The sequence below is a fragment of the Pseudopodoces humilis genome, chromosome 2 (assembly GCF_049639895.1).
Source record: "Pseudopodoces humilis isolate 2021_Gansu_Grassland_sample_001 chromosome 2, ASM4963989v1, whole genome shotgun sequence".
Classification (NCBI taxonomy): domain Eukaryota; kingdom Metazoa; phylum Chordata; class Aves; order Passeriformes; family Paridae; genus Pseudopodoces; species Pseudopodoces humilis.
In genome coordinates this window covers 75,187,691-75,316,785 of record NC_142201.1, presented here as the reverse complement: position 1 = coordinate 75,316,785, position 129,095 = coordinate 75,187,691, and the positions used below count along the sequence as shown (strand labels likewise).

Genomic DNA, 129,095 nt, shown 5'->3' with positions numbered 1-129,095 from the left:
GACCGGAGGTAAGAAATCTCTGCAAAAGTGAATCCTCCGTTTCTGTCCCCTTTGTTGTGTCTTTTCTGAAACACTGGTATATCTAAGTGCTAAGGTTTCCAAGGCCACAGTAGCATTCTAAAGAGGATTTTTCTAGCCACAGCTTACTTCAGAAGTTCATTTCCATTGGAGAAAATAAGTTGTTGTGACTTAACTGATTTATTTAATAAATTCTTGGATGAAACTCCCATGGAACTGTTTCATAACTACAAGACTGCTGTTATTCATCTCTAAGTGTTGTATATTGTAAAAAGCTCTTTGGAATCTCGAGTCAAAGAATCTGCTTGCCTTCTTCACTTATCAGCTCTTGGGACCGTGTTACTTGTATGAGGGTTCTCAGTGAAAAAAGCTTCTAGTATTCAGAGTTACAAAGATAGAAGTGAAAATAATAATCCACTTCCTATTCCTCTTGGGAATAATGTTTAAAATCATTCTCAGGCTTTAATGTTAGAATCAATTTTGTCTTCAATAAGAATAGGAATTGGTTCCAATTATAAGGGAAAAAAACCCAAAAAACAGTTTAGACACGGTAGTTCTGGGAAGTTCCCTGTGCCTGTATCCACTAAAGCAGCAATGAGAGGTCCTTTCCAAGCCCTTTCAATGGGACTCTAGAAGAAGCTCCTTTTTTAGGTAAGTTAAAATTAGCACTAAATTCCACTCAGTTATCAAGTGTTGTGTTCAAAGTGAGAATACTTCTTCAAAATCATATTTTGCAACTGAGAGGGGCTGAGATGCTCTTTTGTCAGATTTAAACCAGAAGACCCAAATCTCCAGTTGTGGAACTGAGACATCTTGAGCTTGGCCTTTTGATAATCAGCCACAATAGATCTGAAAAATCTATATAGTTTATCTGTAATAAACACAATTATACAGTTTTGTTTAAAATCATATTTTAAGCAACATCCAATACTGTTCTGGTGAGAGCAGGCAGCAGCTGTCAAGGACAGAAGTATAAACTTCCAAACACAGACATATTGCTACATTGCATAGGATGCAAGAGGGAAATATAAGAATACTACACAATGTAATATGTATCTCTGACAACTGGGTAGTCCTCAACTCATAGGTTCCAAAATCTACTTTTAACAAAACTAATATTTTTTTTTTCCTACACTATTGACTTTGATTAAAAAAACTCTCACAACTTAGTCCAGAACCACTTTCTGGGAAACTGAGGGTGCAGCAATCTCTTAGATTAACACTTGCTGGCATCATCAATGCTCTTGTGCCACAGCTGTGATGCTGCACAGCTAACCCAAACTTACCAGCCTAAGGCACTAGAGGGTCCTCCACTAGAGGACCTGATTTAATGGTGAACATGGTGGTGGTTGGACTTGATCTCAAAGGTCTTTTCCAGGCTCAACCATCCTGTGATTCTAAACCTAGTTGAGTTGCTGTGATCCCATAACTCTGCTGCTGTACATACATGCTTTACCAACGTGTTTCATAGAGTCCCCTTTCCCTGATTTGTTTTCTCTGTATTTTAAACTTAATTCTACTGCCACTGTAGTCACTGTTCATTTCCTCATCTCCTATTTCTCCTTACTTAGATTTCATGCTGCAGTTTTTGATCTAATATTTTTTTACTAGGCCTTTGGATGTTACTGCTGGTGTACAGTAGAGACAGAACCCATCCAAGAGTTCATGATATATTGAATTTAAATAAGGAAATCTAAGTACTTGATTAATTATCCATTAGGAGTAAGTCACTGCTATGCAATCTGTATCTGAAGATTTCACGCAGTATTAAGCAGTTATTATGCACTCCATCTTTATGATTCTGTTCCAGTGGTTTTTTTCACATTGACTGGGTGCTGCATCACAGTTTACATATGCACATTAAAGCTGTCATATTAAACCCTCAATTCTTAATTACCATTAGGATAGTAGAAGAATGGCCTGGCCAAACTTTCATTTTCCAGCCAAATCCCTAGATTTGAGAAGTTTTAAAAACTTTTTTCTCCTCTCTTAATCATCAAGCCCTAAACAGAAGATGCTAATTTTCACCTGAACCATCTTCAGCTACTGCAAAATCCTCACAAAATGCTGCAACGTGCCCCTTACTCAACAATGTTTCCACTAGAAATTTCCTGTAAGAGTTTGGGCTGAACAAAGGCTGAGAAAAGATCTTAGAGTTTGCCCCAGAGAATTTAATACCTCCTGTGTAACACACAAGTGCTGTATGTGGCTTTGTATTTTTAAACCTGAATAATTCAACCATCTGTGTTAAATAATTAATTTGGGGGAATTAGCATTTCAGCATTTCAGCAATCTCTTGTATCAAAGAAAGTCAAGTCTAGTGTGCTGCTATGTTTAATTTTTATCATATACAATATACAATAATCATATCCATGTTTTTATGCTTTACAATCTCATTCTCAGACAGTATAAATAATAAAACTAGCCACAACACTTGTTACTTTGATATTTTGATATTTTGATATTTTGATTTTTTGATATTTTGATATTTTGATATTTTGATATTTTGATATTTTGATATTTTGATATTTTGATATATTGATATTTCGATGAAATGCACTACCACTGAACTCTCTCCACAGTTTCTATAGAATATAGAAACTATAATCAATATGTATTTTTTCTATCATGTCATATCAACACTTACACATTACCTAATGACTTTGAATTTTACATGAACCTCAATTAATTAATGAATCTTTGAAGCAACTTTGAGAGGCAAGAATGAATTATGGGTAAATGAAGACATGGGAGATTTTTGATTTGCTAAATTTCAATACTGGTGAGAAGTAGAATGAAGAACAGAGCTGCAGCCCATGGAGGAGGCCATGCCAGAGCAGGTGGATTCCCAGAGGAGGTTGTGACCCTGCCTGAAAATTGTATAGGATTACCCCTTCAAAGCCATTCAGGCTGTTACACACAAGCACTTTGCTGGTGCAGTGTACTCCGGTCCACATGTGTGTCTTTGAGTCATTCTTTAGGCAAGCAATTAAAATGTCTGAATAAAACTGCTTGCTTAAAATTAGAACAGCTAAATTCAGGAGATCTACTCTGGTTAGCAATTGATTTTTGTGTGTTTTCCAACTAAAAACAAATGCTCTTAAAACAAAACTAAATAATCAGGCCAAAGCCATTCAAAATTAACTCATTTACCAATCAACTCATCAGCATCTTTTTCATCTTCTTAGTGTTGAAGAATAGCACAAATTTAGCTTTGGAAAATGACACTCCAAGCATATTAGACTCATATTTGTCATAATTGATCCAATAAAAATGGTGAAATATTGAATCCAGTTCTGTGGTTCATATTCTGCTTTATTTCACATTCAGACCACTGTGAAGCAGGAATCCCCTATATGAATAAGATCTGAAGGAAAGAAGGAATAACAAGCCAACATTTTTATCTTTGCTTCATTTTGACCTCTACATACACTTGTGAGGACATCCAGGTCCACCACGAATCCAGACCTCTGGGTATTTTGAAGCTGTTAATCAACAGAAAGCCTGAAGATGATTCCTCATTTTTGCTCCCCTTGCAGAATCACAGAAAGAAAAGCTCAGAAAAGTTGAGCTACTACTTTCCCTCCATCTCAGCCCAGAGGAGGAGGGAAAACCCTTAGTAAATTCACCTCAACAAAATTGTATCTTTCATTTGTTCCTCTTCTGTGTTCCTACCTAGGAATGAATGGCAGAAACACATGAGGCTTAGACAGTTACACTTTCAAAATTTTCTCATAGATGGCTATCAGTGTATTCAGTAGCCAGCTTTTTTTTTAAACAGAAACATGGCTCTTCTGACACTCTGTGTGTGATTTGCATTTACCAAACATCTGATTAAAAGATAACTTTTCCAGTTGGGCTGTTTGATATTGCAAGGTGAATAGTTTATAAAATCCCATAGCATTTCACAATAATACTGTGTAATTAGAATTCTAAAATCTTATCCTTCTAAAGGTTGTTTCTAAAGGCACATAGACTCTTTCAGGTTTATCTTTGTGATTATGAAGTGTTGCTACTGCTAACTGTCCACACTGAGTCTAATATGTTAATAAAAATCATAGAATGGTTTAAGATCTCTATGGAACCTTCTCTCCAAGCTGAACAACCCAAATTTTCTCAGCTTTTTCCTCACAGCAGAGGCACTCCACCCCTCTGATCATTTCTGGCCCCCCTCTGGACTGTCCCCAGCAGGTCCATGTGCTCCCTGTGCTGGGACCCCAGAGCTGCTGCAGCCCTGCAGGTGGGGTCTGAGCAGAGCAGAGGGGCAGAATCCCCTCCCTGGCCCTGCTGCCCACGCTGCTCTGGATGCAGCCCAGGATACAGCTGCCTATTCTGAAGCTGAATTATGTTCAAATGCAGCACAATGGGCAGCAGTCAGCACCATTGGATGTGGGGCTGAGGGGGCTGAAATGGTTTTAAAAGTCCTAGACCAGTCCCTTTCAAGTAATAGAAGGTAATAAGCTTTAGAGGTCCATATGTGCAGGGTGCTGCTGAGCATGCCTAAGAGATTTGCTGTTCAGAACACAAATGTCATCAAAATTTTTGTGTATACTGTTTCAGGTGCCTGTGGAGAGGTTGACTTGAAATTGATTCAAGTCCCCAGCCTAGAAGTCTCCAATCTAGAAATGTGCATTTCTCTTCAGTCCATTCCAAGAAGGATAGTAAGCTATTTCAGTGTGGACTAGATTCTCACATCAACTGAACAATTCTGATTCACAACATCCATCTTCAAAATAAATTAGCTAATGTCTAGGTAATGAAAGAAGAATAAACCAGCAATTAAGTTCAATGTTTTGGATAGAAAATAATTTTATTTGAGGTGTAACACTGCAGACAATACTTTTTTTTTGTTTCACTCACATATGGTGGGAGGTGGTGCTGAAATACCTCACAGTGTATGTTCTGGTTGTTTTATTTCAAATATTCATACTATAATTCAATAATACTAACAGTATGTACTGGGTTTGGTAATTAATGATGGACTTAATTTTCATCCTAACAGCCTGAATGGTGCTGTGTTTTGGATTTGTGGTTAAAATGACATTGATATCACAAAAGTGCTTTGGCTATTGCTGAGCAGTGCTTGGACAACATCAGGACTTCATTTCTTTTCCCATTCTGCCCCAACAGCTAGCAGGCTGGAGGTGGACAAGACTCTGGAAGGGAAGACAGCTGGGACAATGGACTGCAGCTGCCCAAAGGGATATTCCAGACTGTGTAACATGTTCAGCAATAAACCTCAGGGGAGAGGGCTTTGTGGGAGGCAGCCACTGCTTGAAGACTCATGGGTCATTGCTCTGCTACTGGTCATCTTGATGCTTGCATCACTCAGGTTTTGTTTGTTTGCCTTTTCATCTTTCCATCACTTACTAAACTGTCATTATCTTGACCCATGAGGTTTTTTTGCTTTTGATCTTCTTACTGTGTCTCCTCTCCAGTTACAGGTGAAGAGTCAGTGAGCAGCTGGGTAGGGCTTAGCTGTGGCCAGGGTGAGTCCACCACACACCAGTACATAAACAGAACCTCACAATGCTGCAGACAGGAGAAACTGCTTTCTGAAGATAAAATATAGGAAAAGAATAATAGAAATTGTTATCTCCTGGAGGAAAAGCAAATATGACAATTGTCTTGTGTAAAGTGTGACAATTGACTTGTAGTCAGTAAACTAGGAAGCTGCAGATTGCAAATATCCTGTATCCTTGAAGTAATGATACCAGGTCTGCACGCCTCCTTCTCCCTTATCCTGCTTTTTACAGAAGAGTGTAGGAGACTCTACTAGAACAGATGAAGCAATGAGCACTTTTCAGAAAACAATGTGCAGTAGGACTTGGTTGCAAATTATCTGTCCAAAATCTTAGATTCTTCAATAAGATCTACAGCAATATCCCTTTCTGGAGAGGTGACCACCTTCATCTGAATGATGCATGTTTTATCCTTTTGTAGTCTTCAAAACGGCAGTAGGTGCCATTAAGAATGAATTCAAACTCAAGAGCAGAGATCTGATCTCATTACAGTTTCTCAAGTCCATAATGCCTTTGCTGTCTAGATAAGATAGTTTTCTTGAGAAGGACTCTGTCACACTATATTAGGAGTGGTGAGGTAGTATGACACAGAGTCTCGTGGGTTGTACGAGAGAGCAAAGTTTATTATCTTTGGTCTTCATTTACAGAGAGGTCCAAGAGGTAAAACTCATTGGTCATTAAACTTACACATCACCATCATTGGTCAAGTGGAACACCAGCCCTTGACTGTTTCTTGCAAATAAACAACAAGGATCTAAACAACACCTGCAAAAGTTGTTGTCCTTCTCCAAGGACTGTTTGGATTCCTCCTTATGCTTTCTCAGGCCAGAGTGAGAAGCTTGTGTGACTTAGTTTCACCCAGGCTCAGTGCTCCCTGCCTGCTTTCTTGCATTTAGCATCCACAGGACTCTACTATTCCAAGTACACATCCAACACTGCCGCCTCTAAAATACTTCTAGATCATTGCCTGTTTTTAAGCAACATGCATGTTGAGAAAGTTCTTCTGTACAGCAATGTCCTTTCCCTGTCACACAGAAGGAAATTTGAATGTGGTGCTCTGGGTGCTCTGTACTCTTAGCAGCGCTGAGAACAGGACTTCAAACACAAGATACTTCAGAGATTTCTCAGTTCTGAGTGTGAAGAGACTGAAGGGAACCTCTGAGCTTTGTCTGTGTGTTTATATGAGCACATTTGCAGACTTAGCTAACCAGTACCAATTCCTTGGTGCTTAGTAGGACACTACATTTGTATTTTAAATGCTTGTTTTGCTAAGAACCTTCCAATAATGCATATTAAAACTTCATTTATGCTTCCTGCTTTGGAATTCCTAGGAGCAGCATTCAGGCACACAGTGGTTATGACTCCTCTGTTCCAGTGCTTTTTCATGACTCTTTTCCTCTCCTGTCTTGACTCTGTTGTTGACACTTGGCCATTTGCACAATCAGATAGTTGAAGCTGGATGAAGCAAATCCTGACAAAACACAGATAATAGCAATTTTTCCCTGGCTGAATATCCACTATTGGGTGTAAAACTACTTTTTAAAAGGGGAATTCAAGAAGAACTCATTCTTCTTCTAATGGTATATACCTTAATGCTTCCTTACCATCTCCCCCATGCCAGCCTCTGGCAAGAAGGGCTGCTCAGGGTCTTTACAGGTGCAGAATCAGAGAACTCCCTTACTTGGCTGAGGCAGCAGCTCAGCCCCCGTTTTTCAGCCCACGGACTTGTGAATGATGCACCAACATGACTCCATCAATTCAGGCACTGAGTGACAAGAGCACATTTGTTGCCACTGATTTTATGCAACAATTCGGCTTTCTGATGACAAGATTATACAAAAGTCTGATTTAACTAACTATTCGTTATTTTTCCTCATTTTCCCAATTGATGAAGCATTCAGTGCCTCAGAACACTTTCAGCAGATTTCTTGAAACTCTTTCATGCTCTGCACGTTTTTGCAGATCCGCTATATTTCAAATGTTTATAGTTCTGTGACGTGGGTGAGCATTTTTGATGTTCTGAAAATCTTTTATTGAGGAAAAGACCCATAAATTCACTCTTCATAATTGGCTACTGATTTTAATGTTACTTTACACAAGCAAACCATCCTTCAAGATTAGGTGAGACTTGCAGATCATTATGTAAATTCTGAGATGCAAAATATGCAATCCATACAAATCTGATTTTGACTTGTCTTTGGCATTTAGGGGGAGAAAAGCTTTCTGGTAAGGTCACAGTAAAACTGCTATATACAACACTACAGTTTTTCCTATGAAAAAAATAATAAAATTTGAAAAAAACATTGATTTTTTTTTCTTAAAGAAAAAAAAAAAGTGAAAAATTCATCTGATTCTATCTGTGCTCTACTCCACATCCATTTTGAAGAGAGGATTACAAGAAAATATTACTAAGTAGGTCAAGTATTTATAAGGTCCAGATTTTCTAATGTCTATAACCAAGAATGGAGAAAGAGTAAAGTGCCATGACTTACCCATGATTAAGTAGGAATGTCTCTGGCAGACCTATCCCTCATCCTTCTGGTTGCATGGTGCCTTGGAGGAGTAACAAGCTACACTTACGTTTCAGTTAATCATGCGGTATTTCTGAAAATCTGAATGTGATATTCTCTTTTTATAAAAACCTTATCCAAATGAGAAGTTTTACAAGCTGACAGAGGCTTTATTATGCTTGGATTTGTTTTTCTAGTACTTTGTTAAATGCTTTTCGTCTGACAATTTAAAACTCATCCCACAGATAGAACTGTGCAGGACATAATACACATGAAGTCAACAGAGCCTTCCAACATATTTTTTGCCTGTAAAGGAAAAGAACAGCAACTGAGATATATAAATCAAACTGTTGATCACGGAAATTCTACAGTGAAAGATAAAACTAACAAGAACAGAGAAATGTATGAGGCTGCTTCTATGCATTACCAGCCTCTGTTTGCTTGAAAACCTAGATAATAAGCCATCTTTTTGTAGAGTGAGATGAAAGGCTGTTGCTTTGTGCACTTTGTGAGCCAAATTAACTAGGCATGTGCTCCAACCCAAATCATGACATTGCAGAGTACCATAAAATAAGGAAGATTTATAATATAGAATATATGGAAGGCATTAATAAAAATTCAGTATAAATAAATTGCTGTTTGCTGTTTTGGCTGATTTCCCAGAGCCATACCTCAGAAAAACAAATTAGATAAAGTGCACTTGAAGTTTTATCTGCATAAATTTCTGTAATTACACTTCCTACACCAAAGGAAACACAAATGACTCTGTCCTATACCAATCATAAGCAAAATAAAGCAGAATCCCATGTGGGCTATTTGTGGCCCAGAATGAGTGTCTTAATTTCCAGGGATTTCAGAAATTCCACCTGCAAACACAGAAATATTTTTAATAATTTATCCTGGAAATGTAACACCAAAATTCTGGATTATCTTCCTTGACTGGATTTTATAAACAGGGTATGATATAATGTTTAGAAAGGATTAGAGACAGAAGTCTTTATCCTCAGTGTTAGTATGTGCACTGTAAAATGTACAAGTCACTTAAAATGTAGAGCTGTATGAATAATGCCTCTTTAGTTCATGTCCAAATGAAGAGGAGAGAAACAAAAAAAACCCCGAACACCTGAAATAAAGTTGGAATTAAGTGGGAATATTTTAACACTATTTTAAAACTCATGGAAACTTAATTTCAGATTAAACACAAAGGTTCCATTCTTCCAAGAAAATGTGATTTGTATTCCATTTATTTGAAGAAGTTGCCCTGTTCTACAGAGACTATGGCAAGTCCCACCCTATCAGAGAGAGCGAGCTGAGCTGAGAGAGCTGGGAATGCCCAGCTTGAGCCTCTGGCAGAGATACTTCATTAAAACATCCTGGAAAAGACCTAAGGAAGAAGCTGTGCAGACAAAAAAATGATTCAGGCCTGAAACAGGATAATATGACAACAGGTCTAGAAGACTATTCAGAATTTAATAATTAATGCTTTCCTGATTGTTAGCAAAAATCAAATTAAATGATTGTAATTTCTGCTTGGAATTCTTCAGAGCTGAACCACAAATCTGCTTTGCAGGATCTGCCAGGTCACTGGACACCACTGAGCATTTACAGCAGTTCCGAAACATGTCTGGATTCTCTTGTTCAAATGTAAAGAACCAAAGGTATAAATCCAATTGTGAGCATGAGACAACTGTAATATTTTAAAGTCAAATGAAACTGCAAGTCATGCACATGTTTTGCCAAAGCAACTGTGAATATATTACAATGGCAATCATTCTTCCTTGTGCACTCCTTAATTTAATGTATTTTAACTCCATGTGAGGAAAATTACATGCTTTTTATCCATTTTAACAATAGATGGGAAGTGTTTATTTTTGATTTCTTACCTATGCATGCTTTTCCTATACTGGTTGTATTTGTGCTGTAGCCTTGCTCTCCTCAAAACAAGAATATTTACGAAAACTGCTGCTATAAACTAAAGAAGTGTTACAGCATCTCAGATAAGATATTCTGAACAAATGTCTGCATTTCCACAGCTCTACTTGAAAAAGTTGGCTGAAGAATAACCAGAAATCTTGATGATAGAACATAATCTATAACACCTTTAACAGAAACTGCATAGCATAAGTATCCCATAAATGGCAAGATCTTTTAGGAGATCAATATGAATGAGGATCTCAAATCCCATTTGGACTTTCCAAAGGAAAATCACCTACTCATCAGCTGAGCTAAGCTGAATTAGTTCTGGGTCCAAGGAGACCCTGCCAGGATCGGCACATTGCTTCCAGTTTCCCACAAACATATTTAGTGTTAGCCCAAGTTGCCTTGTAGCATCACTACAAATTTTCAAAAGCCCCATTCTAAAGCCTCAGTAAAGATCCATGTATTTTTGCTCTCAGTCATACTAAAACAAAACTGTAGAATTAAAATGTGGTCTGTGTTCTCCTTTGACCACAGCCATTTCAGGTGAAGGTAGATGAAACATCCAAACTCTTGAGTTACTGAGAGAAGTTAATAAACCTGAGACCATGAGTGGCATCAGCAGCCACTCAACACTTCATAAACACGCCTTGTGTCTCAAAAAGCCGCTAAGTTGCTGCTGGAGTGATGAGTCCTGTGGCTGAGACACACATTGAGGAGCCAAAGTGAATCCTGGGTTGAACTTTTCATGAAGGGGTTAATTTCCACCATCAAAATGGAGATTTGAAATATTTAACTTCAGGCTTTCCATGTAGCTTTTCACTATTTGAGGAATAATCCATTGCAAAATCCTAAAGATTTTGTTATCTCAGGACATTTGTTCTCATCCATTCCTAACCTTTCTCTCGTCAAACAGTGGGAGGAATCTTATGGGATTAAATTCTCTGCTGTTACAGCAAGGGCACTACATTAAAAGGTTGCTAGGGCATCAGCACACGATGATTTGGCCTTTTTGTCGTTTCTAATAAGCTTAATGAAAATGGCAACGTTCGCCCTCCTTACTTGAGGCATTTAACTTTGTGCCTAAGGTGGGAGCCCGTGTGTGAGTGGAGGAGGCTCCCAGCACGGCTGTTCTCAATTACTCTCCAAAGGCTGCCTTTACTGCAAAGGGGCTCTGAGGTCCCAGCCCATGCATACAAGTCAAAGGTCTAAAATTATCTCCTGGCTCTGTTATAGCCAATTTTCCTGCACTCCACATGGCCAGGCTGTGTGGGGTGCAGTGATCAGAACCACAACACACAAAGGTGTTCAAAACTCTCACTCACGGAAAATTCTGCTGCCTTGGTAAAATATAATGACCTATAATGATGTATAATTCAGTTTGTGGAGGATTGTAATTAGTGGTAAACCAAAGCTGAAAGATTGTGTAGGTGAATTGCAGTTTATAGAATTATAGGACCCGCTCTTTCTGCCATTTAATTCTGTAGGCTCTGAGCCATGGAGCAGTTGCAGCTCCACTCCTCACACCCCACTGAGCAGGGCAGAAACTGAAACTCACTCTCTCTCCCATTGGGAATTGCTGCTCAGCAAGTACAAGATACAGAGAGGTAGAGAATATCATAACTCAAGAAAAGGCTAGGATGTTTCCAGGAAAAAAAGGTCTGAACTCACTTGGGTGCAAGAGGGAATTAAATGTGAGGATGCACATTCCAAGCAAGTGCTAAGATACTTCTCAAAAACAGCAGCATAAGACTAAAGATTCGGTTTTAAAAGAAGAAACTATTCCTGCTTCTGCTTCAGAAAGAAGGAAGAGGTGCCATCCCTGCTGTAGGATTCAGAGGTGAGAGTCTCAAGTGGAGAGAAGCACTTATCTGCCATCCTGCAAGAGGCACGTCAGCCCTGGAGAGAAATGGCATTTATCATGTATCCTGTTTTCAATGTTTCTCCACAGGCTGACCTTAGCTGGCTTCCCAGCTGGTGCTCTGCTTTAGCTGCTCTCATCTTTGAGCACTCCCTGCTTTGAGGCATCACTCTTTCTTCCCAGGCACTTCATGGAGGCATCAAACAAAGAGGCAGGGACGGGGAATTTCAGTGCAGCAGTGAGGTACCCGAACATCTGATTGTACCAGCACCAGAAAAATTAAATATCCTACTATTTCCCCATCTCATAAAGGAGAACACCTGTGAGACACAGTGCACAAAACACTGTGAGATGCTCAGAAACCATAATGATTAGGGGCTGTGGAAGAGCACCAAGGTATGCCCAGTGGCAACCTCTGATTTAGGAGCATCTGAACTGGCCTCTGCCTGAAGTTACTGTAGCAGTGATTTTCTGTGTCAATGCTTAGCACCCAGGAATTCACATTAAAGTTAAATGAACAGAAAATACCATGGCAGTTTTCTTTTCCTAGATATTTAATGTTTTTTAATACATCTACATGCCACCCAAAAATATAGGATTTTTTTTTATTCATCAATTATTTTTTGCTAGGTCTTAGTTTCATTTACAGCCTTCCAAACATGGTTCTGTGTCATAGCAGTGTTACAGACTGAAAGCAAATGCTTCCCTGTTTGGGAAAAAATAGTGTTGTATAATTGACAATTACTTCTCAGGCATAAGGCACAGGGACCTATTAGCTTTCTCACTGGAGTTAAAGTGTCCATCATTTTGATGCACAATCAGAGATATATACTGGGGATTTATGGAGAACATAAATTCCTATAACTGAAACCCTGGCCTTTTCTCAAGCTGTGAGATGCTTTTGTGAAAGAACACTGTTATTATGAATACATGCACTTGAATTGTAAATTCTCAGGGTGTAATCTCAGACTTGGGTATGCATATATGAGATAGTGATACAAGAATACATACGACTTCATTGCTTGAATGAACTGATGTTAAAAGTAGTGATTTACTATTCATGGTATTTTTGTCTCTTAGCAACCTCAATTGTTTTCATCATAGTGCATTTATGTTTGAGTTATTCATTAACTTACAGTACTTGAAAGTGGTTATTACTATAATCTTTTGGGTTATGAACTGTTCTTTTGGGCTACAAGCTAATAACGAGAGAGACATCCACTTTATCTTTTAGAAGTTTTTAAATGTTATCAGATTAAATAATTATCTTATTGGAGTATTAACAGGGCTGGATAACCTGAGAGACATCTTTTCTGGATAATTTAGTCTCAGACCTCAAGCATGCATAAATGAAAACACTTTTAACTTTCACATGTATTTATGCATCACCTATGAATCTGAATTACATATTTTGAGCAAACATGTTTCTTGGTTCTATTTATTGGACAAGGCTACTGACTACTCTCTTTGGTTTGAAAATCTATAAAAGTTCTTTTCACTGGGGGATTTTTTTATGAACTCATTTCAAGAAGATTAACCTGGCATAGCCTAATAGTTGTTATAGTTGTATAGGAAGCTCAGTTTTATTAAACTTCTTATGGGAAGTTATCATAACCATCTCCATCACAAAATTTGCAAGAGTAAGAAAAAGAAAAGACAGTGCTTGCAAGGATTCAAGTTTACACTGGTGTCCATTTCAAAGGATGTAGGCTCAGATGATATCCATGAAAATATACCAAAATATAGGAACTATTATATACATTATTCAATATTTCTTCTTTCCTTATTATAAAATCACTTACTAATTTTTATATGTGTAAATTATTAAAATTATATAGGACCAATATTTCAACATAAGGAAATTATTGTTTTGGAACAAGTATTGCTCTATAGCATCCAAATCATGAATAGAACAATTAATAAATGTGATCTTTACTGAAGCAGAGTAACTGAAATGAAACTTGACAATTAGGAGAGAGATCTAATTGTCTAAATCAAATAAGGGTGGAAGGTGAGTCACTGGTCTTCATAATCATGACAGGAAAAATACAGTTTGGACTGTAGCAGTCAAAGGGCTTCCTCAGAGAAACAGAAGTATTGATAACTGAGTCACTGTGGGCAATAGACTGATGGTCCTGAAACATCTGTATGAGGAAGATGTATTTGGTAATAAAACATGCTTGACCTCCAAATGGCAATGGGAAGCTCAATAAAACATCATCTCATATTGCACTTGCCACAGATGTTTGGGTCTCTGAAGTGCTCCCTGGGATTTGTACCTGTTTAGGTTCATTGATCAGTAATGGAAAGTGAGAGAATGGAGCCCAAGAGAAGAATATGTTTCTCCAACTTGACATTTAAGGAGTTGTGGAACTTTCTTTAGGTCCACAACTTTCCCAGAAGTCCATTCCATTCCCATGCAACAAGAAATTCTACTTTCCTCAAAATAAAACTTTCCTCTAAAAGCAAAGAAACTAAACATTTTTGGCTGTACTTAAATGAAACTACAACTTTTCAGGGGCACTCCCCATGCTATTAGGAAGTGAAAGCACTTAAAGCTCATGAATGCTGCTTTGATGTTTCCTTTAATAAATGGAGATATGCCAAGATTAACTGATGTATGTCTGGTGCTTCATGATCTGGTTATAGATACACTGAAAGCTTCACACAGAGTTTTGCAAGAGCATATGAAAGAGAATACAAATCTTCTAAGCTTTCCCACAGCTTAGTTTTACAAATGCCAGTAATGTCCACCACACACACCCGTACTCGTCCAACACAAACTGACTGTTCATGTGCACACCCAAATGGAGATTAGTCTCGTCAGGATATTGACCTTTCCCTTTGTCAAGTCTTTTCACATAAAAGATATGAAACGTGACGGATTTACATGGTTATGTTTCTAATATCATTTCTTGGAAGGAGGTTAAAGAAAAATCCATATAGCATAGTCTGTTCTACACTTAGATATATTCTGATGTTTGGCATTCCAAATCAGCCTTATTTAGGTGTCTTCTAGAGGAAGCCCAGCCTGTTTTGGCTATTTTGGACCTTTGATGACAAGTCTTCCAAGTTCAGAGATATTTTCCATTGCCAGAGAGCCTCATGCTTTCTGTACATAAGGCCAGTGATGTGGAAGACAAAGACAGGCAGTGCCCATATTCAGTGAACATGTTGTTTCGTGTATTTAAACGTTGGCTTTGGCACAGCTGCTACACTTCCTCCTGGTTTTCAAACCTAGTAGAGCATCATCTTCTTAAAGGTCACCTAGCTACTGTTATCCTGTGAAAATTACATTCTTTGTTCCAATATATAAGTAATTCCTCTCCAGATTTTTTCCTTTTTTTCCCAAAGATAGACCAAATCTGCATAAGACTCCTGTTGTTTCTGGACATTCACCCTAAGGATTACTTTATAATTTTGAGAATGTTGAAAGTGAAAAATATTAAATACAATTTAAAAAGTCTGTAAAAGTATTGTATGTATGCAAGATGAGCCTAATGTCCAAAATTAACAACAAAATTTGGTCACCACATATTTTACAGTGCTACCACAAACTTCTAGTGCTTTAGCTGAAGGACTTGCAGAAGTCCAGTCTGGTGAGAGAAAAAGCACTACAATTCTTTCCACAAAGTTCACTGATCTTCATGACCTGGCTGCTGGCTTTTACTGATTAAATTTGAGTTGCCATAGGTTTTCACTTATTATTAGTGACCTCAGTTTTGTGCTCATACCTTACAGCAACAAGAATAGAAGCTTACAGTGGTGGAAAGTTTGTAAAAAGAGCCTTGAAGACTGTGAAAGGATGCTGAAATTGAGAAGGTGGACAGAAGGGAGACTGAAGACAGAGATGCCAAGAAGGAAAGAAGCATCTACTTATTTCTGCTGAAAATCCTCTGAATGTTTAAAGACCTCTTTGGTAACTCCCACTTCTACCAGGTGATGTTACTCACTGATTTATCTTTGTTGCAAACCCCCAATCAGACAAAACCCCAGTTTAAAAAAAAAGAAAAAAAGAAAAAAAGAAAAATCTAACAACCAGCCACCCCCACAACAAAGCAAAACAAAACCCAAACCAAACAAATAGTAACCCACCAAAAAAACAAGATTCCACTATACCCTGACAGAAAATGGTGAATGGGGACAAAAAAGGATTCCCCAAGCCTGAAAAAGTGTCCCTTGTGCAGTCATTTCTTGAGGAAATCTAGAAGTAATTGCATTTTAATTGGACATAATCTTATTGGAACAGGGAATAGTGAATTTAGCACATTAAATAAACTCAACCTACTTTCTAATTACCTTCTTACAATCTCAGTAAGGAATTTGCAGTTAGATTAGGGTGTTTCAGGCAATTACATTAAAGACTTCCTAATTCAGAAAGAAATCCAGCTGGCACTTGAAAATCAATATTGTCCTTGCAGTGCAAAATGCAACATTCTCCTTTAGTCTTCTTTTTTCTTTTCTTTTGGTTTGGTGGGGTTTTTGGTGGGTTTTTTTTGTTGTTGTTGTTGTTTGTTTTTTTAAGAATACTGGAGCTTGGAAGGAGGTGTTAGGTCCTAATGCAGTACATCCTAATGCATGTTTCAACCCACAGAACATGGCAGGAAAAGTAACTGAATGCAGAACCCGTTTATTTTTACACCACCAACTATCACTACTGCTGCACATGCTCTGTGTCCTGACAAAAGCTACAGATAGACAGGATATGGTAAAATGCAAGTAATGCTTTCACACATTCATTTTGCATTCTAAAACTACAGCTTAAAATGGATGGAGTAGAGAAGGAGCATGCCTGATAAATGTCAGCTTAAGATACTTAGAACTGGCTACAGCAGCATCAGAGGAGTGCCTGCCGTATTTGAGCAGCTGTGGGGAATAGAGAGAGGAGACAAACATAGCACCTTTCCTTAAAAGAGTCAAGCATTTACAAACTAATTCACTTAGTTTACCATAGAAATTCTGCTAAAAATAATTAACTAAGATCTTAAATGAAGACATACTTGCTTGTCAAGTATTGCATAGAATTTGGTAGGCAAAACAATGGATTAGGCTTCACTTTTCTAAAAGATGATACAACTACCATAGGCTGGATATAGCATTAGTTAGAAAACCTTTTTCAGATAGTAATCTTTTGTTGATTAACGAAATGGAAGGCTGTACTAGTCGGTAGGGATGTAGTGATAGCACAAGGAGTAATGGCTATAAACAAGGAGAGGGTAGGTTTAGATAATAGGAAGAAATTCTTTCTTTTGAGGGTTGTGAGGCACTGGCACAGGTTTCCCAGAGAAGCTGTGGATGCCCCATCCCCAAAAGTGTTCGAGGCCAAGTTAAGATGGGGCTTAGAGCAGCCTGATCTCATGGAAGGTGTCCCTGCCCACGGCAGGAGTGTTGGAGCTGGATGACCCTTAAGGTCCATTCCAGCCCAAATAATTCTGAGATTCTATGACATGCCCTGGATTTAGTACTCTTCAATAACCTCCTGTGCTACCTGGAAAACTGAACAGAAAGTATGTGCTATTAAATTTTCAGGTAACAAGAGGCTCAGAAAATAGGACTGTCTTGGAAACAGAATTGCAATACAAAATGAACTCTTGTGGAGGGTTCTGTAAAACAAGGACAAAATTCAACAGGAATAAGTACTAGTTATTTATTTCAGGACATTGAATTTTACAAGTGTCTAAGGAAACAATTAATTAGAAATATTTTCCTAGAAACTATAGGGACACCACAAGCTGGAAATCAGTTATGACCATTTTAATTGTTAAAAATGTGTGTGTGTGTTAGAATATGGCCTGCAAGACACAAGAAGCAGCCCTTACTCTCTGCACCATACAGGTAAATGTTTTGCCCTAATACTGTGCTCAACTTTGGAAACTGCACTCTAAGGAAAACCACTTGAGCACTAGGGATAGTTCAGAGAAGAGACTGATAATAAATGGTTTATATAAAAGAAAGGGGAAAAAATTGCTCTTCATGTTCATGCCTGTTGATTCCAGCAGCAGCAGGCTAGAAAAGTTCCTGTTAGGCTGGAAAGATTCATGTTAGATAGTAGAGAAACTTTGCTAATAATACGGCTCTAGACTTCTACACTGACTAGGAAATTGGGTTGGAATTATCATGATATGGAGCAGTGTCTCTTTACACACTTCCATGAAACATATTATATTGTCAGTTTTGAAGCAAACAAAAATATTTACACTACTTAAAATCAGATGGCACTAATACCTGCAGAAATCTGTTTTTTAATACACTTGCAATTGTACATAAATATGTGATGACCTTACCAGTTGCTGTTCTATCCTAATAAACTTTCATGACAGCTCTTTTTAGACTTGTAAAGTTCATAATTTGATACCTGTATTTCATAAGTACCTAAATTCACTAAAACTGACAAATTCAGTTAATTGCCATCTTAGTCATTACTTATAGCAAATTGTAATTAAGACCAGTTTATAGAGTGAATTACAGGAATTAGCCAAAAGTGGTTCCGTTCAACTGTCCAAAGACAGGAGCATTGAAAATACCCAGATTTCCTATAAAAAACTCAAAATGAGTGGAGTGACATAACAGATTCATGTGTGGCCCAGTAACTGAAAAAAAAGCATGTCATGGTGTAAAAGGGGTGCTATAACTAAAAAGGCTAACAATAGTGTAGCTTACAAGAAATACAGAAGTACAAAAGAGCAACATACAGATTTCACAAAAAGAGAATTGCTCCCACTATGCCAGCTCCTATGGGGAAAAGTCTAACTGGCATTTTGAGAGCAAAAGAAAAATATTTAGATCTGAACTACAGTTTTCATACAGAGAAAGAACCATAAAGGAAAATATGTCTAAAAAAAGCATAAAAATCATTCTTCCTCCATTAAATCCTTTGAATTTAATTTGTCCATAAGTACAATCTTCTTACATGAAGTCCAAGTAATTTTCATTACTTAAAATGAAAGCACAGATGCTTTGCTTAGTTTTTGCTTATTTGTGAACTCACATCACTGGGTCCTTCTTTGGAGATTAGAAGCTTTTTTAAACCTACACAGGCAAGACTGTGAAGAGGCCCAGGTAGCTCAGCTAAAAATGAGACTTCCTGGATTAGAAATATTTATAATATTTTATACTCAGAGGTGCATGAGATTCTGTTGCATCATCTCTATTCCCAGTGCCATGCCTCCTATGCATCAGTGAGGTGTAGATGTGGGTTCAAAAATATTATCTGGATAAAGACAGTAACTTTTTTTGTATTTAGTATTTTTCACAAACTTTCTCTTTTCTAGGACTTTTACTGATATTGTTTCATACTTGCTACATTAAAAAAATGCCTAGTAGTTTGAAATGTATAATTAAAATTGAATCTGTAGTCTGGTAGACCAATATTAGCTCTTCAGTAGAAAGATTAGTTTAATTAAGAATGAATGTCATTCTTTCACTGTGCTAAATTCTCTAAGCTGGTAATTTGTAACACCTGGATTTTTCATTGAAATAACTGCAGGTATGCTATCTAAGCAATGCCTAACACTTTTATCACACATGAAATTGTGTTTTTAGTATGTTAAGCTCATTACTTAATCATCCTGGTGAAACTGCATTCATCAGCAGAGCAGTATTTAAGTACTGCCATGACTTCAGTGAGAGCACATCCATGGTGCAGAAGAAATCCTTCAGTTGGCATTAACAGGATTTTGTAGAAGGCGCAGCAGTGTCAGCACATTCCCTTGGTTGGGAGGACAGAGCTGCGACAGAGCGATGGACAGTCATTCCCTCTGTTCCAGCCAGTGTCCAGCTGGGCCTCAGGGGCAGCCAGGACAAACCTCTCACTGCAGACACCTCTGCAGCACTGATTTCCTCCTCTGCAGGCTCCTGCCTCCCTCCAACAGACCACCTGCTCATTTAGGGACTGGGGCAAAGAGAAATGCACAGACAGCACGGGGTGAAGAGAGACAGGTAACACATCTTGCATGTTCCTTCAGAGACAGGGCTCTGTCCAGCTGGTCTGTTTTATGGTATGTCCAGATTATGGTTTTTAATTTATTTTTGGGAGAGGGGTATCATTCACACAAGTTTCCCCAGCCTGTTTTGCTCCAGTCATCCAGCTTCTGAGATATTAAAGACTCTCGACCACTTCTATGACACAGTTGCTTATCTAAGGCTTATCTAAAACATGGACTTTCTTCACAGACTTTTAAAATCTGAACATGGCATTTACATATTCTTTCTAAGATGTTAGAGAAAAGCATTAAAGTTCTCTGTTCTGTAGCTCTTAAACAGAATATCAGTACTGGCTGACATACCAAGATCAAGTATTTTATTTTGTCATACTAAGTACCAGATTTTTTCTGAGGCAGCTAGGGAAACCAGAGCTCCCATTTTGCCCCAGGCTCTTTTCCCAACACTGTGATCTGATGCTAGAGGCAGAAATAATTTCTCTCACCATGGATGCCTAATACCATCTCAGGTTCTCTAGTGATATCAAATAAATTCCACAAAGGACTGGCACCCACTAGAAATCCATTCTTCACTGGTACAGCCAAAGGAAGTTCAGCAAAAACAGCCATTGACCTACAATGGCATTAAACACTCACAAATAGGCAAACACATGCTGCCCAATCTTTATCTCTTCTGGGTAGTGGAGACATTCATGTGAAACATGAAACTGGAGAGGGATAAATATTTATATATCAGTAACCAACTTAAATTTTGAATCTCTGTGGGCTCTACTAGAAGTTTGGACAAATGCTTAAGCAAATATTTACTAATGTCTTAACTGACACATTTTATTTGCATCCTGAATCCCATCTTCCATGGCTTGGATTGTTCTAGGGCCATGGCAGCATTTCTAGATTTTTACCTGGGGTTATTGAGCTTTATCACCTTTAGTCTGTACAGCTTTGTGTCCTGTCTGCTGGACTGTCCTCAGACAGCTTATTCCAGTGGCTGCACTGTAAACAAAATTGAGAGCTTCACCCTCATCTAATCCACCTTCTTCCTCAGCATTGTTATAGAACAGATTCTTTCTCAGCTGGTATTTACCATATGATTATCCATAATCACATCCTCTATTGTAAAATCAGTGTTATGCAGCCCAGCTTTTAGCTGTTGTACTAATATCATTATTTATGGCACAGCTTCTGCCTCTTCACCTTTCTTTTTCAAAATAAAAATTTGCAAATATTGGGTGTGCTTTGGGGCTGCTTGTTTATTTTTTGCTGCAGTGTCACCTTTTGTGTCTAGCCCTAATTCTTTTGAATTAAGGGTACTGCCTCAGTCCTCCAGTTCATGCTGTGCACACAGCTGTCATTTACAAAGGCCAAACAAATAATATAATCTGTTGCTACTATCACCTCCAATCTCATCTCCCTGTATGAAAAACACTAAGTTAGTTCCAGAGTATATATGGCAAATACATGCTGGCTCTCAGTCATTTTTCACCTTGGATCATATTTTTTTCTATTTCATGTTGTGCCTTTGTCATGGCTGCAGTGTCAGAGCCCTCTCCATTCTTAATCAGCTTCAGCCTGAATGGAGATGTGGGGGTATCTTAATTTTCTTGGCAAACCCTAATGACTCTGAAGGGTTAACTCTATTTCCTAGTGTAAGTCTGCACATCTGCCTCGTCTGTTGGCATCCAAAACAAATCTAATTATTTAAGCAGTGTAAATGTCCTGATCACTGAGTGCTGTTAAAAATAATCATAAAATCCACCACCAGAAGGATAGCTGCCCTCAGACTTCATGCTTTCATGCTGCAACCCACCAGTTGCAGATTCAGTGATGGGTGAGTAAATCTTCTCCACATTTCATGAGTGTCAAAGCTAGCAGAGCTTTTATCCTCACCACTCTCTCTCTCAGGGTGATGTTTTCATCACCATAAAACTGACTCCATATTGTTTCTTATTGAGCAATTTCAGACAGGCATTTCACTGTAGGAGTGTGATTCATTTCCAACTAAAATAATTTATCCCATACATATCTCAAGATATTTTGTTGTAAAAAATTTCCATGCTGTTGATTTCACAAAGTACAGACAAAATTGCTTAGAAGTTTTATCGTGGCGGGGGTGCCCACCCTGTGAAGTAAAGCACAAGTATCATCCTGATTATATTCCTTTCAGGCTGATACAGTTTTAAGAGTTGAATTTCAACTATCAGTTACTGAACATCAACATCAGTTAATAGAAGATTTTAACCTATTTTTCCATTTAAGAGCTGTCATCTGATTAGCTTCTGCAAAGGTCTGCCACTCTCCCCTGCTGATACACCAAACTCCTAATTTTGCTCTCCTGACGAAGTTGTGGTAGAGGATGTGTCATTTCCTTGCATCCCCCATTTGGAATGCAAGCTCTGGTGTGCTGCCCTCTCTTTGCAAAAAGCACCTCCACGCTGAGGCATCGTATTTCATCATATTTCCAGTTTGTGCAGTGAGTGCAGGAGGCAATAATTTGCCACAAGATGATCCACAGCAAAGTCTCATTAAAATGTGTTTCTCATATTTATTATATAATATAGTGACAGATTAAAAATCCCATTTAAAATGCCTTTGGGTATTTTAATTGGTTTAAGGCAGATGATGCGGGTCTAGGATAACTATATTGGTGTTAGAAAAGCAATTCACAATCATCAAATTAATTTATTTTCCTTCTTCCTCTGTTATTTACAGAACATTTTACAATTTTATAGACATTAATCCAGAGCAAGCCAGAAAATCCAGTGAGTATTTTTTTGAATGAGTGTTGTGAAGATCATGTTCTAGGCACAGCTGCACTATTTTCTAATAGTTTCTTAGCAAGAAATGGTGCTGTGATGAACACCCACTACCCAACCCTTAGCCTAACATTTTTTCCTTTCTTCTTTACTGCAGAAATTCAGGTTTTGACTGTCCATACATAAGTTTAGTTTCCAGCTGAGATACATGACATGGTAACAGCTTCCTTAGGGTTGGTGTCCATTTGAAAGATTAAAAGGCTTTTTGTTTGTCTCTGGGGAATTTTAGAAATCAGTTCTTAAGAAAAATTACTGTTTCCTATGTGAGAACACCATCTTAGTGCTTCAGACAACTGCAGGAAGCTCTGCTTTGCATCTATTGAACATGCTTTATGGACCATTCAAGGAATAATTTAGTCAAATGTGGAAAAAACATTTACCACAGTCCTATTCAGCATTCAAGTTTGATTTTGGTCCATAACAGCAGACTGAAACATGCCTCTCTGCCCTGAGATGAACCATATATACATTTAAACACACACATGTGCAAACCCACTTCACAACTTTTCCATGTACATGTGTGTAGTTGATGACTTCAGAGCATATGCATGAGCAGTTCTTTGCTCCATTTTTTTAAATATTTAGCACTAAACACTTTTAGTGATGCAAGTACAAGGGTTGTTTTTAATTCATCTTCGTTTTTCCCCTCCAAACAACCTAAAAAGCAAAAAAGTATCATATCTCTTCAAAACTAAAATATTTATGGCTAATTTGGAACAGCATCTTTTCTTTGACAATTTTTTATCAGCTGCTGTATAAATTATGATATAGATGGTTCACAAGTTACATATTGCTCACTGTCAATGAAAATTCTATATGGCACACTATGGAGTTGGTCTATAAAAATTTTTCAGAGAATACCTTTACTTCAAATAATTTGAAGTAAGCTTGAAGAAGACTTCCTGAATCATTTAGGCTACATAATGCACTATATCATATAATATCCATCATAAATTTATTATTGAATTTCACCTAAAAGTAGGTTCATATTTCACTCCTCACTGCTCCAGAACTACTCTTGTGTCCATGTTTAAGAAAGGCCTTTTTGATTTTTAGCTAAAATTTAATTATTACCACCTTATTCTTATCTGGTTTTATGTTCCTGTTCACCTTACTCTCTCCCCTTGCAGCACATCCCTTGGAGATATTTTTAAACAAGGACACATTTTCCTGGAGGTTTCCTGTGTAAGAGGATTTTTCTTTTAATACTCACACAACAGATAGACAAACATCAAATTATTTGCTATTGATTTTCCAATAAGTCTTAGAACTTCTGTGTAAAAAAGTACTCAAATTTGTTACTTTTCTTTTACAGCTTCTGTACTTCCTCCATAAACATGCTCTGCTCCACCTCGTGACTGATAAAGCTGTAGGTCACTATGGCAATCTTAAGATTTTCTAAATATTCAAACCAATAGGTGAACATTTACAAGAAGAAGCAAGTACATCAAAATATTCCCTTTTCTCTTCTCCTCTTGCTGGTTACAAGAACACCCAAGTAGCTACATCTGGTTTTCAGTACAAACATGTACTGAATGACACTTTTTGACTCTATTTATAGAGGGGCAGTTCAATAAGGAAGAGAGGAAAATTGCAGCAGACCAGGAAGTCCATGAGTCCAGTTCCCCCAGGACCTGTATACACAGAAGTCTGAAAGCTGGGACCTAAAGCAGAAGCAAGAACCCAAATCTTCCTCCCCAGCAGTGAGCCCAGATGGCAGAGAAGCCCTCGGGAGGAGAGCTCCACTGTTACCTGATGGATTAAAGGGAAGAGAAGTAAAAGACATTACTGGGCAGGCCTAAAGCCCATGAATTTTGCACATGCTGTGCTGTTAGGAAGGCAACGCTGCTGGCCTGCAGAGCAGCTCCCCTTACGGCAGTGTGAGAAGAAGTTGGATGCTCCCTTGCTGGGCATTGCCCTGCAACAGCAGCATCAGTCACTGAAGGGCAGAGGAAAGAGACCTTTCAGAAGAGAAATGGGAGAAGGAATTTGAACTTCTTCCAGTGGAGAGCTGTGTTTTAGTAGAGCCCTGATAGAAGCGGATCTGTGATGACCAGGGCGAGGAGGAAGAGGCAGTGTGGAGCAAGGGGGTGACACCAGGCAACAACCAGCGCCATAAGTGGTGTTCAAGATCAGCTGCAAGGTCAGAGTTACTTCACTTGTCCATGTCTTCAAACTTCTTTTCTTCCCTCTAGTAAAAACTAGTTGTTAAGCCAATTTTTAGGCATTATAAATGAAGAAAACTAGCTCATTTAGTATGAAAATGTTAGTTTTCTTCTTTCCCCTTTTACTACTGGGAGGCACAAATCAGCATGTTAGCAGTGACTCCTTTATATCTAAACTTGACCCTTTTTTGCTGCTAGTCAGATACTGACAGCAGCATTCATGATTAAACACGTTTATCTTCAAATATACTCTTCAAGTCAGATTGAACGACAGGCCTCCTTGGAAACTCTCTAACTTCAAGCACACTGATTGTTCAGTCAGCAGTAATTTTTCATTAAAAGTGTTACTGTCTGATAGCCAGCTTTTCCTAATTTAATTCCAAACAATGTCAAGAAATAGTCTGGGACAAAAAGTAGGGGCATAAATAAGTAGGGGCATAAATAAATTAAGACTACCCCTCATAGCAACATCCAGCATGGATTCCTGTATATTGTCTAAAGAGAGGTTTGGGTATAAACGCTGGAGTCCTTGAAGCACCTCTTCAAAAAGCATGGACACAGCACAGCTGTGCTAGAAATATTAGTCACTGCAATTAAGGCAAATTTCTATGCAGAGATGTCAAGTAGGAGCTGATTTTTGCCTACTTACTGCAATGGTGGATGATTAATTCTCACCCATTTACTTCTTGTAACATGGGTTTCTAAAGTTCATGGAAAAAAATCTGGCATTGTTTTCAACACTGTGGTTTCCTAGCCTTTACTGTTACTAGGCACACAGTAAAGAAAGATGGATAAATTGTCTCATCCATACAAAAGCTCTATAACATTGGTCCCCTTCAGCTTTTATTTACATGGTTTAATCCCTCCTATGGTTACTCCATTTCACCCTTGCCTCAGAGTTGTCTGCAAGCACCAGCTAGTCTGAAATTGTCTTGGAAAACAGCCTCACAGCTGTGAGCAGCTTATACCTGGGCATGCTCTAATCTTTTTTCACCACTTCACTAGCAAGTGCATTTTGAATTGCAGCAGCTGGCACAAAGAGTCAACAGAAGCAAAAGATTAACAGCTCATATTCAAATAGTAGTTTAGCCAATATATGTAACAAGGATATTATGGTGATTTACTCTCCTTGAACACAGCCTCTGTCTTAGTCCATTTAAACATATATTTAATGTGGATTCTCCGGAGGCCAATCTCTGGCTGCTCTGTGGTGCCAGGCTTAGCTGAATAGTGTTACCTGATTCAGGTACTCTTTTATCCCATGAAGGAAAATTGAAATGAAAGTTCTTTTCACCACACAATTATATAGTGTTTCTGTTTCCTACTATCTCCCAAATTAATATTGTACCTAGTATTCCCAGAAAACCTATTGCCTCCTTGCCTCCATCAGGTATTTGTCCCCAGTCTGCTCTGGAAAACTGATGAAGAAATTTATTGAAGCATACTAGGTTATAACAGCACCTAGATCTTAATTTATTTTCACTGAGAGAAATATGAAATATTAGCATGGATACATAGAATGGTTTGGGTTGGAAGGAACCTTAAATATAACCCTGTTCAATTCCCCTGCCATGGGTAGGGACACTTTTCACTAAACCAGGTGGCTGAAAGGCCCATTCAACCTTGAACACTTCCAATATATATTGATTTTTTAATTTTCTTACATACTCTATCAGATTTATCATGGGGAAACTTTTACTTTTGTATTTCCACCCTGTAATTTACTGTGCTGATGCCTACTTCTAGCTGCACAAAAAAGCTGGAGTCCAGCTTGAGAATCTTATTTTCTGACATTACTCCTTCTCTAGAAATGTCATTTCTACTCTATGAGAAAGCATCAAGGAATTCCAGATGTTCAAAATCTGAAATCAAATCCTATAAGACACAACCGATTCTTTATTTGTTTATCTTTCATGCAAAATAGTTTCAAATTATACATTTTATCATTATGTTTATTTACTGTTTACTATTAGTTATGATAATTTATTTTTCACTGATTAAAAGCTTAGTTTTTCAAGTGTGTGCTTGGAGTTTAATCAGCAAATAACATCTCCAGAAATAGTTTATGATTTTTCTGTCAATGCAAAATAAATTTCACTGCTATTATGGCAGCATTTTCTGTCATTCCTTCTAGCCTGGTGTTAAACTTAGCTCTATTACTGAATTACAGAAATTGCACATTACTTGAGATTTCAGGAATTTCTTTACAGCACCATGAGCAGCTGTTAAAAACTCCTTTAACAACACACACCTGAGTCACTGAAGTTTCCTCTGCAGCTGTGTGTGCTGTTATGTGCACAACTGGGCTGAGGAAGGATCAAACCTCTTTTCCCAGGGACTGGGAATGTCCATCAGCTCTGCTAAATTGGCATCAGGTGAGAGGCAGCTCTTTAGCTAATTTTAGCAGATTTTTAAACAAGGTTATGGAGAAAGAATATGCTCTAGAAGGAGTGTTTATTATATCAAATTGTTGAGCAGAGGGTAACACTCAGTTTTCACCTCCTAAAAATATAATTTCTTAGTATGTCTCTTTCAATATCCTAATATAATAGTGTCATGGGGTGACTTTAACTTTAAGGTGGTTTTGAGAGCTAAGGAAGTTGAAGTTGCTGGGGACCGATGGGAGTCTTTTCTCCTGACCAATTATTGGTCATTACTGGGAATTGACAGCTGTTTTAACCATTAAAAAGGGAGATCAACTTGTGAACCTTACCTTAAGATGTAAAGTCAAGGCACTTTAGTTCTCTTTGTTTCCTGGCTGTGGAAGGTAGCAGGCCTCCGGCTGGCCTCCTGTCCCCTGTCCAGGCCATGTAGCCCGGGCCGCGGCTGAGCTGGGCCCAGCGGCTCCCGGCCGGGAGATGGGGCCTGCGGGGCTTGCCCCGGGCTCTGGCTGGGCCAGGCCGGTCCCTGGCTCGGCTGCAGTGACGGGAGTTCACCAGGGACTGCCGAGTAAAGAAAGAGAAAAAGCTCTGGACCTGCAGCGAGCTAAAGCGGCTACTACACTTTCCAGAACAGCTATGAGGAATCTTCCATCGCAGACAGCTCCAGCTGCTGCACTGGCAGAGGTCACAGAGCCATCTACAAAGCCTGGGCAAGATTTTAAACTTTTAATTTCCCAGATGAGACTTGCAGATTAGTCCTTTTATCCAGAGAGAGAAAAAGAGAGTGATCAACATGTAAAGAGACTTTATAAAACTATCAGAGACAGTAAAGAAAAGAATTAAGTTTCAGAAAAAGTAGAGAATAAGAAGCTATGGAAATGGACAATGAAGTCTTGAAAAAACTCCTTTAATTCATGATAGTGTATAGGGAGGAATAGAGTGTTCAAAGTGTAAATTTTGAGTAAAAAGTAAGGTGATTGTGATACAGTGAAGTGCTAGAAACAGTGAAGTGAAAATTTGAAGCCTTGGGGGGCAGTGAGAAAACCTGTTTTCTAGTGAAGCTCACAGAGACAGATGAAGAAGACTTTTGCCTTTGAATGACTCATCCCTAAAATGCCATCCCTAGACCCATGGCCCATACACACCTCAGAGTGATGTGAAATGGGAGGAGTGAGCTCTGATGACAGATTTCCGGGCAGCTGACATCAGGGCAATAGAAAACTATAGCAAAAATAGTTTTCTTGTGAGAAACTCCATAAATTAACAGAAAGAGACTTCTGTTTCTCTACAAAGACTGGTGAAAAGACTAGCAGGAATTAGGACTGTTTCAACCATCAAAGTTCCAAAGTTTTTGTCTCTGTTGTCATATAAACAAAGGAATAGTGAGTAGTAGAGGATAAAAAGGGGTTTTCTGGAAGTTTATTCTGGTGTTCTTATTATTGTGGTTTGTTAATAAACTTTCTTTATTCCTTTTAAGTTTTATGCCTGTTTTGCTCTTGTTCTAATCCATATCTCACAACAAGAAATAAGTAATTTTTTTAGTTACTGGTTTAAAACCACGACAAATAGTGAATTTCAGTTTAGTACTTTTCGTTTGGTTTAGTGTTGGCTTTTTTTTTTGGTTGGTTTTTTTTTTAGTGGTGGGATTTTTTTGTTTTGTTTCAGTTTCTGATTTTTGTTTGTTTGTTTTGGGGGTTTTGTTTTGTTGTGTTGTTTTGTTTTTTTGTGTTTTATTTTGTTCTGTTTTTTGGGTGTTTTTGCACCTCCAAAAGAGAGCAGTATTGAGGGCTGCATGGACTACAGAATTCCTGCATCCCTCTTTCTGGTCCCTCAATGTGGTTTTGTCTTTGGGGAAATTGCACACAGCATGTAAGCATAAAAAATTCAGGCACTTGACATGAAACCTGACATCTCAAGGATCATCTGTCAAGCAGAGTTACAAACATAATTACAATTTATGTGTAAGCTTCTGTACCTGTCAGCCAGGTGTTAAGAACTGGACACATCCACCCCAAATAGAGGCACCACTTAGAAGTCCTTCACTCTCTTTCACTAAAAAATGGACATGATAGTCATTGGAGTGACATGCCAAAAGTAAAGCTGCATTTTTCAGAGGCAGAGAAGCTTTAGTTAACATATACCCACACATTTGCAGCTGTGTCACCAACACTGCCTAATGGTTTCAAGACCATTTTATAGTTTTAAAACTCTCTGGCTGCATAGGATGTGCTACCATCCCAGTTCACATGCTTGATTCAGTCAGAAATTTGACCGGACTCTCTATTTTTCTTTTCTTTATTTTCTTCTTTATTGTTTTTTCTTTCTGTTCTGTGTTTTTTTGGGTTTGTTTTGTTGAGAGTTTTTGTGTTCAGTGTTTTTTTAGTAACAGGAACAAATCTTAAAAGATCTAGATCTATTAATTTATGAAGCTCACAGTTCCAAGAAGTAAATCCATCACTGTTTTCATATATTACTTAAGATCAAAGCCCAGGCTGAAGTAATGATAAGCAGCATCACTGCAAAGCACTCTAAACACTAATTCCACAAAGTGATGAAATTAGCTTTTTGTGATAGCATTTGGAAACAGCCCTCTTGGAGCCTTACTTTCACAGTGCATTTGGATCTCAAATTTGCAATTTGCACTGTAAATTAATTTATTTTTATAAGCTTAATGGCAAAGAAAAAAAACCAAACATAACAAGGACTCAATCCTTTTGGTACAGACTAATCTAACAAGTGATTCACTGATTCATTGCTTAGTTCATGGGGTTTCTAATCATAAGTTCTCTAATTTATAACTTAGAACTTATACCTTGTGTACCTATGTGCAAGTTACTGGCTGACAGTGAGAGAGCTCATCCTCAGTCCTCTGCCACACCACAGTTAGGCCCTTTATCACACGAAGCACAAAAGGCTCAGCAGTCCAGCTTCTGTTGGATCTGCTTCCAAAATGTTTTGGGTAAGGGGCATATTCATAACTCTGAGCTTGGAATTTGGTCTTGCAGGAGACAGCAAGCTGCAGGTGGCAGTGGCTACACAATGACCTTTAGCCCTCTCTGGCCATGGTGTCCTGCCTACACGTTGTTCTTGCTCTGACCTAATGGCACTGCTCCCAGTACACATCAAACTTTAGCATGAGCTGAGTATTGGGCCAAATCTAAGCAGAAATTGAGCCAACAGTCCCAGCTAACTCTTTTTCCCATTGAAAGTATATTAGAGCCATTGGCTGTTAAGTGACTTGGTTAAAATTCCTTCCATTTATATCCCAGGTGTGTAGGACATAACCTTTTCCACTCTTGCTTTGCCAAACTCTACATGGAAGTGAGATACTTGATTGCAAATATGGCCTCACATATCTGTTATTGTCTGAGAAGGGATAGAGATGCTATTGCACAAATATTTTGCAGAATACATTAGCTCTCTTGCTCATTGAGAGCTGCAGAATACCAGAAGGACTGTTTTCTTTCAGTAAGCTCAGGGGAATTACTGAATTGCCACTCTAAATATATGTATGTATATATATGGCCTCTATATATTCTATAATATCTTCTCTTGCTTCAGAGATAAATAATGAATTTACATAGTAAATGGGGGAAAGCCCAAATGTTTTCATCAGACTGATGTGGCTGAATTGATACTATGCAGCTACTAGACCTGATCCGAAAAATCCTCATTCAACTAGTACTTACAAATATTAGAAAGTGAACTGCACCCACAAGAATAAAAAATAAAATTTGCAGTACTCTATAACCCCCTCCCTCAAACACTTTAGAATGAAATGAAATTTAGTTCATTAGCTGCAGATGGAGACAGACTTTATAGAGAAGCACAATGTACTAGTGAGAACAGAAAGTTGAAACAAGCTCTGTCCCAGTTCTGTCTCCCACTGAATAGACTCATGCCTTAGGCTCACATGTCTTGTATCTGCACGCATACCACTTCCTAGAGCTTGGTTTTCATCCTGTCTACAAAATAATTCAACATCAGCCTCAGGTTTGTCTTTTAAGGCTGTCCCAGTAGCTTTCTGTAAGCACCCTTAACATTAACTCTTGTTCATGCTACCTTTGGCACTGTTCCTGTGTCATTTTCCAAATTACTTCTTCCTTGGAATTTCTTTTATGTACACCTTTTTTCTATTTTAAACACATTATTCAAAGTCATATTTTGCCCTGTATAACATGTTCTGCCTTCTCACTGCCTAAACTTCAGGCAAACAGGAGTTCAGTTAGAAGGGATGGTGAATGGATCTTAATTTTCACACATTATGGAAAGGGAATGTTCTAAGAGACGCTATACTGGGTTTGAAGTTTTACAAATGGGTTGAGCAGCTCTAACAGCTATTACCAAAAGGCAAAGCCTGCTTCCTCTTTCCTTTCTTTCTCCTTCATTTCCAGTTCAGCTCTCCTGATATCAAATCCCAGACCCTCTTTGGAAACTACCCTAGTCACCACCAGGATGAACCAATTCCTCTCACTAAATCATCAAATAACAAACCCATCAGAAACAAATGTGTCATTTTCTGCCAGCTTAAGGAGCTGAATCAGCTCATCACAGAACCTGATGAGTGCCAGTGCCAAGCAAGGAAGTACAGCCAAGAGAGGAGAAAGTAGTTGGACTGCATCTTTGGGCAAATCCAGGCTGCAAAATCTCTCCTTCTGCTAAAATTGCTTACTCAAAGTAAATCTGCATCAGAAGAGGTGTAATCTAGGTTTTGGTTCATTCATCCTCTCTAGACCAGCTTTGCTGTCAGCCATCATGTCAGCACTTATTTCAAAAGTAAATAAAAGCACTACTTCAAACATAGTCACTCTCAGTTTTCAAGCTTGCAGAAGTTCCTAGTATCAGAATATCATGCAATAGTTCCACCAAAATTTGTGCTTAAAAGATGTTCAGGTTTCCCACTGAAGTTAGTGGGAAGCCTGCTTTGCTTTATATAGCTTGATCATATGGGGACAAATTACAAGATTATGTTATATGGCTTAGCTTTTCTTCTATCTTTGCCAGAAAGTAAATATCTCAACAGAGATATTTACTCTATTTACGTTATTTTCTGTAGAAGTACAGAAAATCTCTGTCATTTGAAGATGAGCAATTACTAAAGCCAGAAAATAATTTTGTCACTTAAAGCATAAGCATCACTGTATAACTAGCAAATTAAGTCAATAGCTGACATTAACTGCTTAATTTTTATTTTAAAGGTAATTTTATCACCCATTAATCACAGTTAAGTTCTATATTAATAGCCCTTCTATATTCAGCAATGGCTGAAAAATATTAAGGTAGATTAAGTTTATCTCTAAATGATGGGAAAAATCCACAATCCACCCTTCACACTTCCAGGTGCCTGGTTATCACCATATGGGAGGCTTTCTCCAATCCTGATTTAGAAAGGCAAAAGTCTTACAGTTCTGCCAAAATAAGACTGTGATGACAGTAGAAATAAAATTCAACCTGAAAGAAATAAAATTCAACCTGAAAGAAATAAGAGCCATTCTTACCACAAAGCTGGGCAGCATATCCTCACTGACTAATATGAGATTAGGAATTCTGGCAGTCAGGCTGTCAAGGAGGCCGCATCTGCGTCCTTGTGTGACCCTCTATAGCTCAGTATGAAATTGTAAGTGAAAAAAGTGATTATTTCCTATTGAAAATATGCTAATTTTTTTTACAGTTGAATAGTTAATAGTTTAATCCAATTGTTTTAGTAGTTGCTAGGTGACCTCAGTAACTTACAAAATTGAATTCTAGCGGCTTTTTTAGAAAATTACTTTTGAATGGAAAAGTTCTTGACAAACAGGCTTTTGGACCTATTACAATTTCATACACCAATGCAGGCTAACATAGTAACTGTAGGTCTCAGTTATGCCAGCTATAAAGATAACTGATGAGAAATATATTTATTCTTGTTAAGAAAAAATTACAGGGTTGTGAGGTACTTTCATATTTTGAAATTAACTAAAAGGTTACATCGATATCAACAGATAATTTTTCACAATTAAAAAAACCCATAAAATTCCAGACCTAAAATAAACTATAAAATTTATTTCTAGTTGAGTTCTATGTCTTAAAATAAATTTAGAAAGAAAATTTCAAACTTGGCTGAATATTATAGCTATGTTACATTAATTTTAAGCTAAAACAAAGTTCTGCAGGAACTAGTGTATTACTTCATCTGTTATCTTGCAAAAATTGTGTATAATATAATATAATATAATATAAATTATATTATAATAAAATTTTTATTTTATTTTATTATATATGGGAAAGGTGACAACTGAGCTCAAACAAAATTCAGAAAACTATTAAATTACTAGATTTTGACCCATAATGACTGCTGCCATGACAGGTTTATTCTAACTATAAATTAGCACTCTTTCCTAGTGCTTGTGTCACCCATTATTAGGATTTTATTGTAAATTTCATATGGTCAAAGAAGCTTGGTCAGACCAATTAGCAGAAAAAAGCTGAGTTTCTAGGTTTTCCTGAGCATCAGCTGCCTTGATGATGTAAGCTCAACTCAGCTACCTAAAACAAGTTCTGTGTTGTTTGAGACAGCACAATTTTCTGAGGCACGCTTACAGAGCAGGCTGGAATTACACAAGGCTTGTCAGAGCACAGAGTCCTCCACCAATTGTTTCTGGAGGTCAATAGAAGGTCATCTCAGATACCTCTGACCAGGTGTTGCAGCCTGCTGTGAGCTATATGTTGCTGAGATTATGCTAGAAAATTTAACGTTAGGTCAGAAGTGTCTGTGTCTGGAGCAATCACTAAGAGAATGACAGAATCAGAGGAAAGGAGGATCCAGATAATCTGAAGAGAAATTACAGTAGTTTAGGAAATTATTGAATTTCCTGAAATTTCACAACTAGAGAGTTTGTGCCCATGGAATTCTCACTGATGCAATACAAAAATGATAAACTGTCTTTCCTGGCACAGAGAATGACCAGAAATAAATCCAGTGATCCATCATCAATTTTGTCCTTTAAAGGCATTATTTATTGACACATATTGTCCAAGGTTTGTTCTGAATCAATTTCAATAAGCTTTAATTAAAACTGAGCTGATTCCTTAAAGGCTGTGGATACTATTAAAGGTTGAAACACTAATTTAGCGAAGCTTATTGATTGCCTTTGGTTGCATAGTTCATGGATTCAAGGAACTGAAAGCAATTCATAAAAATCAATAGGAGTGACCTTGCCTGTAGGCAAGCAATTTGTTATAGAGCCTATAATAATTTCAGCTCAAAGGCAGCTGCTAGAAAGGTTCTCACACCATCCTTGACATGCTCTTTGTTCTCCGCCTTTTAAATGGATGACAGTGATTCATCTTCTTATTTAGCCAGTTGTCTGAAAACCTTGGAGATACATAATAGTGTCTGTGGAGAGAGCCATATTTGACACTTCCCATTCTGGCAGTAACAGTGCCTAGAGGGTTCGAGAGTGGATTTTTGTATTTGTTTCCAAATTGAACACAAAAAAAATACTTACGGGAGATACTGCAACTCTGGCACCTCTGAGCAGTGCATTATTTCTCTGACAGGGGCCCAGACTCAGCTGTGCAACTTGTTGAAGAAAATAAATCAACTCAGGGCATGCAGAAGGATCTAGCAAAATAAAAGTTGTAATTTTTTTTTTTTTTTAAAAGACTCCACATGCCCTGATACAGATGCATTGGGCAGCATTTTAAAACAGTCATTTCCTCCTTACTTATTCCAAAAAAAACATGCACCAAGACAATTCTTCTACTCACTATCATAAAATTGTCCCCACGCAACACCAATTAAATTTTCCTATACTTCCCAGAGGACAAGTCTTTGAAAGTCTAAACATCTGCCTTCAAATAATAAAATATCCTTCCATTATCATCTCAAAGAGGTGAGCGTTTGTCCCTCACTGCTGGCAGAGGAGTAGTGCCAGTGCAGGGAGGATGAACAGGAAGGTGTGTTCAAGTCACTCTGCCATTCTCAGCCAGCACGTTAGTTTACCCCCATGGCTGGGGATATCATGCATTAAGAGACCACAGTCACAGCCCAAGTTGTTTAAATTCTTCCATATTTTCTCTAAAAAGTGGAAAATTGCTAATTTTTGAACCAGTTCTGCTGGCAGCAAACTGTCATGCTATGAGGAGCTTGTGAAATTGCACTTGGGTTTCTAGATAGGTCAGCCCTGGGGCTTCCTGAAAAATGAGGGTAATGGGCTTGCTAGACCTGCTTACTATCACATGGAATAAGAACTTTTATTGATATACAGTCTATATATGGGCATTTTATTTGATGATCAGGAGTTATAGAAACTGAGAAAAGACATCCATAAACTGTTTGTACCAACCCCAAAAATGTGTAGTGCCAATAAAAAAAAATATAACTTGTATTAATCATCACTATTTAATTTTTGGTTTATGTTTTATTGAATCACAAGGTGATTTTAATTGAGCCCATGTTTTACAGAGATATAATTTGTTACATTTTAAAAATCAATTAGTCCAGAATAGAAATATAATTATTTTCCAATACCTGGATTTTACTGAGCCATCAATTCTGTGCTATTAAGCAAGTGACTCAAGACTCTGGGAATCTATTTGGTACCAGTCCTCATTGGGAGAACCAGAGAAAAGTTAGAAGGTTCTTACAGTACCTCAATGAGCCCTTTGATTCTTGAGAATTTAGTTCAAAAGAGTCATAAGTATGTCCAGTGGAGAATACATGCAATATTATCTGAAAACAGACTTTTGAGATTCTCTTCAAGTATTAGATTGAAATTTATTGAAAATAAAATTTGATGGTAGTTGATTTAAATAACTAGGAGTCAATTTTCAATAAGCTTGAGTAAGCTTATTTAAAGAATTAATTCAACATGAGCTTAAACAAAGGAATCTATAAAGTAATACAATGAAAGATGTACTTCTATATTTTGTCATCATCTTCCACATTGCTGTCAACTTTGTTTGGTTTAGTCTGAGGCTTTTTTTATTGATTGTGACCAACAGAAGGACGTAGGGAAAAAAATTAGGAGGGAAACTAAACTCTGTCTGCAGATGAAGGTCAAATTCATGACGTCTGATCTTGGGAACACAAAATTCCCATTATCCCTAAAATGAAATGCCACAAGCACCTAAGCTGTAATACTTGAAATCCATGAACTTATTTAGAAAATCTTCAAGTAACCTCTTTTGCTTATGAGAAGAATATTAACATCTGTGCAGTGATAAAGAAAAGCCCAGGTCTGATGCCAGACCCAACCCTACCAAGCCAGGGAACCCCTGGCTCCACATCTCCCCCACACCTCACTCAAATGCTCTTTAACTGGTTTTTAATTTCATTAGCACCCAATAGCAATGACTGCTGAACAGTGTCAGTCACTTTATTTGAAGACAATATAGCACTTAATAATGAAGATGAGTAACAGCCCAAAAAGAACATTCATCCATGATCTTTTCTACAGAATCATAGTGATTTCAGAAAGCCACTGCAATTAAGAAATAAAAAAAAACAATCCTGTTCAGTTCAGCAAAAAGCAAAGCAATTGTAACTACCAAATTTGACAAAGAGGGGAAGCATCCAAATGAGGCATCATACTGACCTGCCCCAGCACCCCAGTGAGAATTTCCATCTTGTGTCATCATGAGTCAAGTCAGAGCCGGGTGTAACCAAGCTATGTGGGATTTGAAGCAGCAGCAGCAGCAATAGTTCAGAAGCAAGACATTCCAAATGGCAGTACTGAGAGAGGCCTCCAGTTTATTTTGTCAAAGATTTGTAAAGAAAATGATCTTAAAAACAGATTTCAATAAATTTGGGGAATGAGAGCTTTTTGTATCTTCAGGGTCTCATTTTTCAGTGACGTGCTTATTTGGCCCGGATGTTTTACCACTGAAGATTGTAGGGTTTCACAACTGATATGAGCCTGATTTTGTACCTGTGGTAGACTTCATCACATTTCAGCATAGGCTAAAATGGATGTATTTTGTGAATCCAGTTTATCTACATTAACATTAGAGAGAAGGAAACAGTCTGCAATGACCCATGAAGTCAGAAGCTAACTCACATACTTTTTTCTAGTGTTCAGATATAGAATGCAGCACAGATCAATCCCTGACAACATTTTCAGGTCACTTTATGGAGTGGAAGGTACCAGTCTTGCAGTTCATGCTGGAACATCCTCAGCACTGTCAGATGCTCACAGTTACAGGGGTTTGGGGATGGACATGCCTTTAATTCCAGAGGTATGAAATAATACCTTCTGTCAACTTGATGAGCATTATTCTTCCAGAGTTTAGTCTTGAAACCCACAAACCTCAGCAGCAAGTACCGCACAAATCTTTGACGTAAATTTGGGCAACAGGTAGAACTGGCTGCTTTTAATTGTCTTTAATCTTTGCTGAACTGCTTTTAAATTGCACTACAGGTACTAAATTTCTCTCCCCAGCGTTACAAGTTTGTTTGGTTTTTTGTTTGGGGCTTTTTTTAATTTAATTTTTTCTTCTTGCTTGAATGGTGGAAGATAATAGCTACCCCGTGGCTAGCTAGAACTGCCTCCCCAGAATGGATCAGATCACAGCTTCTGAACTGGTCTCTTTTCTTTAAACTGTTTTGCTGTAGCCTTACAGACAGCTGAAAGTCTTCCAAGCCAGAATTAATGTGCCATGGCTGCGGAGTGAGCAGAGGGCAGAATTAAATAACTCAGCATGAGCATAGCCATAGATTGAAGTATTTGGGGTTCCTGACAGCAGAGTACTTAAGCAAGTTTCAGGTACAGGAGAACAAAGAGAAGGTGCTGGGGAACAGACAGAAAAGGGCTGTAACACTCTGGAAAAGCATTTTCATTAACTTTGGGATCCAAAGGCCATAAATGCCTTTGCTTAGTGCCTCAGTGATCCTGAAAGCATCAAAGCTTGCTACGTGCCCCTCACTTAATGTTTAGGATCCTAATCTCTCGTTCCATATCAGCACACTCCGAACTAAGCTTCTGGATGCTGAACCCCTGCCTGCCATGGATCATTATCCAAAAACTGGAGAAATAATGCTGCCTCTTCTGGGACTTGTAACTGGTTCAGGTCCTAAAAAACTTAAAAATTGCTGCTTTTCTAAAAAAACGCATTCATAGGATTCATAACCTTACAATAAGTCCTTTCAACATGGAAAGGGAACCTTTAGTATTAGGTCCTGTTTAGTCTAAGGATTTCCACAATTTCAGACGTATATTCTTGGAGACGAGTTCTGGTGTTGGCTACTACTGGTGCTTTGAGCATTTCTTTCTTTTCTCCATTATTCAAAAATATTTTTTCTTCCCTTTGCAAAAGAAAAGATCATACCTTGTGCTTTGCTCAGCCAGTGAATTTTTACAGTTTTTTGTTTTGATCTTTCTTTTTCTTTGCTTGTTTGACTTTGTTCATATGGAAGTGAGGGTGGAATTAAAAAAACATGTAAGAATATAATAGAGAATTTGTTACAAAAGGCAGGTAGTATCAGGAACTACGAGTTATGTTGAGACAGTGATTTCTAATTAATGCAAATCTTTGCAGTTCAAGAAAGAAAAGATAAAATGGGAAAATGTAAGCAAAAGAAAAGGTATGTTGCAGTGGAGGTAATCTAATCTTATCTCTATAAATGCTATCCTACTATTCTTTTTACAGTATTAATTGTAACAATGACAGAATTGAAAAGGGGAGATGAACTATGAGAAGAAACTGTCTTTAAGTACACCATTACACTTAAAATATAAACTTTGAATAGCACAGGTTTGTGTCCTTTTACATCTCACACAGTTCTGGCACCTCAACAATGGCAAAATCATAGCAACACTAAGGCAAGCCTTGGCCAATAAAAGCAGGGAACCAAAAAATTCCATTCATCTTTAAAGAGCTATCACAAGCAAATTTAAAAATGGAGCCTGAGCTGAATGATGAGTTTCAGATGTCTAAAATGTCATTTTAATAGAATCAGATTTTGTCATTCTAGCCCCTCAGGCTGGGAGGCTGAGTATGCAGGTGTTTTGCACAGCCCAGTTCTAATGCAGCATCCATCCTGCTTCAAATCACAGAATGGAGAAAGAAATTGTGGATTATGGAAAAAAATGCCTTTGGGATCTAAGTCCCAATTCAGAAAATTAGCCTCTCAGGAATGCCTAGAACCAGGCTGGAATCAGACTCCCTATGTCTGCTCTTTCTTTGGCCCCAAGTCTTAGATCCCAGACTCAGCTGTGTGAGGAGCTGTAGAAAGCATTCCCAGCTCAACAACAGTGCTGGTGAGGACATTTTCTCAGAGTTGGAAGACTGGAAACTGTAGACAGAGAGTAAGTTTAAGGTGGTAGTGAGTGCTTTATCCACTAAATGTTAAGTGCAAAAAGATACCTCCTCTTCCAGGAGTTGCACAAACTAGGAGACTGCCTAAACCTGCATTATGATGGAAGCATAGACTGCTCATCCTCCTAAGGAATGTTTGCTCCTCTTTGGAGCATGTTTGAGGAACCAAAGCTGGATACCTGAAGGTTTTCCAGGCTAGGTAGGTAAGTACCTACAGGACTAGGCAATGTCTAAAAGCTGCAGGTCTGTGTTGCTCTCTAGGTGAAATGCACACAACTTTGATTTAGGCTCCTATGTCTCAAATTAGATGAGATTTTGGCAGTCTGGCTCCTATCCAGGGTGAATTAAAAAAAACATGTTTAGCCCCTGTTGATGTAAAAAGTTGATGAAAATGTTATCAATACAAAATTTCTACAGTAGATCAAAACTAAATTATTTTTTGTATTTATAGCTAAGCCTAGGATGATAAAAATAAACAGGTAAATGATAAGTAAATGAGACATGGATTCTAAATAATCCCTGGTCTTCTGTGCCTAAAGGGTTATAAAATCAGGAACAGTTGTAGGTATGAGTAAATGAGGAGCTGGGAGACTCATGATTGCATCACAGGACCTGGACTTGTCCTGTCGTGCCACATAGGTATAATTAACCTTGTAATGGCTTCTGAGAAATCTGTGTCTGTATGTACATTTAGAATTATTCTAGATCTCTCTAACCTAAATTACATTTCTAAGATTTCCCAAAGCACTCTACAAATTGTTTCATATTTTAGACTCTAAATTGTACTTCTAGTTAAGTGTAATGTGTTTATCCTTGAATAAAGGTACGGTAGCTCTGAAATAACAATTTATAATTAGAGGTCAATACATGGACATAATGAGCAGGGAAGGAAGAAGTAGCTATTAGAACTAAACTTGTCTTCTCTCCAGACATCTTCACAGGAAATATTAAAGCTATTATTTCCAGTCTTCAAGATTTAGACTCCATCTGACATAATCTTGGAATTTTCATTAATGTTAATGAAACTTATGCAGATGCATAAGTGAAAAATAGTCAGTGAGTAATGAAAGCTGTAGTATAGCAAAAATAAATTACACCATACAGAGATGACTCAGCACAGCCAATACTTAAATATTCCCAAAATCTGCATTAACCCAATCAATTATAGGAATTCTAGTAGCACTATTTACCTGTAAAGATGCAACTGGACCCAAATAGCTGGATGATTGTTTGGTCTGTCCTTTAACACCCATGTTGCCAGCTGTCCCTCTAAAGAAAAAAGTCTTCTCAAAGTGTATATATTAACCAGATTCCATAACAATAAAGTATCTACAAGAGACTATTTCTCCATTTTCCGTTAAAAAAAAACATTCCTCTGTCTGAGGATTATTTTTTAATAAATATCCATAGATAAATATGAATTTTTATGGTCTATGTCTCTTTACCTACTTTACATTTATAAATACAGTGGATTTTTCTCTGTTAAAACAAATTTAACATTTTTAGGTATCTGAAAAGCTGGATTGGTAAATGCTAACACAGGGAATCTTTTTGGAGCTTGGTGTGTTAAATACTAAATGACCCCAGTTTTTCAGGCTGGATAGATTCTTTCTAAATTATTAGTAATTCAGAGGCCTCAAGATTCCTCTGCATACTTCACAGAGAAGCCAATGACAAATTATACACAAAATAAAGTATTCTGTATTCTGGTTGCTCTTTGTAGCAGCTAAAGTATCTACATCTACCAACACAGTATTTTTAAGCTAATTATTTCTAATTAATTAATTAATTTAAGCACATTATTTCTAAGCTGATTTTGCACATTCCCGAACGGGAAGAATGAAACCATAGCCAGTCCTGTTTCTATGAACAAGCCATAATTGTTTTCTTTCTTTCTGCTGCTCGTTTCAACTTTTCTGAAAAGCTGTGCTGATCACTAGTGTTACCTCTTTAGGCTGCAAAATTATAACACTGAGTATATAAATAGCCTGGAAGAAACTGATGATTTTCAGAGGAAGGTGAATAAGGAACTGTAAAAACTGTCCTTGTGCCTGAGCTACATAAGGCTTTAAACTCTAATCCAATTAGAAATTAAACTGGCAAAATCCTAAATCTGTGCCCTGGGTCTCCTAGTCCCATGTTTCAAAACTTACTTCTCCCCAAGGGCTAATAACTTAACAGTGTAGTGAAACAAGTGTGGGCTAGTTTAAGCCTGGTAACTTCATTTTCCCTGATTTCTACATTAATCTTTGCAGGTCTATTCAGTCCATGCTTAGGCTGTGGATTGAGCCTACAACATGTTTGATAGAGATGATGATATAAAATAACTCATAGCCCTCTCCCCTCTGTCTGCTGATTCCCACCCTGTGCCTGGGAAGGGCTTTAAGGAAAACCTTGAAAAATATTAAACAAACAAACAAATAAACAAACCATCAAAATCAAACAAACTCTAGGTTTGTTCATGGTCTGAGCAGGCATACAAATGCTGATATTGCCACCCAGGCTGTGACAGCAAGTAGGGCAGGGCAGCAAATGAGAGTCCAGTAACTCCGGTTGTGATGAACCATTTGTTCTGTAAACAGGGGCATGATTTCCATTTCCCAGGTGCTCACCCAGCCTTTCATAAATTGGCAAGTGACTGTGCAAACACTAAACAAAGAAAAAGTATTTGTAGATGCTTAAATGATCTTTTAGTAGGTAGCAGGCAGATGGACTCTGCCTACCCATGGCAGTGAGTATGTTGGCAATTGCTGAAAAGAGCTGGCTGGAAAGACTTGTACTTCACTCCTTTCCTGCTCTACACCATCACAGGCAGCTTGATCACCCCTACATTAACTCTGCAATTTTCAGAGGAACAGCAGCTGGCTACCATCAGGGTTTTTTTAGAACACTAATAGTTTCATTGGGCAAATGATTAGGAGCAATCACAGCAAACTGGAATTTTTTTGTTTTGTTTTGGGGGGGTTTTAGTGGTTTCGGCGGGGGGGTGGATTTTGTTTTCTTTTTCTGGCATGCAAATCCTGTCTTGGATAATACATATCTGAATTGCCATATAACATCCAGCCATAACCAAACCAACCAAACCTTTTGCTGAGAAAAGGTTGACAGAGCAAACAGTTAAAAGTTGAGTCCCTCAACTTTTGGGAAGTTTTTGAGACAATTGCTACAATCTGCAGTGCAATAGAGTACACAGCATAATGTAATCACAGATTATTCTTTAATTTACACAGTTCTCGGTGCATATGAAGATGAACAAGTTGAACATCTGGTAATAGAGACATCTACCAATGAATTTAGAGCTGTATTTTAACTCCTGCAGCTGTCCTAGCCAGCCAGATTAAACGCTTTTGTTACTCTGAATGTCTGCAACACATGTGTAAGAGTCTGTGGGAAAAAACTGTCTCACATCATTTGCAAGCTCTTTTTGTGAAGAAAACTCTTCCTCTCATAAAATATGTATTCATTCAGGCTAAAAATAGAGCTTCATAAGTCATGTTCACATGACCTATGTACTAAGAATGTGCCTAGAACAGCAAAATAGTAAATGTAGCAGAAGGACTGACAAAACAGTGATACCTGACTCTGGATTGACAAAAGGTTTTTGCTCCCTTGTGAGTTTTTCCAGTATTTTTCCCATGGAATCGAAACATCACGTACTTCTTTCTATCCCTTGAAAATTTAATCTATTTCAACTTGATCCAGGCTAAGCGCTTCCTGCTGCCCCTCTACAAGTTAATGACCTTGCACAGTGTGTATGTCAGCAAATAACTTGGAGGACAAATATGGTGTGATTTATGCACCTTGGACCTTTGCACTGGTTTTGCACAGGAGGACAAGATGATAGAGTAATTATGAGAATGTTTCTACCCCTGGCAGTGGAGGAATTGGTAACACAGTCCTGACCACACCAACCTGAGGAAAATGAGTCTTGCCTGCCACCATGATCTGGTACCTTTTGGTAGAACCAAATAGTACAGGATGAGTTTTATCCATTGCCTAATGCAATGATTTTCCAGGGATGTGTGGGTGAATGTCTGGGAAACTATTCCTAAGATACTTAAAAACTGCTTTAATTTTGTCTCTTTAAATTTTGAACGAGAGACTTGAACAAACCAATATTTGAAGTCTGGCATCCTGAATTTTCTTCACTGCACCAATATGGAATTTCTTCCAACTGCAGGATGTTTACTCGAGCCTGGCTGCAAATGAGACACTTCATTAGGACCCAGACATTTGACTGGACTGTCCTTATTACATTATTTTTATTAGTTATTGAAATCATTTCTGTTTATAAACTTAGCAGCCTCCAAAAATTGTCTGCTGTCCTGAACTACCTTATAACCAATATATTATTTGTGCTGCAGTATGCATCAGTGGCTCCACATCATTAATCATAATCCTTCAGTTGAGGGGTTTATATAGACCCCTAAACGTAAAAATGAGTTCTCAATGTGGTATTCTAAATCTAGGAAAAATATTAGTAACATACATAGCAACAAGGACTGTCAGGCAAAACATGTATGATTGATAGGATGTTAAAAAATCTTAACAAAGAGCCAGCCAGACACCCTGTCAGCATGCAAACACTCTACACTTCTCCTGAGACATTCCTGCTTGGTTTGGGCTCTTAGCTTACTCAGACACTACACTGCTTTCCAGGCAGGATGGGGTCTTCAGTAATCAAGCTTTACACCTGAAATTCCAAGAGACTGGAATTTTACTTGGGACTGGGGTGGGACTGGGGTAGTAATTTGTAGGCATTGTCTAGTAAATGCCACTTTTGTGTTTATGTCAGTGTAACTACTTATCACAAAAATGACAATTTCCTTTTGTGGACTACCACTGCTGTGCTAAAGATCCTTCAAAATCAGTATGACTTGTGGTCAGTACGTGCTGTTCTGGACTGAATGAGACTTGTGTTCCTGGGAAGTGGATTTTAGTATCAACAAACAGGGAAGTTGTCACAAAAGCAAGACTCATGCAGCACGTAGCCTTATTTCAGGAAAATTAGTAACATCTGAGAGCTGCTGTATATAGCTACCTTGTTATTTGGACACTAAACAGAGGACAGTGTGTTTAATTAACAAAGCAAATATTAATTTTCTATTTCCTATTTATTAATAGGCAAGCTAAAGCCAAATGCAATTGACAAACACTCATATGATGCTGAAAAAAACCATCTGGAAGTCCACCAGGATCCCTGATGTAAGCAATGCTGTACATTTTAGTAGCACCTGTGAACCATCAGACACATCCATGGGCACTCTCCTGGAGGTTTTTGGTAATCTGAATTCTCTGTGGGCACAAGGATGGTCCTGCCGATATCCAAGGCTACACCCAGTGCCAAAACAGATTTCCTTGTGAGGCTGTATCACCTCTTAGAGGGACAGCTAACATTATATATAGAGCATTGCTGAGAGCAGGCTTCGAGGATACCATATCTGAAAACAGGCATTACATGACCTTTTACTACATTTCCTGCTAATTTTGTTTCAAGGCACATTAGACACTGCTGTGAAATATGCTGCTCCAAAACAGAAAGAAAGTTAAGTCTTTTGACTCAAAGCATTTATAACTAGTTACTCTGTTTCTCTGCATTTTTGGTCTTGGATTTATGATATCTGCCTTTTTACCCTGTTTAACATGCATGGCTTGATTCCCTGTGAAGCTGCACTTTTACAAAGCATCATCATCATAAATATTTTTCTATCTTGTTTCCTGTCTTCATTGTAATTTAAATCAGAAATACAGAAGTTCACTTTAATCTGAGCCACTTATCTGAGACTTTTAATCCTTAACTCTAGTGCTCACTAATAGTGTGTTCATCCTCACAAGGTTCAAAATCATATATAAATTAGTACAGAAAATTATGGAAACATAGAGAAAGGCAGGTAATTCTGTAGTTACCCAAATAAATTGCTTTATCAAGTTTATTCTCAAATTAAAAAAAAAAAAAAGGCATAACAAATAAAGTCAAATCTACATAATCTGAAGGGGAGAAAGATATTAAGACATTAAATCATGGTAACAAGACTAAAAGATTTTTAAACAGCAATTCTGTTCAGTCTGATAGTGTCAGTTCTATCTTTTTTCTTGTTTGAAAGTCTCTTGTATGGTAATAGTATTAGGGACAAACTGAATAGGTTAAAAGGTAGGAATGAGGGAGTGAAGACTGAATGAGAGAGAAATAGGGATGTATGGACAAACTCTTGGATATTGTAAGGTACTTCAACTGAAATCCAAGGCAGAAAGTATTACAAATCAAATTAGAAACTGGAAAAAGTGGGACTCATAGATGAAATATCTTAAAATGTATGAGTGGATGAGAAGGAAGGACACTCCAGTGGTCAGATTTGGGAATGTTAATGACTGCTCTATAAATACAATGATGCACAGAAGACTCTCCATAGAGACAGCCCCATAGTCTCCCCAGGCACAGGAGAGCAGAGAATGCTTTCAGGAACATATGCTTCACAATGATAAAAATTGATGTCTTGAATTAGTCAATTTATTAATTTTAGTTATGATGCATAATCAAATATATTGGTGGAAGAGGCTAATGACTGTAAGAGACATCCACTTAGAAATGTCTGAAACAGAACACTGACCATTCCTCATGGAGTAAACCAATGGAAAAAACCACAAAACCACCGTTTAACTCTTTCTTCCTAAAATCATGTGAACGTGCTCATGTATGTTAATGTGTATGTGTGTGATAAGGACAAGCAGTGCTTTAGGCATAGGTTGGTATCATGCTGGGACAAAGAATAAAAATGTTTGAAAACTAAAAAAGCTGCTTGAGAACCCTCACTATATGCAAGGTCATACTTCTTTTGGAGTAACATTATTTTAATTCTCTTCATTACTTGACATAATGATCATAGTTTTTTAGCATGCTGAATCCTTGAAGTAACACCTGCAGTCATAAACAGTGAATCCCTGGCATGAGTCAAACCCCTGATATTTCAGACATTTCTAGCTAGTTTCCTCTTACATTACTTTTGAGTAGAGTATTTATTGGCCCTCAAACAATGAACAGTTCTCTCAAAATACATTGTTAGCGGTTGCTGGTTAAAAATAGCTATATTTGTTGGATTAATTATTATGGTTACCAGCTCTAATTTGGAACATGCTTGATCCTTTCTTTTATAAAGCAAAGCTAAGTACTCAGGCAAATTCTGATGGTTCTGGCTGCCAGGCAGGTCAGGATCCCTGTGAGAACAGCTCCTCAGATTTCAGTTTGACCATTCCCTTTCCTGTTTTTTCTAATAAACAAGAAGAACAGAGGTAAGCAGAGCAAGTCTCAGAAAAGTACACAAGATTTTCTTCAAGACTTCAAATGTTTCTGTCTCAGTTCAATGTGAAAGTTCATGAGACTTACCAAAACATTTCAACCCTATTAATAGCCTTGGTTTAATATAGGCACAGAGCAAAAACACTGTAAAAACTTCCTCACACAAATCTATTAATGCACTTCAGGTTTAAGCTACATAATTGCTTTTCCACTTCTAGAACCTCTTCAGAAGGCAAACCATATTAAGCAAAATGTAAAGTTTTCTATGTATGGTTCAGGGCAGTGCTGGATAAGATATTTACAAGCAAGCAATGAAAAGTTCTATGACACCAGCTAGTTCCCCACCATGTTAGTGCTATGGCGTTCACCAGTTCATATGGGTGCAGAACTAGGGAGTTTTTCCACAACTTTGGGGGAGAATGTCCATAGGGAGGTGTTTTCTCAAGCCTGGCCTTAGCTTTGGGAGCTGCAGATGGTGCTACTGAGCTATGAACTCCTTTGAAAATCAGGTTCTTAATGGAAGAATTAAATTACTTGAAAAAATTATCAGTCACATCGCCCATCGTGCAGCTGTTTCAGGACTGATGTCACTCTTGATCTCAGTTTACCAGACACAGCCTCTTAAAGGTCATTTCACTGTCATACTTTGTAGTGAAAGATGCTAGGCTTGGCAGCAGCAAAGAAGATGCTCAGTGTCTTTTAGCACTGGAATATTCCTGTGAGGTATCTTGAGGTTTTGCCATCCCTTCTGAATGGTGATGAAATGTTTTAAAGTTTGTCAGAGATTTTAACTCCTATATTTCCAAATTGGTAATGCTTTACTCTGAAATTTTGTGTATTCCAAGTGCTTAATTTTGTAAAAGGATAAATATGCATATTAGTTTTCAGATTCTATTAAAATACAGCAAGATTCTCGCCTATTTCAACATTTCTTTTCAAAGATAACTGCAAATTTAGCTCCCCAGGCTTTTTGTTTCAGCTCTCCTACCAACTAAAATAGGATTTAACCTTGCATTCACAAACGTAGACAGGTGATATTCCTGGGTAGGGATCACAGCATCCATGGGACAGAGAGGGGAACCAGAGCAAAAAGGGTTTTCAAGTACCCCCCAAGGCAGTGGGTGGGGAGAAGAGAGACCCGAAAAGCAAAATTCAGGCATCAGCCACAGAATAGAAAGGGTATAGGGTGGAACAATGTAGTGATACTTTTGCTTTGGGCATGAACTGAATCATAGGATGAACTGGTAATGACTTTTCCAGTGATTAACTTTCTGGCTTAACTTTCTGACTACTGTTGGAAATGATAATGGAATACTTTTTTGCAGTGATAACAGAGAAACAAATGATAGTGCCAAAAATGAGGGATGCATAATAAACTTAACATCTGTGAGGCTCTCAGTGACAGATGTTCAAAATGTGTCTCCTGGGGAGATGTGATTCCAGTGACCTTGACCCACAGTAGTTGTCTCTTAGAGATGCCCCTTAAAAAGTTGTTGTTATTCACAGAAAAAAGGCGTATCTGAAACAGAATGTCATGACATACAAATAAAACTGTGTTACAAAGAGTCTCATACTGGGGGGGAGGAACCAAGAGTTTGTTTTTATTCAGGGTAGGATCACATTTCAATGATCTCAATTGGAAAATAACTGAGTATGCAGCTAAGATGAAAAGAGCCCCTCATTCCAGCACATGATGGATTATTGTTAATCCTGAGCACAATCCTATGGGATAAATCATTCCCGGTTAATATTAACTCATACTGTAATTGGATTTTATGAGAAAGGTTCAGGTATGATTTATCTTTTACGTTTAAGTATTTTTTCTACAAATAAAAAGATATTATTTTCATTTCATTTTTCCTAATGACAGTATTAACTTTCTATAACTTATTTATTCCTCATAGAGAAACTCTTTAGGGAAAGCATAGAAAGAAAATTCCCAATACTAAAAGTTAGCTCCTCCCTACCTTCACACCACTTTTTTCCTGCAGGGTAGGAGGATACATTTGAAATGACAGCTTTTGAGGATGGGGCTGTTTATTTAAAGGCTCCACTTAAAATCTGTCATATGAGATGCTTGATAGAGGAAGAACCAAGGAGGTGGAAGAACCTTCACATCCACACCTACCTACTGGAATGAGACTTCCAAGAAGCAATAATTAGGAAAAGATGAACACATTTCTGGGAAAGTTTTGTGTTTGTCTAGTCCTTCATCTTAGGCTTTTGATCCAGATTATAATTGTTATATTCCCCAAAACTAGTTTTTCTTTATTGGGCCTGTCACAGTAAAACAAAAATAAATGATACTCAGAGTATGTTCTGGGGGTTTTTAATCCTATAATCTTCAAGTAGGAAAATATCTACAAATGAAAATGTTATACTTTCCAGGAAAGGACCTTTTAAAGAAGACAGCTACTGCAAAAAAAAGATCAAAAAATGTTTTATGAGAAATAGAGTACCAAACTGAGCCCTTTGCCTTAGGAAGTTCTGTCCACAATCTCTGGTTACCATCAATTTGTAGAAGGGAATGCCACATGTCTTTGGAACACAGTTCTGTTTGCTCCAAGTTTTTGATGGTTTCCTTGTCAAGACCAACATAAAATAGGTACACTGTGATTAACTATTCTCCAGAAAGGAGAAAACACCAAGTATGTTAAAAGCATTTAAACTACTAGTTTCTCAGTTACAGCACTCATCCTGTTTCCCAAAGCAATTCTGTCTTTGTAAGAGATCACAGAGAAAATCTGGACCATTACAAAGTGGTGGTGCTGCTCAAATTCATCAAGCATGAAAGATGCAACCAGAAATGTTAGATCTGTGCAAGCAACCCTGCAAAAACAGAGCTCATTACAGCACACGCTGAAATCTACTTGCCCAGCACAGATTTTGCTACTAAAATGTAACTTGATCAGAGATATGAAATTAAGGCTAGGCAGAAGAGGAAACACCACAACCCTTATCTCAAAGAACGTTACAGAGCAAAAATTCTGAAATTTCTGTTCTGCACAACTGTTTAGTTCTTCAACATTTCCTTTTGACAGAAATTGAAATAAAATGTCAAAACTTCCCATGAGGTGAAACTTCTAGAAAAATTCACTTCAGAATTATTGGGTATTATCTGGATTTTCATTTCAATAAATCAAAAACGCTCTTCTCACTAAAGCTTTCCATGATAAATTTTACTATAAAAATCAACATGATAAAGGAAGAATAAAGCACTTCATATTTATCACAACACTCCATTAAGAATTTAGTTGCAGCAGCTATGAGAACTGACAGTTCCTAGAACCACAGGATTTAATCTGATCTCTCCTTTCCAAAGAGAAAAATGTTCAGAGGCCTTTAATACAATAATACTCTCGTATATCAATATTCCCAAACATTCTCAGAAATTTCAAGGACTGATAAGACCTCTAAAAGTATTTTTAGAAGTGTATATTATTATCCACAGAAGAATAATTTGTCTTCCTCTGTTTCTGCTTTGCTTTCCTTGATGCACATATTTTTTTTTCATTTTTTCCTAAAAAACATTGCACAAGAGCAGCTGCTTCCCTCCAGTCCCACAGAGCCCCACAGCACAGCACAGCTGGCAGACACCACAGTCCAGGCAGCAGCTTCTGGCTGTCCTTTGAGATCCTGTCTGTCTGCTGGGAACTTCTCCTGAGACTGTCAGGGGACTCCTGGGAACCCTTTGAGGAGCACCAGGGTGCCTGTTGCTGCTGCTGGGAAAGAGGCTCTGACCACCGGGAACTCTCACAGAAGGAGAAGCCTGCACAGCCTCAGGGTGAGGAGGGACAGGGTGGCTGGGTCCTCTCTGAGACCTGCAGCCTCATGACCTTCAGCCTCAGCTGCACTGATGGAGGGATCAGCGGCATCTCTGCTTATCGGGTCCAGAAAGGGAGACTCACACAGTGGGAGCCTCCAGCCAGGGGCCAGCTGGCTGGAGAGCAGCTTTGCACTGTGGGCCTCGTGGGTCCTGGCAGGGAACAAGTTGCCCATGAGGCAGAAAAGTGTCCTTGAGGCAAAGGCCACCAGCCTGCTGGGCTGTGTCGGCAGAGAGTCACCAGCAGCTCGAGGGAGGTGATCCTTCCCCTCCTTCCAGGGCTGGAGACACAGCTGGAGTGCTGTGCCCAGAGCTGGGCTCCCCGTACAAGAGAGACATGAACTTACTGGGGTGAGTGTAGTGAAGGGCCATGGAGGTCATTTAGGGCTTGGAGCACCCATCACACAAGGAGAGACAGAGATGGGCCTACAGGCAAAGACTGGGGGATCTTAGCAAAGGATGTAAATACCTGATGCTGGGGGTAAAGAAAGCAGAGCCAGACTCTTCTCTGTGGTGATCAGTGGCAGGAAGAGAGGTAACGGACACAAATTGAAATACACGAAATACCATTAAAGAAAAAAGAAATTCACTATGAGGGTGGCCAGCTGCTGAAATGGATTGCCTAGAAAGTCTCTAAAGACTCCCTTCTTGGAGGTCTTCAAAACCCAGTTGCACTTGGCCCTGAGCAAGCAGACCCTGCCCTGAGAGAGCTGATTGAACTAGGCAATCTCCTGAGGTGACTCCCAGCTTCAGCCATTCTGTTTGACTGATAAAACTACTTTCAGGTTGTAATCTGGCTTTGTCACAGCAATGTTATTGCTTTATAAGCAAGAAACCACAGATACAGTGTCAAATCCTTTATCAGCGAACTTGGTTTACTTACTCTTCTATCCTTCATCTCCATATGAGTGCTGTCTCATTCTCTTTGTTATCTCCACCCTATTCACTGACAGACAAAATATGTTTGATTTTTCTGAATTGTTGAATTTTAAATGAGATGAAAATAGGATCCAATTTGAATAAAATAGATCATGGCTTCATAAGAAGATTTAAAGTGGTTTTGTAAATTTAGGATAACTACATATTTCCTTCCTTTCATGAAATTCATCTGATATCAACCTCTCTGTTTGGCCTGATTTTTATTCAGTTGGTATGTTCATGATTTAAAGAGAGGAAGAAATTGCTAATATTTGCTTAATTTCTTTAGGCTTTTTTCTCCTTCTTTTTCTTTTCTTGTAGGGTATTTTTGTTTTAAGTATGGTATTAACATCTGTATTTTTGTTCAAGAGATTATTGGACATCCTGCTCTATGTTGGAGGTGAGGAAGTAACACAGCTGTGACACAGCTGCCACAGCAGAAAGAAAGTCTTTAAAACAAGGTAGGAAATTACAGAAGAGAAAAAGAATCTTCATTGTCAAGGAAGACAGATGGAAGAGAGCTTGTGTGATTTTATTCTTCCCTAGCAGTGTACTCTGCAAACTGCAGATCATACTTTGATTTTCCAGTTTAGACCTCTGCTGCCACTTTTGCAAATATATACCATAAAAGTCATTTTAGCATAAAAGATGGGCCTACCCCAGAACATGGGAATGCCTGTGCTGAGTCAACAAAATGGCCATAGTGGCAAGGATCCTCATTCTGCTTGCTAGTAATCTTCCACTGTGAGAAAAAGAACAGGATGCTTCACTCTAATACCCTCCTGATTAATTTCTTATCTAAATTCAGCGATATACAGCAGAGATGTCAACATCTGAGAAAATCACTTTGGGATCCCCATCATATGGAACATGCATTTGGTGAAATTTGGTGACCTACTTTAAGCATCATTATCAGAATGAGATGATTCTTGTTCTTACAGTAGCTCTGCTTTAACTGTAGAGGGAATCAAGCAAGTTTAGTTCAGACATAAGTGGCTTTCTAAACAGAGACAGGGATTAGTTTCATCCAAAATACCTTTAGTCAAACTTGGATTTGGGGTTTTAAAATCACGAGGTTTGGAGTAGGTCTCAGACCTCTGCTGTGCCCCACAGCTGATGCAGCTGTACCTCAAGGGAGGAGAAATCTTGCAGTGCTGAGATGTGTTCAAATAAATGGGAACAGCAACAGCAAAATAGTGACAAGAAACAAAACCAGAAAGTGTTCAGAAGCAGCAGCAATGGGATAGCAGTCAAAACAAGTAATTTTTAGGACCAGATAGTGAGCTGAGCAGGAGCCAGGCACTGAGCACCAAGTAAAATATCAGTAGGAAAGAAGGGTTGTGACTTTAGTCACATCAATACATCTCAGCTGGAGGAGTACCCATTTGAGGGCTGTTGTCACAATTTTTTCCAGTCTGTCCCACTTGTAACTCTATCATCTGTTTTTCCAAGAGGATATCATAACTCTGCTTTCCTTTCCTCAGATAAAGAAGGAAATCCATCAATCCTCCCTACGGGAGGTGCAAATATTATATGTATGGGAGTACTGTTATTCCTGAAGCATCCAGAAGGGCAGTTTAGTGTCTAGGATGGAGTATGAGCTGCAATTGCTTTAATTATTTAAAGTAAAAATCCTTAGAAATTGAACTTCGACTTTTTTTACTATTTAAACACACGTGACAGAAGAGTTGGTCAGGCTGAGCCAGACTGGTTCTTCCAGCAAGGAAATCATACAAAAGAGCAGCTTTATTCTGTACATCTTTCATACAAAAAAAAGCAGTAATAGCTTCAAAAGTAAGAGAAAAGGATAGAATTATTTCTCTTAGGGAATCTCAAAAAAAAAGCAAAAATAAAAAGCAAAACTCAAGAAGGACAAAATGCTAAGAAAATAATTCTAAGACTCAAACTAAGAACAAGAAGAAACAGGACAACTTTGCTGATTAGTTCAAAACAAGCAAGAAGCAAAAGATTCATCCATACACTCAGAGCACCAATGTTTCACTTGAATTTACTTAGGAAAATGGAACCATAACCTCCAGAACTTTTTTCTCAATTAAAATTTGAAATTCAAGTGGCTTTATGGCAAAATAGACTGGATAAGAATAAACTACTAAGGATAAAACACAACTAGGTTATCTCAAGAAAATGTAGAGTTGTCAACCTCCTGTGACAGATAAATCCTGCTCCTACTTAAGCTTGTTGAGCATAAACTTATGGATGAGAACATGTCGAAAAAATATGTAACTTTAAAGCCTTTCTCACAAGTAAGGTCCTGTCTTTTCAATGTTTAGTGTCGGAGACTGGAAATACTGGTAGTCAGAAGTCATGAAGAGGCTGTAGATAAAATTTTCCACTGTTATCTGGGGCTTTTCCAATCACTCTTCCCACTGTTCAGCTTTCCAGTCCTAGACCTTTCCCACTGGGCTTAGAGGAAAAAACACTTATGCATGTTAAATGCTTTGCTATTTGCCAAAACAATAACATTATTTTTCCTTCCAGCAGTTCTCATCCCACAATCATCTCTTCTGCTGTCAAACTGCTTTACTCTTCAATGACTCTTGAGGTTCCTTTTCATCAAGAAGGAAGAAAATTCATGAGATTTGTTTCTCAACTTTCATCTTTCTGCAACCTGTTACTATCTTGTCTCTACTGGTTCTCTGGGCAGTGGTCTATCAGTGGTCCTGCCACCAAAGGCCCACCTAGTGTTTAGCTATGATATGGCTTCTAGTAAGCTGTAATGTTTTTGGGGTTTAATGATGCAGAATCAAGCTCCTGATCTTGCTTGCCTTTTGGAATTTAGTTCCCTGTACAAAGTCACACTGAAAGTGCTAGCAAAGTGCAGCCTACTGCAGTATATCTGGAGCAATGAGTCTCAGATGGGAAAAAAAAGAATAAGGATTTGTACATATTTTTTGTGCACTAAGTGTACGAAAGTCTTAATTTTGGAAAATAAAATGTTGCACATAGGCTCTATTACCATTTTTAGAATCAAAACAACTTCAAAGACAGTCAAGTTCATCTGCAATGATAATATTTATTGTGGGTTTTCAAGAGAGGCCATGAACAAGTGTTCTGAAGTTTAAAAGCAACCATGACAAATTATTTAAAGCAGAGATGTCAAGTGCTTTGACATCCAGGCCACATGGCATTTACAAATAAAGACTGTGAGCCAGAGTGGAATTGCTCCCTTGGGTAGTGTGGTCTTTGTTTCCACGACCTCCTGTGATCTGCTTGTTCAAGTGCACTGCACATTTCCTTTCTGTGTGAAACACTACCATTTCCAGTTCATAGAATGATTTAAAAGGTCACTATTAAAGCATGTTCTAAAATTCACAGGCTTAGTCAGCTTCTCTTGGAATTTTCTGCCCCCTGTGGCATAAGGTTAATGATCCTGAAATGGAGGCATTTAAACAAATATCTTCCCAAGAACATGCTCTCCACCTGCTCCTAAAGGACAGTTAAGCTGAACAAGTTCTCCTGATGTTTTTGCCTCTACATGGACTTTGAAAAATAGCTCCAGTCAACAGTACTCTGTATTTTTCAGGATGTAGGAAAAGTGTTAACCAGAATCCAACATTTTCTTAACAGAGGCCAGAATTTTACTGGGAAGAACTGTACCAAACAGGCCTGATACTTACCTAGTTTCAAACCCAGAATTCCCTCCAGGGGAATACTTGTGTATTTTGTAATCTCTACACCTCCCATGGATATTTTAACTCAAGAGTCCACTTCCCTAAAGAGTACTCTGCTCTAAAGACATCCACATATCATTTTAGCATGTTAAATAAAAGCCAGTACTCATATAAAGCAAATCCCCTACCCCAGGCTGCACACAGATTTCTACCCTTTTACCCTAATTGTGTGAGATGGGGCATGGAGCACTGACAAAACACCTCATCTTGAAGAGCTCTCACTACCAGCTACCTCTTATCTAAAACCTAGGACACAGGCAAGATTTCACCAGTTTCATAAACTGCTGTTCATCCATTGAGCAGCAGTCATGAATCATGTTTGTATTCTCAGGCTTTGGAAAACAAGGTGATACATATTGATGGAGGAGGCTGTAGCTATCCCACCTCATCTCACATTTGCAAGGAGGTTAAGAGCATGCATGCAATCAGACATAGCTACTGCATGATGCACAGTGACGTGTTAAATCACAGAACCCAGGCAGCACAGCTAAGGAAAACTTCTCTCCTTGTTTTCTACAGCCACTTGGGAAATTTCAATGCAGCCACATTACATGCAGATTATTCCCAATGACCTCAGTGGCTCCACAACTCAAGCCCTTTGGCAAGTATCTGAATTCTCTACTATTAAAACCATAAAGGTGACTAATAAAGGTTACTGGTTTGCCTTTTGTCTACTTCCAGATAACTCATGAATATTTAGCTCTCAAAAAATTACCTAAGAGGTTTCTGAAAGGGGAAATCTCTAATTTTCCCCATTATAAGAATCAGTGGACCAGTTTTCCACCAAAATTAGTTTTCCCATATGACTTTTCATTTTCTTTTTTTACTTCATTTTATGTATGAAACATTAAATGGTCATTTTGTGATCAAATGAGAGGTAGCTCTTCAGATAAAATGTTACAAAGCAGCAGAACTGAGTTTAATTATAGGGATGTGATAAGGCCTCTCAATAGTGCCTAAATATCAAAGCCTAAATCCCAGTCACACTGAAATACCTCCTCAAAAAATTTAGGAATTCCATGAGGCCAAGATTTTACCTTTTGAGTTGTCTCTCTATTTGCTATTGACGGAGCATTCAAGATGAATAGCCAAGGCAGTACACCTCCTCATGGGAAGTGACCACTTAACAAATCAAATAATAATAATTAAAACAAAAGAGGTGACACTGAAGAGTCTCCAGAAAAATATCTGGTCTATATTTCACTGGCTCTTGTTACAGTTTGTAATGACAAGACTTGCACACTTGAACAGAAGCCTTTCTCTGGCCTTTCCCCAAAGCAGCAATGTTTTCAGAGAGAGGCACTAGGAGTTGTTTTCTGTTACATGGGAATCCATGATATCATACCATAGACTATTATCCTTCCTAGTTGAATGAAGTCAGAGGACCAGAAAGATCATCCACTTGAAGGGAGCTTGACAGAGTAAAATCCTGAGTTTGATAAAAATAAACATGTATGGAGTGGTAGGAATACCACATCTCTCTTCAGTTTCACATTCAGCAGCAGACTGTGAGCTGTGAGTGATCTGCTGATTCACCCAAAACTGACATGCAAAATGAGTCAGAGAGGAATGGGTCAGAGGAAAAGCTTATATACAAGATGTTCCTTCAGCCCTTACATTAACACAAAGAAGACATTTCATGTTGCCAGGCAACCTGCCCCCAAAGACCAAGGACATTTTGTTCAGAGGTATGGACATAGTATTAATTTTTGCTGGACTACATCCTCGTCACAGGGTTACTGTTGACAACAGGGCTCTGAGAAGATAACCTGAAAATATCAATATGGTTAACTTCAACCTCTATACTCTTCCTCACAAATTTTTCATATGTTGAGAATATTGTGGTCTCTATATGACACACAGACTCTAAGAACTACAGGACTTCAGTAGGCTGTTTTCTTTTTTTCCCTGAGCAACAGTTAAATGTTTCCATATGCACAAAGAGTGTTTTTAATACTAGTGCATAAGTCTTACTCAACAGCTATGTAGAGTGATTGCTCCACAACTTATGCTGAGAGAATCTGAAGTGACACCTGGACTCAAGGTGGGTAAAATTGTACTAAATGAAAGAAGCAAAAACTGACTGTAAAACCATCTCAAAATACCAAAATTAGAACTTTGACCAAGCCTGTCTGAGTTCAGGAAGTGTTTAGATGATGCTTTCAGGTACATGGTATCATTTTTGTCCTGTGAAGGGCTGAGTTGTACTTTGATGATTTTTTTGAGTACTTTTCAACTCAGGATATTCTAGAATTCTATTATATAAAAAAAACAACTACATACAGCATCCTTGTCCATTGCTTCTGTTCTCTTTTAATAGTAGACAAAATGAGTCCAACAAGTTATCATTTTCCTCCCCCAGCAGCATTGCCTCTGTGTGAAGAAGACAGAAGTCAAACAAGTCTTCAAACAATGCACATATATGTTCATATTTGAGAAAGGTAGAATCAACAAAATAAAAACACAGAATGTGAAACTAGATTCTGGAAAATAATTGAATTTCTACTTCAAACTGGCTCACCAGATGAATGGTGTCATAAAAGTGGAATGTATGTCCCAGATTTAATCATGAGATTTTCAAAGACTGCTTTTTGACAAAAAAATATCACTCCATTTTAGACATTATATATATATATATATATATATATATATATATATATATATATATAATTATGTTTTGCTTCTGTCACCTAGTAATTTAATAATTTTTACAGTGACCTGTTTTTCATAGCATGAATTCTGCTTTTAAGTCACATAGTTTTAGTTACAAAATCTAATATATTCAAAGCTAAAAAAGGTAATGTTATATTCAAAGCAAAAGTTTCTACTGTCCAAAACAGACTACATTTTTTAAACCTCAGTCATGAAAACATTGAGAATTTTAAGGACTGTTTCAGACAGATTACAAGTTTTTCCAAAATCTGCTGTAAGGCAGAAAAGTGATTTCTGCTCCATTTTTTGTATGTAATCTGAATTACATTATTCATGCTGCATTTCTGCAATTACTCTACTAATTTTCTCGATTTTCTTTTCATACTATTTTGTGTAATAGATAATTTGAAAGTGTGCACTCAATGGATCTGATTTGTTTTCATTTCCATTTCTGCAAATGTGACCATCAGCTTTGGGGGAGATAAGTAAGGTCAAACTTTGACCTTCTTCCAAGTCATGTTGTAACAAGTTACATCAAATGGTTTTATCAAACATTTTCTGCATCACAGTAAATAGTTTAAGGGTGCTTTAACAATATGGCATTTGAAATTAGAGCAGATGGCTGTAGTCAACACCAGCTTAGTGAAAAACTCAGTATTTTAGGTCTGTTAAGGTTCTTACTAACAAGCATCTTGTTTTATTTCACATTTTCTGAAGTTTCATATTTGAATTTCAGTTCAAGCTAACTTAAGGCTTTACCAGTGTTAGACTGACTGGTAGGGAATGAGTTGAAGCTAGTTTAAAACAAATTTGGCCCAAAACCTTAAAATGAGTCTATTTAAACTTTGTATAAATCACATAGGAAAAAAATCGCATTTTTTGGTTTGGACAACCTTTACTTCTGCTTCTACACATGAACTGTAAAAGGCATTGGATTCAGTAGATAAATGTGTCCTTAAGGACATATTCAGGCAAGGACATTGCAATGTGAAAGTCCTAAGTTAGTAGTAAGTATATAGAATGATTTTGTATAATAATTGAACATGTGGCATTACTAATTTTAATATGTTTAATATTGTCTGATATTTCTACTGCATGATTCAGCAGAAACAAAACAAACATGTGATGCAGGCACACCAGAAAGTGAGTGGTCTATCCATGGAGTTTGAACAGAAGTACAAACAAGACACCTGACTTTGAAATACAAAACAGAAAACTTCCAATTCCCACCTTAAAAACCTTCTGAAAGACAAGCATATTTTCTAACCTTCTAGCTGCTGAAGAAAAAGAGCATCAGCAAAGTTCTATCACCCAGTTTGTGTTTTGCTTTCTTTTATGACAACTGACCCTTTCTCCAGTTTTTAAAGAAAAATATGTGGGCAATTATTTCCAGAGGAGGTCTTGTCCTGCTGTTCTCGAGCAGTCAGAGGCTCTCAGGCTGAGTAGAGCTGAATGCTGCTCCTGCCCTCCCTGCTCTTTGTGCTTGGAGCCCTCTCCCTGGAGGGCGTGGGGACTGGGCTGCCGCAGGCACTGGATCCTGAAAAGCAGTGCAGTGGCAGTGGGTTGGATCCAAGGACTCAATGTGCACAGTAGATACACAGTGGGAGCTTTAACTTTAGACTAGAGCGAGTTTTTCCCTGGGAATTTAACAGCCCTTGGAAGGCAAAGGCATTGGAGGGGATCTTGAGGCATATCTACCAGGTTAAGTTTCTTCAGAAAGTGTTGATTCTGTGTGCTGTGAGACAATACAACCCAACAGGCAGTTAAGTGTGCTAAGTCTGGGATTCACTTCTGAAGTGCACTCCTAACCTCAATTAAGGTGCTAGCAAAGTCCCTCACTCTCCTGCACTGGAGAGAGCCTTGGTTCTGAGTGTAAAACTAATTCAAAGACAGAGTCCAGCAGCACAGAATTAGCTGCATGTGGAGATCAGAAGGCAGTAACAATCAGCTCACAGAAATTTACCAAAAACAAATTGCTTTTGTGTTTTAGATTTGCACTTGTCAAAGTGGCCCAGTGTATTTTGCCAGTTTGCCACACCAGTGAGCCACAGCAATTACTTGACCTCATATGCTGAGAAGCAGGGATGAAGTTTTTATAGGCCAGGCACAGTCCATTTAGCAGAAACACAATGATATCAACAAAAAAAATCAGCTCAGTGGTTCTAAAAAATCTTTGTGTTCAACATCACCATGCAGTTAATGAGCACTTGAAACAATATGCTGACTGTGCCCTAATTTTTCTCTTTCCTGTGTCACCTTTACTTTGAAAGCCAGTTTCCAAGCAGTGATCACCAGTAAAGTACATCACCTGTTATTAGCATTTAGAAATTAAATCCTTCTCTGATGACACCGTTGGCTGGAAAAGCAGCTTTTACTTTCTTACTGCACCATCAAATGAACTAAATTAACTTCCAGAAAGGGTACAGGACTTACTCTTCTGCATTTTTCAGCTGTTGGCTGTCAACTGGGACTTGCAAATGCTCAGTTCATCTGATAATTTTGGCTTCTTAGGAACCTTAAAATAAAAATATTTTTAAAAATTATACAGTGCTTCCTCTATAAAAAGAAACACTGAGAGCAGAACACCCCACCTAGAAAGTCAAAACAGAGGGTGAAGAAGGACAGGAAGACTGATCAGTCAGATCCAACTGTAGGTTTGCTGCTCTCAGGGAGCAGTTATTATTTAGCAAAGATAAGGTGAAGCTCACTTTTGCAAGACCCTTTTCAATGAACACATGACACTGAGCAATAATGGCAGAAGTAGTTGGTTGGTGTTTTCAGAGGACATGACAGCTCATCAGACTTGTCTCACCTTGAGTGGTTTAAGATTATCATAAGGAATTTTTAGCACTTCCAACAAAAGTTACAGAGACCACAATTTTTGCCAAAATGAATCTTCATTAGTTGCCTATTGTTTATACTGAATAAATGTATATACATACAAATTAGAGATTACTGGGGTGGGAGGCTGATAAATCAAACTTCAAAACAAAATACACATTGAAACTCGAGCCACATAGCCCATGCTGGTGGCTATGGGCCCAAATGGTCTTTTTTTTTAGTGGGCAGTCACTGAGAGCTCTGACACGGGAAGCTGGACCTGTCACAGGCCTTTTCTTTCTCCCCTGCCGTCACCTGCACATCTGAGATCTCTTTTCATATATGTTTTTGGTCTCTGGATGGTTCTGAACTCTAGTTTGGTTCCTGAGTTACAGGTGGGTGATGCTTAGGTGGGGTTATTTTGCAGGCTGTATCAGGTATCTTACTACATCACATAGCTGTTTTCCTTTCTTGCCTGGCTGCATCTTGTTTCTGAGTAACACCAGCTCCTAGCAAATAGGTGACCATCAGCAGGTTGGTCATAGCTCTCAGATCTCAAATTTCAACTTGAACCTGTACATTCAAGATTTTCACTGCTAATTCATGCTTCAGCTTTGCATCTTAACAGGGGATAACCAGTACCAAGTTCCAGTTCACAAAGGAAGCTCACACAGCAAGCTGGTACAAGCCCTGACTGGAGCTTGCATTGTTTGCACAGGACATTTTAGCATAAGGTACATCATGAGGCACATGTCCTGCTACTGGCAACAACAATATTATTTGTACTGGAACACTGTGTACAAAAATGCTTATAGATTTGTTCCAGTTATTTCACATTAGTGTGTTTATTTCTGAGTTCAAAGTAAGCTAATATTAATTAAATCTTTCTTAGCCTGTTGCTACCTTACAGATACCAAAGGTCTGTGCTTGGGCTTCTTCACTGTCAAGGCAGAAATATGGATAACCAGCAGGTCCTACCCTGCAGCTTTCTGTGCTCTCAGTGGGTGTTTCTGCAGACAAACACCTCATTATAAGTTCAAAATTAAACACTTGTGCCCATTAGCTGGAGAAGAAGGGGACACGTATGTGAAGTACAATCTCTCAGCAGCCTTGCAGATAGTATCCAAGGTAATAAGAGAATGGGCTTCAGGCAGCAGATGTCTCCAGCAGATCCATGGTCCAGGGAGGGAGGTCTTGTTAGATGCAGTGTGAAACAGTCCCTGTTTGTGCTGATGCAATTTTCTTTTTTGCACAAATTCAGATTGCTCTAAAACATACTTACCTCTTCTTACTATCAAATAACAATAACAACTGCTCTGAAGCAGTAGGATTTCCTAGAGAAGAAGCAATTAAAGCAATTTTATAGTCTTCCTAGGTCTTTAAATCCCTGATCAGAGATGACAGTGGATGCTACTGTGCTTGCTTATTTGTTTGCTAGCTTAAGGACTGTGCAACCATGAATTTAAAATTTTTCCACTAAGATTTAATCCCTGTTCCAGGGAAATGGAACTGGTTCACGTCTCACTGACTAAAGATGGAGTGATAAATTATTCTCAACCTTTCTCACCCCAGTGAGCCAGGCAAGTTACAAGAGCCATTCTGGTGCTTTTTCTTGATGTAATATACTGGGGAGAGCAGGCAGGGATGCAGGATGAAGCTTTTCCATATACTTCAGATGTAGGAAGATGCACACTAAACTAAACACTGTGTTTGCACTCTTGGACTGCCTCGGTGGATCTGAAAGGGTATTTAAACCTTTCTGTGTAATGCTGAAAATGTAAAGAACTAACTAAACTGACAAGAAGCAACACTAAATGAAGTTACTGAATCACTACTTAGGCAAGCAATCCCACCAGTGACGTGAAGTGTGTAAAGCATCACTTATGTAGTTAAGAGTTACTCTTTTAAAATAAAAATACTGGACTAATGAGGTACAATGTAACATTTTAACCTCTTTTCCATTCACTTCCATATCTTTGATAATTCTTTCCTTCAAAATATTTTCTCAAGTCTGATGTCAATGATAAGATGGCATACACCTAATCAACAAGCCAAACAGTCAAACTCTAACTTTAATTTGTGTCTTAGGTAGAGGAATAAAAATAATACTGAAGACTTAAGAATCAAAAAGACAGTAAGCAGAAATAGAAAGTGTATATTTTTTTTAATGGCTATTTTTGAAAGGAACTTATGGTTGAGGAAGCCAAGGAGTACAGGGATAAAGACAGAGAGAAAAGGGAAAAAGGGTTTCCTGAAGAATGACAGTAAATAATCTCAGCTTGTTTCCACAATAACTGCTTTACCTGAATGTAGAGTTGCAAAGCTGAGCTTTGAGACAAAGTCAGGTTATTTAGAGGGAATGAGAAAAAAAATCAAAATTTCTGCACCTGAGGTTGAAACAAATTTCAGCATTTGCTTGATGGATTTTTAATTGTACAAACAGGGTCATCTCTATCCCATCTTCAGCATGCTGAAGGAGCATGAAACTGCAAGTCTGACAGCAAGGACTGAGAAGAGGTAGTAACAAATTTACTTCTTATCCTCAAGAAAAGTGGCAGGAGGATGTCAAGCAATGGGGCAACCATATCAGAGGTGTGCAACCTGCACCACTGTGCTGGGTGCTGTGGAAAAGGGTTGCAGAGGAGCAGCACTGGCCACAAAACATGATCTAACACCCACTAGCACCTTTGTACTGGGACTTGGTGTAGTTTGGCTCATTCCAAAAGGGTGCATAAAATTCTGGACCTTTGATCTTGAATGTGATGCTGAAGTTTTTCTCCCTACCTCTTAACCACGTGTCAGCAGCACAGTGGCTCTCTGCACTTAGGTGAATTCTGTTAGCAAAGGCAATATCTTCAACTTGAGCTGGAATTCAGCAATGACTCCAGCCTTTCTGCACCAAAAGGAAGAGGAATGCAGAGCTGAACTACCCGAGGAAAAGTGATAAGGAACAGAATCTGTTGTTCCTGTTCTCTGATCACTTGCTAGGAGAGTCTGCTGATCAAGACTCACCCGAAGGTATTTGTCTCTCAGATCTTCCCTCCCCCAGCCACAGCTTGCAGCCCCACTAGCTGAGCTGGGACAGCTGTTAGGCAGAGCAGTTCTGCAAAAGGGATCACTGAAACAAGCTGACTCACAGTGCTACTGAGAGCCATGCAAGATTCCTGGAGACTGAAAACAACCACAGAGTAGGGACCAAATGCAGAGCTATACGGGGATGAAAACTCCCTAGGAGACATCTCTTCTAAATCTATTTAGACATTTTCCTTGGAGAGTCAGCACTAAGAGAAAAGGTGAAAACCAGGATCCCACCTGTCTCTGGGGTGTTCCTATCTGCCAGACCTAGGAGCTAAGCCTCCTCTTCTTTGTTATATCAGACTCTGATCCCTTGAATTTTTCTCTCCTCTCTGAACAGCAGTCCAGCCATTTCAGATGCAGGCATTTTGTCAAAGGATTGAAGCGTAAGCAGCAGCAAGGCCAGATGTTCCTTGGGGCGACTAAGGAATTCATCACAATATCGCCCTACACAACAACCTTATGAGGAATGTGAATAAATCATAGCAGGAGATAGCACACATCCTCATGATCTTTGGTGTGATCTTTGTTACCTTAACAGAAGCTAGATTTGTATCATTGGTGCACACGTATACTGAGGGTTGATTTCTAGTTCTAATTGTCTGCAGTGAACTTTTAAATTATATCAGTATTGTTCAAACAATAACACAGGAGACTTTTCCCACAACATCCAACATTTCCTGTTTGAATTCCAGTGGCTTTAAATGCTGAGAAACTCTTTAAATAGCTTTTAGTGTGTGACACAAGCTCATAGTTTTACTTCAATGAGAAAAGATGCATATCTAGTGAGGACCATCTACTCATGCGATATGAAATCCTAGGGCAAAAAGTTCCAATTTAGCACAAAACAAAGTGAGTCATGTTAAGAAATTGCAGTATTTTTTTTTTTTTATTGTGATGCAAAATGCATAGTTTCATATTTTTATTCCAATATGTCAAAATCTGAGATCAGACTTCTATATCCGCTCTGTGTTAGCTATTAGAGTTCTACTGTGGGTAGTATACAACAAGCCTTTCTTTCTTTTTCTTTTTGATTCCAATTGAAAAGTCATTTATATGTTTCAAGATTTCTTTCCTTTATGCATAAAATTAATAATTACTTCTGTGCTAGTGTCTGCCTATAGCATTACCAAACAAATGGAAAGCAGGATCCCAACTTGCCAATCACCAACCTTACATCAATGTCTCTTCTTTGAAATCAATTATGTGACACCACTGTAAAATCAGGATCAGGTTAATAAATAATATTTTAATTCTTTCTTTTTTAGTAGTATTTCTGTTTTCAAGAGCTGAAAAGTGTTACAGAACAGTTTACGCAGTTTAAACTCACTGGTAATATAGTCTGAGGAAATTAAAAGATGTGGATATAAATAAAATAAAGTCTTCCTTCTGGAGCAATTATTTTCCTAAAAACTGAACTACCATCCAACAGTTACTCAGGAGGAATCAAAGACATCTGTTAAGAACAACTATTTTTGTGTTGCTTCCAGCCTTATGTGTGCTAGTGTTCTGAGTGGAAATAGGAGAAAGCATAAATAAACCATAAAGTAATTAATTGCAAATCAGAGTAGGCATTATTTTACAGAGTTAGAAATCACCCAGTTTACTGAGAATCAGTCTTCATAAAATTGCACTACTGCTGCTCTTGTAAGGAAGGGAAAGCAAAGAGTAATGCTCTGTAATACTAATTCAGTATATTCAGGAACTACGTAGCAAGAAATAGGGCCTCATTAATGCACTGACCAAATTTATAAGTGCAGCTTTTTTTCATAATTATGATGAAATAGGATAGTGGTCAAACCAACATTGCTGATAGGTTAAGCAAAATGTATAAAAGTGTGAGATCATCAGAATTACCCAAGAGAAGTATTTAGCACATGAATCTGATGAAGAGGAGCTTCTAAAAGTAAAAAGCAAGAAAGCATTTGAGCAAACAAAATGGATATTGATGGAGAGAAAATTAAATTTTATTAGAGCACAAAAAAGTTCTGAAGACAACATTACTAGCAATCAAATCCTAAAATTTCAGGAGGTCCAGTAAATCTTTTGTAAATCTTTGGCAACTTAACCAGTGGCATTAGAAGAACACTATGATTTGATCCTTCCTCTCAATTTTTTTAAGATTTTAAAGCACCACTTTTTTAACCTCCTTTCACAGTAAGATTAAGTAAGCAAAGGCTAGGATCCCATAAATAATATTGATTCTCTTTTATTATTCACAGCACAGGAAAAATGTGACAGTAAAACTAATATCTATGGACTTAAATGGCTGCAAACCCAATAAAGTTTAGAATGCCTTGTATATTTCCATGCTGCATGTTACCAAACCATTACAATAGAAGATCTATCCAGTGTAGTATATCCTCACATGTTACCTCCACATGGCTCTCAGTACAATTTTAGGCAGAGAAAAAGCTGGATATGTAACATTTATTTTACTTAAAGACATCTCATTAAACATCTTATTGGTCTAAATATGCTACTGATATATTTACTAGGGAGCTGGTACTCTGTTTTTACAAACACCAGCTTAGATTCTTACATAAAGAATTAGTATTTAATTTTCAGTTGGGCCAATTCAGCTGACGAAACAGCAAATTCAGGGCTACGTGTAAGATTATTACTGCTCTTCCTGTAAGAAAGTTGCAAGGCTGAGAGAATAAATTACAAGAGATGCAACCAGGAGTTAAATATTGTCTGTCCTCACTGAGTATCACTGTGGTTGCCCTATTCTACTACAACAGAAAAGTAATCAAATCACATAGCAACTTGTTCACAAAACTATTGGAATGTCAAGGTCCCCACAGAGTTAATTATCGTGGATATGATAACTATCTATGCTCCTATTGTAGGTAGAAATGATGTGAAGCCATAACTAACTTGCAGCCTAAGAAGCTGGAGATCTACTGTCTCTGGATGTGTCCCACAGTGTTCTGAGAGGTCTCATAGATGTTCGTAGTGACGACAGTAACTTGAGTTGATCCAATGATAGAATAAAGGGTCTGACCCTGCACTGAGATCAGACGGGGTAAACATCTGCATCGCTGGTTCAATTTACAGCTATGAGCAGGATTAAGGACCTGCACAGGTGGATCCTTTTGTAGGTTCCAGACACAATGAGCTGGATTTTCTTGAACATTATAAAAGCAACCAGTCAGTAGCAGCATTCCTTGACTGAATACACCTGTATTTGAAGTCCATCTGTGTTACACGTTGTTATCATGAGCCTGGAGCAGATTACATAATCTGTTTAGATCAAGTAAAAGAGCCACCTCCTGCATTCCTTATCTACATTCCTGCTGACAGTTGTATCTTTTGCTGAGATTCTGTCTCTCCTTACAAAGAACAGCTTATATTGGTGAAATTTTAAAGGAAGCCTCTTTCTTCTACAGCTACCATGTCCCAGATCACCTTATGACTGTACTCATTACTGGTGTTTGCTTGGAAGCTGCAACACTCCCCTAGCCTCATTGCAAAACTTGGCTTAGAGGACTTTGTGCTCCTCTCATCTTCTGCAGAAATCCCCTTGACATTCAAATTTTTGTGTCAAATAGTGTCTTCAATGAAGCAGGGTCCAGTATGAATAAATAAACAATCTGTCAGAAAATTGTTTGGGATATTTACCATAACCTTTCTTATCCTTCTTCATTTTAGTTTGTTCATTTCCTCCAGAACTTTGAACTTTGTTTATTTCACCCTTCTAATCGCTTCCTACTGTCTAGTCTAGTCTATATTGTCTGATGCACCGTACTTCTAGATTTTCTGTGTGGGCATAGGGATCACCTGCTTTTTCAGGCACAGAAACCCACAGCAGCCTCATGTGGAGAATCATAATCATTACCATTATTTATACCTGCCATACACAGCAGATATTCAAAATAGGGAAATCTCCTGGGTGACCAATTTCAAACTGAAACAGAAGCTCTAATGAAATATGAAATGTTGCCTTTGGGTGCATCATCAAATCTAATCATGCACTTAGTGGAAATTGTGCACTTGGTCTGTCTCAGGCTGGAGCAGCCTTTATGGAGCTCTCCCTTCACTTGTTCCATCCCCTAAAGAGCAGTTCCATTCAGAACATGAAGTATGAGCTAGTCGTTTACAGTTCAAAGCACAATAAACTGCCCAAATCAGCAGTGGGTTTCCAAGCTGTGACTGTCAGCTGGTCTCACACGGGAAAATTTGAAATATTCAAGTCTTCACTCTTTTCCCCTCGAGATTCAACAGTCCCTCCTGGCTGGTCTAGATATACTCTAGAGAGAACATTGCCTCTCTAAAAGCACAGGAGGGAGCAGGTGCCAAGGTTGGGCCAGGAATGCACAGAAAGAGCCCTTCCCATCTCTAAGAGCTTGACACAGGCATTGTAGATGCCGAGTACGGAAAAGTAAAGATCACAGATCATCTCAGTTATTACCCTTGATTTATTCCTGTACTTGCCTCTGAATGACAATCTGATTATGCATAATTAATACAAAGATTTTTATGAGTTGTAACTAAATTGAATGTTGTTTTTTTATTTTTGGAATACCTGATAAGCTGCCCAAGGCTCTTTTTTTCTGAAGCAGCAAGCATTTCCATCTGTGTTATGTAATAAAACTATTTTAAAAGGCTTACTCTTTAGTAGACATCTCTGTGTGTCTCAGTCCTCAACATGTGCAATGAGGATAAAAACAGTTCTTCTAACAATATTTTTGTGAAACTAAATTAGTATGTTAGAAAGCCTTATATTTCAAAAGATGATTGCAACAGAAACAGCATAAGGGAGTTAGTAGCTTTATTTTCAGCAATGTGTGTAGTGTGTAGTTTCAGATGTGTGTAGTGAATAAATGACAAGGCCATTGCTTGATCAATTAATATAAGACAAAACAGTGATCAGTGCAACACAGTCAGCAGATCTGGTCCACTGTATGAGGCAGTCTCCAACGAGAATATGCTGTCATGAAATATTTAATCATGCACATGTATTTTCAAGTTATTTGCTCTACATCTTTCCCACACTGACCATTTAATAAAAATATCTCTGTAGACACTCATGCAGAACCATATAGAGAATTGTATAGCTAACATATATAGGAACAATTCACAAAATCCTTGCATTTTTACTTCTAGCATTAAAAGCTACCACTGCTTTTCCTGCCCTGTAACACTGACACTAGTATATCACAGCCTTTCCCTGCTGGAGCTCCTGAATTATGAAGTTGCATTTCTTTCTTTCTTTCTTTTTTTTTTTTTTCCCTGTAACATTATAATACTCAAATTATTGTGAGTTGAAAAATGAACCTCACAATTTTCTTATTTAATGAACCTCACAGTTTTCTTGTTTAATGACACACACTGTATTGAGATGATATTTATTAAATGTGCTGTTATAAACAAAAATTAATTACATGTATTTGTATATTAATTATATTTTAAATGAAATAAAAATTAAATTTAATTTTTTGACTTCTTTTTTTCAGGGACCTGATGTCCTAAGTTTCATTAATTCTTCCACTTGACAGTGCTTTATTTGCTTGAAATAGGAATGACTCACATAACAACAAGAATCTTCTATCACTGGTATTTTGACAAATCAGTGTTAATTGGGAAGTCTTTCCAGTATTAACGCACTGTTCTCTGTTCACATGTTTGTTCTGTCTAGGCTATCTGGGATTTGATGACAGATTTTGTTCAACTAAATGAATGGAAATACAAAACCTGTTATTCATAGTAGGTATAAAACTGGTGGACAGGGGAAGATAATCCCTCAGGAGAAAATGACAGCAATGGAAAACTCTCCCATTTATGCAAAGACAAATGAGAGCTCATGAGGAATATTTTCCTAGACTCAATAATTTTCCAAGTGTCAACCTGTTTGTATAAGAAAAGCATAGCAGGACATCATTTAACTCAGAGTGTCTATAAGCGACACTACCATATGGCTTAGACAAATTGATTCACTCTTTTAGGAAGTTTTGTGAAAATTTTGGTTTAGAAAACAAAACACCCTGCATCTTTCTAATCAAAGGTACAAAAAAAAAAATGTATCTCCTGTCTTTTTCCATGAATCCATTGGCATCCTCTCCATTTGTTCAACAGATTCAAACTTCTTGACCTCATCTTCATAATTCTTCAAAGACAGTGCTGCCTGTAGTCTAGTCTTCAGTTCTGCTTCATACTCCACCTCTCTCTATCTCTGCCTTCTGCTCAGACCTCTCCTTGGTATCTTTGCACCTTCTTTTGTTCTTTGTAGCTGTTTTCAGTCAACCCATGGAACAGGTTCCTAGCCCCTCTCCATTAGGTAATTTTCTGTATCTCCATTATAGCACCTTAAAATTTCACTGTCTTGCCTTCATGACTTACCTTGGTCTTCCAGGTTAATGATAAGCCCCTTATGCTTCTATGGCTTCTATTTATTCAAATGAGCTCATCATCAGCTCAGAGCAGGGATTTTGCCATCATTATGTTAGTCCTAAAATAGACATTATACAGAATTAGACAATTTCTGTGTTAGTAACTCTGAGAGGATACAGAAGAGTACCTGAGTACTGAGTGTGGGGGAGCAGGACAATAACCTTGTAAGAAAAATCTCACTGGCATAAAAGTACGTGTTTCACCTGTGACTTGTTTCTCCAGGCAGCATTTCCATCCTTTCCCTTTCACAGGAACTGGCTTTGAGGGACAGGCTGAGACTAGAAAAAAACTAGGAAGACTTAATGAAATAGCAAAGGCAAGAGGCAGAGCTAAGTAAAAGCAGGAGATTATTTTCCTGGTGTGGATCAGATGGTTTCAACATTTGTCAGAGCACTGAGGAGGCAGAGATGAAGAGAGCTCAGCCAGGAACAGGCATGTGCTAGGTGTCTAGTGAAGACATTTACTTTCATGCCAATGCAAATATTTTAAGGGAGTATGACGTAGGTGAGAAAGCAGGATTCGCTGACCCTAAATCAACAAATGGCCATCAGTTTTCCTTCCTTCCTTTCTTTCCACCCTTATAATATCTCTATGCCAGCCTCTAGCAAATCTTATTCTGGCCGGTTTATCCTTTCCTCCTCAAATCCCTGTCCACAGGAAATGGTGGGTGTGGGAGGCACATGGAATCAAATTAGTTTGGAAAGCAAGTGCAAAGTCAACATTTGAGAATATTCTGTTGGAGGAAGCTGTGTCTGCAGCAGGAGCTGGAATGGAGGGAGGAGTGCTGGCTCCCTGAGCCCCCATGCCCAGGACTGCCAGGGGACAGGAACACACAGAGATGGTGCTTGGTACCATGCAGAGGGAACCTATGAGGATCTATGAGAATCTATGAGAATCTATGAGGAGCAGGGCTTTTATTTGGTCTCAGCTCTCAGCTGATTGCTTCTGGGCCACAGCTGATTCCTTGGAGTACAATAGCTGCTGCAGGGCCTGGTCACTACTGCTATGCTTTTGCCACCTCTCAAACACCTCTGGGGTTCCAGTCTGCATGTCAAAGGGGAATTTTAGATCTCATCTGGGGTCCCAGACCTCAGGTTCCACTGAGATTCTGAAGAGCAACTGAAGAACACAGATGAAAAATCAGCAAGTTAATAGAAAACAATATAGCAAACAAGCTTCCAGAAGTTTCTAAACCCAGTATTTTTTAATAGAAAACAGTTGGCCAAAATAATTTCTATGACTTCGTCAGCTCCACTAAAGTTATTTATTTATGCTTCACCAGCAATAAAAGAAATTATTTTTAACATTGTAAGAACCATGTACAGAGGGCCATTTAAGAAGCAAACACATGAAAATGCTTTCAGTATTTCTGAAGAATATCCTGGCATAAGTATGCACATTCAGAAACAAGGAAACATCCCTCTACCTCAGGAGTAGTCAACTCACTGTACTCACATGTGTAAAGGACTCAAATGATCACTATTTCATAGAGGTGCCATCAAAAACTTCTGTAATATTTTTGGTGTTTATAGCTAAGGAACTTGACATTTTATAAAGATCAGCCTCCTCAAAAAATTTACAATTACATTATACAATTATACAATTTAGAAATGGACCAAATAGATCAGCTGAGATCTGCCTATCCAGCAATAAGAAAAATCCCATTTTTATACAGCAGACCTGATTCCAGAGTAATAATATTATAAACTACAGAAGAACATACTTTATTCACATTTAAAATGGGTTTTAAAAGTTTTCTCTCAAAAAACTGCCCATTTCTTAATCTAAGATAACATGCTTCAGTGCATTGCAAGGCTCTCTACCATGAGGCAGGCCTAAAGCAGACTCATATCCTTCCTTCATATCCTTGACTTAGAAAATTCCATGCAGGTAGAGTCTGTATTCCAGAGTATTTTCCCTAAACTATAATCAGGAAAGGCACATTTGGCTCAAGGTAGTGATGCATACATATAAGTTTTCCTTGCTCCTGGGTGGCTTCTAAAAATATTGAATCTGGAACTTGAGCACTTCCTTTTCTGATGTAATTTGAGAAAGCAAGTTTGTAAAGGAGTGGACTATACCAATTAATTGTCATTAATGTTGATGTCATGAACTGCATCTGTTAGTGAATCCATACATACAATTACTGTCTTCAGTAACTCTGTAAGTAGCGATGTAGAAAGAGATGAAGGTTTTTCAATGAACAGCATCAACTATTTAATGAAATTATGTTTGATTGTGTCCAAACCAACTGTGGAATTTTCCTATCCTTTTAAATCTTGTTTTATCACAGCCCAGAAAATAAATTAATCCAAGACTTTCTCCAAGTAATCCTTCATAAAATTATCTACAAACTCACCAAATAAAAGCTTGTCACATACATTTTTCAAAGTCAGCAGAAGCTTACAGCCTTTTAGGTTAAAATTATTTTACAGCTACTTCTGTGAAGCAGATTAATCACAGTTTGTTCAACACAATAGAGATTTCACTTTATTACATACCTGGAGCACACTCTATAAATTCAAGTCAAAGGAACACTTTGTCCAATACTAAATGGAAATAAATATTTCAGCTAAAAATCTTTTGCTTTGATTTACTAATTATGGGTTCTAAACTGAGACTTCAGCTTCCAGAAAAATACCTCCTTTGGTTATCCACCTACTCCAGTGTGGGATCTCCCAGGCTACTGGTCCCATGCACCTCCAAGCACTGCAGGGGCACAGCTGCTCACCATGGTTTCCACTAAGGGAGAGCACCAGGAGAATCTCTGCTCTGGTGCCTGGAGCACCTTCTGCCCCTCCTTCTGCACTGACCTTGGGTCTGCAGGGCTGTTCCTCTCACACCTTCTCACTTCTCTCTCAGGCTGCAGGCTGTCTGACAGAATTCAATGACAATTTGCCTGATGTTAATCCCAAGCAAAAAAAAAGTGCAAGTTCTACAAGGGATCTAATTCCTGCACAACAAGAATAGCAGGGGTTTTTCCCCATCTCAAATACATCATCCCAGAGGTGCTACTGCTATCATTGATGGGCTGGGCTGTAGCCAGCAGTGGGTCCATCTTGGAGCCAGCTGCCATTGCCTCCACTGGACATGGGGGAAGCTTCCAGCAGCTTCCTACAGAAGCCACCCCTGTAGTGCCCATGAAGGCACCCTGCTACCAAAACCTGGACACACAAACTGAAATGCAGTGGTTTAGAATGATAAGCACTAACCAACCATTCATTTCCATTAGAATGTAGGAGTTAATTCTGCTTATGTCTGGTAATTATTGATTTAAAAGGACAGAAAGAAAGTGCAGAAAAATATTGGAGCACCTAAAAAGGTATTAGGAAAAGAATATAAAGCAAAATCTGAAAAGTTACATTGCTGAATTCTTTCTAATACTTCACTAGAAGTGTGCTTTTTTGAGTGTGCTTTTTCTTCTGATTGCAATTTCTGGATAAGAAAGAAGCTATTAAAATTGTAATAGCTAAAAGGCTTTGTACAAAATATTCTTTTATATTGCTAGGACCTTCTCAACTTTTGTACTCTGGCCTGCTGAATTCTGTTTATTTCTCAACATTTTAGATGACTGCCAATGTGATTTGATCAGAATTAAATCAGAATGCTAGAAAAGTTTGAAAAATATTTAACCTTGCAACAATACAGGACCTTATTGAATATTATGAGGCAGAAATAGCTGCAAATACAAAAATGAATCTGTTGTCATAGGCAGAAGACATATAATATGAAGTCTTATTTTTAAAACACTCAGTTTCTTACTTGTGTGCCTGTGTTGAGCTCTGTTTCATAACTCATATATTTAGTTTTGCTAAAAAAAGAGGAAAAATTATTTCTATTTTACATCTGTTCATTGAAGAAAATTAATTGGATTTTGACATTTTTTTTGTCTGCAGCTAAATACCACAAAATAGCTGAGACTGGAAGGATTGACTTCATTTTCCTGTATAGCTCATAGTTTCCTCAACCCTGTTTCAGCTGAGAAAAGCTATGGTTTTGTACATGGTCTAGGAAAAGAAGCACAAGGAGAGAAAGGGTGACATCTTCTCCCTCTGCACTTAGTGAGGGTACACGGTGAGCTCAGGAGTCCTGATCTGATGAGTGTTCTGACCAGACCGGGGGCTCCTTGACCTAGTGACAACAGCTGTGAACATACTAGCATCAGGTGAGGTTTAGATTGGATATTAGGAAAATTTTCTTCACTGAAAGGGTGGTCAAGCATTGGAAGAGATGGTGGAATCACCATCCCTGGATGAGTTAAAAATAATGTGTAGATGTGGTGCTTAAGGATATGTTTTAGTGGTGGACCTGACAGTGTTGGGTTAAATGGTGGGACTCGATGACCTTAGAGGTTCATCTTCCATTAATGCATTCAAGTCCTTTTTGAATGCGTGCACACTTTCGCTATCTTTACCAAACTTGTCTGTGTAAAATTCATTGCCATGAGTCCCTCTTCCCTAGAGCTAAATATAAAATCCCCCCTAAACCATTGCACAGCACCATACACCACCAGTAATGAAAACCAGAGTACATGGAAACCCTGATGGGCATTGCTCTGAGGGCTTTCTCACAGAAAGCAAACACCAGCGACTGGAGTTCCGGGCTGCAAAGTGAACACAGAACAGACTGTGCCTCCTGCCAGCCTGGGCATCCAGGGCTGGTGCAGCTCAGGGAGGTAAGGTGTGATATCACTGCTGGATGAGACTGTAGGCAAAATACACTGAGAAGAAAGAGAGGAGAGGGGAGAGGAGGAAAGGAAAAGGAAAAAAAGGGAAAGGAAAGGGGAAAGGGGAAAGGGGAAAGGGGAAAGGGGAAAGGGGAAAGGGGAAAGGGGAAAGGGGAAAGGGGAAAGGGGAAAGGGGAAAGGGGAAAGGGGAAAGGGGAAAGGGGAAAGGCAAGGCCCGAGGTCGCGGCGCCCGGCGCTTTGGCGCCCCCTAGCGGCTGCCCTCAGCACTCGGCGGCAGCGCGAGCCCCGCCGGCTTTGGAACCTGCTGGGATTCAGGCAGCGGACGGGAGACCTGGAAAAACACTCTCAGTTTTGAATGGTTTTTGTAACAAAGCTTTACTGGACTCAAAGCTGAGCCTAGCTTTTGCTTCTAAAGGCTAGTTTTTGATTTTGTCCCCCTGACAAGGATAGCCTGCCACAAGCACAAAACTGTTGGATCAGATGAGGCTCGGGAAAAGCTGAGGCAATGGAGGATAACACGTGGAAAATATATGGTTGTGAGCCCCTTTGATACAGGTATTATCTTCAGCCTTCTTTCTCACTGGGAATTGCACTGGAAATACACACGTGGGTTTGTCTGCTTGTGTGTGATTTCTACACACACAGACACACGCAAAGCTAAAAATTGAAATGACAGAGCAAAAAATCTTTCTGTAATTAAAGGACTAGTCCCTTCTATACTTGTATCAACATCTTTGTACAATTCTGAATAGAACAGTGTCATTTGCACTGTTCTGTATAAGAAATAATCATTTAAGCATGTTGCAAAGTAACAACTTCTGGTCAATGAACATAGAACATCTCAGCAAATTCTGTGTCCACTGAAAGCCATAGATGCCTTTCTTTCCTCAATTTTAACTCAGTTTACAATAAGCTGCTAAATGAAGTGCATCCTGCCTTTATAGATCAGAACACCTGGCAGATCAATACCCAGCTTGAAAATGGATGTGCAGATTTCCAGTACCCCTTCTGTAAATAACTTACATTTTGTGTACAGCCATACCAAGAAAATCCCACAAAAGACTTCTCCCATGCCAAGGGATTGTCTCTGCTGGCTTCTGGTTTGGCAATGGGGACAATACAGGGCATACTTCAGAGGGAGACATGTGAAACAAAATTAAAGTCATCAGAAATGTTTCTTGTGACCAGAATGACCAAATAACTAAACAATTTGAGTTCACCAAACTGAGATTTACAAGTTGAAGACATACTATTGGAAAAAGAAAACAAAAGAAGTGCAGTTTTTTAGCATCACAGATTACGTGTCTTTTAATGGCAACTTCTCATAGTTTGAAATATTCCTGGAATAGATACTAAGCACAGTTGAAACACTGAATTGATTCTCTTAATAAGCATATTAAGACACCCTACATGTTTCCTTATAGTTGAAACAAGACTGTTTGGGAAATAACCAACTGAATACCAGTCCTAAATATATGGCCACATAAATCTTATGCTATTTTATGACAGTTGGGAACCATCAGCTGAAAATATGAAACATAGGCCCCTGGAAAAAGTTTAAAGTCCCTGAAAATTCTCTGTGTTTAACTAAAAATTTGTTTTCCCAGTTTTTTTGTTACAAGGGAAAAGAACCTTTGAAGACAATAGCCATCTATCACACAGAAAATGTTCTCTTGTCACTGCTGTATTTCAGATATGCACCAGGAAGCTGCCAATTAATCTCTAGCACTCTGATGTTCTAGGCATGTTCTACATTTAAAAACAATGTCTATTTGCAAGAATGAATCTTTAATCCCTAATTATCTTTTCAGGTTCATCTCCTTTAAGATTTGTTGCTGCCAGCTAATCTAGCCAATGCTGATGATGGGGAGATTAAACCTCATAATTAAATGCAGTAATATCTGCCAGCACAAGTCTGCAATCTTCATTTGCCACCTTCATTTTTAAGTAGGCATTCCAAATAGGCCAAAAGCAGCCTCTGGGTGTCAGTAGAATATAGCTATATACATCCAAAGTACCTACTTGGACTCCTGCTCACAGGCTTGGACCTGGTTGTCAGAATAGAGGCCACACCATCAAAGTTTGAGGCTTTCATTAAAGCCATTACATTTCCATGAAATTTACCCTCAGGCATTCTCCAGTAGGATTCTTGTGCCATAGGCTGAGGACTCTTTCTGACATAAGAGCCCTAATACAGTGACAACATCCAGACTTGCAGTCAAAGTTAATCTCCTTTTTAAGCTCCAGTGCTTGCTAATCTTAGTGCAGAAGCTCTTAAGCATCTACCTTTATAAGTCTGCTGAGTCCAGGCTGCTGTTCAAAGCAGTTGCATTCCTAATAAGGCTGGTGTGAGGGCAGGTTGAAGAGGGTGTACAGACAATTTCTTCACCTCTAATTTCAAAGACTGCAGTGTCTGACAAAAACAAACCCCCACTGTGCTCAGAGAATTCAGACTTCCCAAAGAGCAGGACCTATCTCCTTTCTCACAATGCCTCTACAAAGCATTGTATATTTTACAAGGTATCTGCGATATTTTTCCTCAAGCTACTTCCTACCATGCTTCTCCTGTAAGCCTACCCATAAGGATAGCCCTCAGTTTCCCTCTAGCAGAGAAGAAACCTGCTTTTAGCAACTTTAGCAAGTTTAGCAACTTTTTGCCTTCAACTGTTAAGGCTAGACCAAACCACATACTAGAAAAATACAAGAAAAGAGGAATCTTTTCTCCCCTTTAACTTTGTAACATACCCTATGAAAAGCTTTTTTTCCTCCTATGGCTGCATAAATCTTTGGGAAGAAATCCTAAACCGTGGTGGTTCTGAATTGATGATGATTTCTGCTTGCTGTATTAATGCTTGGTTAAAATAAAAAAACAGCAAAGAGAAATTTAATGGAGTTTTTAACTATTTTCATCCCACATGCTACTACAGAGCTGAAACTGAAGCAAAGATGAGAAATACCATGCCTAGCTGCTACAGATTTCATGCCAAGTTCCAGAAACACTGTACTGACAATATTCACATTTTTATTGCTATTATTGTATTTTTACTGACAGAAATTCAAAGAATCACAATCCTTAGTTTTAAATGCGCTCACACAACTTAAGTTGGTTTTATTCATTACCACATGATCGTTCACAAAGTGAAAGCCACTAAGAATGAAAAACATAAGATCAGGCCTATATATCAAAAAATTAAAACTGCAAAGGTTATATGAAAAGCTGTAAGTTTTCTTTGAAAAAATTTTTTCATTTGTAGTCAATTGTGAAATAGACAATGGTAGAGTCAAAAATGGATTATGAAATACATTGACTGTGAAAATTAAATATAAAATTAGTCATAGTTCTTGAATGTCACTATCAGCCTTACTTGTATAAAAGTTGGGCCCTGATGGTATACAAAACTTTATTTATACATTGAAACAATTGTTCTCTTGCCTGATAAGGAATATAGAAAGAAAAACATCCTGAAAATTTAATTTAAGATTAAGTATTTTTCAAAAATATTATGATAAAAATGGTACTTTTTTTAAAATAAAATTTGCTGAGACTTCTTCTGTGTTTATATATGTGGAGAGAATAGAAAGAGCACATTCAAAAATCGGCATTACATTTCTTTTTATGGATTTTTCTGCTGGTTCTGAGATTTTCTTAGAAGCAGTTGAATAAAAGCTGACAAACACTCAGCTTAATCCTTTTTCTGAAAACCCAGTTTTTCTCAGGTCTTTCTCAAGCTGGAGCACTATAAATGCTGATGTTTCACAATAAAAATGAGTAATTGTATTACAGAAGTATCTAATGAAGTTTTAGGACTGAACTGTTCAAGTGAACATGAAAGGTATTTATGAGTGTTGTGATACATCATTCCACATAATTGCAAGGAGAGATATGTTTCTGTTTTCATATGTTAATGGAAATATGGAAAATTGGTTCTCCGAATTTTCATTGAAACTGATTTAATTTTGACTGGTTTTTTGTTCATTGTCCATGTATCCCAGTGAATCCCAGTTGCAAGGAATCTACCTGTGTAGCGATGAACACCATTAAGATTTGCAAGGCCACACTTGTTGAACCACCATCCAGTGTTGTCACTGAAGTTACTGCAGCTCTTTACTGGCTGTCCTTTAATAGTGCACATTGGCCTGCATCCATCATTATCAACATCAAAAGTGCTGAAAGGCATGGAATTTTGGTTATCTTCTCTTCTATATCCTCTAAATGCATCACCTAAGTGCAATAGATAAAACAAAATAATAAAAAAGTTATTTCCGGAGAAATGTTCCTTTCTTGATGCACACCTCACAAACTTTTCCTCTGAATCTATTTGAAAAGTAGAATTTTTCAGAAGTGGTTCAAGAGCACCAGCTAATAAGTTGTAAAAGTGCTAAAGATGCTGGAAATGAAAGAATAAAATACTAAGAAATATGGAAGAAGCTGGAATTCAGTGAAACGCCTTCGTATTTTTGTTGCTTTTAGCAATGCATGCTGGCTATGAAGGTAAAGGCTTCTGTTCTCAGAAACAGAGGAAGAAGAAAGTAAACAAAAAGGGTTGTAACTTCAGATTTTCCAGTAACATGCCCAAAGCCCCAAAATGAGTCATGAAACAAGATGGAATTGTTAAATCACAAAGGTCAGTTATTACTGTCTTTGTTGTCTTACAAAACAAAAACAAAAAGAACTTACTGAAGTAACAGTATTTTTCACAAATACAGAGTAAAGCACAAACACCTTTAGAGAGCAACTATTTCATTGATAATAAGAGCCATTCTTGCGTAACATGGAAAAAAGCAGTAAGGCATGAGGCAATGCTTAATGCAAAACTCTGCACACGTTGTGTATTTATGCTGTTAAGGGAGGTCTGGAATTAATTTGTATCTATGTATACCCAGCAACTGTTACACACTGCAGGCCAGCTTTGCTCCACTGTTTCTTTCTCTATCCTTTGTACATGACTATCTGGGCACTTCTGAACTATATAAAGCATCATCAGGAACACTGCCAATAACATCTGTGATGAGATAATAGTCATCTAAATAACTGTACCATTAGGTAAATAAACTTAATTGTACATTAGGTAAATAAACACTAACACCCAAAAAATCCCTTATTTATTTTATATATATATCTCATTCAGTTTACTTTTTTTTATTATTACAGGCATAAGTGATCACCATATAATTAATATTTTATCTGCATAAGTGTTCATTATATACCAGAGAAAAACACATTAGAAATAAAATTTCTGAAGTTTATTATTTTTTTTAATGCATTTTTTTTTGTATCAAGAAAGGGAATCTTTAAATACTTCAAAGAAGGAAGTTCTTACCAGCATTTCCTGAATAATGCCCCAAATGGATCTTAAAAGAACATGCTTCATCCTCTATCCAAAATCCATCATATGATGCATAAGCACGTTTGTCATTTTCTGATTCCAAATCCACATAAAGACTGAAATGAGTGGCTTTTTGATTCACTATGTCAAAAATCTTCCTCAGTCCAAGCCAAAATTCTCCTTAAAGAGAAATATAATATATAGTCTAGAAATGGAAACTGTACAAGAAAAAGTGATTGTTCCTGCTTTTTTGCTTTCCCACCTGAACCAAATGTAATAAAAGTTGCATGATAGGCTTATATTCCTCTGAAAGACTAATGAAGGAACAGAGTAATCTTCCTACTTCCTTAGGAAATCCCTCAGAATTCCCATGTGTGTATTATCTTTTTTTTCTCTGTGATATGTTTTAGAAAATTGTCCAGATGATAGATTTCAAATATTCATCTTCAATATATCTTAGAAAACCACAAAAACTTGATGTGCTAAAGATCCACTTGCATGAACAGAGCTCAGTAGCACTCCTAAGGGCAATACTGAGAAATGATAAATGTTAGCATCCTATGAAATGCAAAAAAAATGCAAACCCTATTCTTGAAATTTAAGCCCTGCTCTCGAGATTTGCTGCCTCCGTAAATCACACTTGTAGTCCCATATGAGCTGCACTTCTTTGTACAGAAAAGCTGCATGCTTCCATTGCAATCCCAGATAAACTTCTGAAAAAGCGAATGGGTTTAGACTTGTGGGATATTAAAGGTGGCAATGAAAAATTAATATCACAGTTGTATTGGTATAAGCTACTGAAATATTTCCATTGTTTATAACTTTGCATGCCCCATGGTGAAATATTATTGAGTTCTGTCTGTTCTAAGGAAATACTTTGCAAAAGTGATTCAAACCAACAAAAACACTTTTTTTTTAAGCTGAAAAGATAGGAAATACAAGCTATAAACTATTTCAAGCAGAAAACATAATATTTTAAACACTCTTGTGAGACTGCAATAGCTAAAGACTATAGTGGAGTAATAGCCACTATCGGGAAGATCACACAATAGATTTGATGAAAAAAAATCCTTACGTGAAAATAAGACTTTTAAGAAGCAAGATTTCATACTACTAAAACTACTGCACAATTTAGAGGACTGTAGCTCACATGAAAGCAGAAGAAATGTGGGATCCAAAACATTTTAAAGTATTTAAAATTAATACCAGTAAGGTCACCAAATCCATCCAGATATTCAGACCATGTTCTCTGAAACTTAACGATTCCATCAGTTCTTTTCTGAACCACAGTCCATCCACCTCCTCGAAAATCCATGTCACACAAAACCTAAAACAGACATAGGCATGATTAAGCATTCTTGAAGCAGCTTTTATGAAAAACACATTTTAATTAAATAAAGGTGGAATATTCAGAGTTTTGCTAAGTAACATATTTTCAAATATCTTTAAAAAAAGCTCTAAGAAAGTAAAAAACAAGCTGCAGTATTTTCTTATATGTTCTTGTTGAACATTTGGATTTGGATATTTCTTCAACCGGTAGAAACAGCTGTGTGTAATAGTCTTCTAATAACAGATATAATAAATAAGCTTTGATAAATGTCACTGTAACATTTATAGCCTGAAAGGGAAGCAACTTGCAATGTCATGTATTAATCAGGCAAAATATCATCGATACAGGTAGCAACACTGAATGAACTTTTATTTCAGCAAAGCAAAACAGACACAACTTCTTGTATGTTCTCCATCACCATCATGCCTTCTTCCAGAAAATACTGTGTTTGTGGTGCCTGGGAAATTTAGAGCCTTTAATAAAGGGTGAGGAAATGGAAAACAGTGATAGCAGTAACCCAGCATGTAACAATAATTTGCAGCAGCAAAAACCTCTACATAAGAAGTGGCCCCAATCCAGGGAAGTCCCAATGTGAACATATAACTGCCTGCAACTGAGCGGCACCACTGAATACATAAGATCAGCTCTCAAATTTATGAGTCTTTAAAAGTCTTTGTTAAAATTTGTGCCCAGCAGTATGTCAAATGGCAGAGGTCCAGCTGCCATCTGCTCTGTTTTGGAACACCACATTAAGTGGCACGTTTTCACCTCAGCCCATCTAACTTAAGATGTGTAATTGATTTTCCTAAGTAGATCTGCAGTGCCAAATCTTGATCAGTTCTAACCGGGATTATAATGTCTGGGAACCTAATGTAGAAAGATCACATGGCACATTTATACACTGCACTACCTAAGATAACCAAGGAAGTTCTAAGGGATAGTATCCATAATTAGCATTTAAAAGCAGGAGCTCATTTTTGTCTCCAAATGTGACTAATATCAGGAGAATTAACCTGGAAAATGCTTGAAGGTAGTGAGCCAGTAAGCTTCTTGTAGTAACAAAAGTAATTTCAGAACATAATGTTGCTCTGATAACATTAAGCCAATGCACAAGTGATGGAGTAAAGAAATTTTTTTTATGTTACAGGAAATGTACAAAATTAAATGTTTCAGAAAAGAGAGATTTGCAGTCTTAGCCAGCTGATAAAAGTGGAAACTAGGTATAAGTCAGTTAACCCTCAAAAAAAATTGTGGCAGACTGAGAATTTTATGTTGCACCTCCATTGCCTGTAGTAGCTAGATATTTTTCAGGAAACCAGACTTGCTCCTTAGCAGAAAAACATGAACATCATAGTCAAAGCCTCTGTGATTTAACAATGTCTTCTCAATGAATGACAAGAAAGGAACAGGACAGAGCTGCAATTTGATCTAATACAACCTTCAAGAAAGATACTTCTGGCAATTCTTGCAAAACAAATACTAAATGAATCATAGTAAGGTTCATGTGCATGAAAAAAAATTGTGGCTTTTATTCCCTGGACAATCACATGCTTATTTCAGTCACCCAAGGAGGACAGAACTGTAATAAAAAGAACTATAGAAGATTCCAAAATGAATATTTAGATGAAAATACCTAAACCTCATTCAAAATAATCCCATTGCCTCATCCACTGTCTTGAGAAAATGATTGCATGCTTGGCTACTCCTCTGACTATGAGTCAGAAATACTATGAGGAGCCTACTTGGTCACAACATCAATCTTCGGTTCAATATAAATCAGTGGAAGTGTTGATAATTCACAGAAGGAGCAGATATAGATCTACATGAGAGGTGATCAACCTTAGATACAGCACCAGCACATACACCAGCTAAATAAAATATTAGATGGATACAGAAAAATACAGTCATAGCTGTGTAGTTTTCTTAATCCCTTATGGAAATGTTGCAGTTGTAAAGCATTATAATAGTTAATCTGCTTTACAGTTTGCTCTGTGTCTCATATCATGAAAGGAATGACTGTACCAGGTACAAACTAAATTAAATGAGAAGGAGGACACTTCTACTGAATATTTCTTCCCTTCCCACCTGCAGTGTGTATAAGAGGTATGCTCTAAACAACAGCTTAGTTTGTCTGATCCAGCTGAGAAATATCATTGATCAAAATTTACTGAGTGAAAAATGTATCAGAAATTGGACATGGTTCATTTTTCCAACAGTGAAATTGGTTTTAATCACTTCATGAACAAATGTTCAGGAAAAAGCCTATTTGAGAGTAACTTCCTGAGGTTACAGAAACCTGCCAATACCACTAAAGCTAGATATTCTTATTGCTCCTGGAATTTGGAGTTCAATTAGCCCAAGTTAAGCATCAAAATCTATACTCACTTTTGGAAACTTGAGGTATCAAACTTGAAAAATAAGAATGGGATCAAGTTGTCTAAATAGTTTTTATTTAACTGATATCTTTATGCATATTATTCTAAATACATTTTTCATTTAGGTTCTGTTGCATAAAAAGGCATCTTATTGCTGCAAAGGTCCTCATCAAAATAAATTGTTTCATGTTGTGTTTGTTTCCTGTTTTTTAGTTTTGTACTATGGATTTCTGCCTCTATTTTTTTCTTATTTTGCTGGTCTGCAGAACACTTAGAACTCTTGTCTATTAGCCTCTAAAAGATGCTTTATAATTTCTTGTTTATATTTTAATGTCTTGATATTTTTGTCTATCTGTCATTTATCTTGTACTCTTTATGCTTCAGCACATGAAAGAATTCACATTAGTTTTCCTTAAAATAACATTCTTTATGGAACACATATTTTTGATATTTTTCTCTGAGAGCTTTTTGGCACTGTCTTTTAAGTTCTGTGCAACATTTACCAGACAAGAAATGAGACACTCATGACTGCAAACATTACTTTAATTATTTATTGTTACCTTGTTCTTTTAATCAAATTGCTATGATTTTTCTTTTATATTTCTGGAATCACCTTCAATCCAGAAGAAATTCTGAAACAGAAGCATTTTTTGCTGTGGTGGAATTTTGTTCATACTACAAATATGGTTGTTCTGTGAACACTGCAACATGTATTTGCCTTTCTTTTACATAGAAGGGAGTTGTCGATGAGTTACAGATCTTTTCCTGAGCTCACTGCTTTGTATGGAGAGAATGACAGGTTTCATATCAAAGGTTGCAGAATCAAGTTCATTTTTCCTTTTGAGATGCCAGCATAATTCTGAAACCTTTTCTTAACCAGTTTAAGCTCCTTTTTGTAGCATTTTGAAGGGCCCTGGTTGGCTAGAGATAAAGGGATTCATCCTTCCTTTGTTACATATAAAGGAATGCTACAAAGTTAGATATTAAACTTTGCTGGTTATTAGTTGGCTTAAATTCCTCATTTTTTCTTCAAAAAATAATGACCTCAACCTCTATGGCGAAGCTGAAGGTTTGAAAGCACCATATCTGCCTTTCCACTATGCATAAGGCCTTCTCTAACTAGAACAACCTGAAATGGAAATAAACACATAAAACAAAATATTCCTTGTGTTTGCAAGGATCTTAATATTCTCAATCTGAAGAAATTAACCCAAAATTCCTTTCTCCTAGATGAGCACTATTAATCTGAGCAATTACATAAAGTGCAGGCAGTGATAGTGAAGTATGATTGCTGCAGCTTGTTTTAGGGATATATATCCTTGTTTCAGGAATATAAATCCTACAAACTGGAGAGAAAAGACCCAATTTTAGATGCCTCTGTGCCTCAAGCTTGGATTATAATGATACTTAGACAAAAGCTAAGCACCTACTCCTCAGACCAAGGCACATCTGCACCTACACTTGGACGACTCTGCATCAGTGGAGTCCCATCACAAGAGAAGGCAATGTTATGCAGCAGAATAACTCAAAATCTAAAAGTCCCATCTTAAAAGCAAAATGGATCAGTCAATTGCTCTTCAGTTTTCCATCTCTAAAACACAGAAGAACAACTCTTCTCCATACCCAAAAGAGGTGCTGGAAAATACCTTGGGTTTTCCTCTTTGTTTTCCTCTATGTTTCACTGCATATAAAAACTGACAGTGGGCTGTTATGACAGAGATCAAATTTCCTTGTAGAAAATAAGAAACTTGTCAAAATTATAGTAATAGCAGACATGTGCAGATGATTTAATATATTTTTCATTCATCTGTTGAGAAATTGTCGTGGAAAATGCTTTAAGTCTACTAGAAATATTCTAAATGCATATTCTCAAGCAAATTGTGACTGTAATAATAAATGTATTACCTCAAAAGGATAATTTGATCCTTCTGGATGGATAATGTACAGACCACTTGGAGTTTTTGAAATGGAACCAACAGTATCTTTAATATGAGTGCAGTCCAAACCTAGAGACAAAAGTTATTCAATGAAGTTCATTAGAAAAATATGTTTAAAAAAAAATACAGATTAATATAGGATTATTACTTTTCTTGGTGAAGTGAATTATTTAAAATATAATTTTCTTCTCATGTAAACTTTAAAATCAGGCTTTGTCATGAATTTATCTTGTAAATTAAAATTCTCTAAACACCATTCAGTTTATAAGTACAAATGACATTGTATAGACAAAGTTCTTTCTAATCTTAATAGACATGATACATACCTACGTAAAATTAAAGATTATGTATCTGGGTCAATTTACAGATTATTTTTTCATTTTATTTATAACACCTGTACTGTGAAAAAGACATTATCTGGGAAATTAAATATTTTTTTCCTAGAGATACTTGTATTTATACTTGTAAAAGCCTTTCTATCATAAAGTATGTGTGGAAAACATTCCATTTGAATAAGGATACTCTAGATGCAGAGCACACTTTATTTCACTGCAAAAGAATGTGCCATTCAGCAGCCTCAGATCACTTACTAGCTGATAATCATTCTTGGTATTTTACATAAAAATCAGCATGCTTAACAGGATGTCCAGAGTTATCAGATGCAAATTATTTTAAGCAGAATTAATGATAACACTTTTAAATAGTTTCTTAAGTTTCCAAAGTTTATATGTTACTAACACAGGATAAATGTCAATGTTACAATTGCTTGCCTTTGCTTTAATTAGCTCCTTTTCAAGATACAAAGATAAAAAGGGAGGGTGTCAACACTACATCAGAAAAGTACTTACCATGAGATTGAACTGCTTTGTAAGGAAGTGGATCTAAATGTTTTCTCAAAATTACTGTGTTCAAAAGAACAATTTTGTTCATGAGTTCATTCACCTGCAAATTCAAATAAAAGATCTTTAATTAGGTTGCAATGAGAAATTTTGCATCCTAAAGATTTTTTCTGAATCCCAGTAAACATAATCTGAAGTTAACTTTTGTGATGTGTAGTAATTTGTACCAATGTGAAGAAATGGTCCTCCACTTACCCAACTGCAATGTATGACACTAAATTGTAAAGCAGGGTGCTTACCACTCCTCACAGAAATGGAACTCACACCCTACCAAAGGTACAAGGACTGGTGATAAAACACTCTAATGCTACTGGTTTAATGGCAATTTAATGAGCCCTATTTTTCCTCAGAAAGACAACACCTGCTGTGAGAAATAACAAATGCAAATCTTTATAATAAAGAAAAAAAGTACCTGATTAGAAAGGTAATCCAGTGAAGACTGTTGATCATCCATCATGTCTCTTACAAGTTTTTTTGTGCTTCTGGCATATTCAGCAAGAGAGTTCTGCAAATTTCCTTCAAAAGAAATATGTTCATCCACTTTGTTTTCATAACTCTAGAAATATTCTTGACTAAATGTCAACATTTATTACATCTTAGTGAATACTGAACGTGGTTTACCTTACAGCACCTAAAAGTGAAATGAAAGTAATACAGAGACCACAGATTAAAGCCAAAGGTGCTAAAAAGCTTCAGACTTTCTAACTGCAGTAAAGACATCTTAAGTGATGGTTCTTCTCATGTTTTGAAGAAGAAATTAATCTTATCCTTGGGTAAACTGGACAACCAGATAATGGATATCACAGAAATATAAATGCATATGAAAAAAGACAGATATATATATATATAAGGTTTCTTGTCACCTGACATTTGCTCATACACTGTACATCCTGGTTTTTGCCCTGATGCTAAAAATCATCATCACCATCATCATGGCATATAATTAATACTGTATATTTTTAAATCATATGTGGAAACCAAGCATTTGCACAATTATTTTCAGAGGCTGATTGTAAAATTTGCTGTGCAGTTTGTCAAGGTAGTGAATAGAGAACATCCTGCGTAACCCTCTATAAAAGGTAAGGTGAAGTACACATTTACTCCCATGTAACTCACTAACTAATTAACTACCTCCCACTTATATCCCCACATCCAGCTATGACCTTTGAATGAGGAACAGACATCCTCCTCTTCCTCTCTAATTGAGATACTGACATTCAGAGGGTAACAGATCCAGGCGGGTTGTGCAGTTCCTTGGATTTGCCTGTCTTCACCAATGATTATGCTTTGTCACACCAGCTGCATCCCAAAAACAGGACATCCCAAATTTTCTGGACAATACACAGTTTGGGCAGCAGGGTCACAAGGCTGTCACATGTGCTCAAGAAGATTAAAAAATAAATTTGCACAGCATAGCATAGCAGAGGAGAGGATTGCATAGCATGGCACTGATTAGCTCATCACTAAAAGTATTCTTTATTAATACATACTGCACATGTAATGTTTGTCCCCTTGTAAAATTTTAGCTTGAGCATCACATGGTACAAGGCATTGTTCTTTTTGTTTTGAAATATCTGCAGATTTATTCTCTTCTGCCTGGAGTGGTTCCTCCACAGCTCCACCATTCCTTGTGTCCTGTTGTACCAAACAATGGAAGGGGAAATAAATGGAACATGAAGGACACATGAAACAGCTCAGTCTGCCAAAATGAAGTAGATTGCTTCACAGGACTTCCTTCAAAACCTGTTATTTAAAAGCTTTATCAAGGGATAATTGACAGAGGTGAGACCAAAACTGATTAGATGTTCTCTGCTTAGCCATATCTCACAAGAAAAAAGTAGAGTCAGAAGTAAAGAATAACCTCTAAAAATTAAAAAAATACCACCACCATTTCTGGTGAGGTATTCTACTTGTGAGCACTGTAAATGGGAGGCAAGAACCTGCAAATCCTGCATTTTAAGAATCACCACACTCAATAGATATCTCAAATGCTATGGAACTTACTTTCACTGGAAAGGAGTAGGCTTTTCAATTTACCAGGTATTAGCAAAATACTTTTACTCTTGAAAATACCTAAATTCATTATTTAGATGCTGATTGAGGAAATGCTTGCATAAGTTTTTAACTTATGCACACAAGCAGTCATGAGAAGATTTGCGAATTAATTCAGCATTAAAAAAAAAAATATTTTAAATGTTCTTATAGGGGAAAGAATACAGGAACAGTAATCCTGGGCACATAATTATCTGAAATAGTAACAATAATAGCATTAGTAAAAGTAGTTACACCTATTACTGTTATTTTAAAATTATATTCTCATATTTAATAGTTTTTCTTCCATGGTGCCACATGACATAAAATAAGGGAATGTCTCTGAATAATCACTTAAAATAATTACTAAAAGTGATTCCCAAAATATGTGTCATTATCAAAAGATTAAGTAACATGTTTTTGTATGAGTCTTTGTTTGATAATTTCATAATCTCAGCAAATCATTTGTAGTATGTTCATATATTGTGTTTTCAAATGTAAATAGGATCCTAAGAAACGTCAAGATTTTAATGAAAAACAAAACTTATTTAGACTTGAATACATCTTCAACATAGTTGTTCTTTCCTGCTTCATTTTTCTGATTCTGAAATTGGCACTATACCAGCAAGCACTGAACAGGGTTTTTTCTCCTGATTTTTGCTCTTAAAAAGTGAAAGTAAAAACTACAAAAATCTGTTAACAAAGGAATTTTGCAAAAACAGTTTTCTGAATTACTAGTATAATTGCATTTTGTGCCTGGAGAATGGTAGAGAAGTAAAAAAATATGTTTCTTTAATATTGAAAAAAGCACAAAATAAAGAAAGAAAAATTATGTAAGAGTTATAAACAGATCTCTAGAAACTTATAAATAGAACAGTTGAAAGTATGACTTGTTCCAGGGCTATCACAGATACTCACCAGGTGTGCAATTAAACACTGTTAAGCAAATATTTTTAATCAATATTTATCTTTAACAAAAGCCAACATGAAAGAAGCAATTAAGTCTGATCTCAGCAATTCAAGCAAAAACTGGCTCTGCCAAAAACAACAGTAACTCTGCATTTAAAGTCACGCAGATGAGATTAAAATTATGACATAACAACTGAGCTGTGATATTAACACAAAAATGTTCTAATATGCTGAATTCCTACAATTTCAATATATTTTCTTTTGTCTATCTTGAAATATCTCATTTTTCTCTATTTTTATATCTACCTTGAATAAGAGAATCCATACTTTTAAAAGATGTCACTTTTCTGAGAAATCATTCAGTTACATTCCTTATCTTATCTAAACAAAGTAATACAAAATCTTACCTTAGGTGAACAAGGTTCGCCATTATTTATGACAGTCTCTCCTAAACTGAACAAAAAAATATTAAGACAAATAAATGAAGTGACCCTAAAGTGGTGGTTCATCTTTTACTTGAAGAAATGCAAATGTTTTGATGGGTTTCAAATTTCTGTGGAAAGAATTGTACACTATAAAGGCCTGATCTAACTATTTGGGAATGTCTACAGAACAAAGGGCAGCCAACACATCACTCCTTTACTGCCTGGATTTAATAAACCACATTTCAACTGCGCAGTAGATTTTATATATTACTACTTGCATCCTGAGGAAAACTACTGCTTATCACCTCTACATGACGAATCAAACATATGTATTTTCATTGTGATAAACTCTGACAAATTTTCTTATATGCTACTTCTGAGCATTTGTGTATATTTGGCATGACTGTTCTGGGATACTTGAAAGAAAAAGTAGTATTACTTGATGTTTTCAAATTTTTATCAAGTTTTTTATCATTAAAATTTAGGAGTCTGTATTGTTGTGGTGTTAGTGAACTACAACAGGCTGTGGAGGCAATTTTTGAATAGGTCATCAAAGTAAGTTCAAAATAGAAAACTGAAAAAACATTATTTTAAATTAGTACTTTGTATTACACAGAAAATCTTTTACCAGGAGAATAGTAGTATTTTGGTGTCACTGGTAGCCCACCCATTGTAACACAAGTACTGAGACTATCATTCAATAGAATGATTTTTATCCCTGAAAAAAGTCAAAGTACAAGAGAATGGCATGAAAAGAAGAAATTAAAATGTAGTCCACAGAAGCTTAATTAAAACTATGAGGCACTTACAAATGTCACACACTCAGTTCCACTACTTTTTATCTTAAAACTGGATATGATAGTCTAAAAAAAAGGTTCAGAAAGGTCCCATGTATTTAGAGAATTTAGACACATTAGAGAATTTAAATTATTTGTGATCCGGCTGAATAAATGAAACCTCAGCTTCCAATGTACCACTGGGAAATATACTGTCTAAAGGATTTTCGGGATACGCTGTTCAATCACACCTTACACTAGTACAAAACAAGACAGTGTTCCAAATTTGTCTTGATAATGTGGTTCATCTCCACCTCTATCTAAAGCTGGAATACACTGGAAATAGCTTTTGCTACTAAGATTTGCTGGGAGCAACCAACATTTGTTGGGAATGGGGATTAATACACTTTTTAATCCAATGTTTTATTTTAAAGTTACTAACTAAATGGTACTAAGAACCTGTAACTGAGAGGAGTATATTCAACTACCTGTGAAATTATGAACAACTTTGGCTCTACTGTATCTCTCAAAATCAAATTTTTAATTTTTTCTAAAGGACCACATGGTACATAATAGTTTTCCAATATGAGACTTACTAGGGTTTAATTAGTGTGTCAGTTGATGCTCTCTCAAGAAGATGTAGGTTGTGATCCTTAGTTCAGCCTCAGGAAGAAGATTTCCATGGCTTTCTATATATCACATTAAGGGCAAATTAACAGGTTTTTTTCTTCTTTCTATGTACATAAATAGGCAGAGTGACAAAGTTCAGGCAGGAATGGTTGAAATAGTCAGAACATTAACTTCTCCCATGCATTTGCCTACACAGGTTGGAGAAAAACTATAGGACATCAGCAGATTAATCCTTCACTGGAACAAGAAGGAAAGAAAAATGTGTTTTTGCAGCAGCACAGCTATGCTCCAGCCTTCAAGTAAGACTTGTAATAAATTCAGAATACATCCCACAAAGTTTTAATAGCTTATTTTTATACTTCACTGGAATATCCGTGTCCAACCCAAAGTAAAATTTATGAAACTTCTTTCAAACCAGAGCAGGACCTTCCATCCTATTACTACTTAAGATCAGGTTTCTTGCTGCCCCAGAATAATCATGCACTTCTGAATTACATGGCCCTCAGCTTGTCACCTTCTTGTTCCACAGTCTGAAAGATGTGAGGTTACTCATGAGGAGAGATAATCCAATAACTGTAAAGGAGGACTATGAAGACTTAATAAAAAAGTTAACAACAGGAAGACAGAAATATATGTATACACTATACTTAGTTCTGAATCTCAAAAGGTACCTTAAGGTGAAGCTGCAAGTTGTGCTGTGTTAGATCAAAATTTTCAGTAAACCTAAGGAAGCTCAAATTCTATCAGTGCATGAGCTTACCACGACCTTCAGTCTTCCTAGATGTGACATGGGCCCAAATTCTGCAGTTTCCCAGCCCTGCCTCGGTTCTGCTTAGGTGACTCTGTTCTCCATCCTGATAAAGCCTTGTACTGCATCCTAAATGAAGCAGTGCATTTTATCAGGCAAACTGCAATTTTACATGTGGCGGGGGGGGGGGGGGGGCGGGGAGGGGGGCAGAGGGGTGAAAAGCACACAGCAGTAAATTGCCAACCACTTTTCCCTCTTCTGCAACACAACAGAGCTCATGGGGAAAAGAAGTGCTAAATTTGGGGTTGTTTTTCTGAACTAGAGATGAAAGACTTCCATTTTAGGGTCATCTCAACTACAATAACTGGAATACTATAAATATTAGACGCATTTGGCAACCTGACCACCACTGGTCTTGTCTGTAAAATGGAAACAGCAAAACCCACTTCCCAAACTGTGCTACAAATATGGGGGAGTGGTCTGTGGAGAAAAGTATTTTACAAATGCAGAGTACTATTTTTACCTTCCTAGTCAAAGACATAGAACAGCTGCACTCTGGAAAAAAAAAAAAAAAAAAAAAAAAATCGGTTTAAGCTCAAATACACCAGCCAAGAAATGTCTCGCCAGGAAACCACCAAGGCATTTAGCCTGTTGCTGACAGCTCATCCAAGGCGGAGCAATATCCCAAGACAATACGCCCTGCTTTGCTTAAAGAAAAAAAAAAAAAAAAGTTTTGCAGTCTTAAGAACAAACTGAGGTGCTTTTTTGTTTTCCTTTTTTTTTCTTTGTGCAACTGTATTTATAGAATTTTTTATAATTTAATATTCATCATTTTGTGCATCAACTGATGCACAAAAAATCTTTTGGTGGTCGTTGTTGTTATTGTTGTTATTTCTACACCCTGTGGTTAAAATAAAATAAAATAAAATAAAATAAAGTTTATAGTGTTAACTCCAAGGCTCCAATGGGTTTAAGAGGTACCTGCAGAGCGCCGCACGCGGAGCCGGGGCGGTGTTTGCCTACGAGAACACGTTCGCTCGGACCCCGGGTGTGTTTGGGGCTTTTAAAGGTTATCCCGCGGTTTATAGCGCTGCAGAGGATGGAGGCCCAGTGAGAGCCACGCACCGTCCCTGGCGCGGTGTCCGGCACCGCTGTCCCGGACGTGACCGGCCTTCGGCGAGTGCCCGGATCGCTTCCTACTCGCGGCTCCCGCCCTGGCAGGGGCACCGCCGAGGCCCTGCGGGGCGAGGGGGTGCCGGCCCGCCCCGAAGCCAGCACCATGCTGCGCCGGCCCGGCCCTCCTCCCTCAGCGCCGCTCCCTCAGCGCCGCGGCCCCGCCCCGTTGCGAGGGAAGCGGCGACGCCGGTTGCTACGAGGCCGGGCAGACGCGCAGAGCTGGCGGCGGTGCGGGCACGGCGCTGACCCGGGCGCTGCATGGAGCTCGGCGAGAAGGCCGGCGGGGCGGCGCGGGGGCAGCTCCTCGCCGGGGGCCCGCAGGACCGCGCGGGAGGGCGGCGGAGCGTCCCTGTGTATCCTTGCTGAGGCGGCCCCCGAGCGCCGGGGCCGGGCGCCCAAGGGGGGCCGGGGCTGCGTGCGGCCCGTGTGGGGCTGCGACGGGGCCCGGGCGGCGATGTCCCAGCCTCCGCCCTGCCCCGCGGGCAGAGACCGCCTCGGGGGTGTCTTCAAATTAAAGCTTGTACATTGAGGGGTTTAAACTGCCGTGGCTTCTCAAGCAACTTCGGAGTTTTCTTGTTTTCCCTCTTCTAGGAGATTATGCCACTGTGAATAGTGTTTTTCATCCTAACTTTTGGGTTCTTGTGGTTTTGAGTTTTAGTAGTAAGAACTACTGACACAAACTATTGAGATGCACCTGCACAGTTCTACTTAAATAATTACTGGTGTGATGCAGGATTGATCTGGCTCTGTGGAGGGCTTTTATTTAGTGATGATAATCAATTTCAATGTAAACAACTAATCCTTTAGGATGTGGGGATGTGTGGGGGGAGGGTGTTTACTATTTAACACTTTCCCTGTCATACCTGCATCCTTATGTTACAGGTTTAGATAACTACACAAAATGTCCCTTCAAAAGAACATAATGAAGGTGGGATTTTTCACCTGGCGGTATCATGAAGGATGAGTGCAAAGTCTCTTGTAAAATCCCTTTAAAAAGTAAAATGCAATTACATTTTTTTCTGGATGAGCATAAAGTTAGTTATGACAGTAAGATACAATTATGAACCTACTCTATATAAGGTCAATCACACAGGCTATTATATAATTTAATGAGCTGTTCCATCCAGTTTCTATTGTCCTTAACACCGTCTTAGGGATAGCGATTTCATATTTCATTTTGAACAGGATTTACAAGAAGAGCGTCGAACATTGAGAGAGCATCAAAAAATGCATCGGAGCAAGGCAATGAAATACTTGCTGGAGACAAACAGAAGAAGAAGGCAAGTAACTAGGGTTCCTTTAATGGAGGATTGTAAAAAAAAATAAAAGAGAGAAAAACAAAGCAAAAAGAGTCAAAACCTTAAGACAGTTCAATATATCTCTACTATTTTCCTGTTCACTTTGATAAGTGGCTCACTGCTTTGGCCTAGAGGAATCTAAGCTGAAAAGTTTCACCAATCCGGTTTCTTGCTATAGGATAAATAAAATATAAAAACAATATTCTGATTTACTTGCTAATTTTTGAAAACTCACTGTAGTTGCATCTCATATAAACGAAAGGTAAGTAGCACTTTCATCTTGTGGCTCTGATCTGCATTTCTAGTGTTCTGGGGTTTATTAGCTTCAATGGATGTATGAAAAATGCATTCAGCTGTACAGCGTGGGCCAGCAGAAGGCAGTAGTTGCCTTGAGAAGTGTGTGCTGTTCTGTCTGCATGGCCTAACAGCTGCACAGCCTCCCCTTCATGGCAAGGCTTTGCTCCCACTGCCCAATAAACACAAAGCAACATTTTTATTGTAGAGGATTATACTTATAATAAAGATATTTTATACTAACATTTTAAACAGAGCTTTGCATAGTCTGTCTTCTGCATACATGAGAATGCAAAGCCATGAAATATTCTGTGACAAATGGATTAAATAATTCATGCACTGAAATGTCTCAGTGAAGTGCTCTAAGTAGTTTAATGAGCATAGAGGTCTTTTCCCTCACACTGAGGTGGTGCTCACACATACAGGGGGCTCAGCTGTGTGCACTGGAGAGACAGATGGGTTCCTCCTTGCAAGCCCCCATCCTCAGACCAGCTTCCTCTGCCTCTTGTTAACTCATTAATACTCATGCCCCACAGTTCCCCTATCAGATTACTTCTGTTGTACAATGTTTACTTAATTGGCATATGTTCATAACTCATAAGAGAGGTGATATGTATTGTTTATATTGCCATTTTAGCCTGACAGTATGTGCTATCAACTTATGTTTTGAAATATAAAGAAAAATGGAAGAGGAGATATAATAACCTGTGAGTAATTAAAGACAGAGTGCGACCCACAACCTTTGCAGATAATAAACTGAGTCTCAGTTGAAAAATTAAATACCTAATTTCATTTTCTGGAACAGAGCCACTGTAATGCTACACATCTCAAATGAACACTGTTTATTGTATTACTGGCCTTGAAATATTATACTCTAATGTAAAAGCAAATACCAGACAGCCTGCATATTTTTGACAGACTGGTGTAGTTAAAGTAATACTCATGGATACATAAATACATTTCCATATGTATTTCATTGCAGCCTTAAGAAATACAGTATAAATCCAAGCTAATCAGGTGAGCCACTTAAAAATTTAGATACAGTATTCATAAAATGAAGTTGTTTCAATTTGTGAAAATTGAGAATGGCAAAATTATTAGCACAGTAATCAGTTCAAATGGAAGTCTTTGGTAACAAGTTTTCTCCTAATAACTGAAAAGGAGTGAGTTGTTTAATGTTAGGTAGTAAGTGCATACAATATTATAAGCTGTGACATACATAATTAAAAAATAAGGGTCACTGAATATGTGCAGGAAAGCAATTTGAAAATAAAGATCCTTGAGTCTATTTTTTTTTTCCTGGCAGTTATGCAGGAAAGAATTGATTGATCAATTCTCAGGTCATGTCTAAAGTCTGTATGAGCCAAGTTCCATTAGCTTTCTTACACATGTAAAGGTGTTAGATACGATGATGGTTTCTCAAGGGTAGCATGATGTTCTTAAGCTCCACATTTTCACCTGGCAGCACCCAAAATTCTCCCTGCCAGTGCTTACAGGCGTGCATCAGGACTTATTCTTGGCACTGCTACTGCATGATTTCAAAAGAGAATTTTTATCTTTTTGCCTTTTTTATATGGAGAGTAGGAAGGAGTGCCCTGTGAAGTGTGACAGTCCGTTTTCTACCTCTAACCTTCAAATAGAGTGGTTGAGGTTGGAAGGGACCTCTTGAAGTCGTCTGGTTGAACACCTCCACTCAGGAAGGGCCACCTAGAGCTGGTTGCCCAGGAATAGCTATTGAGCTTCTCCAAGAATGAAGTCTCCACAACCTCTCAGGGCAATCTGTGTCAGTGTTGTCATCCTTACAAAAAAAAAAAAAGTGTTTTCTGATATTCCAAGGGAAACCTGTGTATCAGTTTGGTCCTGTCAGCAAGCATCACTGAAGATAGCCTGGCTCTCTTATCTTTGCACCTTCCTTCCAGGTATTTATAGACATTAATAAGATTCCTTTGAACCTTCTCTTCTCCAGGCTGAACAGTTACAAATCTTTCAGCCTTTCCTCCTAGAGAGATTCTCCAGACCATCATCTCTGTGGCCCTTATTGGACTCTCTCCAGTCTGTCCATGTCTCTCGTGTACTGAGGAGCCCAGAGCTGGACACAGGCCTTCAGCTGTGACCTGGCTAGTGCTGAGCAGAGGGGAAGGATCACTTCCCTCTACATGCTGGCTAAGCTCTGCCTAGTGCAGTGCACAATACCATTGACCTTTGCAGCAAGGTTGGTCTCTTCTCTCAAGTAACAAGTGCTACAGCACGAGAGGAAATGGCCTCAGATTGCACCAGGGGAGGTTTAGTTTGGATGCTAGGACAATTTTCTTCATGAAGAGGGCTGTCAAGCATTGGAAAAGGCTACCCCTTGGAGTGGTTGCATGTGGTATACTTCAAGATGTGATTTAGTGGTGACTTGGCTGTGCTGCATTTGTTCTTGTAGTTGATGACCCTAGATGTCTTTTCTAACACAAATGTTTCTATGTTTCTATGTTTAATGAAGATGTTAAAGAGGATTTGGCCCTGTACTGATGTCTAGGGTCATCTATGTACTGGCCTCCACTAGGACTTTGTGTTACCAGCCTCTGGGCCTGACCATTCAAACCATTTACATTCCGCCTCACACTCTGCTAATGTACAGCAGCATCTCGTTTATGAGGACCCCCTATGGGAGACAGTACCAGCAGCCTTAGTAAAGTCCAAATAGACAATATCTACTGCTTTCCTCTCATCTATAGGACTGTCATTTCTTTGTAGAATTTTATGAAGTTGATCAAGCTTAACCAAATTTAGTGTCAACCTTAAGTTTATACATTTTCTACTAAAAACGTAAAAGCAGTTAATTTCCTTTAGGAAGAAGCAGTACTGAAGATACAGGAGAATTTCTGCTCTCTCCTTAATCTTGCATAATTTAGATTCATTCTTTTCATATTGTTTTCTGGAGGAAAACTTTTCTGTGGGTTTTTGTTTGTGTTTTTCTTCAGGAACCACCAGCAGACCTCCTTTAAACAAGGTTGTACCAAAGCACTTTTTAAGCTAATGAGACCTATGTATGCATATGCAAGGCTCTTGCAGATTGAAGTCTTCTGTTGTCAAACTTTTCTATATGTACTTGTTATGAAATTTTCCCTGACAGTGTACCATTGATTTGTTGTCAATACTTCTAGAATGCAGCAGCTTCAGCATTAAAAATACTCATCTTCTACAAGTTGTACTCAGTTAATTGGTTTAGTAGTAAAAGACAAAAACATCACTTGGTCAAACTGAGCAAGGATATCTTTGGAAATAAAAGCCTCAGTAACTTGAATCACATATCTTTTTCAATCCCCCTGATGTCATCTGTTTCTTTGCATCTCTTGTACTGAGTCCAAGCTCCTTAGTTTTAACTACAGTGCTTCAACACAGCAAAAAACCCTATCCTACAGTTTATACAAGTTGCCCAAGTATCAAGAAAGTAATTTCTTTATTGTCTCACTGATACATGAAGTTGCAATTTCAAGATCAGATTAAGAATCAAATGTTCTCTGGGGTAGTAGCTGGCAGATATTCTGTTTAAATAACAGTATTCTGGAAATAAGAGCTACTGACTAAGCACATACTTGATGCAAATGAATAGGATATCCTATTTTATGTTTCTATAACACACTGCTTTCTAAATATCAGCTGTCAGTTTTGCTGGGGACTATAGACTTCGTGCTGTTCCTGCTCAGTGGAAAATAGTGTCCCATTTTACTGGGATGTTACTGTCTGCAGGTAGCTGGTTCATTCTCGAAATGCAGTTGTCTATGTTCATTTTAAAATAAATCTTACAGTCAGTTATCTGGGTTCAGCATTTTGAATTACTTTGAAATAGCTAATCCATCTGTTGAAACTGAGGAAGGAAATATATATCGGTTTCCAATCTATTTGTGATCTATTGTTCTTTCTGTAGTACTTTATTTTCAACATACACACAAGCTTTGTGCTCCACCTACTGGCTGATTAACATTGATTATTTAATAAAAGCTCTTTAAATCATTCATTAGTTTTGTTGGTAGAGAATGAAAAGCAGTCTACAGCCAGAAATATGAGAACAATGTGAGCATTTGGTAAACAGAGAGGGCAGTGTGTTGAGAATTTTGTGTTTCTTTCTACATCAGAATGGAACTGTGAGAAGTAGGTGATCACTGTAACCTTGTGGACTTGAAATGTAGTATTACCATTTCTGATAATGGGCCACAGGATTGTGCTGAGTTTCCAAGGCCTTGGAACAGATGCTTGTCAAGCTTACTCTCTTTGAACTTTTCTTGACCTGAAAGCAGCTTTGTTTTGCATGGTTTAGCTGTAACACAAATTTCTCTAAAAGACCAGGTGTCTGTGGCTAATTTGTTTTGCCTTCATTTATATTTATATTGTAAGACCATAGTTTTATATAGATAGCAGTAGGAAGCAGTTATTCTATACAGAGAATGAGATACTTATGGGTCTAAAATAATGAAGTAGTATAGAGAAGTGCAGGCCTGGTATGTAGCAGAGGCTTTGAAAACTGGAGGAGCAGGATGTGGCATGGAGGAGTACAGGCAGGGGATGGTAAGAGATGGCACACAGGTTTGGCACTGGAGACCCATGGCTATACTCACCAATCGTCAGCTAAAGAAATGCAGAACTAGGTCTGACAAACCTGGCTTTAGAGGTAACGAAGAGAAGAGGAGTAAAGAATAGTATGTAACATACATAGAAGGCACCATGTATGGAACATTTGGAGGTACTGTGGACCTACAGATTGACAGTGATAGAGCGGAGGTGTAAAAGTGTATTAGCAAACATAACAATGACTCCAAGTGGATCCTAAGGTGAGGGAAAAGAAATCATTTACATGAAGATCCTGTTGGTCCTGCTGAAGGGACTCCAGATGCTTCCAGTTCACCCTGAAACTCCAGCACAACTAGAATGAAACTACAAGCCTTGGGATGCAAAAGAGCAATACAAGAATGAGCATCAGGAAAAGGGATAGAAACTCAATGTGTGAATAACAGTTCAAACTGGTTTATCGCTATTATTGAGCCTTTTTCTGTATAGAAATATTCTAACAGTGTCATTATTTTTCAGTAACAATTCTGGATTAATGATAACTAGACTCTTAAGATTTGAATTATGCTAACAAAAAAAATTCTTGGCTGTATAAGGTGTGCCTGGGTTTTGCCTATGAACAAGACTTGGAATGTGACAACTTGTACATAGTGCAGGCAGCCCTCCTGTGGACCTTTGGGGCATACTGCAGGACAGCCCTCTGTGAGCCCATAGAGTATTGTAAGGGCTGGTCCTTCTGAAGCTCTTGCAATTTCAGGTTGTCTTTGTATCCAGCATATGATAATCAAAGGAGATGAAGGAATAGTTTTAATATATGTTCCTGGTCTTGGTAAGTGTCTTAAGACAAAAAAGTTGATTTCTGGGCAATGTCCACATATCTTTTTGAGGACATAAGATTGCTTCCTGTTTGCCCATGAAGGGAATTTTGAGTGTGACACCACATTCTAGCATTTTCTTGATCCTACTGTAGTAATTGACTTTACAAATATCTCCCTATCTCCATTTTAAAATTACTGTGCACTGGTTTGCGACATGATATTGTAATGGAAGAATAATATCAAGTCAGTATCAAAAGTATCAAAAGGTTCATTTCATAGCATTCCATACACACTGTATATACTCCTTTTTTAATTAACATTTTCATCCAAGGCAGTAGTAAGCATTTAGTCCACCTGGGAATATAACATCTATCACTTCACTGTGAAAACAATTTAATAAAATTAACCAGGAAATAGTTCCGCCATCTAGTCATACTGTTTTTAACATAAAAATGCCTTCCACATAATGTCCGTATATGTGAGACAGCTAAATATTTTAAGTTTTGTATTCCAAATTCTCCATAAATATTTTGGCAGCCATTTCAAAAATTGCTCCACCACTGGGTTGTTTATAGTAGACAGAAAAATTCTGTTAAAAAAACACCGGTCAGGAAATTCTTCTGCTAACTCTCCATCTTAAAGCCATACTCTTTTGCCAATGTTACATCTGTGATATGAACCTAAGGTGGTGGCTTAAGGAGAGTGCATGAACAAACATTTGCTTTAACTGTTTTTCTGTAAGATGTAAATGTGCATTTTTTAAATTACTTGTTTTACATAATGCACCTGGATGTTACATTTTACACTCTGCGAGGTCAAGAAGTTCATAAGGCTTCATCAAATAACTTTCATGCATTTCCATACATTAAAATAAGATCTTTTTTTCTCCTTCTTGTCTTAATCCAAACCAAATAGTGATCGTGATGAGCTGTGCTGAAAAAGACATCTTGCATCAGCATTTGGACCTGCTCATTCCCAACTATATGGAACAGCAGTCCTCTTTTTAATACTTATTAATCAGGAGTGTGGAAAAGTGCAGCTAAGTCATATTCAAAATCATTAAAAAAAAAAATAATCTGTCAGAATTTACTTTTTTCCTTTTTGGACTTATACACTGGAATTACTCCAAGTGTAAAGTTGTAGAATTTCCCACATCTGAATTTAACAACGACAGTTCAACTAAAGGCCTTTTTGAAATCTTCAAGCCTTCTCTGAAGGCTTCTACATGCCTTTAGCTTCTAGAAATATTAAAGGGCATCAAGAAGAATAGGCTTGAAGGATAAGGAAGTCTGTTTTCTCTCTCATGATTTTCATTTAGTCAAGATAAAATTGCAGATTTCTTTATTAGATTTTAAGGTGAGTCGAATTCAGGAATACTGAAACTGGACAATGAACTCTAGTTCTACTGTTTAGTTCTAACATGTTTTGATAGACATGTATATATGAGTTTTCGAAATAGTGGAAGTTCTTTGTCTCTCTCTGCTACACTTTGGCTTCCAAGTGGATTGAAGTGGATATTCCTGTATAAGTGTGTGCTTGAGAATTAGTTGGCAGTTTTTCTATTTTTTTACTATTGTGCAATTACAGCCTGTAGTCTTTCTAGAATAAAAAGTACCTATTTCAAATTATTTTTGTGTTTGTTTTCACAGGAGATCAGTCATCATTTTGAAGGGATACTAGAGAGGGTCAAGATGATTATTTCAGTTTGAACTTTTTTCCTGTAAAGCAAAGGGAAGAATAATTAAAATAGCTTGAGTTAAGGAGTATCTCTGTCAAGTAGCAGATTTGCTCCATTAAGCAAGAAGAACTGTGAAGCAACTGCTAGTGATTAGAGTTATGGGAAGGTATCTTACTGTGATGAGAGAAACAAAGAACATACGGCTAAACATTTCTTTCTACTAATGCTGGCTAGAGGGGGACCCTACTTAGTGTACTAGTGACCTGTTAAATCCCATTACTAATACCCAGATGGAAAGTTCCCAGCTTTAGTGATCTTTACATGGCAGGCTTTGGAAGTTTCACGTGAAGACCATTACTTTTATAGTATTACTACTTTTAGCATAGAATGTTTCCAGGGATGGGGCATCTACAACCTCTCTGGGTGACCTCCTGCAGTGTTTCACCACCCTCACTGTAAAAAATTTCTTTCTTATATGTAGTCTGAATCTATCCTCTTTTAGTTAAAGAACATTAAATATGACTTGCCTACATAGGCACTGTGCCGATTAATATTCTGGGTGTATTTCACCCAGGGAGCTAGTTTGTCAGTAAAAGTTGATTCTGTCAGCAGGAGAAAAGATTCCACATAGGTTAATGAAGCTCATGCCTACTGAAGGAAACTTTTGTGCTGATGGTTGTTTTTGACTAGAGCCTGCTTTGCTTTCCAACCACTGAGAGGACACATATATATTTTAATAATAATAGCTTCTGTCAATTATAGTTTCATGTTACTGTTTTATCCCATTTTGTACTGCTAAACTTTCAGGAAGCTTCTTAACAACTACAACTTGATACTTACTCTTGCATATTTATAGATAAAAGCTGTAGTTCCTTTGTGTTATTTCTAAATAACAACTTTTAACTGTTATTATTTCCCCAACAGCTTGTGCAAAGTACACACAGAGCATTTGTAGTTAACCTTCCTACTGATCTCCTCACTGTAATACACGGTTGTGGTACTGTAAAGGCTGTTGTAAAAGTCACATTGGTGACAAGAGCTGGTTGAGTCTGCATGTTAATTCACAAATAAAAAAATCAAATCCCTGGTTGAGTCTAAAAAACAAAAATATGTTGGGACTCTTCTTCACCGTCCACTGTCCCATTTACATTCCAACAAACTACAAATCCAGCTGTGCTGAAGTTAATTGCAATTAATTTATGGGCAAGCAAGCTTTTGTACTAAAATAGCAAGTGGGTAAGCAGGTAAGTTACTAATATTTTGGTAAATGTAATTCACAAACATAGGAATGATCTTCTTTTGCTTCTTAAATACAGAGCCTTTGAAGAAAGGCAGAAGGAAGTAGAAGCAAAAGAACAAAGATTTAGAGAACAAGTTCTGCAGCAGAGGAAGATTAAATTTCAGGAGGCAACTGCTAAGTTCCAACATGCTCATCAGTCCTTTTCTCAGCACAAACAAACAGGTTTGTCAATTAAAAATTAACCATTATTCACAATACAAGTGTTTTCATAGTCACAGAATCATAGAACACTTAAGATTGGAAGGGAAACTGGAAAACAACTGACAAGAAGCTCAGATCTGATAATATGACAATTGGGTAGGGGAAATAAAACCAGATTTTTTTTCTCCTAGAAACTGTACTGTGAGATATTTCACTATATTCTAGGCACAGTACATACGTACATGACCTCCTTGAGGTATTGTGGCTTCCTGGGTTTTCCCCACTTTTTTGACTGCAATGTGTCTATTGTAGTATTGCAGTACTGTGCTTTCACGGCTGGCTGAGAGCTGTTAACAAGGCCACTGACAGTTACTAGGATAGCGTAATGATCACTTCTTTGAACCTTTGAATAGAAAAATATTTGAAAATGTGCATTTTATTTATCATTAAGTAAATGCAGTCCTAGCATATATTAATATGGTACATAACTTTTTTTTTCTGAATTAGTCCACTTTCTAAGCTGTTCTCTTGCTGGGAAGCAATGATCACTTCAGCTCAGTTCCTGCTTTCTTGGAATCAGTGCAGATTGGCATGAGTTTGTAAGAGCATTGGCCAAGTCTGATTTCCCGTCAACTTTCCAGTGTTCAAATGCTTAAGATATGGTCTATTACTTAGGTATTCTTTAACAGATTTACTCTCCCAGCTGCAGTTGTGCCAGCTGTGAGGTAATGTCTCTGACTTCAAGATCAAATGTCAGATTAAAATAACAAAATAGAACAGTACTGGTTTAGGGCTTCTTCATAACTCCACTGACAGCCCAGACTGTGTAGCAATAGAAGGAATCGCATTTTTTTCTCTTGGTTTTCTTTTAAAGAAATTCTGCCTCTGCTACTATCTACCCTACTTCTACTCACTTGAAAGTGGCACATTGTGCCTGTCTGGACTCCTTCTTTCCCCACTAGTTCAATTATTAAGTTACAATCTGGCCTCTTTAAAATATCTGCAAGCCATAACTTTGGCTTAGTTCATGACAGGAATAATCATGATGTGAAAACAAAGTTAGATTTTTTTAACCTCATATTTTTTCAACAGTACAACAGTTTAAAAGCAAATAGCAAAACTGTTGAATACATGTGTGACTGTATACACTTAAATAGACTGGGATTTTGTTTCAGAGTATCTTGAAGTGCTCTTGCATGTCTAATAATGCTAAACTACTGTGTTTATTGTAACTGTCTGGATTTAGGCTTCCAAACTTCAACAACTTAACCAAACCATTTACGGTAAAATATTGCAATTTTTAAAAACCTTTCCCCCATTGTGTGTTTTTAGCTGTGATCCCTCCAGTCCAGAAAAAAGCAGCTTTTCAGTTAGAAGAAGCTCTTGAACAGATTAAAGGATCAGTTTTAACACCAGGACTGGGCTTGCCAAACATAAACAAAATCAACTTCAGGTAAGCATTCCTGTTTACTCTGAATATTCAATAAACAGAGGACAATTACCTTTAAGAAATTGTAGGGCATTTCTCTCATGGCAAAGAAAGCATTTCTGTGAACTTTTCCAATTAAACATTATGCAATTTCCTTGAGTTGTTTGTGTCCAGTCGGTAAAACAGCAGAGATGACACAAAGCTTTTCCCCTCAGTGGAATTCTGGGAATAGTCGAGACTAATCCGGCCTTCAGTCAGTTATTACCTAACTCAGATTGTCATGGTTATCAATCCATTTGCTGTTCTCAGAATGGTTCTTTCTAGGTGATTTCTTATCCAGATTGCTTTCCTTTGACATTCAAGGATACTCTAGTTTATATGTTCTCCCAAGGATCTTCTTTCCAGCTGTCATTCCTTTATATTTGTCATTCCTTACATGAATCGAGGGTGTTCTGGCAACAATTTAACCTGTAATTTCATTTTTATCACATAAAATTTTATTTGCATGCCTTTCATTCTACCCAAGCACTGTTTATAAGATACCTTGACTTATAACAGAATGTTCCTTCATACATAGTTTATTTATCTGCTGTATTTCCTACTAGTTCCTGATTATCCCTTTCCTAACCTCTCATTTCTTTAACATTTCAACTCAGGGGGTTATTTTTGTTGTTGCTTCTTTTGTTATTGCTTTCTGCATTTCATTTATTTTCTGTATGGTATAAATTGTGCAGATATTCACAGAATAGAGATAAATTCTGCCTGAAATGGGTCTCCCTACTTTTGAGTTTCAGTGTGTTCTTCATGGTCATGTTATTACTCAACTTGTTTACATATCTCTGCTGATTAACACATTTTCAGGTGATAAACTGGTCAGTTGGGAAAATATAACTCATAGAGCTTAACACTCATGCTATTTTCTAGTCAACGTTCATAGGAATATTACAGCAACAAAAACAAAGAAACAAACAAGAAATCTACCTGTTAAATCTGACTTTAATTTATGGCAAAAATATAGGAGTTTCTGAACCCTGTCTCAGGTTTCATGATCATTTGTCTCATTTCACTCACAGGCTTGATTAAGGACAGCATTTCACTGCCTTAATAATTTTTTTCTTTATTTTTCATCTTTTTTCAAACTGCTTCTTGTGCAACACACTGATATCTCAGGACTTGAACAAACCACTTACCATTTCTTACAATGCTGTCACTCCATTTTAATTTGTATAGTTTTAAAAATTCACTATTTTTTAATAATGACAGTGTGTTCTTTTTCCTGATTTCCTAAGGAAATTGAAATTATATGTTCATATTCTTTTATGGTTTATTTTCCCTTAGTAACCAAATTTGAGAGAAAGCTAAGAATCTCAGCTAATTATATTTATGTAAGTCTGAAATTAGAAATTGCTCAAGGAAAAAAATGAAAATATGTGACCCTAGCATCAGAAAGGTTTAAAAGTTGAGTCCATTGTGACCTATTGGGAGGTCAAAAGACAGCTAGTACAGAGAAAACAGAAGAGCATTTTGAGAAGATTCTGACCAGTGAAGGTTCTTCAAAACCCACCAGTTCTGAGCTATAAAGCTTCAAACATTTCTTACAATGCCTTTAATTGGAAATTTTGGGATGGGCAATAGCTAACTCATATGAAGTAGTAGATACCTTTCAATATTTCTATTGCTTCTTACAATTCTATAAATGATGAAGCCATAAGTCTTATGTCACCTTTAGAATTTACACTTCCTCAGAAAGAGAAAGCACAGAATTCATTGACAGTCCCCTGTTAAAGGGGAAATGAGTAGTGCATTAAGTATGCAAGATAAATATCGCTTCAGACCCAACTGAATAACTGTGAATTTTAAAAGATTCTAGAATTTTTCATGTCTGTGTTTTAAAAGGTGTAAAAAAATAAATTAAGCAATGGAGACATATTAACTCCTTTTGGAGAAAGTGAAAGTCCTGAAAGACCTAATAAGTATATTCCATGCTGCAGTAGAGCCATTTTGCTTCTAGTAGGGTTTAGTTACTGAATGCTAAAGTGAAAACTTTGGAGAACTCATTACCCAACAGACCCTGGGATGTTTGTACATTGGGTGTGACATGCTGCTCTTTGTACAAAATATATTTCCCCGTTGGTGTGTAAATTTGCTGTGTTTGATGAACTTCAATCATGGGATATACATTTTAATATGGCAAATCAAAAATGGTCCATGGAAAAATTGGAATGTTGAAACTTTTATAAATATAAATGATTCAAGTGTGCAGAAATTTTTATAAATATGAATGGTCTAAGCACTCAAATAAATATAAAGTTGTATGTGTCAAAAAAACCAATAAACCTGATTTTTGGGGGTGAGGTGTCTGTCAGTCTGGACCACAGTAACAAAAAATTTTTGGAACAGGGAGGACATCTGCCATTCGAAAGAAAACAGCATGCAGTTTAATGAGTTAAATAAATAAATGTCTGCATTTGTTCTCCCTTTTTGCTGTCAGCCATCTCCATCAGAAATAATAAATTCTATTTTAGGCTCTCCTTAGGTCACTGCAATTAAGCCAACATTTTTTGTAGTCTCGTATAAAATCTCCTGAAAAATAACAATACTCTTAATGCTTAATGGTTTGAAAATTTCCATTTTCTATTACCCTGAAATTATAAGTGTTGTGATAAATCAAAAAAATAAAAGGTCTTATTAGATTATTTACCCACTTGAAACAGATTCACTAAAAAGGGAAAATTTTAGGTGCAGGAAGAGAAGGCTCAGAAGAAAGACCTTAAGCTGAAGAAATGGATAGAAATTAAGGAAAGAGGTTATTAAATTTCTGTACATATGTGAAACATTTATCTTCAGCTGAGAGCTGGTCTCAGGGCCCAACTACATTAGCTACTCTAAAGATTTTTTTTGTCAGGCAGCAAATTCCAATTCTTTTAACATATCAAAATACTGACATTACACATCATTGGTAGATTTGGGCTCTCTGGGTTGTAGAAAGCCTTCTTGCTCTTTGAAGTAAGAGAATACCTGACAGCATCAATATAGTTACACACTGCATAAGCCAACTTTATGGAAAAATAAAACCCATTTTCCTGTTTTTTTTTTTTCTTTTTTTTTTTAAAAAAACCCTCCATGTTCCGTTTCTGTAAATTACCAAACTGTTGGCTGACATTTTCCATATTAATGAAGCCTGAGGCAGTCACCCAACAACCCAGTCAGAAAATTCTATTTATGAATAACAGAAGTTTTAAAATGGAAAGTGTTGGACACTTTCAGATAGTACTGAATTTGTTGAGCTTTTCATCATTTATTGATGGTGTATACTTTTGGTAAGAAACATATTTAAAAATGTACAGTTGATGCATAGAAATTAGACAAAGTAATAATTTGCTTGTTTTTATCAAGAACCACAGATGACACTTCATCCTCATCAGCATCTAGAAGTGATTCTTTCCATCAGAAGCAGAATTCAGCAATGTTTGGCTGTGATGGAGCAATACAGGAGAGCAGTAGAACGAACAAGGATAATCACCAACTTCTCTTCCAGAAAAATCTGAAAGAAATGCAACGGCTCCTTGAAAAACAGCATCTCAACAACTTGGAGGTATATTTTCATTTTCATGTGATTCCAATCAAGATGCTTTTAAGCGTGGCAAAAAGTTTCTTGAATGTGATAAAAATGAAAGTTCTGTTCAGCTGTCTTTATTAATTAGACAACACAGGACTACACACTGTACTATGCCTTATAACTAGATTATTTTTAGTAAAATCATACGTATTTTCCAGTAAGAAGTCAGAGATCTTTAAAAATATTTATAAGAATATTTTCACAAATTCATCCAAGATACTTGTTATGTTGTTCTTTTTTCCTGTTAACATAAGATTTGTATGTCAGACTTCTTGTCTCTGACATTGGTAGCCATTAGTCAATCACAGGAGTCTTGTGCTACCTCTGAACTGAAATTGATGATTTTCAGTGCACACCCAAGTTTCTGCTGTGCTGATTGTGACAGCTCAGCACAAAATGCTATAATAGTATAATGATGGCATGTCAAATTTTGGGGGATTTTTTTGTCTGGTTGTTTTTTTCCCAGTGTGTGATGATATGTTAGAGATTGACTTCAAGTCTCTTGAGATCTCTTTTTGTCAACTTTGGAAAAGCTGCAGGTGTTCCAGCAATGAGTTTTTTCTGCCTAAATTAATTTTTAGACTGAAAATCAGTTTTAAGAGTCACCTTACAAACAGTGAAAAGCAAGAACTGAGCTCTGAAGTGATTTTTAGTTGTGCACCTTTAAGTGTGATTTTATGTCTTATTGTTGTCTTTGATTTTGGAAATACTGTCTACAACATTACATTTTCTGGAAAAAGGAGGGAGTACTTTGGGGCTCATTGTTTTATTTCTGTAATACCTGTAATATCCAGAGTCGTGGTATCTGAAATGACCTGGACTTCATGAAGCCCATCCCTCTAATTTGGTCATGGCTGGAGGCATGGTGGCCATACAGCAAGGGCTTTTCCTTTTAATACAAGTGTATAGATAACTTGTGAAAGACTTTAGAGTTCAGATATGGTTTAACATTGATTTTACTAGGAGCATTCATCTCTGCCTTTGTATTTACTCCATTCTGATAGTTATGCATGAAAATCTTGAGCAGCTGATGGCTAACACAGAAAATCTCACTCAGCTGGAGTGAGATTCAAAAAAGTTAATGGAGAGAAAGTATAGTTTGTACTGGCAGTGTTCTTTCTTATTTCTAAGCATAAAAGAAGGAAGAAAAAGTGACAATTTATAGATGAGAGCTGATAAAACTGAATTCTAGATAACCACATTACAAAAATACAAAAAGGTCTAGCCTTTTTTTTTTAATATCACATTTGCATTTCTCTAGTAGGGAGTTTACAAATCCTTCCCTAAATGGTGATGCTGAATTTGGCAGAAGCTGCATTAGAACATCTTAGAATTAGAAAACAAAACACATTCTCTTTCAGAAAAATATATTAAAAGATTCTTCTAAATATATTATAAGACTTCTATATCGGAGTGTTTTATCAAACAAAATTAACACTTCCTAATTGAATGCTAAGGAAAAATGGCTATGAGTCATGCATAAATTTTTTGTCTTTGTTTTCTTTAAATGTTATCATCAACTTTGGACGCTACATATAATATAGGAATTTGTGTTTACAAATTAATGTATTTTTGAAAATACTTGTAAAAAATTTTGCTTTTTTTCCAGAAGGTATTTTTCTGCTACCACTAGGGGTTGCTCAGCTTCTTTCCTCTGATGAATAGTTGCACAATGTAAATATTTATACTTCAGACATTTGGACTCGCTTTCTTGAAATTGCATGCTTTGGACTCTGATTAGAAAAATAGTCAAGAAAGCTATTGACCTTGTTCCAACGCCTGAGTTTTGGAAGTTTAATCCTTGGATTGTGCTGGTGGCTGGTGTGCATGTGCATTGTAACTTCCTGTTTTGTGAAATATATATTTATAATAGTCTTACTAATAAAATTTATCTTTTCTAATGATTTAGAATACTCTTACTGAAATCAATAGACTTCAGTAGTCTTGATACTAGCTATTGTCCACAGTAATTTCTGAAATTAAAGTATTTCATTGTGCACATGCTTTGCAACCTGGCCATCCATTGAGATCCTTTGACCTCTCTTTGTTTCTGTTTTTACAGGCCCAACAGGATTATAAAGATTCCTAAAATTCTTTACTTTCCTACAGGGCAATAAAATTCTATGTGAACCTTTACCAATAGATTTGTTGTGTTCCCTGCTTTACATCTCTAAATATTTGTACAGATTCATCAGTAAGCCAAGGGTTTTAGTGGCTTCTACCATTTTCCAAAATCATTTTATGTAAGGTATTGAGAGCAGTAGATTTTCTTTTGTGCAATAGTTGCATCCAAGCCACTGCATCAAGTTAATGTTTTATGTTCATGGGTATGTTCCATTTTGAAGAATTTAATATTGCTAATTTCATCCATAAGAAAAGGTTTTGTTTCTCTATCCTTTCCTGGTTTTATTGCATGCATAAATAAAATCTTTAAAGTGGAGCAGGTAGCGTGGTCTTTAGCTAAAACTGCATGCAGCTTTTCATTAGGTGACATTAGTCCCAAGGTGCTTAACATTTTTTTTAACTGTTAACTCATTATGTTGAAATTTTCCATTTCTGGTACCTGCCTTGAACTGAGAAATATAAAAAATTTCCACTAAGTGGCTCAAATGTGACAAGGAAGAGTATTGTTCAGGTATTTTTTTGTCTTTTTCTTATTGTCACCTCTTCAATTTCATGGTCATGCAACATTATTTTGGTCAGTACAATATTTCTTGGCTCTAGCAGAAAAATACATTATGCCCAAATTAAACTGAGAGCATAACATTTTATGTCTATTGTTTCATTTTTTAAACAAACTGCTTGGAAGTAAGAGCTAATTCAAGACAAAATAGGTATAGATTATCACATGGAGATGGTATTTTCCTCTTCCCTCCTTTATATGACCATAATTAGGTTGCTCAAGTGGTATCTGTATCTGAATTTAAATCCACTTCTGACTGATTTGAAGCAGGATTTTTACCTTGGTTCACTGTTTTTTCTGAGCATATTGTATAGCCATTGACTGCAAGACTCAATACCAGTCTTTCTATGGATACCATTCCCCTTGGAAGAAAACACTTCCATTTTAATTGAAATAGGAATGGAACACTGGTATAATTTTTCAGAAACTGCAATCCAGACCCTAACCTCAGCAGGTTATTCTTATGTCTAATATGGGAAAATTTTTTATCTTACTGTACTGTGTGTGTTTATACATGTTACTTGTAAAATCACATAAGTCTCTGAGAAACAATGAAGAATATTTTCTAAGTGATGTGCCACTGAATGGTATAGACATCACTTGCCTTGGAGGAGCTCACTTCTAAGACTGTTAGCTGTGTTACTGGGCTTTTGAGTTTCACAGTGTCTGTGAACTGGAGATGTTTCAGGTAAAACTGATGGAAAAACTGTAGTATGACAGGAATGAGTTAACTAAAGCTTCCTTCTGCAAGGGGTGTTGTGTCAGTCTAATTCTACAGAGCCACAGGCAAGACCAGCATGGAAAAAAAGGAGTGCTGTGTACAGTCTCTCTCAAGCACCAAGAACTTTTAGAATGCTCAAAGTTATTTAGTGGGAAAACGAACTCTGACAGGGAGGCTAAGGATAAAATGGCCTTGAAGCAGAAGTCAAACTCGATTTTGTAGAGACCATTCAACAACTTGAAATAGGTTTCTACGGTCACCTTAAATCTAGAAATGTTGGCCATTTTTTGACTTGTAAATGTGAGTGTTAACATTTTTATGCTGATCATTTAAATTATATGACAGGCCTGAGTGATTTCCTTACTTATTTTCCTCTTGGCAAGAGGAGAGGTGTTCAGTTTTCGTTGGCTTTCAACCAATATTGTGACTAACAGCTATCTTCAACATTATTTTAGTAATCCAAAATTCACATGTGCTGTAAAGACAAATTGAAATGCATCTCCAGACTAAATTATTTTACCCAAATACTCCAACTTGTTTTGATTGTGTATTCCTCAAGAGTAGGTTTTGAGGTTTCAGGAGAGGTTTTTCATAAAATAACTTATTCTAAGCTTGTGCTGTGTAAAATCACATGACAGTCTTCGTATCTGACCATCTGGAGCTCATTCAACAGTGTCTTTCCTCAGTTCAAAGCCCTTCTTGCACAGGTAATAATGTAGGATTGAAGCTGAAACAGCTTTTCAGTACAAAAGAGATGGTTTCAGAGTTAGACTAATACATGGATAAGGTTTTGCTTGTGAATACATTATGACTGTTATATATACAGCATAGCTCACAAACCACAGGAACAAGGAAATGGTTACTGTTCTTTAGTATATACCTATTCATTTTTTACAAGCATATAGTTTTTTCATAAGAATTGCCATACATATTAGCATGACTCAATTTTTGGGTTTACATTCCTATACATATATGAAATATTTATGTACAGACATGCACTAAAGTATTTTTACCATACTTCATGACTGGTTTTGGAGGGAATTTGTTTTATTGCAACAGAGTAAGATGTTCATAAATGTAGCTGAAAGAAAGGAACAGAGTAAAAAAAGCAGTATCAAATCTTTAGTGTACTGCAGTTACAGTAAGATGTTGCTTAAAGGACAGGACTGGAAGATGTAAAGTTTGTGCATATGGGTCTACCAGGATGCTGCATTATGCTAACGTGGTATTATCCATGATAGTATATACTGGTTTCTCAGGGGGATGCTGGAAAATCTATTGATTTCTCATGGAGATTAAAGTATCAATCTCCAAAGCAATTTTGCCCTTTGAAGATGACAGAACTGTGTTTTAGGTTTTTTTTTAAAAGACAAGACTTTCATGAATTGTAAAGCAACACAGAATTCATCTTTTTTCTATCCTAGTATTCTAATGGTGGCCTGGGTACCATCAATTATTTCAGTGTTTCTAATATTAATTATTATCAACCTGCAGCAGCACTTCTGTTGTATTTAGTAGCTTGAGCTTGGGCAGTTTATGCCAAATACTTGCATATCTCCATAAGGATGTGTGGTTCACCATTAATAAAGTACAAAATAAAGCATCAAACCAAACATGCAAAATTTAGAGGACAAGGATAAGCAGAGAGTAACTGGGACCTCTTTCAGAAGACTGAAAGTTCTTGTAATAAACAAAGAATTCCAATATTTTAAACAGTGGCAAGATTTAAAAAATTAACCTTTAAATTCGGTAGGCTGTTTAGGGGAAGGTAGATGCTGAAAGCTAAATCAAATCTGTGACGTTCTTAGGAAGCATGTCTTGAAACAGATCTGACTGAAAAATGTTGAATTTTTAAAACAGGTAACATGTAAGTCACAGAATTTTTTTTTCAAGATGAGTGATTATATTAATGAAGCATGCAGTGAATGTTGGAAATTACATGAAACTGCCTTATTAGGTAAATTTATTTCTAGAAAGATATAAGTACAAGAAAGTGCTCTTAGATATATCATTTAGCCTTCAGGTTGCCCTGTATGTAGTCAGGCTTTGTACTCAGTGATCCTTGTGGGTCCCCTTCAGCTTGGGATGTTCCATGATTCTGAAAATATTTCTGTATCTGACCTTTAGGATTTCCTTACATAAATCCACCTTCTGCCCTGTCTGCTGCTGTGCAATGCACAAGAGTGGGACCATGTTAAAAAAGCTTTACAAAGTATACTGCTAAAAAAAAAACCACAATAATTTTCATTGACTATAAAAACGTGTACTATTTTTTTAGGAAATAAAGAGCTCTGATAGGGCAGTTCCTCAGCTGAAAGAGAGATTATTTTAAAAATTGTATTCACACTGATTCATTCAGGAACTGCGTACTGGTCAAGTAATATTAATCTATTCTTTTTTACTGATGTTATGGCTTCAGTTCATTCAAATTTGTTAAATGTAATAATTAAAATTATTATTATTTAAACACTAAAGAACTTCTAGAATTCATAATTCATATCCATGCCTAGTATTTCTCTATGACTATTTGCCTTATCGTGGTTTTTAATTATGCAATACCATGCTGCTGTTACATGACAAATTTTTTGGGGTAGACAATGCTTGCTCAAACTGAATTTATTAATGGGTTAGAAACAAAAAAGGGAACAATGCATTATGGTGCACACTGCCTCACCATTTAATCATTTAACAATTTTAATAGTATTTAGACCTAGCATTATAAATTGCATTCCTGGAACTGAATGACCAGATTAGTGTGTGAGAGTTAGACACTTGGGACAGGGTACCTTAAAAACAGCACTCTGAATACTGAGATGCTAAAGCAACAGAGCAACAAGTTCAGCTGAAAATCTGTTTCCTACACAATTATGTACATTTACCTCAGGGCTTATTAAGACTGAAAATCAGAATAAAACATTGGTATTCAGTGTTCAGATTACTTTTCTTTTAAAATCTTCTGATAGTATGGCTTGCTGAAATTGCCTGCATACCTGTGAAATTAGAAACAAGTTCTTTTTATCCTCAGAAGTTTGAACCTGCATTTCTAGCATACTGTGATGACTTTCCAAACAGGCAAATCAGGTCCTTTCAAAACCTCATCAATTCATAGATAGGTAGTTTCTGTATCCTTAGCCTGGGAGGAGATCAGGCACCTACGCATCAGACTGGGAAAGACGACAGTGTTGCTAGTAAGCTTTTCTCTGCTCATCCTATACCTTCATAGATTCTTTGGTGAGTTTGGCACAATAGAATGTATCTCTTTTTTAAGGTAAGCACCAAAATCCTTGCACAGTGTAACTTGCTCTCTTGAGTCTGCCCAGATCTCCTGAGAAATAAGCACTGTGTAGTGCTGTGTACATGATGTTTTTCACACTCATATAGAAATGAGATTATTAATTTTGAATGAACGTTCCCATTCCATACTTGGTAAATTTGAAACGAGTTGTTTAGGTACCTCACTGGCTTTTAAAGTTGTTTTTGCATCTAAGTTCAGTGGTGTCTTTTACTTCACAGTTAATGTCAAGTGTAACATGATAAATATACATACATAAAAGGCAAAAAAAAAATCTGTAAAGTAACCAGTTGAAATTATCAAAAATAGCAAGTAGTGTGAGAGGTGTGAGTGACCTCAGTTTTCAGAATACGTAGCATTTTTTCAGGATTTTTTCTTCAGAAGTGCTCCCATTCACCTCTTAGAATTATGAACAGTCAGCACTTCTATAGCGGAAAATGTCAAATACACATGTAGCAGCTCTTTAGTGTAATAGCATTCTAACAAAGTCTTTTGGCAGAAAATTCACTTGTCAGGTTCACTTAACATTTTACTTGTTGCTATGTTGTCCTTTCACTGGCCTTATGAAAGATCTCTTAGGCTCATGTTTTCTCTTTGTTTTAGTGCTTTACTAAAATGAAATTGCTTGACACAGCTGTTCTAAGTCATCTTTAACTCCTCAGAAGCATTCCTTTCATAGGGACGTGGATATGTGTGTTAGATTTCATGAATTATAACATAAGATAATACAGGCTATAGGCAATACAATAAATCATACTTAAACAGCAGGAAAAATGCAAATCCAGTAAATAACAATATAGTACTCTATGAACATTCTGGTTTCTTATCATCCTGTAATATTCTCATGGATTAAGTAAAATTAAGTCATTGGGATTTCCAGGTTTATTTCCCTTCACTTATTGATGACTAAAAAAGGATAATTGTTGAATGCTTTTTTATTTCTGCAAAAGTACTTCTGATTACACATTTTTACAAGGAAATGGGACATTTATTTGCATTATATAGTAGTCTAAAATGGGAAATATGTAAATATTTTAATGAGAATGTTAAATATCTTTAATGTGTGAAAGGATGAAATTGTATGATGCAACAAAATAAATGTAAATGAACTAAATTTGCATGAACTAAGTAAGAGTGAGTGTGTATTTAAATGAGAAATTCTTTTTTCTTTAGCTCCTAACATTTCTAGATGTTACCTCAACTGAGATTTTGTTTTCCATGGGGTTTTGGTTTATAAGGAGCATACTTATTTATATAATGTAGGAATATGTCTTTTTTCAACCTCTGAGCACCACTGCTTAGAATTTTATCTTATTTTTTAAAAGTTGGAAATTTTCTTTCACCCTCCAGATTTATCAGCTTAAAGCTAACTTGCTATCAAGAGAAGGTTTTTTTAAAATCGATCTTCCCAAAATTTTTCTTCTGTCTAACTGTCATTTGAGAAACCCATGTTTTGCTATACAGGTGCAGTTTCAAAATTAGACTAGAAGTAAGCCTGACAACTGTAATTTCTTTTCACTATTTTTTCCCCTTCTGAAAATTTCAAAGTTAGTTCTTAAATTTGTCCTGATACAGAGAACTCTGGGGATATGCCTTTTCCTTGTTTGGGAAAGTTCAAGCAGAGGTTAACAACATAATTTAGCCAAAAATAAAGGTTAATAAATAACTAACAAAGTGCTACTTATTCTTTTCTATTAGAAGGACACTGGTTTGTATAGGTTTAGTTTGAAAATGTTCCTTAAAGGAATCTTTCCCTACACTTCCTTCTTTGATCTTCTATTTAGTACCTTTATCTCAGATCATAATTATAATGGAAGACTGCACAACCTCTAAACATTTATTGTAAGATAAGATTTAATTCAACCATAAAAAGTCTTTCAAGACTTACTAAGCTTTTCCTTCTGTGACTTTAATATATTTGTACAGCTGTAAAATATACAATATTTAGATATAACGTTTTATTAGAATAAAAAATGTTTACTATAAAAATGCATTATTAGTCGCTAAAGAACTCTGTTTGGTGAGTTTTCAAAATGTCAATTCTATGTCATTGCTAGGGGATATATAGTCACTCATGTAGGGGATATACAGTCACTACTTAACAGATTTTGCTAGTTGAAATATTTTCCATGTGAAGTCACTAATGAAAAAAAAAGGTATATTGCATATCTAATTCGGTTTCTCTTAATTTTTCACATCATTTTTATCCAACATTAGGTTTAAAATAACTTTGCTGCTGACCTGTGTGAAAGTGAACTTCCAAGAAGGAGTGTATGAGACTGTGAAAATTGTTGACTTGTTTGATTTTCTTTATGTTCATGTGTATTTTGAAGTCCTGTACTTTGCAAAGCATGTATTTTCAACCATGTCAGCATATCAATGCTTGGATAAAGGAGTAATAGTGAAGAAAACATTTGTATAGTACATGCACACAATTGTCCCACTGGTGTTTCAGATGGTACCAGTTGCTGTTATTCATCACTCCATTAAAATTTAATGAAAAGGTTGGGGAAGTGGATGAGAATCCCTTATGCCCTGGGACTTGATCTGTCCTCATAGAACAGAAGATATTTTATTCTCTCTGAAAGACTTGAAACAGGAGTTTCACTGGGGGGAGTTGTTAATCACTGTGGTTATGATAACCAAGAGACTTTTATGTGTTTGCCATGACAAGGCTTAACTCAGCATCGCTTGTGGCACTTTGTATGAAAAGAAACATACTCAGTCCAATATTATGGAAAAGTTGCAGTTTGGGGTAGATCCCCTAACAAACCTTCATTTTCATGGATTCTCTTTCAATTTGTAACTCAAGTACCCTTACAGAGGATGAAAACCACCCAGTCTCATAGAGAAATTCAGAAACAGTACTGTTGTTCAGACAACTCTAGTTTGTTTTTTATGTTGCAGAATTTATATATAATTTAAGATTAAATTCGTTTCACTGTGCTGCTCTCTCCTCTAGATTTCTTCCCAAACTATGTAATTTTCTTTTGCAATTTAACACAGGTAAATTTTGACTTGATGGAAACACTCATGGAGATATGACCCCAAATCATAAAAATGCTAGGCTCAATATTGATTTGGTCTAAGCTCTCATTAATCAAAAATTATTATCAGAAAAACCTCATTTCTGATAAATCTTAGGGTTCAGTTTTATGCCTGTATTTCAGAATTTTCATCAAGAAGTCAAAGAAACAGATGATTCAGAAAGCCTGATGAGCCTTGACAGTCTTGAGGCTGGAGAACAAAATGGAAATTGCACAACACAGGGTGAATCATCTTTTACCACACAATGTGACTGTGCCCTGTATGATCCAGAAAAATGCCAGACTAGGAATAATGGTTTACTTCACACAGATCAAAGTGCTTCTAAAAATGCACATCTAAATAATTGTCTGAGAAATGTAGATTTGCTGCACTACCACAACATACCTATTCATGATCCTGTAGCTAAACATAATGTTCTAACTCCTGCTGAACATGTAAACACTTCAGAAGAGGAATCACCTACTTCTCACAGATCTGGAAAACAACCTGCAGAATTCTCTGCCTCTGGTACGCAAAAGACCTCTGTAATTAATGCATTTAGTTTTCTGCAAAATATAAAAGACAGAAGCAAGCCATCTTCTGGAACAGCTAGCACATTTGACACTGGTCATCCTGTTTTCAATCCTAGCAGAGCCTGGGACAGCCCTTATTCTATTCCAGGAGAAAGAATTCAGGATCTGATGCAAGATCAGAGTTTTAAAATGACCCCACAGGAGAGAACTAAATCTATGCAAGCATCCAGTCAACCTATTGCAACATCTGTAATCTTATTTCCTAATCAGGGATGTTCCACTGGCATTCCCAGCACACATGATGTATTACCAAAGGACAAAAACATCAGTACAAGCTTTTTTAAAAATACCTTAGGAAAAATGACTAAAACAAAAGAAGAAAATATTAAATGCATGAATGATATTATTTCAGAAACATCTTTATTTCAGGACATACCAAATGCCTCAGTTCTGTTGGAAGTTAAGCAACTGAATAATAAAGGAGGAAAGAGAAATATTATTGAAAATATTTCACTGTTACCTGATACTGAGTTTAATTCTGATGCTCCTGCACAGGAAAAAATCCTGAAAAATAATATTCTTGAAAGAAAAAGAGCAAAGTTATTCAGGAGTATCTTAAAGAAGGATTCTAAATATGAACCCAGTCATTTCAAAGCTGTGGTTACAGACCATGGGATCAGTCTTGGAACTCAACTCATGTCATCTATCAGAGACAGTTTAGAACTGGCAAAAATAAAAAAGAAAAGTGCAGAAAATGAAAAATACAATAGGAAGCTAAAATGGTGTGACCAAATTGACCAGATAATAATAGAAAATAATGAAAAATGCTATGAAAAAAGCATCAATGAAATATCTTCTTCACAACTGCAATGTGTTCAAACTGCAAATAATGCTCCTAAAAATAATCTAAGTGTTGTTGCTCAGCCTTCAAACCCCATGATAGAAAATCATCAGAAAAATTCTCATATGTCCAAACCAAATGTTAATACTGAAAAATCAAATAAAGAATACCCATTTCAGAATATATTTACATCTACAGGATCCTTTTCTGCTAAGAAAGCTTGGATGGTATCAAAAGATGAAGCAAGTGAACCCCCAGAATGCAGCAATAATGCTAAAATTGAAGAAGGTGGTCAACTCAAAAATAAGGTAAAAATAACCAGAAGAGCAACATCTGTAAGAGTCCAGTCACATTTTATGCCGAAGAAGAAAAAGGGTCCTATGATCCAGCTGCAGTCAGCCACTGAAGCCAATAAAACTCAAAAAGCTCCAGGGAAATATCTTACACCTCACGCACCTTCCACACCTCTGCTGGGAAACAGAAGTGTTGAAAACACAGCCAGCCCTGGGTGTCAGTCACTGCTGCCTGCCAGCCTGCAAGCTACCAGTGATTTCAATGACAGGCATGTGGTGCTAGCAAGTCAGGTTTTAAATAGGAACACTGCAGAAAACAGTGAGAATACTGCTGGTCATGCTGGCTTGGCCACTGCCATCTCTACACCTGACTGCAGCACAGCCAAATATGAACCTTGGGCAAAAAATACTTGTTCTGTAAATAATGTTCAGGCAAGCGCCTGTCAAGATCATTCAGTAACTTGCTCTGAGAGAAAGCTTGTTAACACAGAAAGGGGATTACAGCTCCATCATATCCCAGCAGCTGGAAAAACAAGCACCTTCTGGCACGGAGCACATTCTACCCAAGCTCCAAAAGACTCTGCTACTGGTAAGAGTCATGTTTCTGGGTCTGGGGTGGGGGGATGTTCAGACAAAAGTCTTCTTCAAACACATCACAGATTTGTTTTCAGTTAAAACATCCAACCTTTCATCCATTCACACAACACAGCCAGTTTTAACAAGCTTTCACCATTTGTCATTCTCATTTCTATTCTAGTGGTGCCCAGAGGCCTCTCTAATGTCAGTCCTCATTTCTAATAGCTCTCTGCAATATTAAATAAAAAAGAAGTATTTTCCCTGAGATTATATTCATGACTAATGAGCAGATGTGACAGGTGGTCTAAATAATGATATAGGAGGAAGTGACTTGGTTTATATAAGTCAGTTTTACAAGGTAACTGAGAGTGATAACTTGTTGTCCAGCAATCACTGCCACATGAAAGACATTTAGTTCTACTGTGTTTTTAAAATGCTGACACTGTAAATGTCTACAATTACTGAGACTTAGTCCCAATAATACTATTAAAACCTGAGCAATAATTAAAGATAAGTAAAAATTAAATAGCTTCTGCCAGGCAAACTTTTCTCTGCTGCAAGATATATCTGATTTATAAAGAATTTTAAGAAAGAGGTACAATCCTGCATTTTATTAAAAAAAGACCTTGGGAACAATATGAGGCACAGATTGGTTGGTAAGATACAGGAAAGATGGATAAGAAATTTTTGGGAAAATAAACTTTAGTCTCCTGGGGTTTACATTTCAATTTACATTTCAACTTATATTTCATGCATTTTGATTTGCCTTGTTTGTCCTGTGCAGCCTAGCTATATTCTGTGCCTTGGGCACTGATGACATCCTTGTACCTGTAATTTCTATTTAGTATGCTGGTTTGCTTCCTACTGAGGGCTGCAGCTGGAGCTCCTGAGAGCTGCAGCTGAAGTTCCTGAAGCTGTAGTCCCTGCTTCAGATATAGGCAGTACTCCAAACTGCTTCACATACTGGGATCACCCCAAGGATTGCCCATGCAACTCAAAGATACTTCTAGCAAAATAATGAATACCTATAACTTTAAACTCCCCACATTTCTAGTTTTATCTACAATAATACAGAGTTTTAACTATGGAGTAATTAGGAAAAACTCTGTTGTGTAAGAGCAGATACAGACAGGTGAATATTCTTGGCCTAAAGCAGGGGTGGGAAGAGAAAATATTATCTGCTTGTCTGTTCCAGTTCAAAGTCAAACATGAGTTTAAGATCTGTGTGACTTAACCTATTTGATTTTACATTGGAAATGAATGAAGACTTGCATTACCACACCTTGCCTCCAGCAGACATTTTTGTCTCTTGATGTCCTTATCTTCACATCAGATCAATGAATCAGGAAATGTCCTGGGTCCTAGTTGTGCACTACTAACAGTGTCTTCACTGCAACTTTAAATGCTGCATCCCCGGCGTCACATACCTCTAGCTCTTTTAGAGAAGGGCTGAGTTACTGCCTTTTAAAATTTATGTGGGTTGCCCTCTCTCAGTATCTGCTTATATTTTGTATTTTGAAAGTCTGATTGATTTTAAATACTCTAGATAACTCTTACTGACTTGCTGTTATTTGTTCAGTTTCTTGCAAATGCACACAGACACCATAGTCTTGTCCTAAAGTGCTTGCAATGAGACTGAATACTGCACTGCTCTCTAGTAAAGGATCCACAGAGTTCCATGAAGTTTGTGAAGACACTGTAGAAAATGTGATCTGTTGCAATGCTTTGCCAAAATGTAAAGAAAGTGAGAACCAGATGAATACAACTGTTTTCCATGAGGATCTTAATTTAGTTTGGCTTCCAGGCTTCAAGTTCAAGTTCATCTTCTGCCTGACACATATTATAACATATTATTGTAGCAGGATATTAGAATTTTTAGCACCTTTCTTGTTCAGTTAGTAAAGGCTTTAAAAATGTGTTTAACCTTTAACCCATGACAAATATGGAGCAAATTAACATGCTTACAGTTAAATAGCAGTAGACTGTTCAGTATTCCCTTAAAGATACTATTTATTATTATTATTATTTTGTCTTATATGTCTCAAAGGAATCTTCTCCTTGGCATTGATCTAGTTTTGCAAGTTAATTAAATTAAGCATTGATGCATACACATAGAACAGCTTTGAGTTCTATTTTTTCAGAAAAATATGATGTTATTACTTATATAACAAGAGGGTTCTTTTTTCTTTTTCTTTATTTTTTTATTTTCTCTCATATTCAATATAACATGATCACATTTCCTTTCCTTTTCAGGTGCTATTCAGCACCATGTATCATGTTACAATAATTTGCATATAACTAGATGGCAACATTTCAAAGCTAATATGTTCCATGTTACTATTGAAGGCAGCAGCCAGATGACAAGTTTCAAATATGTTTCTAGGATCAGTTTTCTTTTTCTATGAGTGATAAGAATCCTGCTTTAATGTCACTGTAATAACCAGAAAACATATAAATTGTTTTAGATGTAATGTAACTCTTGGTCAATTATGAACTGTACATTAAACTGCACATGTAAATATTTATTGTGTAAATAAATAGGTGATTTGTTTTCCCAAGTTTAAATCAAGTAACTCCATTTACAAATCTAGTAACTGTATTTACAAATTAGAATATAGTATCTCCTTGTTATGCAGATTCTTGAGTTACACATGAAAATTCTAATTTGCATCTCCAGTTTGTAAGCATGAAAGTTTAATTAAGAGCATAATTTTAATCTGAAACTCGACACTTCAATTCTGAAAATGTATTGCTACACCAGACAAAACTGAGATAAATTTGAAGTACAAATTAGACCTCTCTCTCTGAGAGAAAATGCTGCGCAGCAGTACTGCCTTTTAAAAATTAGCACAAAGAGATATTAGTTAATAAGATAAACTACAAAATGCCAAGCTATAGAAATAAGGTTTAAATCCATGATTTTTAAACCTCACAACACCTGTGAGGCCACATCTGGAATACTGTGTTCAGTTCTGGGCTCCTCAGTACAAGAGAGACATGGACATGCTGGAGATAGTCTAGCAAAGAGCCACAAAGATGGTAAAGGGACTGGAGCACCTCTCCTATGAGGAAAGGCTGAAAGAGTTTGGGTTATTCAGCCTGGAGAAGGCCTTGGGGAATCTTACCAACATCTATAAATACCTGGAAGGAAGCTGCAAAGAGGATAGAGCCAGGCTCTCTTTAGTGGTGCCCACTGAAAGTACCTGGGCAGTGGGTACAAACTGAAACACAGGAATTTCCCTCTGGACATCAGGAAACTTTTTTTTTTTTATTATGACAGCGACTGAGCACTGACATAAATTGCCCAGAGACTTTCTTGAGTCTCCGTCCTTGGAGTCACTCAAAAGCCATCAGAGCATGGTCCTGGGCAATGAGCTCTATGTGGCTCTGCTTGAATGGGGGCACTGGACCAGATGACTTCAGAAGGTCCCTTCCGACCTCTACCATTCTGTAATTTTGTGAATCAAATAAACTCTGTGAACTACTACGTGTTTTCTGCACACTACTATGTAATCTTAATGAAAGTTGAATCAAGTAACATTGAGATACAACAATTTCTCAACAGTCATCTATTGTGTTGGACAGTTAGACTTTAAGATTATTCTCTAAATGCAATTTATTTTCTAAAACATTACTTATTTGTTATTTTTTATATCACAGCTCACCTTTCTTTTTCCTTTTTACTTGGTAAGACCACCTTGTATCTCTGTACAGACCATCTTTATTATCTGGGACTCAACATTGGGCTTCACTTAAGCTGCTTATGTCCACTTCCAAGACAATTTAAGATCAGATGTAAATATCTAAATTTAGACAGAGACATTTACTCATCATTATTAGTTTTGCAACTACTATATTTATCATGTTGTTTACATATTTTTGGTTTAATTTTGTCTGCATGTCATTTAAGGTGGTGTTCCTGTTACAAGACAAAATCAGGTTTTTGACAACTATGAAAATAAACACCGAGCTTTTTCAGAACGCCGAAGACAAAGTGTAGTCTCTAAAATATGGAAACCTGCTCATCATGCACAGGTTAATATAAAATTCTATAAAAAATAAAAATGTTTTTTATCTTCAAAGTGGAAAGAGTTTCAGGAATATCAAAGATTTTGTCCTTGTCACATGATTTTGAATCAATGTGCTTAGTCAGCTTGCTGTCACTGCAAATGAAAGGAATAAAACCAATAGAAATATAATATATATATATATAAACAAAATATATAGAATACATCTCTATACTTGTGTACAGTAATATTTTTCAGTTGAAAACATTTGGTACTACTAAATAATAAACAAAACATGTTCAGAAGGTAGTATAGTTACCTTAAATTATACTTAAAATACTCTTACAATATTTTTTTATAGAATTCATTATGTGCTGTCCAGCTGAGTCCCATTCAGTCTGCATTTGTTCCAGTACAAAGAATGAAAAACATCTCTAAATCTGAGGAAGGTATAGTAAGACAACTCACTTTAGTTCTTGGTTATACATAAAGTAGAATGACAGATATACCCACTGTGTAACATGATTTGTGTCTTTTGGCATCAGTGATTCTAAGTAAGAAAGGGTAATTCTCTACAGCAAATTTTTTTCCTGTAAATGTAAGATATAGCATCATAGAGCATGATATTAATGGTTTTATAAATGCTTACAACATATATTCAGTTCTCATTCCATTCCTCCTTGTTTTTAAATGCGTTTGTCACATATAACTGTATGATGTGGACAGGTATTGCTTGCTATGATTACATATTTCCAAACTCATTAGGACTATCTCTGGTGCCATTTGTAAGATGCATTAGTGTTCTTAATTATTTCATTTTCTAACATATAATGAATGTTTCTTGATTTTGCCACCTTTCTCTTCTTTTAACATCAATTTTGTGTGTTTCACAGACCAGTCATGAAAACGAGTAGTTTATTTAAATGATTATTCAAATGAGCCCTTCTCATTTGAAGTTCCCCCTGTAATCTCTTCAGTTTCAGAAAGCATTGCTCAGTTTCTAGTGGCAGAAAAACTAGCGAGTACACCAATTGCAGAGGATGAAATTCTGGCAGCCATGGACCGTGTGCAGCCAGCCAGCAAGCCCTCACTGCTTAAAAGGGGTCTGTGTCCAGGCAGGAGTACTCTTTCTGCAGAAGAACACAAGATTTTCCAGTCCCTGGATTGTCTGAATCAAAAGCTACACAGTAAGTTAGATAATAAATGGAATGCTACATCAATTCATTAAATAACTTTATATTTTGTTGGCATAGATTTTTTTTTATTAAAAAACAGGAATCCTGTAATAGAAATATATTACATTATTGTTGTTGTTGTTATTTAGTAAATGTAACAAACAGTGTATTAAAATCAGGAACCCCCTATTTAAGTCAATTAAATTAATTTAAAATAATGGTGACTTTGTCTTGGTAAAAAATAACTCTAAATATGATGGGAGGACACCTTCAGAAACTGGCTCAGCCTAATTGTACATGCTGTTTGTAAGAGATGTTTGTCAAAATTGTTCCTTCAAGGTGCATCAGATGCATCAGCCTCACTTGGAAATCTGTTCTAAAGCTTATCCATCTTAATTTTTTTGCAGTCCTTTTTTGCAAATTATTGCCCTCTATGTCATATAATTTTACAAATGTAGCCCTTTATAATGAATGGCTTTTCATTTTCTTCTAATATTTTAGAATGTTCCTCTTCTCCATGAATTCTGAAAGGCTGGAAATAAGTTCTGACATTGCTGCAGATAAATAAAAATGTTTAAGTGAATATTACTCGTGCAACCATTTTAAAAACGTCAGACTTACCTAAGTGTTCTCTAACTCATTCTTCTTTTATGCCAGGTGGATTTCTTACCTGCTTTAACTGGTGCTCTTTATATGAACTCCCCATCACAGCTTCCATTTTGCTGAAGAATGTAGGGGAAAAGTCTGTACTCTGTACTTGATAAATTTTTCCCTAGTGATCCATTAGCTAACACTTTCATTAGTCATCCTATGATAACTATTACACTTGAAGAACAAACTTCTTGAGTCTCTTGCTACTTTTGTGTTTGCTTTGACCAATGTGATCATTCAGGTTTTCCATTAAAAATTCACATTAGTTTGGCATAGTTTTGATATTTTGTGTGCTCCATCCTGTACTTGGAATCAGTGGGGACTTTATGACTTAATCTCTTCACATTTCTGCTTGGCTTTTTATATGATTGGAATAACTGCTTGCCATTTGTGCTCTACATGGAATTGCCAGCTCTCCAGAATTTTACATTTTCCTTGGACTTTTCTCATATAAAAGTTTACATGCCAATTATTTGAGTTTATTAGAGCGTGCTTTCTTAATGTCTGTTGATTTCACTTTACTATTCCACTACTAATCCTTCTGGACTGCACCATTTCATGGTCAGGTTACCCAATTTTCCCCCTTATTGACCGGAATCAAACTAAACCAGAGCTTATTAAACTTCTGCACACTATCCTTATATTTCTACATTACACGGTGAATAGTTTGACTTTGAGGAAAAAGGCTTCAGTTTCCTATAAACTACAACAAGAGAATAAAAGATCTTTTCAATTGTTTAGAAACTTTCTGCAGCTGTAGTTTACAATTCATGCTCTGTCAAACAGTGGTTCAGAATTTCATTTTATCATAACCTGTGGTTATTTCTTCCAGGCAAATGGAAATTAAAGAATCCATTCTTTACCAGAGAAGTGTTTCAGTATGATGTGCTTAGGTTAAGAAAGTAGATATGAAAAGAGAAATATGAGCATATAAAACTAATTTTCTGTATAAGTAACAGAGAAGATGCAGAGAAGGGAAAGGTAAATTCAGAAAAAGAACTGGGAGCATTTGAAAACGCTGAGGTTTTCAAAGTGTGAAAAGGCAAACTGTAAGAAAAGTACATAGCAATATGGAAGAAACTTCCATAAAGAAACTACTTTATGGAAGTAAAAGAATCATAGGAGTTAACAGATTGCAAATGAAGTAACTGTGAAAGTTAGTGTAATACATACACGTACGTATCTCTGAAATTTAATTAGCATGCCTAATTATTTAGGGATTAAAATTGGTAATAGGAAGCTGGGAAATTTTACAGGTAGACTTACATGTAAGTACTTGTAAGTAGGTAAGTGTTGTATGTATTTACATATCATACAAGTACATTGCTTTTCTAAACTGTTACCTTTTTGCACCCCTTCTTTTGGCTTTGTTTTCACATGTTACCAAATTGAAAAACTGTAGCTTTATATGGGTCTTTTTAATGAATAGCAGTCAATCACTAGCCAATCTACATCCAGAATATTTGCTGCCAGTGTAGATGGCATTCTTTTCTCTAGATTTAGATGTCTTTATTGATACTAAATTTTTTGTTCATATACTATTTAGATACAAATTTTAAAAATAAAGGCATGGCCTATACTTCGGCAGCCTTTGGTAGGGGAGATAAAACCAGTGCTATTAAATTACATTTTCACAATATTCAGAAAGTTTTGAGTTGAATATTTGACAGTGAATCTTATTTTTATTGAAATATTTTGTTTTATAATATTATATACTTTCATGTTTTTTTCAGATGTTCAAGAAGCCATTACCAGAAATCCATTTGCTTTACATATTTTGCAGATAAGCAACCCATAGTAAGTATTTAATTTAAATGTGTTCAGCTTTAATTTCTATAAACTAACCTTATTGCTTATTTTATTGCAAAAATATCATTGAAAATACTGATATCTATATATCTATATATAGATATCTATATCTATCTATCTATCTATCTATCTACTGAAATAGCTTGCCCTATTTTCTGGTTATGTAAAAAGCCCCAACAACCATGAACTGTTTTATTACTGTAAACAGGCTTTAACAATTTATATCAGACTGCCTCATCCTCTGGCTTCATTTTTTATTTAGTTATCTGAAGACACTTGCTAAGTCCAGGAAGTTCCAAGAACTTTTAAGTAACAGTAATTTAGCAGGGTCCATTTGAAGTATATATAACTCATAAGTAATTTGTATTTCTTAACAACATAGAGAGAAAAGGGATAATTATGCAAGACAGTGCATAAAATAATTGTTAATGCAATGCATTCCTACTTTGACCTGAAAATATACCATTTTCTACAAGTGATAGGTATTACTTTTCTTCAGTAGGTATTTGTATTTTGTTTTGTATATTCTAGATCTTGTCAGCTGGAAACAAAATATGATACCTGGAATGTAAAGAAATTAATAGGCATATGAGTGTCTGAAGTACAAAAGTTACTTTTCAAATGTTCAGTGTATGATGCAGGAGTTAGTATTTATAATTCTGTATCATCAGTCTTCTCCTATACTAGAAATTTACACTGAAGAAAAATTACAGATATGACCATATGCTTAGAAGCAGGATCACACAATTGTTTTGGTTGAAAAAGTTCTCTCAGATCATCAAGTCCAACCATTAACCAGGCACTGCCCAGTCCATTCCTAGCCCACATCTTTAAGTGTCACATCTACACGGGATGTGGACACCACCATTACCCTGCAGAGCATGTGGCAATGACTGGCAACCTTTTCCATTATTAAAATCATCCTAATATCCAACTTAGACCTCCCCTGACCCATTGATTCAGCCTGTCTAGCTTGCCCTGCAGAGCCACCAGCAGATCAATACTCCCACCCAACTTG

The 129,095-nt window shown here is 37.1% G+C and overlaps 2 protein-coding genes across 2 annotated transcripts; one reads left to right on the top strand and one right to left on the bottom strand.

Moving 5' to 3' along the window:
* Nucleotides 1-77,112: 77,112 nt before the first annotated feature.
* On the bottom strand, nucleotides 77,113-90,133 carry ANGPTL5 (angiopoietin like 5). The gene is made up of 8 exons (XM_005516207.3): nucleotides 89,994-90,133; nucleotides 88,137-88,281; nucleotides 87,059-87,162; nucleotides 86,596-86,689; nucleotides 85,716-85,816; nucleotides 81,312-81,432; nucleotides 80,100-80,285; nucleotides 77,113-79,000 (listed from the first exon to the last, which is right to left on the bottom strand). Exons 1-8 carry the CDS (start codon nucleotides 90,093-90,095, stop codon nucleotides 78,681-78,683), a joined length of 1,173 nt encoding a protein of 390 aa, XP_005516264.1. The 5' UTR covers nucleotides 90,096-90,133; the 3' UTR covers nucleotides 77,113-78,680.
* A 3,461-nt stretch (nucleotides 90,134-93,594) lies between these two features.
* CEP126 (centrosomal protein 126) lies at nucleotides 93,595-128,066 on the top strand. Its single transcript, XM_088051595.1, has 10 exons — nucleotides 93,595-93,694; nucleotides 94,496-94,621; nucleotides 103,297-103,442; nucleotides 104,769-104,874; nucleotides 108,247-108,445; nucleotides 118,336-120,448; nucleotides 124,346-124,470; nucleotides 124,804-124,891; nucleotides 125,420-125,629; nucleotides 128,002-128,066. The coding sequence occupies exons 1-10, from the start codon at nucleotides 93,600-93,602 to the stop codon at nucleotides 128,064-128,066; spliced, it is 3,273 nt and encodes a 1,090-aa protein (XP_087907721.1). The 5' UTR covers nucleotides 93,595-93,599.
* Nucleotides 128,067-129,095: the final 1,029 nt, after the last annotated feature.

Bases quoted from the DNA above. Each gene is read 5' to 3' on its own strand.
- ANGPTL5 (XM_005516207.3), bottom strand. From the start codon at position 90,095: ATGAACCACCACTTTAGGGTCACTTCATTTATTTGTCTTAATATTTTT. The intron at 88,282-89,993 runs GTAAGATTTTGT...TTGGTACAACAG, and splicing joins GCGAACCTTGTTCACCTAAG to GACACAAGGAATGGTGGAGC. The intron at 79,001-80,099 runs GTAAGAACTTCC...TATTGCACTTAG, and splicing joins GCATTATTCAGGAAATGCTG to GTGATGCATTTAGAGGATAT.
- CEP126 (XM_088051595.1), top strand. From the start codon at position 93,600: ATGGAGCTCGGCGAGAAGGCCGGCGGGGCGGCGCGGGGGCAGCTCCTC. The intron at 104,875-108,246 runs GTAAGCATTCCT...GTTTTTATCAAG, and splicing joins ATAAACAAAATCAACTTCAG to AACCACAGATGACACTTCAT. The intron at 120,449-124,345 runs GTAAGAGTCATG...ATGTCATTTAAG, and splicing joins TCCAAAAGACTCTGCTACTG to GTGGTGTTCCTGTTACAAGA.